The sequence below is a fragment of the Girardinichthys multiradiatus genome, chromosome 20 (genome assembly GCF_021462225.1).
Source record: "Girardinichthys multiradiatus isolate DD_20200921_A chromosome 20, DD_fGirMul_XY1, whole genome shotgun sequence".
NCBI lineage: Eukaryota > Metazoa > Chordata > Actinopteri > Cyprinodontiformes > Goodeidae > Girardinichthys > Girardinichthys multiradiatus.
In genome coordinates this window covers 27,055,754-27,165,054 of record NC_061812.1, presented here as the reverse complement: position 1 = coordinate 27,165,054, position 109,301 = coordinate 27,055,754, and the positions used below count along the sequence as shown (strand labels likewise).

Sequence of the window (109,301 nt, the reverse complement as noted above, 5' to 3'; positions counted from 1 at the left end):
GGGCGTCTCTGTTGAGTCTGCTGCCCCAGCGACCCGGTCCCGGATAAAGCGGAAGATGACGAGTACGAGTTCACAGCTCCTAATTTACCTCAGATCATATTTGCTTCTAACACAGTTCATAATAAGCTTCAGACAACATTATGCTAAAAAACCAAAAACAAAACAAAAACCAGATCTGTTTTAAAATAAAGGAAAAGCATGCTTAAAAAAACTTGTTACTGTGGTGGAAAATAACTCCACGGTTCTGAAGGCCTTTTCATGCAGAGTCTTTTAGGAAGCATGAGATTAGTTTAATTTTTGTGTGGTACCACTGTCCAATCAGATTCTTTCTAAATAACCCAATTTTTCATACTCATTTTAAAGGTTTGTTTTACCAAGGGAAATGTGTTTAACAAAACCAATTACTCTCAAAAGTTTTAAAAGTTTTTAGCTGGTGATATCTTAGAAAACAACAAGTGTTTTAATATTTCTATGCAACACAGAACTGATCAGGTGTCCTTTCCTTCTCCAAAGGGAGAAAAAAGAACCTGCAGAACCAAACCTTTCATAGTTTTTGTCAGGACCTGATATAAGGTACAGTGTAAATCAACACGCTGCATGAATCAGAAGAGGGAAGAAAAAACCTAATATAACCTCATCCCAGCAGCTGCTGTGAAAAACAATGAATTTGTACCTTCCATAAGCGTCAGTTAGCACTGCGGACAAAAACTGCACCAAACTTTAAGTACTGTGTCAGAAACTGTATGAAGACCATCTGCAGTAAAACTAAGCCTGTTTTAATGAGGTCTCTACCCATTAGATTTATGGGATACAAAGTCTGACAACAGAAAATAATACCTGAAGGAGAAACCCATCAGGTTTTACGCATGCGCTGGGTTTTAAAAATACTCCTTCATAAGATCTGTCCTGAGAATAACATAGAAACACTTGGTTACTGCTGAGTTTTGGAGATGTTGTAACTTCCTCTGCATTTTCATAACTTTTAATAACTATAATAATTGACCCTGAATATTCCACGACGAAAGAGAACTTGTTTCTCTAAAATAATTAACCAGAAAGTATCAAATGAGTTAAGTTATCACCCTTTTAAAGATACTTTTCTAACCCTAAAATAATATTTTAACCCGCTATATCTGTCAACGTCAAGCAAGCGTCACATGAGCAGCGGTTAATAAGCGTTCTTCATTGCAGAAAATAGGAAAAGATTTATGCAAATGTGTGTGTGTTTGTACGTTACCCCCATCAGTTTGTTAATCGCTCCAGAGTCAGACTGTCACACACACAGTCCTCTGTCAGTCCAAAAAACAACCAGGCCCTTCCCCGGTCTGTTGGTGAGACATTCAATCATTCTTTGTCCACTTTAACTTCTCCAGGAGGGAGAATGAAGAAACTTTGCTCCGGTTTCTCTTCTGCCCGCATAAGATGCTTTCAATATAAATCCAGTGTATCGCTCTTCTGGCTCTTGCAAACAGCATGGATCTTTGTCCATCTCAGTGGGTCCAGACTTCTTCTGAGTTTTGTTTTTTTTTCTTGTAGAAAGTCACACTGCGATTTTCAACATGCAGGAAGGCAGATCTCTCTCTTTCAGGCCGTGCTGGAGAAGCGTCTCTGGTGTAGTAGCCATGGGAAGGGCAGGTTTCTACAATCCAGACTCAAAAACGCAGATGTTGAACTCAAATCCCATATATGTGTGTATTTGTGTGTGAGAGAGGCAGAAGAAAAGTTTAGTATAGGTTCAGATTTTGCACAAAGAAATATTATCAGTCAGTCAGTCAGTTGTCCCCTTGCCTGTCACTTCCTTCCACAACATGAACTATACTCCTTTCTAAAACAACTTTATTTTCGCATCTCTAATGTCCCTTTTCACTTTTACCTTCTTTCCCGACTGATCGCAATATTTAAGACAAACAAAACTTCCTTCAGGAAAGTTTTAACTCTTTAACCCCTTAATTGATGCACTCTGTGCTTTTTAATCTTTTCTTATGTTTTTTTTATTTATTTTTCCATCAACTGTTTTACTTGAAACTTTTTAAACTATTTAACTTCTTTACACTCAAACTTCCACGCTGTGAAAAACCAAACTTATCTTCCAAATTAAAGCACATTTAACACAATCATCCCCACTTTTTCCTTTCATTATTTTATAAATCAGAGTATGAAGAAGGAGACACCCCTGATGCCTCAAGGTTCCGGAACCATTTTTTTTTTTAACCTGTTCAGCGGCACGTCTGCCGACTGGCTTTTCTCCTTTATGAGGTGTAGAAAATTGCTAAAAACCACCCGCAAAACCCTGTGTTCTGCTTTATCCCATTGTTACCAATGAGAACCTCCCTGTCATTCCTTAACAGGGTAACCGGGCCCTCAGCTGATGTCCTCCCTCTCGCAACTCTGGAACCTAATTAATTAGTTAGGAGATGATGGTTAATGTGTAATAAAAATAATAATATACATTATATCCTACAGAGCAACTTCTCACCCAGATATATTTGAAGACAAATAGTTCGGATCTAATCGTCCAGAAGCCGCAGGCGGGCACCAGAACTCCCCTCCGTAAAATGGAAGTGGACTGAGAACAACTCTCAGGCTGGCCAGGCGTCCGTGTCCCATCCTGCGGTCTCCTCTGGCACGTTAGATCCTGTTCGTGACGCTAAAATTGTTGTGGAATTTTCTTATCAAAGTGGGTAGACGTTGACTCATAACAAGAGAAAATCCGGACTTTGTCTTTATAAGTTTTATTCAAAGGCATTCAGCGTTTGAAGACCCTGACACTGAGGTTAGTCAGTGAAACAGAGCCCCGATCAACATTTACACACAGTATTTATACCAGAACATGACAGTGTTATCTCAACACTTCAAAGAGTCTGTGTTTTATGACCCCAGACCCTTCTCGGGTTCAGAGGTGACTAGGTTACCTAGGAACAACCATCTACTCTCCCTGAGGCATCACCCTAACAAATGCCCATAACCATTAAACTTCTGATAATGGCTTTTACAGCTTCCTCCTCTAACACAGATGTTCACTGGAGTGAGGTAAACCAAAGGTCATACACTGTGGAATGCTTACTGCAAGAATTTCCATCACAGGTGTGAGCCTTCTGGTGTTCTACTTCCAGTTCCAGGCTCATTCTCAACTCGGCAATCTTTTTCCACAGGTCATGATGGGCCACTAACTTTCCTTTGGCGCTTTCAAATCCATTCTCTTCCCAAATGGATAAGTCTTCGTTCAAGGCCTGAGCACAGTAGTGGCTGTCTGTGATTATCTTTGCTGTCTTGATTCTTCTCTTTATTAACTCCAACATTCCTTCCAGCACTGCTGTTACTTCTCCTGTCTGTGCACTTCCGGGGGTATTACCTTTCTGGCGGCACCTCTCTTGACCTTGCTGTTTGAGAATAAACCTCCAGTAGGCCATCTGATCCAGACCTTTCTTTGACCCATCAGTGTACAGGACCCATTCTGGCGGCCCTTCTATCACAGACGGCTTTAAGGGTGTTTTCTTGTTGGCCGGTTGTGCTGGGCCAATCTCAAGGTCGGGGTCCAGCAGGATGTCTTCCCAACTTCCCCACCTTGTTTTTGTTGCTTTTGTACTTTCCACCGTCCCTTTCCTGAGATACTTGTGGACTTGGCTTTGAGTGTTGACTTTAATCTGCTGTCCTTGTGCTAGGTCTTTTAAGGTGCTCCAGTATCTAGCAAGCACTGCTAACTCTTTCTCTTCTTGGGGGAATTTCTTCTCTACTGATGACAGAGTGTAACTCCACAACGTTACTAACCCCCCGTTTTCATTGCTTACTTTCAGCATGGCGTCCTCATCTTCACAGCTGATTTCGGCCACCAATTTTTCAGTCAAGCTCCTTGGCTCCAACTTCACGGCTTCTTGGATTGCTTTTTTGAGCTTATCCAGGTCGTTCTGGTTTGATGCAGTCCACGTCCAGTTTTTCTTTGTCATTTTTTCTTCTCCCTCTCGCTTCTTTAGGCAGGCATATAGTGGCTTAGCATATCTTTGATAGTTAGGAACATGATCTCTTACATAATTGCAGAGTCCCAAAATCTTTTGTAAATCATTTTCAGATTCAGGTGGCTTGATTTGTGCCAGCTTTTCTCGATATCCTTCTGAGAGTCCCAAATCTGTTGTCACTTGGAACCCTAGGTAGTTCACCTGAAACTGTCCAAACTGGCATTTCTTGAGATTCAGCTTCAAACCTGCTGCTGTAATTCTCTCCACCACCATTTGCAGTCTCTCTAGGTGTTCCTCTTCGGTGTCGTCTGCGATGAATACATCATCTATGTACACAGTTGCTCCTAGGTCACCCAAAACTTCCATCACAGCTGACTGGAACACATTAGGGGAGTTCTTGTACCCTTGGGGTAACCTTTGCCACACATAACTCTTGCCTTTGTGTGTAAATGACATCTTGCCTTGCGATTGCTTTGCGAGTCTGAGGGAGAAAAATCCATTTGCTAAGTCAATGCAGGATTTATATTTCTTGACTCTTAGCGTCTTCAATGCGCCTTGGGGATTGATTAGGCTGGCTCGGTTTGCTATGGTTCTTCGATTGAGGGCCTTGAAATTGATTACAGGCCTCCAACCTCCTCCTGCTGACTCTGGTTTCTTTACTGCTTGAATGGGACTGTTAGTGATGGGATTTAGCTCTTCTCTGATGATTCCTAGGGCACTCAATTCTTTTAATATTTTGTCAATTTCTTCAACAGCACCCGGGTTCAGGGGATACTGTCTAACAGGTGGATGCACTCCCCCTTCTATGAGGTGTACATCCTTTGTCCCAGATCTCCGCAGTCGTCCTTGAACCGGGCAACATTAGCTGAGGTGATGATCTTCCATAGCTTCTCTTTCCCAGCCGGGGAGAAGTCACTTTCAGTAGCATTGTTAATCATCGGCCACACATCTTTGATGTAATCTTCAATACTTTCTTCTGATCGTTTCTCTCTAACTAAAGTATTGATCTTTTTGTACTCACGAAAAACATCAGCTTCTGGGCTGGATGCCGGGTGTTGTTCAGACGTTTTCTTTATAGGCTTGTTTGCAAAGCGTGGTGCTGATGGTAGTGGCGGTTCTTCCTCTTCTTCCTCGGCGGACAGCTCATCAACCTGTCGTTCAATCTCTTGTGCATACTTGTATGCGGCTTTCTTTAGTCTTCTTAACATCACATCATGCACAACTCCAACATAGGCAGACCTGAACTTGCTAGTTAGGGGCTGATAAGTTGCTAAGGTGTAGTAGGATGGCATCATTAGGATGTTGGCCCATTCTCCAACTGTTGCCTTTACCCTGAGTTCGACTTTGTCTTCCAGCCGGTCAGCCCACACAGCCGGGATGTGATAGTCTTACTGTCCAGCTTCTGGTATGTACAGGTCCTTCTCAAAATATTAGCATATTGTGATAAAGTTCATTATTTTCCATAATGTCATGATGAAAATTTAACATTCATATATTTTAGATTCATTGCACACTAACTGAAATATTTCAGGTATTTTATTGTCTTAATACGGATGATTTTGGCATACAGCTCATGAAAACCCAAAATTCCTATCTCACAAAATTAGCATATCATTAAAAGGGTCTCTAAACGAGCTATGAACCTAATCATCTGAATCAACGAGTTAACTCTAAACACCTGCAAAAGATTCCTGAGGTCTTTAAAACTCCCAGCCTGGTTCATCACTCAAAACCCCAATCATGGGTAAGACTGCCGACCTGACTGCTGTCCAGAAGGCCACTATTGACACCCTCAAGCAAGAGGGTAAGACACAGAAAGAAATTTCTCAACGAATAGGCTGTTCCCAGAGTGCTGTATCAAGGCACCTCAGTGGGAAGTCTGTGGGAAGGAAAAAGTGTGGCAGAAAACGCTGCACAACGAGAAGAGGTGACCGGACCCTGAGGAAGATTGTGGAGAAGGGCCGATTCCAGACCTTGGGGGACCTGCGGAAGCAGTGGACTGAGTCTGGAGTAGAAACATCCAGAGCCACCGTGCACAGGCGTGTGCAGGAAATGGGCTACAGGTGCCGCATTCCCCAGACCTGGGCTACAGAGAAGCAGCACTGGACTGTTGCTCAGTGGTCCAAAGTACGTTTTTCGGATGAAAGCAAATTCTGCATGTCATTCGGAAATCAAGGTGCCAGAGTCTGGAGGAAGACTGGGGAGAAGGAAATGCCAAAATGCCAGAAGTCCAGTGTCAAGTACCCACAGTCAGTGATGGTCCGGGGTGCCGTGTCAGCTGCTGTTGTTGGTCCACTGTGTTTTATCAAGGGCAGGGTCAATGCAGCTAGCTATCAGGAGATTTTGGAGCACTTCATGCTTCCATCTGCTGAAAAGCTTTTTGGAGATGAAGATTTCATTTTTCAGCACGACCTGGCACCTGCTCACAGTGCCAAAACCACTGGTAAATGGTTTACTGACCATGGTATCACTGTGCTCAATTGGCCTGCCAACTCTCCTGACCTGAACCCCATACAGAATCTGTGGGATATTGTGAAGAGAACGTTGAGAGACTCAAGACCCAACACTCTGGATGAGCTAAAGGCCGCTATCGAAGCATCCTGGGCCTCCATAAGACCTCAGCAGTGCCACAGGCTGATTGCCTCCATGCCACGCCGCATTGAAGCAGTCATTTCTGCAAAAGGATTCCCGACCAAGTATTGAGTGCATAACTGTACATGATTATTTGAAGGTTGACGTTTTTTGTATTAAAAACACTTTTTTTTTATTGGTCGGATGAAATATGCTAATTTTGTGAGATAGGAATTTTGGGTTTTCATGAGCTGTATGCCAAAATCCTCCGTATTAAGACAATAAAAGACCTGAAATATTTCAGTTAGTGTGCAATGAATCTAAAATATATGAATGTTAAATTTTCATCATGACATTATGGAAAATAATTAACTTTATCACAATATGCTAATATTTTGAGAAGGACCTGTATGCTCGACGGCCATCATTCGCTTGAACCGGCCCCCATGTCAGGTCTCTGGCCATTCTTTCTGAGACCCGGTAGATGTCAAACACTTCCACTGCTTTCTTCTCCCCTTTTCTCTGTCCTACTTTGAGTGGCTTGTGAGGGGTCACCGGCTGCACTGGGATTGAAAGTAGGCTTTCACTGTCATCACTGCCCCCGAGGTCTCCTGTTCCGACGGTTCTTCTTCTTCCAAGCCACTGACTTCACTGTCTTCTCTTTCTGGGTTTAAGGGCTCCATTCTAATTGGACTCAGAAACTCCTCTTTGGCTGGGCTTTGTCTTATCTTCTTCTTTGCTTTTAAACCTTTTGCTGGAACTGGCTCTGCTTCCTCTAGATCCTCCAGGCTGCAACTGGCTAGGCTACGTTCCACAGCCCGCACGGAGGTCGAAGGGGCAGCTGTGTCCCTCTTTGCTAGTTTTGGTCTTTTCTCCAGGCGGGATTCTTGGTTGGTCTCACTCTTGAGCAGGTAACGTTTCTCATCACGGTGTGGGTTGATTTCACTCCCTTGTTTGATTCTTGCCATCTCTAATTCAGGAGGATTTTTTGGCTTCTTCTCCTCCATTCTTTCTACTAACGCCAGCTCTCTCTTCCTCCGACTCTCATGCTGGCTAAGAGATGTGACAATGACTATTTCATTTAGTGAGACACTTGTCAGCAGATTCTTGACTACATGGTGTGCTGTTGCAACGGCTACCTTTTTGGCCGACTCCCAGGGCAGGTTGTGCGATCTCACTCCATCTAGGCATATTGTCACCCTTCTGAGGCCGTGGTTGATGGCAGCATTCAGTCCTTCTTCCAGGGCTACCCACATTTTTTCTCTGTACTCTTTCAAGTCTTCATCTTTCTTGTAGGCGGCAATGGGAGAATGGATTACAGCATAATAAGCTGTAATCCACTAGTCAGATGCACTTTGGTTGCTTTGTTCTGGCTCACTTTTCTCCTCAGCTCTCAAACTTCTTGTTTGTAATCTTCCCCTGCCTCGGCTCTTAACTTTTTCCTGAATTTGGTATTATGCATCTTGAAGTTATCATTTGTGAAAACTAACAGTCCGTCTCCCTCTATGCCCCAGGGGTCCCCGATAACTTGGTATAGTCGGGTCCCATTTTGCAGGGAAATTCGTCTTGCATCTGATGGCATCGGGTCTAGTGCTCTCCTCATCATGACTCCGTCTGACTTCTGACTAACCTTTCTTGGTTCCTTTCCCCCAAAATCCATCTTTTTTGTCATTATGGGTTGGTTACTATCGCTGTTTTCTTTAGTTACTTGTTTATACTGGAAGGTAAGGTCTCTTACTGTACTTGGTGCAGGGTCGTGCTCCCTGTATCTTGAGGTGTTGGCCATACGTTAGAGGCTCTCCTTATGGTGTTCAAAGGTGGCTGATAAGAGGGCTCTCCGCCTGGCAGTCTCTTGCAGTTCTTGTGTGGCCACAGCAATCTGTTGAAGTAACTTATCTCTTGTTTTTGTGATGAATGGGGTAGTAGTCGTTTCTTGGCTGGGATCAGCATTTCCTTGACCTTGCTCTTGTTCTGACTCATTGCCTTCTTCTTCACTCTCTGTTTCTTCGGTTATTTCAATAGTTGGTATCTCTGAGTGAGCTCCGCGGTCTTTTCCCTGATCTGATCCGCCAGACTCACTACTCTCCTCCATTAAACTCACTTTGTCGCCGTCTTGGGTTGCTCTGAGTTGCTTCATGAATTGGTTCTTCTTTCTGCTCCCCACTTCATATTCTGTCACTGACTCTCTGGGGTCGGGGATTGTGAAGAACCCTTTCTGTGTAAAGTCATTACACTCCTCAAGCACACTCTCCTTGTCGTCATCCTGGATGGTTCTGAGCTTCTCTTTGAACTCGCTCATCCTTCTGATCTCGGTGTCGTACTCTTTAAACCTTGCCACAGCTCTGGTGCTGGATCGTATGGGGTACCCGTTCAGTCCAGACTCACTGGAAACCATCTTTACAATCGAGTCATATTTTTCGGATGGACTGAACAGTGAGGTCAGTTTCCCCATTCTCCATAGTTCAATGAACCCTGTCCACCACTGTAACCATTGACCAATTTCATCCTTCTTTTGGACTGCCTGGGGGCAGGGTGCCACGACAAGTCTATATCCATGATTTATCTTTGAACAATAAAATACGTCATCCTTCTGCAGGTGATCTGTTAGCTCACTCACTAGTATTTCTTTCGATTGTTCTTTGTTGAAACTGAAGAACATCTTCTTTATTGACAGATCCCATGTTGAATATCCATCCCCACCTAACAACACCTCGATGGGTATGCGGTGTAACTCTAACTGTGTCGATGTTGGTTGTTCTGATGACGGGAGTGGTCCTTCAGCTCCCTGCACCATCTGTTCCTGTGGTTCGCTCTCCTCGTCCATCGCTATGTCTTTGTCGTCGCGAGTTGTCCGTCTCCAAAGCCTCTCAAGGATCCTTCGAGTAGGGATGGATAAAGACTATTTTGGCTACTAGCTTTACTGTCTGGGTTTGGTCATTCTACCCTCAATAAAGCCCTATCCTCACCTGCATTCTATGCAGTTACTGCGAGGGTTGTGACTGACGGCCCAATCAGTCACAGACAACCTTACTTCCTTTCAGGCTGTCGATCCGGGGTACTCAGGCAGAGACGTCCTTCTGCTGAGCATCCTTCTTCTGGGGCCCTTTATTCTCTGTTAGGTTCCCTGTTCGGGTGCCACCTTTCGTTGTCCGATGAGCTAATCCCTCCCTCCTACTTCCTCTATTCTAAAAAGGGATTGCTCAATCCAGCTCTCCATCCAACGGGTCCGGACTTCCCTAAACCTGAAAGATCTTTACTAAGAAGGTTTACTGAAAGTTCTGTTTAAGCTGGTGTCGGGAAATGACTCGCCTAGCCTCTGACAGCCTTCATCCAAAAGTCTCGCCCTTCTTCAACTGGGGGTCCGGGTGACCGAGTAGCCTATCGCGGTCATCCACACCTTGACAGTCACTTTTGTTCACGGCTGCTCATTCCCTAATTTACAACTGGCACTTGGTATATGGGCTAGGTTAATTTTAGTGGCTCAGCGCGAGCCTCAAGGACGCTGTTTTAACAAACTTGGCTAAGGCAACCTTTAAAAACCTCCTAAAATATCTTAGAACCAAACAACAAGACTTTTTACCACCAATGAAAAACCAACCATACAGTTACTCAAATAATTGAATGTCCACAAATTAACTAGAATTTTATATGCTTTCTTTAATTAGTAACGCTTTTGCAGGGGTCAGTAACAGCCTAAATTCAGCAATACAAATAATTTCAACAATAAAAATGAATCAATCAACTCAACCTGTCTTTCCCTGAAGCTGAAACTAGTGGGTATGAGGAGGCTTTGAAGACGGAGACTCGTCCAGGCATCTGATGGAGAAGAATTTCTTCTGGTAACAACGAGTGATTTCTTGAAGGGAATACGACTTAATCCTCAGTTTTCTTCCTTTAAGTGGCAGGTACTGATGTTCCAAACTTTGATGGTTAAGCAGAATCTTTGTTGTTATTTCTCTCCGAAGGCAGTAGTTTCCAGAGGCGGAAGAGTTGAAGGAAACCCGGAGACCTAAATGAGTTTGATTCAGGACTTCCAGAAGCCTGAAACTTAGAGCAATCAGCTGTTCACCGATCAAGTTCACTTCTATTGTCTGGATAAAAAGGCTTTAGATGAAATCAGATTCTTAATTTTGAGTCACAGTCCTTCAAAGGCAATGGGTTGATCCTCTATTTAATGCAGTTGATCAGCTGGGCTGTGTCTCTGGTCCTCTGATTCATCTGTAGCATCTCTCCGATCTTGTTCGCTGGTCTTCTGTGAGGAAACAACCCCGTTTCTTCTCTCAACCTTGTTTTTATAGTGCCTGGAGCCTGCACTGGGTTAGGCCCTTATTAGGCTATTCAGCCCAGCTCCTTGGTTATTGCTCAATACATTTGTCATGGTTTGTGACTGTTTGTTTCTGCTTCTCAGTTCTGGAAAGTCTCAAAAACACCCATACTGGTCTGTAGTTATCCTCCTTTCAGTTATGGAAGGTCCCAAACATCCCACAGTTCCTTCCCTAATCTGCTCAGTTCTAACCTTTACACAGTTTCACATATTTCATTCTTCAGCTTTCAACATTTACTTTAAAACACAGTTGCAAAACCGTCACACTTTAATACTTTTCCTGCATTTCCATCATACATCTTTTAACTTGTTGATTTAATACATGTGAAAGAACATAGAATCATCATACATTATTTCATTGAATATTCTTGTTTATATTTCTGCTAGAGGAAATCAGATAACATGTGACATTGCTCATTACAGGCCTCTCCAGTCTCTCAGCTCCAGAATATGAGATCATGCTTGTTTCACTCCTCACTGCTCCAACTGTGTGTTTTAATAATCATTGCATGGATTACACTTAGGGATATAAGAATACTCATTGTAACTTGTTATGGAGTTAACTGTGAGCAGTTTGCTATATGTTGCATGGATTACATGGAAAGATCTCACCTTATTTTGACAACTGCTATAAGACAAATGGTAGGTTTTGCGGTGTGCAACTTATAACCGCCTATCATCTGAGCTGATATATTTGTTTTCAGTGTCGAAGAATAGCCCCCTTATGTCTTTCTAAAATCTCCCACATGTCTCTGAACATATCTAGGCTTTTTTTTTAGCTTAGTATAAAGGGATGTGGTTTATCTTCTTTGTAATTAGTGAAAGTCAGCAGACGCTCTGACGGCTGTCATTTGATCAAGTGTGTTTTCCTTTTGCTTCAAAACATGCAAAAGACCTTTATTATAGTTTTGCATCTTTTATTTGTGAAGATTTGTTCTGTCGTCACTGATTTATGAAGTACATTTGTCCCCACAGGCAGCAAGGCACATTTTTCTGCAGGTGATGATTTGAGCATCCTACAATCCTGCTTGTACTGCAGTGAATACAAAAGACTGCTTTTGATTGTTTGCCCAAGTAGCACAAATTAACGTGTTTATCATTGTCTGCAACTCACGCTCTCATAGAACAAATACATTCATATTTTATCATTGCATAATTAAACTGTCAGAATGTGGATGTGGTCTGAGTATGACTGGCCATCTGCTGTGCAGGGTTGTTCGCTCCTCGCTATGAGCAAACACCCACTTGTCTCTTAGACTTCACACTTACTAATCAGTTGACCTATTACAGAAAGTAAGAAAGTTAAAAAACAAAACAAAATAAGAGTTTTGAGAAGTACGGCAGATCTAAATGCCATCTTAGTTTTCACCCAAGATGATACACAGAAATATCAATCTAATGTTCAGGACAGCTCTTCTCTTGTCCCTGCCAAGAGAAGCCATTCATCACAGAGAGAAAATGTGACAGAGAGGAGAAGACAGTTATGCTTATCATCATCGTGAACATAAACTTCATTAATCAAAAAACATAAATGGAAAAAGGCGATCATGGGGGACTACACTGAGATGTCTGCACTGGAGAGGGAGATTTTGAATGCTATTTAAAAAAATAATAAATGACTATGCATGTGGTGTGGGTGTAAAGCACCTTTAGAGGCAAAATGTGACTCCATGTTGTCATCATGAGTAATTAGTTTGATATATTTTGATTCAAACATTAGCTTTGCTTAATGTTATTGCAGAATAATCAAAATATATAAACACAAGTGTCCAAAGCTACCGCTCCCTGTTGGCGGTCAGACGCCTCGGAGCTCCACCGGTCCTTGGACCCCGAAAACAGTCACCACTCTATCTAAAGACTCTTAAAGGAACGACTCTCAAACAGTTTCTAACTTTCAGCTCTTTTTAATCTAAGTTAAGGCAGAAGAATGATTCCAGAGATCAGCGCTGAGGCTCCCGTCTCGGACCGTCGCCATCTGTTAGAGGATGACGAAGAGCCTCAATAGAAGGTCACATATAGTTTTATATCTGGCACTCCAATGCAATGAATCTGCACTCCCTCAGTGATTATCAGTAGACTATGTGTCACCATTGTTGTGTCTATCTGTTAGATTGTGTAGTAGCAGGTGTCCATACTTAATCTAATGTGCTGTAGCTTTCTAATCAACCCAGTTATACCAGCTGCTCCACTATCAGCCCCAGTGCCCCAGCTTCAGGTCATTCATGACAAACCTTGGGCCATTTATCCTTGTAATGTGTGTCGATGAGCATTCTTATCCTATTCTAACAGAAGGGAAACATTAGAACTTATATTTTATTTCACTATAGTATAAATGGGAAAAACAGCTATGAGCATATTAATAAAGGTTATTCCTAACACAAGTGTCAGGAAATAGCTGTTCTGTTAACGCGTTATGTTTATCCAATGTGCTACTTATATAAATGTAAAGGAAAAGAAAACAGACATTTAGAATTTTATTAATACATAGACGTATTATTATCATTATTCAATTTACTGTCAATTTCCTCAATCTTTTGATGTATGTTTTATTAAATACATTTTCTTTTATGATCAAGTTAATTGTGGGGTTTAAAAGATATAGCATACTGTCTTTCTTACCCATATATTTACGCATCTGTTGTTTGTCTTTAAGGTTCTTAGTTGTTGTTCATTGATCATTGTTTTCTGCTCAGAGTATTGTCATGTCACCATCTGCTGGTCATGTATGTGAGAAACGCCGAAATATTTTACACCGGTAAGGAAGTACAAAAAGGTGATCCTAGATTGTATCAACAAGTTCCACCCACCTTAACCTTGACAACCAATCCCGAACCCAATCCCGACCTCATCCAACCAATCACAGCAACTTTTATAATAACATGGTAAAAACGCATTGATTTATCGGTAATCACACAGCTAAGATTTCAAAGCAAAACAGTAGTAACAATATGTTGAACATTAAATAGTTTAAAGTGAGGTTTTTCAGTTTTAAAATTAACTGCTCTATCGCTGAATTAGGATAAATCCTCCTCAACTTTAAAAAATAAAGTATTAAAACTGGAAAACAAATTCATTTAATATTTGATTTTATTAGAATTGAATGACTTAAAGATTTCTAAAACCTTAAGTGCAAAAGTTACTGTAATCATATAACTGGGAAATCTTATTTGTGTTATATGTGTCAAGTATTTTGATTTAGAAATAAACTAATTAGAATAGATTCTTTATGATGAGCAACAAATATGAGTAGGAACTGCTGAAAATAAGTACATAAAAGTAAGTACATAAAAATAAGTACATAAAAATGTTTTTGGCTTGCAGTGTCACTGCACTATTTATAGAAAGATGGTTCTTGAAGACTACTAAGATTAAAATAAACCTTGTAAGTCATTAACATTAGCGGCTCAAAGTGAAGCAGCTTTACTGGTTAATGTGATGCTTTTATTCTGAAAATATTCATCCGGAAGTGAAGCTAGTTGCTGCTAAACGGAAACAGGTCGCCGTCACCGCGTGTTGCAGGTTGGTTTACTCCAGGGCTGCAGAGCTTTTAAACATATCCGCTTTATGGTTAGTCGGTGGGCTCATTGCAACACATTAATGTGCGACGAATGTTTGGTATAAAAGACGTACTGTTAGCTGGTGTTTCCTTACCTTTAATAAATGACTCTTTGGTTCCTCAAGCTAACGTTAGCCAGCTAAGTTAATGACAGTTTTAAGTTCCCATTGAGTTGCTATAGATGCTATGCCTTTCCTATCCTTTAAATAGACAACGGTAACAGGTTATGTGCTGTGTTTGTGTGCAGCCGAGCTGCTGATCTTGTCTCCACCTGATCGCATTGATTCCTGCGTTTAAACAGAAGCAGTCCTCTGATCCTTCTCTCCTCAGGATGTCCTCTCAAGGAGATGACGTAGCAGAGCAGAGCTCCAACACAGTGGAAGCACCCACCTCTTCATCATCCACTGAGACTGATCCCACCAGTGGAACCACCGTCACCATCGGAGCAACCGTGCCCACTGGGTTCGAGCACACTGCTGCAGAGGAGGTCAAGGAGAAGATTGGGGTTGATGCTCAAATTAGCAAAGATCGAGGCCGCATATATTTTCCCATCACAACCGACAAACTCTCCCAGGTCAGGATCTTTCCTAGCCTTGCTCACTCAGTATACATTACCATTTCTAGTGTGCAAATATCTTCAATCATCCCTCATTTTGTGAACGTTTGCTTCCAAGAAGCAATACTTTCTAATAACCCTTTAAAGTTTTCTTGATCTATTGTTCTTCAGACTTCAGCTGCATTTTTAGTCCAGTATGTGAACATTTTCAGTGACAATTGTTTTCTTAAACCCACTAACTCTGAACATTGCATCATTTAGGCTTAAAAGCATTGCTGAGCCTTGGTTGAATGAGGCCCAGAGGATAATTTTATTTGATGGTCTACTTCAAGTCTATGTTGATTGTTTTTTATTTTATTTCTGGGTTTAACAACACTTGTTAACTAGTGATCCAGAATTGAATTAAACTGAATGCTGGACGGAATATATTTTGACTGACAATAAAATTAGTCACTTCAAATTATTCATCTAATTAATACAGTAGTTCTCAAAACTTTATACAACCTTGTGAAGAGGGATTTTATTCCCCTGAATCACAAGGAGCCCAATCATACAAAATCCACATAATAATGACTTCATGAGAGGGAAATGAACGTTTTGGATTGAACTAGCCAGAGTTTAGAACTAAATCTACCAGCAGATCTGTGGAGTCACCTGTAGAGGCCTGGGGGCCAGAGATGTCCTTACAATCCGAACTTTGGCAAAGCAGTGTGGGCAAATATTGTCAAGATGTGGGGTGCCGACAGACCAAAGAAGGCTGAATGCTGTAATTAAATCAAAAGTTGCTTCAAGAGGTAGTAGTTTAAGGCTGTTCATATGTATGCAACCTATGCAACCAGGTTATGACTTATTTTTTTGTTTCCTTCCAAGGGTTTATTCACTTTTCAGTTGAATTGTATGGGGTAGATGTCACATTATACTGTATGTGATTATTTATTACGGTTTAACTTTTTAGCCTCACCGAAACATGCCGTTGGTAATTTTACAAAACATTCTTGAGCTCCAAAGATAACACAGCGTGAAAATGATCAGACAGGATATTCATTGTTCTCCTTGTTATTTATGTAGAACGTAAATTTAAGGAATTTTGGTTCCTGGTAAAGTTTCTTTCTGACACAGTTTGATTTCGTATATCTTAACCACTACACTGAAGTGGAAGTGAAACGTGCAGAGAGGAGAATATTATTATCATCTGGCGTAAGCTATTCCTAGAATGTAAAGCCTGTTAAGCAACAGCTCGTTGGTTATGCACACGATTACATGATCAAATTATTAAAAATAATGATTTGCTTTTTGAAAGTAATTCAAAACATGACAAACATGTTCTTTGACTGTTGAACAGGAGTTTAAGAGCTAGGTTAAAACAATAATCCAGAAGCTGTTTAACTGATTTGCTGTGCATGTAAAAATGTTTTCCGAGCTCAGACATGAGCAGAAATGATTAAATTGACTTTAACTTATGACTATGTTAACACAGCTTTCAAGCTTTGTAGGTTTTCCTGAGTATACGTACAACAGATGCATTTGTTAAAGCGTCCTTTGAGAACTCAACTTTGATGTCGCTTGACTATTTGTGGACTTTAGCAGTATTTGCTTATGCCTCTGGCTGGCTTTGATAAGAAATATCACAAACCCACGTCTTGTTTGAACACATTTAAGACAACTAAGCACAGAGTGTATTTTAAATCAGTTCTTTAGGCTCTTTCTTACATGCATCATACCTCAAAAACTTAATTTAGGCCCATTTTGTTCACTGAATCTATAAAAAATTATTATAACACCATTTGATAGATGTCGAATATTACTTTAGGTGTTATTTTCTGTTGGTAAGATTAGTGTAATGGTGTCTTTACTGGACCTGCAATATCTGCACTGGCTCCCTATTTTTGAAATTATAGATTTTAAAATTATGTTATTTGTCTTTAATACACTGAATGATCTTGGGCTCACTCCAATGCAGAGTTTCTGATCAGATATGAACCATATCAATTTCTCAGGTTATAGAGACCTGTTCACATGGTGTTCCTAGGACTAGAACCAAACAAGATGGGGCAGCATGTAGCTGTTGTGCTCCTCCGCTCTGGAGGAAACTCCCTAAAAGCCTGAGATTTGCAGAAATGGTTGGCTTAGCTATTTATTTCTGATTTGTTGGTTTTACCATTATTCTGTTAATGTAGTTCCTGTCTTTATTGGTATTTTTTTCTTTACATCTCTTACTTTATTTTTCTTTTGCATTGCTGCATTTACTTTTGCCTTTTGTCTTCTATAGAATCCAGTGATGTTTTAAAAACCAGTGCATGCCATTGTACAGAAGACACCTATCTGAAATTTCTGTACAGTATCTGATTTGCTTTTTCTGTGTTTCAGGTTCATCTTTTGCGTTCTGTAGACAATCTGTTTGTTGTAGTTGCAGAATATGATCATTACCAGTTCAAAGAATCTAAGGTGAGCCTGTCTCAGCTCTGGTCTCTGTATGTAAGGTACAAATAGTCATCTTCTTAACCTTGGCTGTTGGTCTGTACAGGAGGAGACGCTGAGCGAGTTGCAGGAGCTTGCCTCCAAGCTTCCCTGGACTAATGCTCTTGAGGTCTGGAGACTTAACAGAACCCTTAAAAAGAAGAAAGGCCACCGGAAAGTCGGGAACACCACAAAAGCAAAGTCTAACGCTGAGGCCAGTGATGTGGCTGCTGCTCCTGAAGCCGTACAGCACGAGTTACCTGAGGAGACGTCCGCAGCCGACGGTGACGCAAAGGCAGAGAGAACGCCTGACTTAGAAACGTGCCAGCAGGACCTTGACGAGAATGCACCCGGGGCCAAACTCATCAAGTTCCGAGTGACGTGCAACAGGGCTGGCGACAAACACAGCTTTTCTTCTAATGAGGCAGCCAGAGACTTTGGTGGGGCTGTGCAGGAATTGTTCCAGTGGAAAGCAGACATGACAAAGTTTGACATAGAGGTAGGCACGCTTGTTCAGACTTAACCAGGGGGCATATTGAATTCCAGCACCCTAGCCAACAAAAGCTCTGCTTTCAGAGATAAAGGTTTGAGGCATTAGCTCATATTTACTTGAGAGAGTTTCAAAAAAATCTTATCACAAAAGTATTAGGTGACATTTTCCTTTTAGATACAGTGTCTACTTCCTGTGAAAAAATGAAAAATGTCTCGGTGTCGTAGAGGTTGTGCTAGGCTGTCCGTTGTTTTAAATTATTATTACACATTTAATAGCATTTATTTTCATTCATTTTAATAAATCTTCTTTCTGAACAAGCTGAACAGAGAATCCACATCGAACAGATGAGTTCATGTAACTTTTTGTCCGCAGTGACAAAAAACACTTAATGTGGTCCCAGTAACTACATATAAACAATGAAATTAAACAAAGGCACTTAAAATATGAACGGATTCCCTGATGTGGCCTGAACCTAGTCTGACAACTTCAAGGTCCGCATGGACCTGAATTGCTCACCCGCTTGTGAGGCTATTTTCATGAGGTTTCCAATTTTCACTGTTCCTATCATTTAAAGACTCACTGCTGCCTCTTACCCACATGATGCTGTGCAGTGCCGGTCAGCTGGTTGAAAGAAGGCTATCACATCTTTCCCCTGCTTGCAGGGCATATATCATTTGAATTGTTTTCTTTTCAATTGTGTTCAGGCTTGTTGCTTACAGTAAAGACATTCATTTCCTGGACCGAAGTTGAGAAATATGAAAAAAAAATCATGAAGGGGGGAAAAAAAAGCAAACACAATTGAAACAACAATTGAAAACTCGTTACGAAGAGTGATAACTTTTGAGAGCATTTGGAGCACCGACATCATCTGCATATAACCCAGTGTTTACCAAAGACTAAAGCAGTAATGATGAACTCTTCAGTTTAAGTTTGAAATACGGTAGTTATAAAGTGAAGATTTATTAGGCGATTCATCCAGTGAAGATGGGGAGGTCAGCATAAATATTATCCAAGACTAGAATCTTAGAGACCTAATGGACCAGCACCCTATGTAGCGATTTAAAAGCATTGTCAGGAGCTGAGCCATCCTGTAATTAACAAAAGCGATGAATGACTGCTGCTTGTATATAATCCTAAGTAGATGACGTAGCTGTGGCAATGATTTATTTTAATATTAATAACATTTATTTAGAAATTTAGTATGGATTTATTTTATATTTCAATGTAATTAATTTATTTTGAGGTTAAATATGTTTTTTGCAGGTTCAAAGGCAAAATTGCCAAGTTCATTATGTTGTTTTTTTTCCATATAACGTCCTACATTTGAAGAAATACTTTCAGTTATTTGTAGGAAAGATTCAAAAAGAGAGTGTCAGGAAAAATGCCATTTCCAAGGCAATTTACTTTTCAAGATCAATTGTTTTTCCAAACTCAATGATTAATTCTTTTAAATCTCCATATTCAAGCAGCACTAAGTTTACCCACAGCCACGTGTGGCCAAGTCACTTCAAGACAATGTTACGCATGCGGTGGATGGAAGGAAACTTAATAATAATGATTTACAATCAAGCTGCAGATATTGCTGTATTTTAATCATTGGCTGGTGTCGATTAATTCAGATGCAAAACTGGGTTTAAAAAACAAAAGGCCAGATGAAAAAAGCTTTGAACTACATTTCTGAGAAACTTTAGATTCCTCATTTTGATGTTTTAAGAAATACAATCAAAATAACAGTTTTATAAAATATTTCTGTACCCTCCAGCCAGCTGGTTGCTAGGATGCAACCGATGGATAGTCTTTTTTTTGTGGCCTCTCGTGCCGCCCCTTCATTGAATGGCACCCTGGGCAGCGAGCCGTGTCTTAACCTCTATTGTTATTATTAAAGTTATTATACCATGAAAATGTCACATTGGCCCATGCCCAGATCATCTTTTTGGAAAAAATCTTTGTCTCGATTATTTCTTCCTAGTATATAATATAATAGTGAGTAAGTTCCTTATAAAATAACGGCATCTCCTGTTGCAGGTTTTACTCAACATACATAATAAAGAGGTAGTGATTGGGATTGCACTCACAGAGGAGAGTCTTCACAGGAGGAACATCAGCCACTTTGGACCCACTACTCTGCGCTCTACCTTGTGCTACGGCATGCTCAGGTGACTGTGGGGGCCCTCACATTTTCTTCCTGTCCATATTAAATAAAGGCCGCCATGTTGTAGGAAAGGAAAGCTGTGTAGCTTGACTCAGCATATCTGCTGTGAATGAATACAGGTAGAACAAGATAAACATTTTTGTACGTCACAGCTTATTGTTTGCTTTAAGTAGTGTAACAAAATAGTAGGTGACTGCTGTAGTGTCTTGCGTTTTCCACGAAGATAAGTATTAAGATGAGGTATTTGTTAGTCTGTATTTACGCAGTATCTTATGGTAACAGTTTTATTTTATTTTTTCCCAAAGCAGTGGCAAATGTTGCTAAAATCTTAATGATAAATGACAAAGATTTCTGCGGCCTTGTGAATGTAGGTCACCTTGCTACCAAGGATTAGGTTTGTGGCATTTGTTTTAATGCATTATTTCATACTTACACCTGTTTTATTTTAGGCATAATCCTTCTTTTTGTTAATAGTGAATGCTGTATATTTGAATGAAGCATTCTTCTCATTACTGAGGGCTATAAGGCATTCATTTCTATGTTAAGAGTAAACATTAGTTAATTAGTTAATCTTGTAGGCTGTGGAAAACAGAATTTAAATCCATGTACACTTTTTTTTGGATACCCTAGTCAATTTAACTGTAGAAGCTAAAATATTTAGAACACAAATTACATTTCACAAGAGAGGAATCCATTCCTCTATGCACAGTATTTAGGTCGGTTGAAGACGGGGATCTTTTTCTGTGTTGTTATACATTAGGTTTTGGATCTGTTGTAACACCCAGTGGCATCCCTTTTTCAGTTTACTAGTAGAAGTCGTCACATAATATTTAAAATATCCTGGTATTTAGTGACATATTTCCAGTTAAACCTCCAGGTGAGTTTAGCAAACACCAAATTTTTATGTTTTCTATGTTTGTTTAGAAAAGGCTCTTTCCAGGGGTGCCTCTCATGCAACCGATTGGCCTGTAGATGGCATCTAATGGTTGTTGATGGTAATGGTGACTCTCTTATTGTTGCAGTTTGCTAATAATGTTTGGATATTTGTTTTTTTCTCTTTCTGCACACTGTGTCTGGTTGTGTTTCCCTTTTATTACAGATCTTTATTATTTTTTGTGCGAATGAATAATTAAATATTTTAGGGCCTTTAACACATCTTTACCAGGGATCTAATAAAAAGGTGGTCCTCACAGGTTGTATGTCTGCATTTAAAGACTCTGTTTCAGCTGCTTTAATTTTTTTAACTTTTTTATTTACCAGGTCTGTCAGTTTGTGGTCCAATTCAAATCCTTCTATGTTTAGCAGCTCAATTTGCAGCTCAAATGTCATCAAAGTGTGTGATGTCCTCTAAAAGAGCATAAACACTGTGAACAACAAGCAGATAACAATGAAGGGCAGTGCCAGCGGTGATGCTATAAATGGGTTTAGGATGCAGTACAGGTTTTTCAGACTTGACAAACATGCTTGAAGTTTTAATTGGCTTTAAGAAACTGACTGACTAGCAAAAATGTTTGAACTGGCAGCTGTCTCAGACACAAATATTGTTGGAAAATCGCAGAAGGCAAACTGCTGTGGGACAGGAATGCTGAATAACAGAACCGCTTTCTGTTTTATGGTCGCGTTATGTCTGTTTGGAAGTCGAAAGAGTTTCTGTTGGCAGAGTTGTAACAAAAACGTATCAAAATCTTGTTGGGGCACACCCTGAGTCATGCAAGCATCTGTGTCCCCTTTCCTTCCTACAGTTGATATAAATTTACCTCTAAACCAAAGAGGTATGCTGGAAGTCGACTCAAACACCAACAAAAGGCAGGCCCTAACTTCCCAGCAGGCTCAAACCCAGAATCTTTCTGCAGTGAGATAACACGCCTCCTTTAAAAGCATATTGGGTGATATAAATAGTAAAATACCAAGTTTTTAAAAGTGTGAACCAATTAAGAACAGTTAATTAGGGTGTGAGTAACTTCAGCTCAGAAGAAAACTGTCCAAATGTGGTAAATTTGAAGATATCGTGATATAGAAGAAATGCTTTATGCCACATGCTACTAGTCATATGATAAACATTATTGGTGCTATGTTTATTCTCTGATGTGTGTTGACAGGCTGTGTAAACCTCAGGCATCTGATATAATACTTGATCCTATGTGCGGGACTGGAGCCATACCACTGGAGGTGAGATACAACTCATTCAGCCTTTCATTACATCAGCTGGCTCCGCTAAATTCAGCTCTACTTTGTGTAGCACTCATTCATAATGGGCGTGATTTAGTGTTTATTGTCACGACACCAGATTGAAGCTGTGGAGACGCAGAAACAACACAAAACACGACTGAATGCATGATGTCATTTAACTCTGAGGTGAGGTAACCCAGAGAGAGGCAGTTACAAACATATAAAGTTGAGCAAAAGATTGCCTACTCAATTCTTGCTGCACAGATTTTTACTGTCCATGTATCAGTCAAGCTTTGAATTTGTAACTAAATTGTAACTTAAAACTCGTTATCAGCAAAGAGTTTTATAAATACCATGTTATTATGGAACTCTGGACCGATAAAATGCGTCCTATATTTTAAAATCTGTTTACAGGTATGTAAGATACATATCAAAGAATTATAATATTATTACCATGTGGTTAACCCTAACTTAATTTAAAAAAAGTGAAACTCACATATAGAGTGAAAAATGTATTTGTAGACTTGTGGTGCCACATTCAAACCAGGTAACTAACTCAAAACACATTCAAAACTTTCTTTAAATTGTCTCCCAGTTTCAGTCACTAGGCCACACAGTCGTGGGCCAGACTGCTGACTTGACAGATATCCAGCAAACAGGCAATCAAACCCTCTGCAAAGAGGAGAGGTCACAAAAGGTCACTTCTTAAAAAAAGAAAAAGTTGAGTGTAAGGAGAAGTGTGGTAGCAAAATGTGCACAAGTCACAGGGAAAACCACAACTTTGAGAGGATTGTGAGGAATCAAAGCAGAATCATCCCCCCCAGCAGGACTTGGCACCGGTACACACTGCCAAAGTACTAACACTTGGTGTCATGGCCATAAAATCGCTGTGGTTTATTGGCCAGCATACTGGCCTGACCTAAACCCCATAGAGATTCTATGCAGTATTGTCAAGAGGAAGATGGGAGACACCAGAGCCAACAATGCAAACAAGCTGAAGGTCACAAAGCCACTGGATCACTTAAAAACCTGTGACCACCTAACAAATAATTAGAGTACCTACCTTTTATCACAAACAGCTTTCACTACTGAGGGAATTAACCAAAAAATAATAATATTGCACCTCAGATTGATGATGATGGCATTATGTCTTCCCTCTACAGGGCGCTATTGAATTCAGCGAGTCCTTCTACATTGCGGGCGATAACAATGACATGGCGGTGAACCGCACTGTCAACAACATTTGTCACATCCAGAAAAGGAGGGCGGACAGAGGCAGGTGAGTTACCAGAGACCCACACAGATATTTTAATACAACAGAAGCTCTTATTACCTGCAGTTACCGTTGGACTGTTTGTTTCGGCAGCTCTCCCATGGAAATGTTGACTTTGTGTCAGGTAGCATTTTTTGTTGTTTTGGATTAGGTTAGGGTTTTGTAAAATCTTTAGGAATGCCAGCATTGTGCATTGTACCTAAATTCAGTGGGATTTTCATCTGTCAGCCCTTTGAAGATAATCATCTTGTCAGCCTGTATTCCGGGATAAGGATTATAGGTCCTGGCGTTGTTTGTAAATCTCGTTTCTTGTCAATCATGTGCCCTCATATGATAAAATGTTTTACTTTAGAAACTATTCAACAGGGTTCCTTCAGGAAAATTTGATCTGCAGTGTTGTGCCCTGTTCCAAGAGATGTTTTCATCAAAGTGCATTTAATTAAGCAGTGTGATATTTATCTTTCACAGTAAAGGGTTTAATTAACCCATCGCTTAGCTGTTTTTGTTTTTTTGTTGTTTGGGTTTTATGTGAAAGGCCAGCACAAAGTAGTGGATAATGGCGAAGTGGAAGGAAAAAGGTACGTGGTTTTAAAAATCTTTTATAGATAAAAATGACGCATATTCACCACCGCTGGGTCAAAACTTTGTAACGCCGCCCTCTACCAGATAAAATCTAGTTTCTGCTGATTTTTTTTTTCGACAAAATAATTTGGACTAAGTCAGATTGGATAGAAGAATCTGTGCACATCAATTTTAAAGTCTTGCCACAATTGTCAGTTGGATTTAGGTCTGGACTTTGACTGGGCCATTCTAACCAATGCATGGACTCTCAACCATTCCATTGCAGCTCTGGTTGTAAGTTTAGATTTGTCTTGCTTGAAGCGGAACCTCTATCCCAGTGTCAAGTTGTTTGCAGCCTCTAACAGTGAATATTTACCTATATTTCATTCCATCAATTTCTCCATCAACTCTGACCAGCTTCCCAGTCCCTACTGAAGAAAAGCATTTCCTCGGCATGATGCTGCCAACGCCATATTTCACAATGGGGATGTCTTGCTCAGGGCATTGTGCAGAATTTGTTTTCCTCTACATATTATGTACGTTTTGACATGTAGGCCAGAAAGTTCACTTTTGACCTCAGCTGAGCCTGTATGACTTGTGACAAACTGCAGCAAGACTTCCTCTGGTTTTCTTTCTGACTAATAGTAGTTCTTTAGTCCCAGCTGAGTTGTGGAACTCTGTAGCTCCTCCAGAGTTACCTTAGGCCTTTTGGCTGCTTCTCTGAATTTGTTGTCTTATCCCATTTCTTCGTAGGTTTACAGATATCCGTTGCTGTTTTAGTTTTCAGATGGTGAATTGAACGGTAATCTTTGAGATATTTTAGTCTTGGGATGTTGATGTGTAACCTAACCCTGCTTTGAACTTTGAACAGATAACAACTTATCTGTGACCTGTCTGCTGTGTTCCTTGGTCTTCACGTTGCTTTTTTTTCTATCTTCTCTAAGAAATCGGTAACTCTCCATTGACTGCATATGCAGAAAAGCAATAAAAAGGAAAATTGACTTTTTTTTTTTATCTGGTGCTTGTGTTCACCCTTTCTAATGCCGCCGTAGGCCACAGTCAATATAGATCATGTCAAAACTGCCAATGTAGGCATTAATGATATTTTGATTGATTGGTTATTAGTTATTGATTGCTATTGGAACTGCACGGTGTATTTGAATTACAGTCCTTGCGGTATCACTGCCGCAATAAACTACTTGGATGCAATATTTATTAAGATATTATATTTCAAATGTTGGATATTCTGCATATCAATAATATATTCGGCCAGTGGGGTAGAGGTCAACCCTTAATGTACAGATCCGATGTACATCTTCAGTGACTGAAATGCAAAAGCTCATGGAAAGTTGAGGGGACGGTGTGTAACAGTAAAGAAAGAAAAGTGTCACGAAAATGTGCATTCATTATATTTAATATCATCTCATCATTATAGCAGTTAAATATTTTCCAGATACCATACAGCCCTATTATTTATGTATATTTTATTATTATTTTTTATTATTCCATTTCACACAGCCCATCTGGATTACCTATTGACACAGTGCAGTGGGATCTGAGCAATTTACCCATAAGGACCAGTTCTGTGGACATCATCATCACTGACATGCCCTTTGGGAAGAGGTACAGTGGCATTTTACAGACTTTATGTTGTAGTAGAGAAGAAAGCGTTTTAAAGTGTCATTGTAATTGTGGCTTGTTAATAGTTTAATCTGGAAGAGATCTGGAACAGAACAGAAGATACTTTATGGTGCACCTGCCCTTTAACATTAAATAGGACTGGTGTAAATAGGAACTCAAGTTGCAATATGACTACTAGCATTATTGTTACATCATTGTAAAGTGCAATCTAAGCAATAAAACTAATACAGCATTAAAGACCAATGATCATGTTGCTGTTTTTTTGTCTCTGATCAAAGAATGGGCTCGAGGAAGAAGAACTGGGACTTGTACCCTTCTTGTCTCAGAGAAATGGCTCGAGTTTGCAGACCAGACTCAGGAAAGGCTGTGCTCCTGACCCAGGACAAGAAGTGCTTTGCAAAGGTAATCATGACTCATATTATGGATATATGAGATTCTTATAAATTACTCTTATTTTTCCAGGAAGTTAAGACTTCGTAAAAACTAATGCTCTCAATGTTTTCAATGCAAGCCCTGTCCTGCCAGGTCTTCCTGGTAGTAAGCCATGACAAGCTGTGGTTAGTTTTATGCAAATGTTAAACCTGGTATACAAGCACACACATACTCGCCAATAAAGAAATAGGACAATATCAACCAATGAACCCTGAATGCATATGGCAAAATAGTGTATTTAACCAACAAACCCACAGAAAACACAATAACCTGGAGCCTGTGTTGTCATCCTTTTCTAATAATTGTTCAAACTAGAAGAATTCTGTCTGCACTTTAAGATAATCTGTCTTCAGATTATTTTAAAGTTGAACTGGTTTGTTTTTACAGCCTTTTATTGTTAATTGTTCTGCTTTTTCTTGCTCCATTTAACATTAGATGAAGGTGAGTGGAGATAAATAAAACCAAATAAATCTCCTCTATAAAGTGATTCTAAAAATAATGCTTTCAAATGTGACGTCGTTCCTGTTTCTAGCTTCCTGGACTAGTGGTAACAACTGCATTATTATCACCAATTGATATGTTTCACTGAGTTTGTTTAGTCTTACAGTACCTTGAAAAAATGTTTCTACTCCTTTAACTTTTCTACTTTTTGCTCCCTAAATTACAAAATACATTGTATTTTATTTTCAGTGTATGTTATGAGATTGAGCAATGCAAAGTAGTGCATTATTTTGAAGTGGAAAGAAAATGATAAACAGGTTCCAAATATGTTTACAAATTAAAAATGTGTCATTTAAATTCAGTTTGAATCCAGCTGTTCTGTGAAGCCCTGAGAAGGTTATAAGACGGAGAACTAACATTACCCGTCTCCCAAAACACACTTTCTCAATGATAAAATATGGTGGTGGCAGCATCATGCTGTGGGAATGCTTTTCTTTAGCAGATAAGCCAGTCAGAGTTGATGGCAAGATGGGTGGAGCTAACTACAGGGAAATGCTGGAGGAGAACATGTTAGAGACTCCAAAAGTCTTGAGACTAGGACGGAGGTCCTCTGTCCAGCAGGACAACAACTCTAAACATCAAACATTAAAGCATATTCATGTGTTAGAATGGCCCTGTCAAAGTCCAGACCAAAATGTATTGAGAATCTTACAAGACTGAAAAATGATCAGCAAACGAGTGTAAATTTAACAAAAACTATGGCTACGCTCACAAAACTGATTTTATGTGTTGTCAAATTATCTTTCTTTTAATTCTTACAGGCTGACCCGTATTAAATGTTTTGTCCATACATGGTATTGGTAACAAGACGAACACAGGCATTAAATGTTTCCTCCCTATATGCTGTAACCAGCATGTCTCAGCACATTTTTTCATCATATCCTCCTGTTTGAATCCATAGGAACAAAGTTCTAAGAGGTACTGTAAATTATCAGGAGACCTCTCCATCTGATGACCTTCAGCTTTAAGCGCACATTTGTGTCTGTGTTATTTGTGTTTATTTGTTTTCCTTTGGTGTAATTATGGGTGGATAATTAAGATGTCATATAAATAAAATGATTTAAATGAAATGAAAGGAAATGCACAATTTTCAGACCTGTCTCTTCTCACATTCTGCATCTAATCCACAGTATTTGAAAACAATTTTACCAGATAGAAATACCGAAAGCTTATTGTGAAAAACAATGGTCACTCCTCTTTGAACTGACTTTAATTTATAACTCAGAGCCAGTTGTTGGCGCTGTGTCCTTGCAACAGCGCCAACAACTCCATCACAACAACAGTATGCTTGGTTTGAATCTCGGCCTTTAATTTATAACTCAGAGCTTTTTAGTATTTACTGATTTAAAAAGAAGGGTGTAAAATATTATTTTAAAAATTCTTAATTATTGAAAAGTGTGGCCTTAAAAAGTGATCTTGCCTTTAAAAAGTTTATATAGACATCCTGCATAAACGTTTTAACTACTTGTCAAGTTTAACCTTCGACTTGAACAAACTGTATTTATTTAATTGAATTTTTAGGTTCAGGGAATTAAAATTCAAACCGCGCAGGTAACAATATTAACTACCAGCTCCTCAGTCATGGGTAGGTTGTAAGATTTAATCAGGTTTAAAAACTGGTTTTAAATCTCATCGTCAGTAGCCAGCATGAACACTGTAAAAATACATTGTTGATGCGTAACTGTCGTCAAACAATGCATCTCTATTTATTATTATTATTATTACTACTATTGTCGTGACTTGCATCATCCATATGACTTTGGCTGTGGTGCAGCATTCCTGATCCAAGTTCATCTGAAAGAGTTGAAGTTGGGTAATTTCTACGCGTGAAAGCAAAGTCACGTTCCACAACCAAAAATAACTCCAACTTAAGTAGACAAAGTTATATTTAACTCATGTATGTTACCAAGGTATCCAAGCTTATTTTTCATGTAGGTCTTGAATTTAAATTATCCAACAAGCAGTGGCTTAAGTTACTGAAACATCCAGAAAGCCTGCAGATTAAGCAAATATAACAAAGCAATAAGGGGAAGATTTATTGTGGGAATTCGAACCATTTTACAAAGTCAAGTTCAGACCACATTATTTTTATTTTGGTTACACAGCATGCTCATCTTCTAAACATAAGACTTGATCCATGTTCATCTTGAAGTCATGGTTCACATAACCCAAGATCAGCTACTAGGAAGAAGTCCTCCTGCATCTAAAGAATAAGAGATCTTCTGCTTGAGGTCCTGAACGTTCACATTCTGGACAGAGGACACAACGTTTGAGAGTAAGATCCCTATAATCCTTTTTGTAAATTTGAGGAACAAAGAATTAATGGTTTGTAAGGTTGTTAAAGCAATAGGATTAAGTCAGTCAGATGCCTGCTGACTTTGGCAGTGAAGGAGAGAGCAACAATGTGAATTCATTGTTGTCTATTTTTGTAGCTTTGTAAAGTGCATCATGTGTCCTTAAAGATCCTTGTAAAACCTGTTTCTTCAAAATACTTTCAATAAGAATTCAAATCCCGCCCGTCCACTGCCCACTTTATTAGGTACACCTCTCCAGTTGGTTGTTAACACCAATATCAGTCACATGGATGGAGCTCAATGCAATTAGACACCTAGAAGTGGTAAATACTACTTGCTGAAGGTCAGACTGAGCCTCAGAATGGGGAAGAGCTGGAATGTAAATGGCTTTGAATGTTTCTTGACTGTGGGTGCTGGATTGGCTGCTCTGGGTATTTCAGAAACTTCTAATCTTCTGGGATTTTCACACACAAACAGAAAATCGTCCAAAATAGAGAAAATCTCCAATGAACAGCAATCGTGTGGAAGAAAATGTCTTGTTGACATCAGAGTAGAATGGACCGACTGGTTCAAGATGATAGAAAAGCAAGATTAACCAGAGTGACCCCTCGTTACAGTCAAGTTATGCAGAATACCATAAGTGAACACGCAACATGTGGAACCTTGAAGAAGATGTGTCAGGACCAGAGTTTGGCGTAAACAACATGAAAGCATGGATCCACCCTGCCTTGTTTAAACGGTTCAGGCTGTTGATGTAAAACTGTGGGGTATGTTGTCTTGAAGCCCCCACCACCAATTGAACATTATTCAAAAACCACACCATTCTGGAGTATTTTTGCTTATCATGTCCATCTTTTAAGACAGCAGTGTACCATTCTTTAAGGGCCATTTCACAAAGTTCAAATCATCCTAAACTGGCTTCTACCGCATGTACTCCACTAGCCTCCACTGTCTCCAGATCTCAACTAATAGAGCAAATTTGGGATGAACAGGAAATTTGTGTCATGCTTATGCAGCAGGCGAGTCTGCTGCAACTGTGTGATGCTGTAATGTTAAAATTGGCCAGAATCTCAGGAGTCTTGCTTGCTGAAGCGAACTCACAGGGGTTTAACTCCATTTTGAAGACAAAAGGGGGTCCAGAAAGGTCTACCTAATAAATATGTCTGTTGACTGTATATCAGAGCCACCGTGATTGTGTAAAACATATCCAAGCTGTAATAAAGAAGCAAGAAAAATTGCTTCCCTGCATGTTTAAGATGAATTGTGAACATAAATGTCAGAAATCTTACTTTTAAGGACTGTAACTGTTGACAGTGTAACATAGGCTTAGTAGCTAAGTAGGTCTTAGGCCATTTTAAGACAAACCGCTTCCGTGCATGTGGGCTCATAAACCTGGGAGCAGCAATTCATGTCAAGTGTTGCAACATGAACAAGGCTGTCACATTAATGAAAATCAGCACGATACTGTAGGGGGGTTGAGTTAAAATGGAAAACCCTGGTGGGGGTGGTGACCTTTGGCATCAAATGTCAGGATAACAATGAAGCCCTTACGACATTCCTCAAGCACTTTCACATTTCATGTGATAGACAAAAAAATCAGCCCAGAGGTAAAAATGACATTTAACCCCACAGGCTGAAGATGATTATGACACAAGAGTTTGAAAGTCTGGATTCTCAAACAGTTAATTAAATCTAATATTTGGAGATGAAGAAATTTTGACACTTTATTGAAGCCTTTGTCACCCAAGAAATCAAGTTTGTGATGTTTTTGAAAACACCACTGAAATATACAGGTGTTGGACAATGAAACTGAAACACCTGGTTTTAGACCACAATAATTTATTAGTATGGTGTAGGGCCTCCTTTTGCGGCCAAAACAGCGTCAATTCATCTTGGGAATGACATATATAAGTCCTGCACAGTGGTCAGAAGAATTTTAAGCCATTCTTATTGCAGGATAGTGGCCAGGTCACTACGTGATACTGGTGGAGGAAAACGTTTCCTGACTCGCTCCTCCAAAACACCCCAAAGTGGCTCAATAATATTTAGATCTGGTGACTGTGCAGGCCATGGGAGATGTTCAACTTCACTTTCATGTTCATCAAACCAATCTTTCACCAGTCTTGCTGTGTGTATTGGTGCATTGTCATCCTGATACACCGCCTTCAGGATACAATGTTTGAACCATTGGATGCACATGGTCCTCAAGAATGGTTCGGTAGTCCTTGGCAGTGACGCGCCCATCTAGCACATGTATTGGGCCAAGGGAATGCCATGATATGGCAGCCCAAACCATCACTGATCCACCCCCATGCTTCACTCTGGGCATGCAACAGTCTGGGTGGTACGCTTCTTTGGGGCTTCTCCACACCATAACTCTCCCGGATGTGGGGAAAACAGTAAAGGTGGACTCATCAGAGAACAATACATGTTTCATATTGTCCACAGCCCAAGATTTGCGCTCCTTGCATCATTGAAACCGACGTTTGGCATTGGCATGAGTGACCAAAGGTTTGGCTATAGCAGCCCGGCCGTGTATATTGACCCTGTGGAGCTCCAGACGGACAGTTCTGGTGGAAACAGGAGAGTTGAGGTGCACATTTAATTCTGCCATGATTTGGGCAGCCGTGGTTTTATGGTTTTTGGATACAATCTGGGTTATCACCCGAACATCCCTTTCAGACAGCTTCCTCTTGCGTCCACAGTTAATCCTGTTGGATGTGGTTCGTCCTTCTTGGTGGTATGCTGACATTACCCTGGATACCGTGGCTCTTGATACATCACAAAGACTTGCTGTCTTGGTCACAGATGCACCAGCAAGACGTGCACCAACAATTTGTCCTCTTTTGAACTCTGGTATGTCACCCATAATGTTGTGTGCATTTCAATATTTTGAGCAAAACTGTGCTCTTACCCTGCTAATTGAACCTTCACACTCTGCTCTTACTGGTGCAATGTGCAATCAATGAAGACTGGCTACCAGGCTGGTCCAATTAAGCCATGAAACCTCCCACACTAAAATGACAGGTGTTTCAGTTTCATTGTCCAACCCCTGTAGTTTTAAGTTGCTGGTGCTAAGATGGTAGGTTGGTCGTTTGAAAGGTTGTTCAATCCCTTTTCTTCTAACATCTGCATCAGAATCAGCTTTATTGCCAAGTTTGTACAGACAAACAAGGAATTTGTCTCCAGCACACTTTGCTCTCATAAATAAAGAATATCTCTTTTAAATGTACATATATACACAATTGACTTTACAATGAAATATAATGTGAGATCAGTCCAAGTATGCACGGTGTTCATCAGAGAAACAGCCTGGGGGAAGAGTTGGGCGGCCTGGTTTTAGTAAACAGTGCTCTGTAGCGGCGGCCTGAAGGTAAAACTCTAAACAGTTTATGTGCAGGGTGTGTGGGGTCTGCAGAGATTTTAGCAACTCTTCCTGACCCTAGACCTGTATAAGTCCTGGATGGATGGAAGGTCAGCCCTGATTATTCTCTCTGCAGTCCTGATTATTCGTTGCAGTCTGGACCTGTCCTGTTTTGTGGATGAACCAAACCACACTGAGATGGATGAAGACAAGACAGATTGAATGATGGCAGTGTAGAAGATGACCAGCAGCTCCTGTGGAAGGTTGAACTTCTTGAGTTGCCTCAGGAAATACAGTCTCTGCTGGGCCTTCTTCTGAACATTGTCTTTGTGTGAAGACCATCTCAGGTTCCAAGAAATGGTGGTTCCTAGAAACCGGAAGTGGGCCACAGCTGACACAGTGTTGTTGAGGATAGTGACGGGGTTATATGGGAGTGGTGTTCTCCGAACATCCACCATCATCTCCACAGTCTTGAGTGGGTTAGGTTCCAGGTGGTTCTGACCACACCAGTGTACCAGCCGATCCACCTCCTGCCTGTATGCAGATCAGTGGGTCTGAATCCACCATTTCCCTCAGATTCTCTGATCAGTGCATGATTGAAGAGAAAATAACTTGGATCTTTTGGTAAAATGTGCTGAACTTCAAAATGCTTTAACTTTGTGTTGTGATTCTAACGAAGCATATTTTACAGCATGTTTACTCGATACTACAACAGTAATGAGGTGGTGACCGCAGCTTTGTATTTAAACAAAATTCTGTATCTGTAAATCTGTGCACTGTGACGCCTGTTGTTGGCGCTGTGTCCTTGCAACAGCGCCAACAACTCCATCACAACAACAGTATGCTTGGTTTGAATCCCGGCCTGGGCTCGGCCTTTAATTTATAACTCAGAGCTTTTTAGTATTTACTGATTTAAAAAGAAGGGTGTAAAATATTATTTTAAAAATTCTTAATTATTGAAAAGTGTGGCCTTAAAAAGTGATCTTGCCTTTAAAAAGTTTATATAGACATCCTGCATAAACGTTTTAACTACTTGTCAAGTTTAACCTTCGACTTGAACAAACTGTATTTATTTAATTGTATTTTTAGGTTCAGGGAATTAAAATTCAAACCGCGCAGGTAACAATATTAACTACCAGCTCCTCAGTCATGGGTAGGTTGTAAGATTTAATCAGGTTTAAAAACTGGTTTTAAATCTCATCGTCAGTAGCCAGCATGAACACTGTAAAAATACATTGTTGATGCGTAACTGTCGTCAAACAATGCATATTATTATTATTATTATTACTACTATTGTCGTGACTTGCATCATCCATATGACTTTGGCTGTGGTGCAGCATTCCTGATCCAAGTTCATCTGAAAGAGTTGAAGTTGGGTAATTTCTACGCGTGAAAGCAAAGTCACGTTCCACAACCAAAAATAACTCCAACTTAAGTAGACAAAGTTATATTTAACTCATGTATGTTACCAAGGTATCCAAGCTTATTTTTCATGTAGGTCTTGAATTTAAATTATCCAACAAGCAGTGGCTTAAGTTACTGAAACATCCAGAAAGCCTGCAGATTAAGCAAATATAACAAAGCAATAAGGGGAAGATTTATTGTGGGAATTCGAACCATTTTACAAAGTCAAGTTCAGACCACATTATTTTTATTTTGGTTACACAGCATGCTCATCTTCTAAACATAAGACTTGATCCAAGTTCGTCTTGAAGTCATGGTTCACATAACCCAAGATCAGCTACTAGGAAGAAGTCCTCCTGCATCTAAAGAATAAGAGATCTTTGTGAGAACATCTGTGCGTGTTCTCACAATATTAGGGTCAATTGTCTAAAAACTGAATTTTTTGCCCTTTCCTCTTTGGAAAAAAGTTTAGGCTATGTCAGATTGTATGAAGAGTGTCTGCAAACACCGATTTCCAAACCTTTACACAGATTCTCATCTGGATTTAGGTCTAGACGTGGACTGGGCAATTCCAGCACATGAATATGCTTTGGTCTAAACCTTCCTGCTTTCGCTTTGACTCTAAGTTTAGGATTGTTCTCCGGCTGGAAGGTGAACAACCACCTCAGGCTCAAGTCTCCTTAAACCTCTAACGGGTTTTCTTCCTGTATAGCTTGTATTTATCTCTTGAGTGTTTCTCTAATTAACGCAATGTAACGTTTAGTTGAGTTTATTAGTTTATTTCGAACGGGATTGGAAAATAAAGAATTATTTGAAACAATAAAATACAGTAAATAACAGAGATTTCACACCATTTACAGTATATTAGTAAATCATGTTATGTTTGAAATTGATTAGAAAGAGGTGTATTGTGTTTACAAATGGTATATACTTTTTGTAAACTTTCAATAATGGTCTTTAACTTATGTTTTTAATGAATTTACAAGTTGCATCAAATTATTTTTGCACATAAACACATAAATATTGACATAGATAGGTAGATGGAGATAAATATACATATATCTTTATCATGATTATGCTCTACTTTGTGTAGGTCGTTCACATAAAATTCAAGTATTTTCAAGTTTTTGATTGTACCAAACTAAAAATTAAAAACTACAGCGCATATAAATCTTTTTACAAGGTAGTTTTTGGTGTTGTGTTCTGGCAACACTAGTGTTTTCTTTTTATAGCCACTGCTCTTTATGTTTATGCAGATATCCTTCAGCTCTAAACAGCCTAGCATGAATCAACTTGTTCTGAGATTCTCTAAAAATAACCACTCAACGGTTAAAGTGTTTCAGGTTAAGCTCATGCTCATGGAAAAACCTGTCCGCCCTTCCAACGTTTGTCTCTGCGGAGATCTTATTTCCTATAAAACAAATGTCTCATTTGTTTGAGTGCCCTGACCAGATTTATTTTTCCCTCCAGGCTATTTCTAGAATGGGAGGACTGTGGCGGAAGCTGCACACTGTTTGGGTGAACGTCGGGGGTTTACATGCCGGGGTCTACCTCCTCAAGCGGACCACAGCCGTGTTTGGCCAAACTCCTGAGGACGTCCATGAATCAAGAGGGAGGGGTGACTCACAGATGAAAGAGAAAGATGACAAAGAAGTCTCTTAACTTCAGTCCAACGTTTAAGTGGCGCTAAATGAGGAGATGTTGAGATGATCTGCTTACATGACATGAAATTGTTCTCATCAAGCAGGCTAAACTGATTTTTTGTTTATTTTTGGTTAACTGGAAAAGAAGCTTTTATGTTCAACAACAGTGAAATGGTTTTATTGGCAATCATTTCTTTTGTCGTGCTGTTTGTCATTTCATCAGTAAAGATCCATTCACGTTGCTGCTTTATGTGGAGTAAGTTGTCACACTACAGTGGACATTTAACAGATGTTTCTAAATGGGTCAAACACAAGCAGGTTTTGCTCACCTGCGGTTTGTAGGAGTTGTTTAATTTACAAACGCAGGTAAACCTAATAAAAAGTAGAAATCTTTCTTTAGCTACTCTGGATAACAGGTTCTGAGGCATGTTTTGAAACTAAGAAAACAAATCTGAAAACATCTTTACATACACAAGATAAAAGGACACAATCATTTCTTCTCAGTCAGACAGTACATCCATCTAAACCTTTCCTCTTTTGGGTGAGTTAGGATCACTAAAATGGTTTTTAACTGACTAATGTCAGAATATGCTGGTGTAGCTTCTAAGTTATCCAGGACAAGTGCTTCAATAGAAGACAGCTGGACTTCTTCCCTTGAACACATGCCTTCTGCTGAAATACTTGGAATTAAATGCAAGAATATTGAGAGAAAACATTTTCAGAGGATTTGTATTCATTTCTTTAAATTTGGAAATTTACATGCACAAGGTTTATCTATATAAACAATTTGGGGAAGCCAATATGATGACATCATGACTTTGTAAACATCTGATAGGTTCACAGGATTTCAACTAATTGCGGCACACCTGTGGATATGTGACATCATGGAAAAATCAAAAGAAATAAACGGTTATACTCAGATATAGCAAATAGCATTTGAATGTTCAGCCATCATACTCTACAGGAAAAAGACGGGTTCTTATTCCTAGGGATGACCGTGTTTTAGTGCAGAAAAGAGCGTCTGTTGGCAGAAGCTGGTAAGAAAGCGTCATCATCCACAGTGAAACGAGTCCTGTTGCAATTTGGGCTGAAAAGAAGAAGGCGGTACCCCAAAAGCTGTATTACAGTTTGCAAATGCACTTCAGGACAAAGATATGTTTTCCCAAAACCTCCTGTGGTCTGATGAAACTAAAACTGAAGTGTTTGTATTTGTTACAGTCTGAGGTAAAAGGGGAAAGCTTGCGAGCTTGAGCATACTTTCTCAGTTCTGAAGTACGGGAGTGGCAGCATCATCTTGTGTGGATGTTTAGCTGTCGGAGAGACTGATGCACTTCATCATGAGGAAGCCATTTCATGTGGAAATATTGAAGCAGCATCTCAAGACATCAGCCTGGAAGTTGAAGCTGGTTCACTAGTGGGACTTTCAGTCAGCCAATGCACACTACTAAATGAATTAAAAACTGGCTTAAAGACAAAGTCTATGTTCAGGAGTGGCCATCTGAAAGTCCTGATCTCAGTCCCATAGAACATTTGTGGACAGAGCTGAAAAGGTGTGTGCAAGAAAGACGGCCCGGAAACCTGACTTGGTTACACCAGTTCTGTCAGAAGGAATGGGCTGAGCTACTGTGAAAACCTTCTGAAAGGATATGTTAAACATTTTTGGTAAATTACACAGTTTAAAGACAGTTCTACCCAAAACTAAGAAAATGTATGTAAACATCTAACTTTGAAGAACATCATTTACGACTTAACTGAGAAATGCCTGAAGATGTCTTTCCCTGTGAATCACTGAAGTAATATTTAGTTGTATAAACACTGTTTCTGAAAACTATTTCCCATCTCTAGACCATGTAGTCAATCTACTCCTGGCACCTGAGAACAGGTAATTCAGCCCAGGAAGAGTAGACCACATCATCTAGCTCCTCTGAAATGGCATGTTTGATGTGATCCCCACAAGGTTTCGACTGAATTAAGGTCTGCTGATTGGGCTTGTCACTCCATAATGTTAATGTCATTCTGAAACCAAGATGCTGCTCTCATAATGGCGTGTTTGGGGGTTCTGTCTTCTTGAAACATTCATTTCAAGAACATGTCAGCTTTAGCATGGGGCAACATGGCCTCTTTGAGTAATTTGAAGGATTGCAACTGATCCATGATTCCTGGGTGAATGATGACTGACTCGCCATACTTTAAAATCTTCACAGTTTTAGCTTAAAATCAGTATTTTAAAGGATTTCTGCCAAACTGTCTCAATATTTAAAGAAAAAAAGCTTTTTGAAGTGTTGCCCCATTTCTCATTAGCCCAGTCATTGTGTTCATAGTAAATTGTAACCTCCTTGGTTACAATTTGCTACAATTTTTGTTTTTCCATCAATTAGTCTTTTTATTTTATTTTAGCTTTTTTTTATATAGTACAGCAAACAGTCACCCAAACTAACACAAACAACAAGCAAATATATGTCTGAACATATTTATATATAAACAAAATAAAGGCAGAATTACAAGTTTACTGCCAATAAAGCACTTAGTGCATTACTTGTACTCAGATTCTCCATCAAAATCCCTCTCTGGGTTAATCTAAATGAGTCAGAAAAGGCATCGAAATCAAGTTAAATTCAAGTTTTCATGAACCTCTGTTTGAATAATTGAAAACATTTAAAGTTTCTTTTTTTTTTTTTATGATTTGGGACCTGAAGATTTCCATTCTTATAGGGCAAGTTTGTTGAGACCCATTTGTAGAGTTTTGGTAGGGGTGCTTTAGAGTGGGAGCAATGGAAAATAGCAAGCTCAGCTGATATTGGCTTTAGAATATTCTTGACCAAAATCTAACAAAAACCTGACAAAACCAGAAAGTGTGGGACTTTACTCCTCTCTGACATTTGTTGTCTGTCACATGCTGGTGAGACAGAAGAATAGATCTTGTACAATCTAGATTTGAAAAGTTTAGACTCTGAGTCAGATTAAACTAAAAACAGTTGTCTACTATATATCGAAGTTCCTCTCTTAACAGTAGAAACTGAAACTGATTAAATCTTTGAAGAAACAAAATATGTGACTTAAAGGAACTAAAAAAAATTTGATTATGGCAATATAGATTTCTCTTCCAATAGGTCAGAAGATGCTAATTTCTGATTGCTAATTTGTGAAATGCTTTCTCAGGCCATGGAGATAAAAAAAAATAATAAGCTGGAGTCAACAAATAAATATCTGGTATATTTAAAGTATTTCTGACTTTTTACAGGCCAGAACTTAAGCTTTTTAAGAAGCCTGTTTTGATTGGCATTTTGAGGATAGCTTGGCTTCAGAGAAGCATCTTCTGATTGTTTCTGTACTCTGCAGTAACCGTGGACCTTCTGTTATGAGCTGATCATTGACTGACTCCATTTTGGCTATTTGTCAATCCAAGCATCCAGATCTAGTAAAATATGTGACGTGAAGAAGCGTATCATCCTCTGAAAGCCAATGAGTTTTTAAACATATTTAGACGCGGATATCTAATGTCAATTTTATTCCCACTTATGGCTATAATAACACGTAAGCGTATCACATCATGTGCCTACGATAACAATGTTCTCAACTATTCGAATGAGGTTTTCCCCTGTTTAAACTTCAGACATTTAGATAGGTGGTCTACTGACTGGTGAAGTGAGAGTGTACATCTTGGTGTGATTCAAAGAGCTGCCTGAGGCCTTCAGAAAGAAGACCGTAGCACCTTATGAAGCTGGTAGGGGATTTAAAGAGATTTCAAAAGAATTGGAAATCAGCCATTTAACTATATAGAAAAAAGAAGTGGAGGACATTTAAAGAATCTGCCAACATGCGCAGGTCTGGCTGTCCAGGCAGATCACCCTGAAAACAGGCCACGAGATCCAACATGAAGTGTAAAGAAACCCTAAAATGTCATGACGGGATTTACAGCAGCTTCTTGCTACTCTTATATGATAGTGAACAGCTGTGAAGGCCAAACTGATGTTCATCAGAGAGAACGGTGTCAAAGACCAGTAATTCTGCAATAATATTCTTACACAGATGAGTCACAAAAGACACAAGAACAACGAATTTGTTCAACATAAACTAAAATGCTCTGGCTTCTTTCCACAGTCCAAACACACAATTGGTATCTCTAAATTATCCTTGTGTGTGAGTGAGTGAGTGTGTGTGTGTGTGCAAGGTTATTTGTCCTGTGTGACTGTGTTGACCTGTGATGGACTGGTGACCTGTCCAGGCTGTACCCTGGCTCTCGCCCAAATGACCACAGGAGATAGTATGGATAAAATACAGCACTCCAGAAAAAGAACCTCACAGCAGGACGTGTCCAGCTACCCATCATATAATTAACCAGGAATTCCACCCTGTATCAGAGGGAGCTTGAGAAGAATATGAGACCATCTGTAAGAAATTTAAAGCTGAAGCAGAACTGGACTTTTAATAGGACTTTGAACTAAGGACTGGCTGAGAATTGAGAAATGGAAAGTCCTGGGCCTAGTTAAAGCCCAGACAAAAGAATCTCTCATTAAAGTGATTTCAGTGAGAGGGCTAGGCTTGGTATTAGTAAATGTATTTTTGCTTAATGGGTAAAACAAGGTTATTTTACATGTAATTTCTTTTTTAGAAATGAAGTTCTATTACATGAGTTGAAGATAAAGAAAGGACGCAGATTGTGTCATAGCGGCAGCGTACGTGAACTGTTACAGGTAGGTTAATACTTCCTTTAGTCGCTTATTCAAATAGCTATTATTCTAATGCAAAAGGGATATTCCCAACAGAAAAATATGGGCTTTTTCAGTTCCTAAACAGAATGCCGAAATATCTTAGCAGGAACCACAAACCCTGGTAATAATTACAATTTTGCTGAAAATTAAAGTTGACCTCTTTCTAATGGAAGTACTTCATCATAGTGTGACTCGTTTGAGGTGATTTCTTTCTTTCTTTATATTTTTATGTTATTGGCGGCATGCATGTGGATTAATTTAGGACATCTCTATACTTTTCCGGTATTTTAAAAAACTAGTTTTCCTAGAATTAAGCGGTTCAATCCCGCGTCGCGCATATGTAATGACGTGAGAGATTGACCGAAATGAACGGCAGTGAAACCTGTTGCGCAACTACGCGGGGATAAAAGCCAGAGAGAAGCCGGTGGGAGCACTAAGGACTGCGGAGCAGAGGTGAAACACCATGATGATCTGGATCGCTCCTGTGCTGCTTCTGCTATGTTTTCTCCTCACACGCCGCTGGAGGTAAGCCAGTCTGAGCTCACGTCAATTAAAAACAACAAAGGAGACTTTTATTGCAGCGATTTGATAAAGGCAGGAAACATAATCTGCCACGAGGTGTTAAAAACCCTGACTTGAAAATATCTGTTTTGCACATGTAAAGTTACTTGTAAGATACATAGGAGGTTAATCTATATACTTTCAAAAGTTTTGTTCACGTTTAAGTAATGCAGTTATGCTATAAAATCAAATTCAAAGTGACCCATGTGTTTTTTACCTCGAGCTTTTATTTATTTATTTTTTTGTTTTGATGTAATAATTAACCTCTAAATAGAAAAAGAAAAATGCACTTGTATCACATCTCTGATAATAGAAACAATATACATGTGCATCACAAAATGTTATTTGATATTTGCTTCTAGATGTAGAACGTATCAAAAATATACAAAAATGTGTCTTTTTGTCTTTATTTTCTCTCCTTTAGATACAAGAGTGAGCCTCCTCTCGACCAAGGGATGATCCCATGGTTGGGTCACGCACTTGAGTTTGGAAAAGATGCGTCCAAGTTCATCACTCGAATGAAGCTGAAACATGGCAACGTATTTACTGTAAGTAGCAGAGAAATTTCATTCAAAACCCTACGTTGTTGAGTAACAGCTCAATGTGAAAGTCTTTAAAGTTTGAAAAAGATTAAATATATTATGTATATTTTTTTTTCCAGAAAGAAATCTAAGTGGAGTTGCACAAAATTAACTGAGGAGATTTGTAAATACTGATTAGGAGTTATTTGTGGTAGACTTTATGCTATTAATTCTCACGGGAGATCCTTTTGAAGACAAGTTTTATTTCTGTTGTAAATCTTGAAAAAGCTGAAATTTGGGGAGAACACAGTTTTTCTAAAGAGACGTGACTGTTGATCACATTTGCTTTCTGTTTCTAAAATTTTAAATCTACCCTGGAAGGGACCATTATTCCCAAGGAGTTTCCTCCAGATTATTGTAGAATACATATTTTGTATTAAGCAGTATATTTCTGTAACAAATCTAGGCGCATAAAACCAAAACTCATGCTGGTTCAAGAAGAAATGTCATTGTCCATGTTCAAATAAATTTTTACAATACAAGATTGAGACAGAAACACACATGCGTCACAAAATGTGTATTTTAACTGGTTTTAGTTCATATTTTTTGTACCAAACAGCTAAAAAAACGTATAAATGTTTGTCCAATAATAATTTTTAAATCTTGTCATCTGGTTACACAGGTGCGTGCTGCAGGCCGGTACGTGACCCTGCTATTGGATCCACACTCTTATGACGAGGTCATCAATGACCCAGATTCGCTGGACTTTGGGCGCTACGCGCAGGTGCTTATGGGGCGGATTTTTAACCTGCGGCTCCCGCTTCACCAGCCGGAGAAAGCCAAGGCGATGATGAAAAGGTCCGTACTTCATTGCTCAAGCTTAAAGTGCTTAACTTTATTTTCATTTTTGCTTTAAGTGGAAGTGAAAACTAATAAAATAGCATCACTGTGGATATTCCTGTTTATCTTTTTCCTATTTTTGTTGCTATTTTCTTGTGGATTTTAAGAATCTCTTCCTGAAGGGAATTAAACTAAAGCAATATTTTATTTTGGCTTCTTTGGGTTCTTGGTCTTACCTCTTGCTTAACACTTCCAGACAGTCTTCTTGTCAGTAATTATGCATTTTTAGTTTTGTCATCAATCAGTGAGGCACTTTTTCAAAATTCCCTGCAATTAATATTTTCTGCCCTCCCCTTTCTTAAACATTTTGTGTCCGCAGGCACTTTATGGGAGCGAGTTTATCAACGCTTAACAGCACCATGAGTCGAAACCTGGAGACCCTTTTGAAAAGCGAGATGCTGCACAACCAGAGCTACTGGAAGGAGGAGGGCTTGCTCCAACTCTCCTACAGCTTACTGTTTAAGTATGAAAACAACAATTTTCCCACACACATATACTCTTTCTGTTGTAACAGGATAGTGACTAAAGTCCCCCCAGCTAAACAGTTTACACACCACTCCATGTGGAGATGGTTTGTTTGTAAGCATTGCTAGAAAAATTGCATCGAGGTCACCTCTCTGGCTTGACGTTTTCGGTGGGATGGAGAGATGCTATAAAATGTCATTTTACCACAACTATTTAGCAAACAAAAAAGAGAGAAGATTACATGAAAAATTGTGTGATTGTTTCTTTGTTTGTATTAATGTCTACGATGAGGAGACGCTCCACATCCTGATTGCATGCCAGTGGAAAAAATTCAAATGACATGTTTTGCGAACCTTCAAAGGGAAAAACTGCGTGGGCTCTTTATCTGTCCATCAACAGAAAAAAGTTTAGCATTCATTTCTTACTCTTATCCTTTCGCTCTGCAGGGCGGGATATCTGACGCTCTTTGGAGGAGAACAGAACAACAACAGCACAGATCCCTCTAGAGTTTATGAGGAATACAAGAAGTTTGAAGGTCTTTTATGCGGTCTGGCGAGAGGGACTCTGAGAAAAGGTAAAGAGACAAACTTTATCTCTTTAAAAAGCCCTAAAAGTTTCCGAAACATTTACTTTAAAGAAATAAAGTGTTTTGGAAAAGCATTAATAATCCTTCAACTGGTTCACATTTTGTCATGTTAGAACCTTAAACATCAATGTATATTTAATTGGGACAGTATGTGCTTAGCCAAGAAACCATTACGCCATCATTTTCAAGTAGAAGGAAAAGTAAATTTTGGGTTACAACATGTTTTCAGCCTGTATGCCTAAAAGGAAAATGTTGGCATCCTCTGATCAGAGCACTTTCTTCAACGTGTTCACTGTTTTTGTTTTTTATTTCCTGCCACTTTTCGGCAAAGGCTAGATTTGAGCACGGCTGACAGTTGTCCCATCAGCAGATTCTCATACCTGAACTGGGCATCTCTGCAGCTCCTCCAAAGTACCCATGACTCTCTTAGCTGCTCTCTTTGCTAAGCATGTCTGTTTAAATGGAGGTACCTACCATGTCTTGGTAGGTTGGCTGCAGTTGTGCCCTACTGTTTCCATTTTCAGATAGTGGATTGAACAGTACTCCGTGAGATGTTCTATGATTGTGATATTGTTTTATAACCTCACCTTGTATTAAACCTCTCCACAACTTTATCCCCGACCTGTGCTGTGTTCCTTCGTCTTCATGATGCTGTTTGTTCATTAATGTTCTCCAACAAACATGATCCCAGTGAAATAAACGCAAAGTTTTGGTTGTGAGGTGACAACATGTGAAAAAAAGGCAAGAGGGATAATTTGTTTTGTAAGACATTTTAAATAAAAGAGGAGCTTTGTGAGTGATGAGTAATAAGAGGATTCATTGACAGGTTTTTGGAGTTTACATCTGTCACTAGTTGATGTGGTTTGACATCATTAAAGTGTCTTCTTGGATTTGTTTAGAGGTAACCATGGTGAGCTGTACTTACTCAGCCGCTTACAAAGCGTTTAAGGTTTGAGTTTTCTCTGACTAATTTTGCCCCACCAACGTTGATGTAACTCGTAAGGCTGTCACAACACACACTGTATTCCCTCTCCGCTGTATTCCATCATCCATCCGCCCTTAATGCAATAAGACACGATGTCACTGCATGCCTTCTCCACTGCTCCTCCCCCACGTCTTGTGCACAGTCGTATCTGTTTTAGGATCCACTCTGTATCGCACTGCTTATGTATTTTTTTCTGTGGCTAACTCCCTCGCTCATTTTTGTGATGTTTATCTGTGTGTGACAGAGGAAAACAGGACTGCACAGGGCATTCAGAGAAAGCTTGGGGAGCTCCTGGCTCCAGCTGGTCTGACGGAGACCTCCGGGTTAAGCCCTTGGCTCCACGCCTACAGGCGGCTGCTGCAGGAGGACGGAGTCGATGATGAGTCACAGAGAAAGGCTTTGCTGATGCAACTCTGGGCCACGCAAGTGAGTTTCCTATGTGGGAGTGGCATTCAGTGCAGACAAAGGCTGGATTTCTGTTTGTGATTACGTCTCTAGATTAGAAAAGGCTGGTTTTTCCATTAGATGAGAATGATATGACGTCTTTGGAAGATTTTTTCCAGCCTTTCTGTTGTCCCTACAGAAGGTGGCACTCAATAAAGGGAGATGCAGTAGCCTTTTGTGGCACATGGTGGTGCTGTTGTCTTTTGATCCAGGACAAAACCTTCGGCACTGCATGTTAGTGTTGAGGAAAATCAGCTTCTGGAATAGACATAACTATTTTTATCTAGATAAAAGAACCTGGAATATCTTTAATATTATATATCACAGCATAAACCATTAGTATTCTTCTAAATACGTATTTCTATGTTTAGAGTTGTTGAGCAGTTTGTACTTTCACACTTGCCTTCATTGTCCTGTTTTGTAGAGATGCACTAGAGGTCAGAATTAACTGATTTTCTCTCAGTCTCCCTGATTTAAGTTTTTCCTATTCAATAAAGGCAGCAAAACAAAAAACTCTCACTATTTCTGATCTATAAATGCTGCCGAATAACCATCAGCACATTTTTCCTTTTTGTATGGTACAGTCATTTGGAGTCAAGATTGGAGCTATTTGCTTTTGCAATTTTTTTTTTTACTCAGACGTTAACGGGCACAGTGATAGAGTCTTCCCTGAAGTCTTTCTGATGAGATGTTGTTGCATTAAAGGCTTTACTTTATATATTTAATTCCCGCAGTGCTCAAGAACATTTTTTAATCTTTTCTTATAGATAAATAGATACGGACGGAAGGATACTCAAATCAAATGATGAAACCTATTACAATAATGGTGAAACAATATGAATATAGATTAAAAAAACACAAATTGAAATAAAAAAACTATTAAAATGCAATAAAAGTATGGCAGAGAAAATATTTTCTACCATGACAAATACTAATAAATGAAAAAGTGATTACATTTAGAGGAAAACTAGGTTGTATATTTTAGTCACAAGCTTTGCTGTAACACTGAACGTTCTGCCCTTGAATGCAAGCAGATGGCAGGGGACCTCAGGTTTCCACTGGCTTTCCTTTTTAAGTAAACCATTACTGCGCTGGGCTTTGCCAGAAGTGAGACAAACCAGAGCATGGCTCTCCTCTTCCCAGACACATGAGAGGGAACCGTTCTTATCTGTCTTCCAGCACTAAAAAAATCATTAGGCTTTTCATGTAATTAAAATAACTACATTTCAATAAAGTCTGTGCTCTGTCACGACTCCTAACAGAAGGTAGATTTTAGATTTCTGGATGTCACGTGATGTTTTTATTTGCTGTTACCAAACAACCACCTGCGTTGTCACTATGCAACACCAGAGTGGGGGACCTTATCACACCATGCTCATGTGAGGGTTTGTTTTTCTGTATGTTTCCAGGGTAATGTCGGTCCTGCTGCATTTTGGCTTTTGGGCTACTTGTTGACTAACCCTGAAGCCCTGATGGCAGTGAAGAGGGAGTTTGGCCAGATTTCACAGATGGAGAGGTCAGGAACTCCTCTGATCGACAAATCCATGAAGACCCCAGTGTTTGGTGAGGGCTTTAATTTTGATTTTGTTAACAAATAAAGCATTTATCTGCAGTATTTTTTATGTATTTCTAGAAAAATAAAAAGTATTAATACCCCATTAATCTTTTCACTTTTTTATGTTTACAATAAACAAAAGAGACAAAATACCAATAACAAACAAAAATGTTTGTTATTGGTATTTTATATGATAGACCAACACAAAGTAAAGCATAATTTTGAGGTGGAAGCAAAATTATGCAGGATGCATTTGTATTCAGCCCCTCACTTTTACCCCCAAATAAATTCCCAGAGACCTCCAAAGATCAACAGCTCAGGTGGGAGAATCTATTTATAGGACACCTATTAGTCAAGCACTCCACACATCTGGCCTCTGTGGAAAAATGGCATCCATGTTGAAAGAAAATCAAACATATTCCCCTCTGCAGTTTGTCACAAGCCATGAATGGGACCCGTCAGACATGTGGAAGAAGGTTCTCCAGGGAGATTAGACTAAAATTCAACTTTTTGGCCTACATGGAAAAAAAAATGCTAAGTGTTGTGGAACACTCTGAACACATCATCTCCTCTTCACAACAAGTAGTGCTGGCAGCATCATGCTGTGGAGATGCTTTAGCGGGGACATGAAGCTGGTCAGAATTTATCAAAAGATTGATGAGGCTAAATCCAAGGAAATCCTGGAAGAAAACCTGGTGTAGGCTGGGCTGCAAAAGACTTGATACCTGGGTGGAGGTTCACCTATGACCGGGACAACCTCGGTGAACACACAGATCTGCAATGGAATGGCATGTAACCTGAATCTAACCAGAACATTGATGTTCACAGATGCACTCCATCCAGTCGGAATGAGTTTGTTTGAAAAGAAGAATGGAAAAAGACTGTCTGTCTCTAAATGTTAAAAACTGGTACAGACAGAATAGAAATCCCCCTTTTACATTTTTTTGTAGTCAAAAAAGTCAAGATGTGAAAAGGTTCAAGGGGTATTAAATGTTTTGTAATATCATTTGTAATAGCATTTGAATATGGATAAAGACAAAATGCTAACTGTGTGTTGCAGCTGAAACACAGCAAAATCCATACATTTTATTGCAAATATTCATTATAAAGTAAATTAAAATGTGTTTTCAAATACATCTATTCCTTTGCATTGTAATTTAGTTTTTGTTTTTCTGATTTTCAGATAGTGTCTTGGAAGAGACTCTTAGACTCACTGCTGCCCCCTTCATAACAAGACAGGTAGTGCGGGACAAGACCCTCCACATGGCTGATGGGCGGGATTACCTGCTAAGAAAGGGAGACAGGGTGTGTTTGTTCCCTTTCGTCAGCCCTCAAATGGACCCAGAGATACACCCTGAGCCACAGGTTTGTTTTCCTGTTATGTTAAAACACCTTCTTTCTGCTTCCAACACTTTTAAACTTCCCCTCTCTCCTGCAACATTGTAGCAGTTGTCTTAAGGACTAGTTGGAGGCAGGTTTAAGGTAAATAAACATCAGTAGTTGTTTATGTAAGGTGGCAATCAAGGTCCACACAAAGCTGACCCTGAACGACCCAGTGAGAGGTTAGATCCAGAGCTCTGGGCAACTGAGGGATTAGCAGAGCACAAGAACAGACACAGAGCTAATAGGCGTGGGAAGGACACTGCAAGTCTGGCTTGACAACATGTATATCCACTGTTAACAGCAAAAACAATCCAGCATCACATTTAGTCATTGTGGGGATTTTTTGTAAGTGCCTGCATCTAATATCTGCTCTTGCCCCCCACCCAGAAATTCAAGTTCAACCGCTTCATGAATGAAGACGGATCGGTGAAGAAGGACTTTTACAAAGGAGGAAAGAGGCTGAAATATTACACCATGCCGTGGGGTGCAGGGAGCAATGGTTGCGTGGGGAGGGAGTTTGCCATCAATACCATCAGACAGTGAGTGCCCTGCACATATTTAATCAGAATAACTGCCGCTTTGAATTCGAAAGTCCTAATTTTGTTTTTCATCTGTGTTTACATTTTAGATTTGTTTACATGTTGCTGACCAATTATGAACTGGAGCTCTGTGACCCAAATGCGCAGATTCCAGAGATAGATGCCAACCGTTACGGATTTGGGATGTTACAGCCTGAGGGCGACTTGCTTGTCCGATATAAACCAAAAGAAGCACATTAATTGTTTTTAACATTTCATTGCAGGATCATTATTAATATTGTCAATATACCTTTTGTACTTTTGTATTTATTTTTTATGTGTTATAAGAACTATATTTTTGCTATTTATCAATAAATATGAACAATACCTTTGCAAAACTTTGTGAATATTTTTTGTAGCTGCCTCAAATCTTTTTTTCTGTCTCATGCATGCAAACAAAACAATAAAGATGGAAAAAACTCAAATTGCACTTAGCTGCTATTCAGTTTTTAGGGAACTGAGAAGTTCTTTATGTTAAATACAAAGAGTAATGAGGGAGAGTGCTTATCTTGTAAACAGAGCTGGTCTCATATAGGCAGAAACAGGCCTGCTGTTTGCAGAGAGAATCTGAGTGGAACATTTAGGTTTATGCTGTTCAGACACTAACTGATCTCTTCCTCACAGAAGAACTCTATCACAGAGTACAACTCAAAGCATACGTTTTGAATAGACTACAAAGAATACGTACAGTGCCTTGCAAAAGTACACACACCCGTTGACCTTTTTTAATGGGATTTTATGTGATAGACAGTAGAAAGTAAGTCATAAAGTAGAAGGGAAAGGATCCAACATCGATCAAATGTTTTTCAAAGACCTGAAAAGTGTGGTTTTACTTTGTATGCAGCCCTCCCCATTTCATTCCTCTGCAGAACAGGCATGTCCAAGTCCAATCCTGAAGGGCTGACATCCTGCATATTTCAAATGTTTCTATGTTTCAACACTGCTGAGTCAAATGTCATAATTTCCTTAATGGGACTGGGGTCCAGATTTTGACTGGGCCATTCTAACACATGAGCATAGTCCATTTGTTCGTAGGTATGGCTGCAAGGTTGTAGGCCTCCTGGAAGTGGAACCTTCATCACAGTGTAAAGTGTTTTGCAGTTTCTAACTATTATTTATTTATTTATTTTGTTGTTTATTTATTCATTCAGGATTGTCCTGTATTTAGCTGTATCCATTTTCCCATTAACTCTGTTCAGCTTTTCTGTCCCTGGCAAGAAAAATATCCTCACATCAGGATGCTGCCATCACCATGTTTCACTTTAGGGAAGCCACATTTAGGGTGGTGTGCAGTCTTTCTCTACCAACACACAATATATTTAGCAGTAAGGCCAGAAAGTTCAATTTTAGTCTAATCGGACCAGAACACCATCTTTTAAATATTTGCTATGCCTCCCGCATGGCTTATGACAAACTTTAAATGGAACTTCTTCTGGGCTTTCTGTCAACAGCGGCTTTTTTTTCTTGCTACTCTTGCCACTGGATCTCTGCAGCTGCTCCAGAGACCTCATGGGCCTCTCAGCTGCTTCTTGGATGAATGGCCTCCTTGCCCAGTCTGTGGGTTTAGGTAGATGGTCATGTATTGGTAGGTTTTATGTATTAATAAGGTGACTTCTGAAGGTAGTTAGTTGCATTGGATGTTATTTGGGGGTGCAAAAATGTTTTAACCATGTTTTATTTTCATTGCACTTCACAATTATAAATACTTTTTGTTGGTATTTTACACACAAACCCAATAAAATACAATAACGTTCAATTGGTTTTGCAAGGTACTGTATCTGTCAGGTAGGCCTATAAAATATAGTGTTGAACCCACTTTCCCTATGTCAGGCGTCATTTTTTGAAGCCCTTGGAAATACAAGTGCGGTAATCAAGATCCATTGCAATAGGGGCCAGTAGCAAAGTAGCGAAACGCACTCAGCTGCGAGACTCTGGCAGTGTCAGGGTTAACTTCCCGCTGGCTGCTCCGCTGGAGGAGCCTGAGTGAAATCAGCCCCAGCAGCATCCCGTCCACAGTCACAGCCACTCAAAACTGCGCGGAAGCTGTACAGAGGCGAGATGCAGAGAGGATTCCCGGCTTCCACTCGGGAATCTACTTGTTGATTCACTCCAGAAGTGATAGGACTTCTTGGTGATGGTTTTCTTTTCGTGTACTAGCTTTATAATTTTCATCATGTCGGAGCGCGGCTGGTGATGCATCTCTGGGCTGCAAGCAGAGCGAAGGAGACAGTGGCAGTCTTACAAGTTGCAGCGCACTTGCACATGTAATGACGCTGATTTCACTTCATGAGATGAATCGTCACATCAAGAAGACGCGTAAGTATAATGTTACTTATTCACTGCGTTTGAAGATATTTCTTTAACTATTATTAATTTGCTTAATATGAAGATGTTGGAGCTGATTGGGCGGCGGGTTTATAGAGATTGCGGTATTGCGTTCATAAAAGTTTACTGTTCCTCATATTTTCAAGGACCAAAATTGCTTAAGCGTGGTTGAAAAGTTGTGATATTTACCTCTAAGGACCATCTGGGGCTGCTTAGGGGATAACCCTGTGTGTTATGGGCTCTTAATCAAAGTTGGTAATCGGTGTCAGTATTAGTCCGGCTTAATACCAGAACAGCTCTGCTCTGCATTCACATAACCTCATGATATGACGAGTGTACAGCGGAACCGGCCGCCTTTCTACCCGAACTGACACCTTTCAGCACCTCGGATAGCACCCAAGCAGCGGGGGTGGCAGATTTGGGTGGGGGTGCGTTTCAGGACTGGACAGCGTTCCCACTCTGAGTCCAGTTTATCATTGGCCCGGGTGTCCACCTCCCGTGTCAGCAAGAAAATCGGCTGTGCCTCTTAAAGCTGATTAAAATTTCTATTTGGTTCTCTGATGACTGGATAAACCACCTGACATTGCTGCTGTAGGACACCTGCGGTGCCCGCTCAGCAGTCGCTGAATAATTTAAGATTTCTTTTTTTTTTTTCAAAGCACAAGAAACGAAGGGGGCTCCTGATGCGGTCATCTCCAGGGTCATGTCTTCTTAATCTCCCAGACCGCGTCTTCCAGGCTCTCCAAGTGTCCAACTGAGTTGAGCAAAGATGATCAAAACCGGCTCCCAGTTAACCACCACGCTGCCTCCGGACACCGTAGACATCATCCGGACCAAGACCCACTCCCGCCGGGTGAGACTCAATGTCGGGGGGCTTCTTCACGAAATCCTCTGGAGGACCCTGGACAGGTTGCCCCGCACAAGGTTGGGCAAGCTGCGTGACTGCAACACACATGAGTCCATCATGGAGATATGTGATGACTACAGCCTGGACAGCAATGAGTATTTTTTCGACCGGCACCCTGGCGCCTTCACCTCCATCTTGAACTTCTACCGCACCGGCAAGCTGCACATGATGGAGGAGATGTGCGCCCTCTCCTTCAGCCAGGAGCTAGACTTCTGGGGCATCGACGAGATCTACCTGGAGTCCTGCTGTCAGGCCCGGTATCATCAGAAGAAGGAGCAGATGAACGAGGAGCTGAAGAGGGAAGCCGAAAACATGAGGGAGAGGGAGGGAGAGGAGTTCACCACCACATGCTGCTCTGAGAAGAGGAAGAAGCTCTGGGACCTGTTGGAGAAGCCGAGCTCATCGTTCGCTGCTAAGGTAAACTAACATCCGTGCAGATCTCTCAAAAATTGGCTCACTTCCAGCACTCATTTGTTACTTGCAGTGCTTTGCAAAATATTCACACCACTTCAAATTTTAAATTTTTTGTGATGAGCAACACAAATAGTTCACACCTATAGAGTGGAAGGAAAATTATGCAGTTTTTCATTTTTTTAACAAAAAATCCAGAAACTGTATGTTCACCCCCTCCTTAATCTGATACCTCTTAATGAAATCAAGTGCAACCAACTGTCAAGTATAAACAGAGTTCACCAGCGTGTAATTTAATCCCAGTCAAAATGTGGCTGATGTGTGAAGGCCTCAGAGTTTTTTTAGATAACATTATTAAGCAAACAGCACAAAGACAAAGGAACATAACAGACTAGGTCAGAGATAAAGTTGTGGGGAGGTTTAAAGCAGGTTTAGGTTACAAAACAATATCCCAAGCTTTGAACATCTCACCTAGCAGCGTTGGATCCATCGTTTAAAAATATAGTGTTTGGCACAACTGAAAACGTACAAAGACCTGGCCACCCACCAAACTGACCATCAGCAAGGAAAGCAACAGTCAGAGAAGCAGCCAAAAGGCCCATAGTAACTCTTGAAGAGATGCAGAGATCTAAAGCTCAGGTGGGAGAATCTATCGACAGGATAACTATTAGTCATGAGCTCTGCAAATCTGGCCAGCAAGAAAAAAAGCTATTGCTCAAAGAAAATCATTAGAACTCCTTTCGAAAAGCGCTTTCCAAACATGCGTAAGAAGGTGCTCTGGCCAGATATGACCATTAGTTAAACATTTGGTAGAAAAACACTTTAAATGACCTTGAACACACTATTCCCATTGTAAAACATGGTAGTGGCAGCATTGTGCTGTGGGGAGGGTTTTCTTCAGCAGGGACAGGGAAGCTAGTTAGAGTTAATGGTAAGACAGAGGGAGTTAAATACAGGGCACTCCTAGAAGAATATCTGCTAGAAGCTGCAAAACAATTGATTCCTATGTGGAGTTTCACCTTCCAGCAGAACATTGACAATAAACATATAACCACAGCAGCGAAGGACTGGTTAACATTAAAGCATGTTCATCTGTTAGAATGGCTCTGGTAAATGCACTCCACTCTTTCAGGTTTTTACTTGTGAATAAAAATCATGTCATGTATTATTTTTTCCACCACATAAATATGCGCTATCTTGTGTTGGTCAGTCTCATTAAATCCAAATAAAATACAATATAACAACATCTGTAAAGGTTCAAGGGGCATGAATACTTTTGCAAGACACTGTAAGATTGAATTAATGACTTCACCGTTTTTAGCTCTTGACCGAAAGCTTTTAAATTTAGATGATAAACAGAAACAAGCTTTAACAACCAGACTCTTCTTCTGGACTTTCCTTTAAACGTAACAACTTCTTTAAATCCATCACTATCAGCAGCTGTACTTCTGGGTGAAGTAATAGTGGACTTAAACTGTCTGCAAAGTAAAGGCATATATAGCTTACTCACCGGCTAGTATCGAACAGCAACACTCCAGAGACAAGTTGTTTCTCAGTAATCGATGACATAAAATTAAGCATATGCAATTTTCAAAGAGCTGGTCCATGTTGATGTCTTTCTCGGGTATTAATGAAATCTTTTGTTCTTGGTGGCTTTTGGAAAACATGACACCACTCATTGTTTCCCTTTATTGGGTTCAGTCGCACAATAACCACTCCACTGATGTTAGCATGCAGCTAACTGGAGATAATTAATGAATCTTTGTTTTCCAGCAACAGCAAACAGAGCAGGAAGGAGCCTTGTCATTTACTGTTAGAGAACCTTCCTGTGCAAAATATGTATTTTTAGCCCTTCACATCACACCCACCACCCACTCCCTTTTCCTCACACTCAGCCCTCTTGGCTTCATTTGCCACCTCTGTCTCATTTCCAGCTCAGTATTCAATCATCCAACTCATTAAGTAGCTCATAACTCACAGTCCAGGAAGAAAATAACTTCACTTGCTTGGACCATTGAGTGCTGTCATGTTAACATGTTTAAATGAAGAAAACAGTTAAAAATCCAACTCGCTACCTGTTCATTGTTTGAGGATTTGTGCAGCTCAAGAAATTAAACCTGAATCAGACTACTAGCAGGAAGATTTAAAAAAAATACATTCGATCCCCCTAATCTAATGCCTCTAAATAAAGGTAAGCAATGGCATTCAGAAATTATATATCAGCTGTTCTGTAAAGGCTTCAGAGGATTGTTAGAGAACATTACAGTAAAAATAGCATCATTAAACTATTTCTGGATCAAATACTAATAAAAAAGAAAAGGGAAATTATAGATTTTTTTTTTATTTTTAGATATTCTTTTCTATATAACCCCCAGAGGATGGGGTCAGTCTCAAAGATACATTAAAAAGACCTCCTGCATGGAAAAGTAAGCTGAGTACTATAAGCTGTGATGGTCAAATCATTACTCAAAGAAATTTCAAACACCTCTTTGAACAGGATTTCCTACATAATTAATGTGCCTTGTCTATTAAAGACCACGATCCATCTTTGACCTTGTTTTGCAGAGGCTGTTAATTATCTTTTCTTAAAAATTCAGCCAGAGTAAACACTGCGGGGCGCAATCTTTGGCAGCAGAGGAGCAACAACGTCAGGTTAACAAGCAACTTGCTTTAACAGTCAAATATAACCATGTTCACATGCATAACGCTGTAATAGTTGAGACTCAGATCATCCCCCTGCTTTTATGGCAAGTTATCATGTTTAATGAATTGGAAATATTCTGATAATGTACAACACAAATGTGTAAAACATGATATAATCTCATTCAGAGCCCTGGAATAATCTAGCTCCACTTAATAACATTTTTGTTGAAACAGTCAATCATCTATAATTGAATCAGGTCGTACCATCCACTACATGTTGGAGATAACCCCGTAAATTAAACAATTATCAGCTTTAAGGAATACTTACAGTCAGTGAACTGGAATGTTTTGAATCAGGTAGGCTTTTTTTACTTGATGTTGATGCTTGTAAGTAGGAGTAGGAACTAAACTCATACTTACAGTGCAAGGTTAGCAAAAACTTACTTGATTATTTACATACTATAAGGTTTATTGTTACATACTTTGACAGGTTTATTACTCTCGCATAGACTAATTAGAGGTGTTAAGGTGTACTATGGTTTTTATAACCTCTGACATTTTCTGTTCATACTTTCTTCTGCAGTTTAACGTACTTTTAATGGGATGCCTGAAAAAGTGTCCAGCGTTTTCTCCAGCTGGATGGATATTGTGCCTTTATTTATGTTAATTATGATGATTTTTTGCTTACAGCAAATTAAAACACCATATTTAAGATTAGAACATTACATCAGACCTATAAAACAGTTTTTAATAAAGAAATGTGGGCTTAAAAAACGTGTTTACCATCTGCTTAAAGGTTATTTAAAAAAGCTACTTTTAACCTGAAAAAGACAACCCTCATTGTATCACTACTCATTTACTGAATATGACTTTTTATTTATATGCTAACTGGTACTAAATTTGGAACATCTCATCTAGAATTTTCTTTCATTTAATTTATCTATATTTATATCCATATTTATTGTAAATTTTGAGTTAATACTATGAAATACTATATTTTTACCCAAAATGGATGTACTTTGAGAACTTTATACCAATCAATGGCTCGGTAATTTTGGATCACAGAGCTGGCTCACTTTTGATATTATACCCATTTTTAGGTGATGCTTAAAAATATTATATATTTCTGGGGCATTGCGAGATGTAGTGGTAGAGCGGCCACCCTACATACAGAGGCTACAGCCGTCTTGGCTTTTGGTTTGACCTTCAGACCTTTGCTGCATGTCTTTTCCGCTTCTCTCTCTGCCCATTCTTTGTCTGGTAACCATCCATAAAAGTCACTAGTGCCCAAAAACATCTTTAAAAAAGGATATATTTCTTCAAATAATAATTTTTTTTTTACATTGCAAACACTGTAGTATAATCTGTAACATCATACTTTTTATACATTAGACTAGAAATGTTGAAATTGCTGATGCACAGCTGAGCTGATATCATGAGTTTTAGAACTATAAATAAATGATGTCTTATTCAACAGTGTTTACACTGCAACGACCGGACAGGCCCATGACATTATCCTCATTACAATTAGGGCCCTTCAGCTGCATTTTACATTCATGCGGAATTTTAAAAGTATTTGTAGTGTCTGAAAGCTAAATTTCGGCCTCATTAAGTGCCTTTTGGTTTGTTGCATTCATCAGTCAGCATTTTACCATCGACTTTCATCTGTTGTGCCATTTGGTTTAAATATATTACACACTACAACTGTGCTGGAAATGTTCCATGTTGGTTTCCTGCAGTTTTAATATTGCCTTTGATACTGTTTCATGAGAACCAAGGAGGCTCTACAGTATTTAAAGGAGCAGAACAAAAAAATACTTGAAAAATGAAAAAGTCAATGTGATGACAGCTTGTGTGCTTTGGCCATTGTGTGGTCACCTGATGATGGTTCTGAAGATGGTAATCTAGAGCACTTTTCATATGAGATTTATGAGATTAAAAAAGGAAGATGTGTTTTTTTAACAAATATAAATATATTGTTTTAGTATGAGCCAGTGAAAATGTTGCATTAAGCCACAGAGCCCTTTTATCAAAACAGATACAATATTAATGAGATAAACTGTTCCATTTTTATGCTTGAAGTTTTACAAAAGCATGGGTCAGTTATGTGGTGCAAGATTTTAAATAAAACCACTCAAAACACATTAATTAAATCCAGATATTGTCAGGAGTTTTGGTTCAGTCCTTAAAAGGTGCAGAGTTCTTCCATCCATCCATCCATCCATCCATCCATCCATCCATCCATCCATCCATCCATCCATCCATCCATCCATCCATCCATCCATCCATTCATCACCTTTGTTGTTAGATTTTGCAAAGAAATATTTTAGGAACACTGAAAACACCTCAGCAAATTCATTAATGTTGCATTGTACTGAAAACACTCTTTACTGTGTCTTTTATGTATTGTAAAGTGAACCAAACTGTTCAAAATACCGATTTACATTCTATAGGAAACATTTGATTTTGTGCTTTGCAGTCGTATTAGTGGACAAAACGTCTCGGCTGACATGTTTGGACTTTACTTGTTGTGCTCTGGCCGAGGCTGTGTGAGCTAATTGCATAGAAACTCCTCATTCCAGCGAGACACAGGGAGCCATAACCAGAGGGCTCTTAACTGCTCTTCCCACATATCAAGCATTTCCGATTGACTTCACTGTAAGCACTTTGCTTTGTTGTGTGTAGAGTCTGGCAGGACTGTGGATCAGAGCGATGTTGGGATGCAACAGTCCACTGATTTCCCCTAACTCCTTTATAGTTCACCCAATGATTTGCTGGTGAAAATGAATCTGCTGAAGACATATTAAACAGGTTAGATGTGGAGTTATCAGGCATTTAACAGGTTTTGGGACCCAGGGCATTGAGGCTGTACAGTCAGGTGTAGTAATGGTTAACATAGCAGGCAGGAGGTTCAGAGGTGAAACAGCAGTTTAGTCACTCATCATTGACCCTAAGTACTGACAGTGATCATTTCCTCTGCTTCTCTTTACCTGTCTCTTGCTCCCTCTCTGCGCTCTAACAATCATCCTCGGAATTACAGAGGGCATATTACACGAGTTGTTTTCATTATTTGTTGCCGGGTAACGGCATCCCCTTCGCCGCGCTTAGGTAAGCTTTGAATAGCCGTAAATTTATGGCACGCAGTTTTCCAGCTGCCAGACTGATTACAGAGCCATATATCGCCGTGTGGGCCAGCGCAGAGTCACGTGGAGCGCTTGGCTCATTGACAGAGAGATTAAGGAGTCTCTATCTTTGTTTTTCCTCATCATCATCATTTACACATGTTTTATGTTTCTTCTGCTGGATCGCCTCCTCTCATTATTTCAAGAAACACAACACAACCAGCACATACTGAGTCATTATTGTGGAAAATCTAAATACAATGTTAAAATGATCCTAAGAATAAATCCGCTTTATCAATCTTAATGTGCAAAGATGAACGCTATCTTAAGGCTCTGACAAATCCCTTGCAAGATTGTTTTCAGGCTTTCTCAGCTCTCCAACCTAAAACTCCAAAATGCAGGCCTTTCTTCTTGTGCAGAGGCAATCACACAGTTTTAATGAAGCTCTCTAAACATGGCGGTAAATTAGCATTATTGATTTAACACGCTGCTTTGATCAGCTTTCAGAAACGCATGAACAGAAAGCAGCATCCCATCAGGGCAGAGTGGCAGCTTATCTGTGGAGAAGATCTGTCCATCTGTGAGCAGCGAAGATAAAGATGAAATTGTTTGCATTAAGTGTCTGAGTACCTTTGTGAGTACTTCAAGGTCTTATAGTGTCTAGAAAAAGTTTTTATTCCTTTTGAATTTTTTCACATTATTTCATGTCCTGTTATGTTGCAAGCACGAACTTCAGTCTAGACTGGAAGGATAGTGAACATCCATTTTCAAATCTTGCCTCAGAGCCTTGATTGGATTTAGTTTGGCACTTTGACTGGGCCATTCTAACAGATGAATATGAAATGAAAATTACTATTTCATTCTAGCTGGTATATGTAGGGTCTTTAGAAACTGAAAAAGTACAAGTGAAATGAATACTTTTGCAAGTTACTTGTGTTGTAGTTGCTGTCATTATTCGCCTGTGTTAGGTGTTTGATGTTCTTTCTGGATCTGTTTCCTCCCTGTTTTCATGTTCTTTAGTTGCTGTTATTTTAGTTTGTTCATTGTAAATTTTGGTTTTTGGTTCATTCTCTTGCTTCCTGCTCTGCTCCTCTGTGATAATTAGCCTCCCTCCTTCAGTTGCTCTGCGTTCTCCCTGCTCACAGATGCTCCACATTTCATTTGATTTGCTCTTCTAGTTCACTGGTCATCTCTCCACCCTGCCTCTGTATTTAAACTGTCTGGTTTCATTGCTCCCCACTGCATCCTACTGTTTATCATGCCCTGTTGTTTACCTGCTCCATGTCCGTTACCTTGCCTATGTTTGTTGTCCAACTGCTACCTGTAAGTAGCAGAGACACAAAGAGAACAAAGAAGCACTGATCCAGGAGTCCTTTCTATGGGAAGGAAAAGTAAATGTTAGTGGATGTAGCTCCTTCAGGCATTTCATCTAGAAAGAAAGAACAGATAAACTCTGAGAAAGTTTTCAAGGTTAGAGTCTGAAAGAGAGCATATAGAGTTGGTCACAGAAAAAGCTCAGTCAATTTCCATGTCTAGGAGAGAGAAAGGGTTAAACACTGAAATACAGGGATATGTGGATCATCAGTAGAGGGTGAGCATTAAGTTGTTGCCAGCAGAAGCTTGAACGATTCCCCTCTCCAGAAAGGTGTCACAGGTAGACACAGAGTCAGGCCAGTTGTAGCTTCTAGGAAGAGAAAAGAGAGAACAAAGTTAAAAGCTGAAATAACAGCAAATAATGCAAAATTGGAGAGTAGTGTGAGAATGTAGCGAAGAGGGTTAAAGCGGTCATTATGTCCTCCAGCAGCCTAAGCCTATAGCAGCATAACTACAGAGATAGCCCAGGATAACCTAAGCCACTCTAACTATAAGCTTCATCAAAAAGGAAAGTTTTAAGCCTAGCCTTAAAAGTAGACAGTTTGTCCATCTAGAGTCCACTGATGGTCATTGTTATACTAAAAACCACAACGATTGGGATAACTCTCTCTGTCAGACTGATTATAACCATTGGAAAAGAGAAAGGGTCACACAGGTAGCAGAAATGGAGGGTGTGTTTGCACCTCAGCCATAACTGAGCCGGTTTAGGCTAAACCCGACTCCCCCTTACTCCATCCAACAGGAAGGGAGGAAGACGGAGGTTAAAAAACATCTCATGATGATCATGGCATAGAGCACAGCTTCACACTTCTGTGGTGTTTAAATTGCTTTCTTCATTGATGGAAGTGCTATGTTACCAACGTGGACATGCACAATTTGCCCCCAAGCATTTGTCTGCTGTCTGTGGGCCTGTTTCTTGTTTGACTGATTACACCTCTGCACAAATGACCTAATGCAGAGTCTGGCTATACATTATTACATATAGCTGAATGTGACATTGGGCTGGCTCATATATTTATAGCTCACAGCAGTCAGATACAAATGCTAAATGATGAAAATCATGTCAACAGTGAGGAAATGTGTTCATGTCTATTGAAATATAACTATACACAAGCAGAGAGTTGTATAAAAGTGTTCTTTAATTGAAGATTTGACGTTGGACACAGTAGTTTTTTGCATATGTCCATTAATTCAAAAGACACTAGTTTATCACTTTCATATAACATACTCACGTTATCGTATTTTATTTATTTTTATTATTCAGAATCCATGGTTCAATTCAAAAGTGTATATGTGATTTACTGTTTTCAGTCGGTCACATCAGCATAAGTGACAGCAGCAAGAGCCTCGACTCTTAGATCTAAAAGCTCTGAAGTATAATACAAGCTTTGTGCTGAAAATCAGACATCATTGAACATGGCAGAGCTTTAAGGAGCTAAAAAGATAAATATTTATCTGAAGAGACTTAAAAAAGGACTGCACATAATCAAAATGTGTATTCAGCAGGTGCCTGTTTGTTGTGCTTGAGTAAAGAAACACTTTTCTCAAATTTTCTTTAAATCTTTTTCTTTAATATTCGTGTTGTTTTATCTGCTCATTTTATCAGTGGGGGGAATTTTTTTTCTGCAACACAATCACTGGTTCCCTTTTTCTGAAAACTGTGCGGTCAATCCTTCTACAATATTGGTTAGTTTTCTTCCATAAATTCTCACAGGATTGGAGCTTCAGAAAGATGGATCTTTGATCATACTTCTTTGCACAATATGTCTAGATTCTCGAGAGCCTCTCTACGTTCGTTTCTCTTCAGCGTTCTCCAAAGTGTTTCTGTAGGATTTGCGTTTAGAGATGAAGACGGTCATGAAAGAAAGTTAATTTTAGGTTTGGTGAAATGTTGAAATTATTTAGTCACATGTTTTGCATCATCAACCTACTGAAAGACCCAGTGATGACCCGTTTTTGGTTTGATGGTAGAGGCCACCAGATTTTCATTTAAAATGTCCTGGGTCACTTTCAACAAGCACTCTAAGAAGATTGACATGAAATTTGGATGAAACATAAGCCCACATCATCACAGGTCCTCCACCATACTTTACACCGTACGTGAGAGGTTTTTCCCAAAATCCTTTGATTCACGCCAAACCCACCTGGAGTGTTTGTTGCCTAAAAGCACAATCTTAGACCCACCTGACCTCATCCCACAGTTCCAGTTAAAATCCAAGTATATTGTTCATCTCCACACATTTACATTTATGAAGTGGTGTAATAAATTATATTTGGCATCACTACCCAATAATCAGTTGGTATGTAAATGGCATAAAATATGGATTTTATAAAGACTTGAAGACCTTTAAATTGCCACATGAATTTCCTCAACACTCTGAATGACATAAAATAGTAACGTATAGGTCAAAAATGTTGCAGTTACTGCTATTTTCTAGAGATTATGGAAATATTCAAGGCTCCCACTGTCAGGTTATTTTGTAAAACAAAAAAACTTTTGTTTTCTCTCATGAATTAAATGGTTGCTTTTTCAAAATTCTTTGAGTTTATGTAACTGAAATCAAAAGTGTATTTATTTTAAGGCTTTTTATACATTTTACTTTAATCATGTAGGGTGTTCAAAGCATTATGGTTTAAGTTTAATAATGATTTTCTTCAATTTCCTTCATTTGTTTGCAGCATTGAGAAAACGTTTACTAGGAATTTAGTTTCTATTTCACACTTTGTAAACAGTGATTGAGTCTATAGTCTGTGAATCTTGTAATTAAATAAAAAGATTTAGGTACAATAATGTAACCAGTGCAACATCAGCTATAATAATGAAAGCAATAATAATTATAATCTGTTGTTTTATCCTGCAAAGGGACGTGATGAGATTAATCACCTCATGTTTAATTTAAAGAAGGCTGAACTTTAGATTAATTTTAGTCCAGACACAGACTCAAATTGACACCAACACATACTTTACACTAACTAATGAAACATGTACTTTATGTGTTTAGACTGCAGATAGAAAGTACTGATGGTAAACTCCAGACAGAAAAAACTCCAGATGACCAGGAAGTTTCTACTGTTCCTACTGTTTGGTCAATATTGAAATCAACAAAAATAAAAATGTAACATGCACTTTTTTTCTTTCCAGAGATGCTCACTTACTTACAGTATAAAATAAGAGTAGTTTACAGTGTGAATTTCTATTGATTCCTGTTTTTTTCCACACTGGCTCATATCATTTCTTGGGGGAAAATAGTTGGTGACTGATGCCTTCTGAGACTTTCCATCGTCAGTTTCCACAAAAAGAGGTGATCTGGCATGCAACATTAGCTTCATCACACAGGCCAGCTGAGGCAACACACTGAGTGAACATCCTCACTACACGGCATTTCCTTTTGACAGACCTACAAAATCCATATCTTACTTTTCAGCAACATTTCTTATATTGTTCCCTTTTTCTTCCTTTTAAACACCGATGTCGCAGCGGCTGAGAGCTCTTTGGTGACACTGACATTAAGAAGGTGAGGGGTCAATAGTAAAGGGACAGAGGCACGACTACTTTGCTGCATTGCTTCATTCATTATTCAGACAGGCTTGTCAGCGAAAGAACATCCACTCAAGAAGATGTAGAGTGGTGTGGGGCTTAGTGGTCACTATCAGAGTAAAGCAGAACTTTCGGCAGAGGTCAACATCAGAAACCGAAAACCACCACATGTTTCCTCTTGAGCCTCTTTTTGACATGCCAAGCTTTTCATTGCTCACCAAGCAGGTTGTGATTGAAAAGGTCAGCTTCCAGCTGCATGCCTGAATAATGGATTGGAATGTTGTTGACAGGGAGTATAGCCACTGGATGCAGTCCATCTCCAAGCTCTCACCGTCATGTCTACATGACACAAGTGCTGCCAGGGCTTTACTCTTCTTGTCTGCTTCTTTGGCAGCAGCAGAATGGAGGAAAAAGTTAGCTCATCATGGAAAAGACAGAAAAACAACAAAATTATAATTTATTAAAGTTCAGATCTTTAAGTCTGAGGTTGAGTTTATTTAACAAGACACTTTGAACTTCCTATTTATTCCAAACTATGTTGAGTATTTGACTTTTGTTTGTTCAGCAATTTTTACCTACTTTGTAATTGCATTGGTTGAAGTAATGGCTTGATGGACTTTGCTTCTTCTGCCTCGTATGCCTCCCCATTTCCTCTGAATGTCAGGTTGATCTCTATTTGAGGTAGAAAATTTGAAGTTGGAAGAATGAAATAAGAAAAATCAACTGAAATTCTGACATGATCTTTGCACAGACCTAGTTTTAGTAATAGTACTATTTGATAGCACTTTTGTCTCTTTACATATACTGGTAAATGTCAGTGATCTTATTGTGAGTGCAACAAAGATTATTTAATTATGAGCTTGAATTGATAAGCATTATCAGGTGACTGAAAAACAAAAATGAGAAAACTCTACTGGTTTTTTAATAGACATTTTTGTGGACCCTGTTCACATCAGATCAGTAGGCACAACCAGCTCAAGGCAAAGCAAGCTAAACAGTTACCTAGGGACCCCCCACACCAGGAGGGGGGCCTTAACAAGAAATTGTCTCAGATATCCAGATGTATGAGTAAAAGGCTATGCTAACTGGCAGTGTCAGAAGTGGATAGCAAAATACGCCACTGTTATTATCTAATAAATGACCCACAGCAGCTGAGCATTCAATCATCAACAATCCCCTATAAATGTGTTTTATTAAAAATTGTACATCCATCTGATGAAACAATTCATTGATGAAGTCCAGTAATGTGTTATATTCTAGATATATATATACAAAGATATGTATATATATATATATATATATATATATATATATATATATATATATATATATATATATATATATACATATATAAATATAAATGATTACATGAAGAGACAGAAGGATGTGAGAAAGCCTTCAAACCTTCAAAACCCGTGTCCAAATGTACCAAGAAGAACTGATGCTGTTTTGAAGGCAAAGGGTGGTCACACCAAATATTGATTTAGATTTCTCTTTTGTTCATTCACTGCATTTTGTTGAATGATGAAAATAAATGATTAACGCTTCCATTTTCGAAAGCATTCTTTGTTTACAGCATTTTTCACACTTGCCTAAAACTTTTGCACAGTAATGTGTATATATAATATATATATATATATATATATATATATATATATATATATAGAGATATAGATATAGATATAGATATAGATATAGATATAGATATAGATGTCTCAAATTCTGTTTCGGGTCCCATCCAATCCGTCAGTGCCGGCTTTTAGGCTGGAATAGCTCCACTAAAGGTTTTCTGCCATCACTTGTGTAAAGTTTATTTTGGTGATTAGATTTTTATTAGATGTAAAAACTGTAAAACCACTGAGTGACGGTCCAAAATGTTCTGGAAAGGAGATAAGCTACAAAAAAGAATACTTTGCTCATTTAGCCATCCATGAAGAATCCGAATCAATCTTCTCACTGTGACAATGTGAAAAAAAGTGATGGTGATCATATAATTGAAGAAGTTTAGAGCCTCGGGTCTTTGTTTTGCTTCACTGATTCTTACATTAAACCTTCGTCTGCTTTTAAGTCATTGCTTCTCATGCATGATATCCTCTCTTTATTTGATGTGTTTGAGAGGGAAATTGTGTCTGGAGGTGGTTGAGTCTAAACAGAGCACCGTACTTGCGTCACATTTCTCCAGTTTTCTTCTGATCTTTAAACAGAACGCTGCTTTCAGATATCCGAACACAGTTTATTCACATTGAAATATAAGAATAAACATAAAACAATAGTTGCCATGCTACTGTAATGGTTTACTAATGAGCAGAGAGCAGAAATGGTTGTCTCCACATCTCATCTTATTTGAGAAGGGGCAGGTCATGTGATATCAAGACAAAGACAAGGTTCAGCAGGCACATTCTAATGAACTGCTTCCCTCTCCATTAGCTTATTACTGTGCACCTCACTCATTACAGGATGTGCCTTCATAAAAGTAAGAGAAAAAGGAAAGCCCAAAGTGCTCATGTCTGACCTGTATAGATATTTCTACTCTATCAGAATCAACTAAAGTGATAAAGAAAAACAGAAACACTGTAGCGATGCACACCACTTCACTTTAACTTTTTACTTACGAACACTCTTTGCTCTCCTACAAGCTGGAGATGATTTATGATTTAGCCAAAATGCACCTAGACTCCTTCTCAAAATAAGCTTTTTTTGACCTTCCAAACAGTTGTTGTATGAATTTTATTATATAAGAAACATCATTATTTTGACTTTGGTCATTTTTAATATTTTGATTAGCTAATCAATCCTTTCTGACGACTCCACTCCCAGAAGTATCCTCTCACAAGAGGCTGTGCTTTGTTTTGAAGAAACGCAGACAGAATCAGAAACCTTTGTTCAACAGAGAAAACCCTCTCCATCGAGTTAGAACCAGAAATATTTATTGTCGTTGGCGTTGGTTTCGACATTTGTTGGCATTGTAAGCTATACTGTCCTCTGTGTCCAGATCAGATGTCTGTCAGGGACGGTTGAATGGGAGCCGTATATACATGGGGATATAGCTGGTTCTGTTTGCAATTAAAATGACAGCATGTGAGACTCAAATAGCCACTAATGCACTCGTGTTACTGTACACATCTGTAAACCAATACTTTTTAAAATAAAATTCCAAGTAAGCATTTCATTGTGGAGTAAGGACAGTGATCAATAACTAGAGAAAACATGGAAAATATAGAACAACAATAACATTGCTAATACTGGTTTCTAAAAGCGCATACACCAAAATCAACAAAATAACTAAATCTGACAGCAAATCTGTGGGATCACTTGTAGAGGTCTGTGGATAAGAGATGTCCTCATCAGCTGATCAAGATGCAGCATGCAGACAGTCCTACCAAAGAAGACTCAATGCTAAGATTGCATAAAAAGCTTCAACAAAGTATTTGTTTAGTATTGTGCACACTTATGCAACCAGGTTATTACAGATTTTTTATTTTGTACCTTTGAGAATTTTATTTTTTTTATGAAATGGTACAAGATTTTAGGCTCCTAATCAGCTTTGATTGCTGGAGCTTGAGTGAAGGTTTAATGATGATAACTCTGAAATTCCTTCCTTTTAATACATATTTCTGAATAAATCTTTTGGAAAAGTTAATTTCATGGAGAAGTTTAGAAACGGATCGAGTTATGAACACTAATATCTACTAAAGCAGAGGATATTTTCAACAACTGTTGGTGGAAATTAAAACAGCAACACATTTCTTTAAATTAAAATGTGTTCATTTGTTCAACTGTAATTACTTGAAACCTATACAGAACCCATCACCTTACAGACCAGAACAAAAGGTTCAGTAAGCAAAACAACCTCCAGGTTTCTCAGAGCAGGCTGTCACCTCTGCCTTGCTCAACAGGTAGAATTAAGGAAAGTGTTGGGTTGCAGAACTATTGTAGATCCTATCACCTTACATCATTTAGACAGGTGCCAGTGACACAGTTAGACATAAAAAGTACAGTAAACAGAGCTTCAGCTCCATTGTTCTATCACCCCAATTGCTTTCCAGATTCTCTCAGTAGATTCTGGTCTTTAGCAAATACGAGAATGAAACGCAAACATTAATTTTCCAGCTCATACTCTCAGGAAGCTGAATACGCTCATGCATCAACCTCAAAACTTTAGAATAAACTGTGATCAGTCTGAAATTATAGTGCACTTTGAATCCTCTCTAGTGCGATGAGTTCATCACAACCAATTGCCTTTTTTGGTGATTTCCAAGGAAAGTCTTGTGGGAAAAATTCAGCTCTTTAGTCGGGTTGGATGGAGTGGGAGACGAGGTGAAAGGTTCTCCCAGCGGCCCCACCTCTAATGATTACTCCAGCGTAGCCTCTGCTTGGCTTTGTTGATTTACTCACTTCGTGGCTTACCTGTGTGGACTTAAAAGCAGCAGCTGCTGCCTAAGCAATAAGACGAAAACTATCACGAGGAGGTTGATTGGATCCCAGGATCAATGCGTCTTCTCACCATCTTCAGCTAGCAAACTTAATTCAAACTCAGAGACGATGCAGACATCTGCAGATGTTTCCCCAAAAACTAGTGATAGAGATGTTTTCAGCAAAAAGACGATTTGCTATTTGAAAAGTAATATTTAGATGGACAATGACATAGAGAAGCAGCTGTTAATATTTTCCAGGCCATTGCTCAAGCTACGTTCATGGATTGATGACACCACCTCAGTGCGACATCCAGCACAACCCCAGCATATTTCTTTCCTTCACACAGTAATGGTGCTCCACTCCCAAGGGACTTCCATAAATAAAAATGCTGTGATAAACGTGCACACATATGCACATGCATGCACCTGATCTTCCCATCTTTTCCATCACATATTTTTCAAGCATACTAGTTTTCCATTCTCTCAATGAAACATGCACACACATATATGCTTAAATAGACACATTGATGCTGTCATTTGATTGATTGCTTGTGACAGACTAGCACCTTTTAATTGGATTATATTAAAGTCATCTAATTTCCAATCAGCAGACTGTCAGGCTCATTTGTGTGTTTTGTTTCTAAATCAGTGGAAGGTGCTTGATAAAACTTATAAAATTAATTTTAATTTTAGACACTTGAGTTTTAGCAAGAAAGTGACAAAGGACATTATCTTAAAACTAGAATGCCTTTTTAAAATGATCGTTATCCCGTGATACTCTGTCTTACAGGTGCTTGTTTATTACATAGTGTCTGCTGTAATTGGTACCTTGGGTTTGTTTCATTGCATGTTGATGGCTCTTATAGACTTCTGTTGCCTCAAAGCAATTTTTTAAAAGAAATCTCACTGAAGTACAAAAGAGTTGGAGTTAAGAAGTTACTTTAAACATACAGGGGTAGCCTACTAATGATGCATTTCCACATTTATCTGCAGGTAACAATAAGATAAGAATAAAAAGCATCATCAAAAAAATTACATGTGTAGCTAAATTGCAGCTTGTTCATGTTTTCTTTAAGCTTCAGCGAGTTTAAGTGTGAGAAAAATGCATGACAGGTGAGAAAGAAATGTTTTTCTGGGTCAGCAGAAGTCATTGCTGTTTTTTGTTTTTTTTTTACTTCTATTTAAAACATAACAAAACAATAAACTTTCCTGTTTGGGAGGATGGCTTGCTGCCATTCAAATGTACATTTTATCCTGCAGCCTGTGACATTGAATTTAATGATAAATCCAATTACATTTATGGAAAGGAAACATTAATAAAGTATTTCAAAAAGTGAATTCATGCTGCTGAAATGAATAGTTGTTGAGACAAATATGGTCATAAATTTAACTGAAATGGCATGTCCAGACTACTCCTTTGCGCTCTTTAATGACGTAGAAGGGGAACCCTAGCACATAAACTGACTGCTGCTACAATGACCAACAACACAGACAGCAGCAAAGAATCTGAAATTTCTTTAGATATATTTCAGTCACTATCAGAAAGAACCGCAGCAGTCAGGAGAAGAAAGTCAGCTTTCATCACGTGGCAGATGTGCCTTGATAAAAGTAAGAGAAAAAGGAAAGGAAAAGTGGTGCGGCGTGCAGACGGCCATCTAATTCGACCAGAGTCTATTTTTGCCAGATGCCGGAGCACGGCCGGAGTCAATATGCATGAATCATACCGCACCACCAGGAAACAGAACGAGCACAACATCTGGAGTTTGAAAATAATTCAAGACAGACTCGATCTCGCTATATTAAAACATATACACATATATACACCTGTATATACTAGCAATTGTTTACCTTGGATTAATTAGTTCAGTTAGTTCAATTAAACATTAAATGCACCAAACTAAGCAACAAATAGAGCTTCGCTGCACTCAGTGTACTCACCCATTATAGAACCAAACACATGAAAATATATGGATGCATAAAACGAAAAGTGAAGTAGTTTAACTGGTTTGACTTCCACAGAATGAGTTGCTACGGCATTTATTACTGGCTTTATGGTTCTTGGAACTCCTCCGGACCAGAGAGGTGCGGATGTAAATCAGCAGGGCAGAGAAGTTTGCGGCCGGTCAGGAGCGCAGCAGAGCAGATACAGTGTAAATCCGGGGTTACGGTATATATACATATATACATCATTGAGTGAAACAACCAGAGGCGAAGCTGAGTAGCATGGAGCAGCAGCACCAGACACAAGGGATGTGTCAAGATCTGAAGACACTACCTGGTGTCATTGTTTAAAACTTTATATTAGAATCTTCAGAAAACATTTATTTAAATATATCGTATGCATGCGTAATTTATCTTCTTTTATTAATAATAATTTCAGATTATTATTGTTATTTATAATTAGAATATTAATTCCGGATTTCAGTCATTAGCAATAACTGCCGATATCTAAATGTACTTTTGTGACAAGGAAGTGTTCTTACCTGCTGAGCCATCAAACATTTAGCAACAACCTTTTATTTGGCGATCTTTTCCCATCAGATGCTCTGAACAGCGTAGCTATAGCATCTGCTTCAATATTCTCCTTCGTCTGTCAGATATCCCAAACTCTGACAAACAGGGGTTGGACAATGAAACTGAAACACCAGTCATTTTAGTGTGGGAGGTTTCATCGCTAAATTGGACCAGCCTGGTAGCCAGTCTTCATTGATTGCACATTGCACCAGTAAGAGCAGAGTGTGAAGATTCAATTATCAGGGTAAGAGCACAGTTTTGCTCAAAATATTGAAATGCCAAGGACTACCGAACCATTCTTGAGGACCATGTGCATCCAATGGTTCAAACATTGTATCCTGAAGGCAGTGCCGTGTATCAGGATGACAATGCACCAATACACACAGCAAGTCTGGTGAAAGATTGGATTGATGAACATGAAAGTGAAGTTGAACATCTCCCATGGCCTGCACAGTCACCAGATCTAAATATTATTGAGCCACTTTGGGGTGTTTTGGAGGAGCGAGTCAGGAAACGTTTTCCTCCACCAGTATCACGTAGTGATCTGGCCACTATCCTGCAAGAAGAATGGCTTAAAATCCCTCTGACCACTGTGCAGGACTTGTATATGTCATTCCCAAGACGAATTGATGCTGTATTGGCCGCAAAAGGAGGCCGTTCACCATACTAATAAATTATTGTGGTCTAAAACCAGGTGTTTCAGTTTCAATGCCAACCCCTATAGTTCCTCTTGTGAATCCAGAGGTTTTTGTTCAAATCAGTTTGCTGAATAGTCCTCCAATCACAAGTGGCTGTGCTTGGTGGGACCAGCCCATATGTTCCTCGTCAGTTTTCCAGCTCTGATCCAGGCAGCTCTGATCCTCTCCGCTTCAGGAAAGTAGTGCAGACCAACGGCTACTGACTCAGTATTGCTGCCACCACCAGCAATGCACTGTTTCACCATATTGCTCTTTTTAACACAAATTAACTTCTACCTCTACTGTTCATCATTGACGCTGACATAATGAATGACCGGAGACTTCCCCTTTGACGTCATTTCTGGGCGACAAAACTTAACAACAAAATATGCCTATTTTGAGTCACAATTGTCTTTTATCATGTCTTTATTCCTCACATAATGTAAATTAATGCCCAATTTTTTCAATATTAAGGTGTTTTCTTTCAATTTCTGCATTTGTAGGAAAAGCGTGTCACAGGCAATTTAAATCTAAGTTGTCATTCATTGAGGCAAATGGGAAAATGTGCACCAACACTGCCTATCAGACAGCAGTGTTGAGAGAGAAAACTTGCATTTAAAATATGTAGAGTTCACATAATTAAGTGAGAAAATATGTGACTGACTTAAAAATTATGCTTATTTGCCATAATTACATTCAAGAGTAGCATTGAAGACAAGCAATATGGCTCTCAGAGTCAACTCAGTGGAACATAGCTGTTTGAGGACATCCTTTACACCTTCTCACGAAGCTCTTCTGAGTCTTTATGGCCCTTTAGCACAATGATGACTGACATGCAGTTGTTATTAATGGAAAGCATCCACCAGAGAACCCTTCACCCAGCTGAATTTAAATGTTCTGTAACTCTAACGAGGAACCAGTAAAGCTGACAGTATGAGCAAGAGTAGAAGTGAATATCAGTCACTATCTCAGTATTATCAAGGCAGCAGTCCCAGGAGTCTTTTTTCTATTCAGACTGATCTTTCCTGTACCAACCAGACACTGGTCAGAAGGATGTAACCTTTCCTCGGTCCGCTGTGAGATACGGGTCACAGAGACATTCAGCCAGCATGCTCATCTGAAGTGGGCCAATAAAAGAAAAGGAAAGTAAAAGAAAAGAAAAGAAAAGAAAAGCATTTTTGGACCTAAAACTCCCACTATAGAACTCCTGCTTTTTTTAAATGAACAGATGTAATATCTACAGCACAACAGTAGGTGCAAATAACTATCATTAATAGCAATAAAATACAAAGAAAGAACATTTAGAGCATGCCTATTACTTAAATCTAAACAAGTATGGCTTGGTTTCGATTTATTATTGTTTTCTACAACATTAATCCCTCTTGGCACTTGACTCAGGTTTAACTGTGACAGGGTCTTGTAAAATGTCAGGTCTTGTTATTAAAAAAACTGTAAAAATTGCTCCTTTTTTAAAATTTCTGTTTTAAAATCTGATCTGATTTGACTCCGTTTTTAAATATATGTTTTATGTGAAAAGAAGATGCAAATAGCAAACACGCGTTAAAAAGTTGTTTTTTCAATCCAAAGTATACATATTACAATAAGTATGACCTGCAATGGCACCAGCTAATGCAGCTAGTTATTAGGTTCTGTAAACTGAGGTGAGTAAATAAAATGTATGCATTGTTTTATTAAGACAGTTGGGGTTTCAGTGATTCAGACTGAGAGAGGTTGGAAAGTCTTATTGTGGGAATGTCCTATTAGGCTGAAACTAGCATAGAATCATATAAATCTAATAACCTGACAAAATGATAGATTAATTAGTTAATTTAATTTATTAGTTAAAGTTCATGGCAACACCTGTGGTCAAGTACTCAACCTTCTTGCTGTGAGTCCTGATTTGGGTTATCTTGTGGTACAAAGTGGAGCAAAATTGTAAGGTGGAAGAAAAGGCTCAGACAGTTTCATATTTATTTTTTTACAACTAAAAATCTGAAAAGTATTTCATACATTTGTTTTCAGTCCCTGTTACTTTAATATCATGATGCAATGAATTGCCTTCAGGGATTAGTTACTAAATGGAGTATAGCTATGTGTAAATTATTGTCAGTGTTATTACAGCTGTTCTGTGAAGGCCTCAAAAGATTGTTAGAGAACATTATAGTACAAACAGGCCAAATGGAATTTTCTAGCCTACATGCAAAATGCAATGTTTGGTGGAAACTTAACACCTTACATTATCCTGAACACACCACCTCTACGGTGAAACATGGTGGTGGTAGCCCAGTGCTGTGGGCATGCCTTCCCTCACAAGTACAGGTAATCTGTCAGAGGTGATTAGGAGATGGGTGAAGCGAACTAATACATAATCCTGGAAGAAAAACTTTTAGAAGGCCGAAAAAGACTTGAGACTGGAGCAGAGGTTCACATTTAAGCCGACAATGAACATAAACATTAACTGGAGGAAGCTGCAATGTAACTGGTTGTAAATGGCCCAGTCAAAGCCCAGGCCTAAATCCAATATACAATTTCATGCAAGATTTGAAAAATAATGTTCCCAGATTCTCTCTATTCAATCTACATAAAAATTTATGGTTGTAACATAACATGACATAATGTGAAAAAGTTCAAAGGGTGTAAATACTTTAGCCAAACACTGTAATACCTAGAAGTTCTCAAGTTATTTAAGCACTCAATTCAAACAATTTGCAAACAGATCTTACTCTGTTTTGCAAAGAAGAATAAATAATAAACTGGCACAGCTGGACAAGATTTTTTTATTTGTGCAAGTTTAAAAACATATTTCCTGTTCCTTCCAATTCAAAATTATGCTGTATTTTCACACATCTGTCACAAATGCATCATTAGCTCTCATTCACTGGACTCATTCTCTGACCCAGATTTATCATGAAAACAAAATCTATGGATTTAGTGTCTAAATGACACGTAAAATCACTGTTGTTTTTATTAAAGTTTATTTTGAATTCAAGCCTTAATCTATCAGATGGTGATTCAAATTGATGTATTTTTGCCTTTACCGGTGATTTTGTCAGTATATTAGTATAATAATAAAGAGCAGAGCTTCAAAGGCTACCTCACACTTCATAGCTGGGAGCTGCACACCAGTATGGCTTACCTTCTACCAATGCACATCATCTGTCACATAAAATCCAAATGAAACACAATGAAGTTTGTGCTTCTAACATGACAAAGTGGGATGTAAGTAGTTCAAGGGGTGTGAATACTTCTACAAGACACTTCATTTGCTAATTCGAAGTCATAAATGCCCAGGTCAATGTAAGTAACAAACTGGGTGGTGCTGTGAGACAATTATTTATACAGAATTAAAGCTTTCCATCACTTTGACAGAGCTACAGTTTTTTTGGTCTCAGTAGTCCACAACTAAACTTTACTACTGCCTGGCCAATTTAAAACTCACCTGAACCTTTATGGTTGACAGTTGTTCCCTGGTGTGTTAATATTAAACTGGCACCCCGTAAGAGCAATTAACTCTATTTCAATATAATGTAAGACCCACAATTAATTTTGAGACATAAGTAGAGGTTCACACTTTGTATAGCCATTAAAATGACACACAGCTGCTCTGGGAAAACTTTGCAGGAAACGTTGCAGAACCGTTGCAACCTGGATATAGTGTGCTACAATGGCCATACATTATATTACAAAATAAATGTGCATAGGACCTGAGGACCAGGTGAACGTAACTGCTGGGCAGAAATAGTTTTAGATAATACAAAGTTTGAATTGTGGGTTAATCTGTGCCATGAGTTCTGGGAAGTACTGATTGCTCTGAATTTTGTTTTGCAAAGACTATTAAAACATGTATTAGCCCATCTCCATCCACTCTATTTTTAAGTGTTACACTGCGTCAGGATATGGAAATAAAGATGTTCTGGTTTGTTGCATAGATGCCTCTTGTGAGCTGCCAAGAAAACAATAAGCTACTTTGTCTTACAGGCCAGGACAGACGTCATTCTGTTTTGTTTTTCTTTAAAGCAGAGGTGATGAAAACAGCACATCTAAATCTTTTTTTTTACTATGCTGTTATGTAACAATGTTCCTCATGAGGTCAGTTCAGTAGGTTTGAAGCCCAGCATTCCTTTGATAAAATAAGAGTACTGCGTATTAGAGACTGTTAATCAAACCTCTCCCTAGTTTAAAATAAGTGTTAGAAACACCCAGCGTTTTCCCCTGGCAACCCTGGTTCATTGAATAATGCCAACTACTCTGCTGCCAAATCTGCAAGGATTTGCTTTGTAATCTCAGTGGGATATTTTACTTTCTATGTGTAATACCTAAAGGTGATTTAGGAGATACTTGAAAATCCTACTCTAAAACAAAAGAAAGCAGCAGACCCATGCAAATGCATTTTGTCAAATGGATGAGTACACTTTATTATTATGTTTAAAATATTAAAATGAATGTGACAGACTTTTATATGTAGGTTAAATAATAATAATAATAATAATAATAATAATAATACAATTATTTTTCTGTGTGTAAGTAGATTAGTGAAGATGTAAAAGGTAAAGCTACTATAAGCAAAGAGTGTGGCATGTAGTTAATTTACTTTTAAAGGGTTAAATAACACACAATTTTCTGCCTCAACTACCAGGTTCTTAAGAGGATCCATTGTTTCCACATTGTTAACTATTACCGGCTTTTAGCTGTAGGACAGTTAGAAATCACCATGAGCTGTTAGCCATATTGTACACCTAGCAATTATTCACTGTTAGCTATTAGCTATAGCAAACAACTATTATTCACAAAGGTACATTAGCAATTAGCTGTTTCACACACTGCTGGTAATCATGTTACCTAATAGTTCTAGCTATTAGCTATTAGCTGTTATCACATATTTAGATATCAATCAATATAGCTGTTAGCAATTGCGCACGCTTAGCTGTTAGTCACATTAGCTATTAGCTGTAGCACTTATTATTTTTTTTACCATTGGCTATTAGCTGTAAAACAGTTATTAATCAGCTAATTAGCATACTGTCAGTTTGCTGGCTAATACTCACAAAAATCATAAATATGACCCTTAAAATGCACATTGTTTTCAAACAAATATAATTTTTTATCAAATTTTTATCACATTTATAAAATTATTTTTATCCGTAATTCAAAATTTTACTGTAAGATTTACTTTAAAAAAGGTCTTCATGCAGAATGGCTTTTTAAATACCTTAAAGTTCTGTGTTGTTGTTTGTGGAAGTAAAAATTTGAAATTTTCTGAAGTAAGGATCTCCACGTTTTGGCAAAGGTACAAGTATTAAAAGTCAATTAAGTGATAAATAATTTTTCCAACTTTTTAAAAATAGGAGAATTATCACCAAACAGCGTTTGCTGAAAGTTTTATGGCAATATCTGAAATTATGCCAATGTGATGAACATTTCACTTGTGTTAACGTAAATTGAGAGGAATAAAATACAGTTGAATTCAAGATTTTAAAATGCTGTAACTTTCAAAAATGTTACCCAAAATGGGTTGGAGACATGATAGCATTTGTTCTGAAATACAACTCTGTTAAAAACTGTGCCAAAATAATTGTTTTAGTAACAAATCAATCTTCTAGGAAAAAATCCTGTCTTTTTCCTATTTTACAGCCCACCTGTTACAAAGAGTACCACAACTGCAGATTTACATCAAATGTCCAGCTTGAGACTTTTAAAACAGAGGGCGAGGGGCACTGGGAGCACGTCCTGTAGTTTGTCTTTAATACATTACAGTAGCTTGCAGGCACCAGCTGCACTAGCAACAGAAGAAGTAGTGGGAAGGATGACTGCAAATTAAAACTGCTTCCTGATTGATTTCTTTCAAAAAGTGAAACACTGTAACTGCCCATTGGACAAGCAATAAAGTACTGTTTACTCAGTCAAAAGAAACTTTTATTAGGTACATCTGTTGCTAAGGCATAAAATGAAGGTGAGATATCATCATATTATTGAGTATCAGTTTTAATGGGTGATAAGGGCCATTATTTCCTCCTCAGAAACATGAGCTTGACCACAGCATTGGTCAGGGAAGACAGAATTTGTCTTGCTCCACGTGTTTTAATGCAGGGTCAGTATCTCCATGTATGGCAGTGATTGGCTGAGCCAGCATGCTTGACTGTCGGCCAGTTTACAGCAGGCTGGATGGATATAAGCAGCGTGTGGAGCATCATCCACCAGTCTGACATGTGTTTAGGCTTTTATTCAGTGCAAGTTGCTCTCCTCTTGAGCCTTTTGTCTGGAAAACTAAAGTCAAGGCTCATATTTATGAGACGATAGTATGTTTTTTTTTAAATTATGACTTTATCTGTCATGGTTGAACAATAGCTACTCTTGTCTTAAAGGCTGTGGTTTCTCTTACTGACTAACATCCCAGCTTTAACTTTCCCAGCACTACAACTCTCATAGACACATCCTTTCTTTATTAAGGGTTTTGTTCCTATTGCAAATCATTTTCTCTGTCATTTCCACTTTACGCTGCTGGGATGCTTGGACAAGGAGGCAGCAGAATGGAAATCAGTACTGGTTCAGTGCCAGCACGGGTGTTTCTCATTTTAATGTTAGGGCTATCAAAGGCAGCTCTGAGTGAATGCAGAGAGCCAACATTTCCTCAGTTACAGTCACAAACAAAACATTTATTGCTTTATGTTCTATGATTTATTCTAACATACATATTATTATTATATATTATAATATATTATCTGTGCTGTAATGAACTCACACACATCTTAATTATTTGTTGAAAGCAAAATACTTTGTGGAAGCTTGAGTCCCAGAAGCATTTTGCATAGTTTTATCAGATTTTTTTGTGATGACTTTTTAACTGTGATTAAAAAAGCATTCTTATCCTTTATTATACAATGACAGTGCAGTGAAGCCCTGCTGTTACTAAATATATACCCAGAAACTTTGTTTTTGTTTTCTTTAAAAAGTAATACTGAAACCAAAGTTTGTTGTAAACATTGGAGGCATTCAGTTGAGTTGCTTTGGGCATAGAGTCTGCATAAAGACATACAGTACATATATATAGTATGCATTATTATTAGTAGTAGTAGTAGCATTAGTAGTATTGGGTTTGGGTCAATTGGCCCCCTTACCATTTCGTTCTTTTGCAGTTTTTGTATTATAATAGTCAACTGGCTGTAAGAGATCTGTCATAATGTTGACTGCCGACCTGACCCACATGCAGAGAACAACCAGAGACTGATAAGTTTAGACAAATATTTATTTTAATCCTGGGAATCAGAAAACGGGAGTGGAATCCTCTGGCTGCGGGAGAAGAACAGAGTTATAAACTGGACCCCAGAAAACGGACCAAAAATGATTGTGCAGCTTACAGGTAAGCACGGGTAAATCCGCCAGGGAGGACAGTCAGAAATCCTGGGGTGTGAGAGAGAGTGGTCAGCTTCACCCGCTGTGGTGGTCGGGACGGACCGAATAGGAGGTGCTGGGAGGGTGGACAGGATTCGCTCAGCTGGAGGCTCACAGAAGAGTCAGCCCAAAGGTTCAATCCGGGAATCGGTTCAAACTGATTCACTCCAAGTCTCTGGTCAACTTCGTTGGATCCAGAAGTAATGCACCTGGAAGTGTCAGGACAGGGTAAAATCAGTACAGAAGTGAAGCACATCAAACTTAGCTTTCAACAATGAAATCAGATTTCTAGGATGGCCAGCAGCTGTACCGCAAAGGCAAACGCTCAGGCAACGAAGTGCAGGCACAACCTCTTCATATACTCCCCAGCTGATGAGCCTGATGAGCTGCACGTGTCCAGCTCCAGCACCTCCCGAAAACCGGACCTGGTGGTAAAATTGGTTAGAAGATCACACCACGGATTCTGACAAGATCAGAACCAAATTCAATGGAAGTGTAATCTTTGGAAAAGTATATGCAATTATATGAAAAAATATGTCATCCAATGTTTTAAAGTAATTTTCTGCCTATAATTTCCTCTCAGAAAATGTTGTTATGGATATTAAAAACACTGAGATTAGAACATTTTATGCCTAGTTTTGTCCATATTTAACCCAAATATTTACTACCAAAAAAATTATTTTGATGTAGAGTAGTACATGGGTAATTAGTGGTGGTTGGGCCAAAAACAACTTCCTGTTATTTATGTGTGTATATTAGAGTGTGAATTAGAGCAGAGGCTGCATTGATTTATAAACTGCTGCAAATAAAAAATGTTTTACTTTTTTCATCTTCTGGATTAAAAGTCCTACTACAAGGATAAAATTAAACATTTTACCGGGAAAATTACCAATGTATTTTAGACTAAACTGGTTATTAGGCACTTTCCGCATTGTCTTACTTAGAATTTGTTTAAATTTTATTTTCTATGTGGGGAACCGAAATGCCAGTGTTTCTCTGTAATCAAATCTGTGTAATGTAGGTGCGACTGGATGTGGTGTTCAGAGATGTCTCAGCGAGCAGCCTATCAAATTCACAGCTGATTAATACTGCTTACACGGATGTCTCCCATAAATCCTAAGAGCCGTCTTCTTGAAGTTTATCAAACTCACTGCTTTGTTGCTGCTGATCTGACAGTCGTTGAGGAGCCCTGATGGAAATTTGTAGATATTCCCCAGTGGGCAAACACGTGTCGCCTGGCTCGTGTTTTCTCATGTCTTGTCTTTTTTGTGAATGCCTTGCTGCCTCTGTTATGCAAATATTGAAAAAGCCTCATGTAACCATGGAAACTGTCAGCACATTGAGAATGCTACAGTTTTCCCATGAGGAGATCTGTGTAATCACTGCTGCTGTCTGTCTTGGCGTGCGTGAGTCTGTGTTTACATGTGCATGTAACTCAGTGTCCGAATATGGGAACTAAAAGAGATTTATACAGGTCCTTCTCAAAATATTAGCATATTGTGATAAAGTTCATTATTTTCCATAATGTCATGATGAAAATTTAACATTCATATATTTTAGATTCATTGCACACTAACTGAAATATTTCAGGTCTTTTATTGTCTTAATACGGATGATTTTGGCATACAGCTCATGAAAACCCAAAATTCCTATCTCACAAAATTAGCATATCATTAAAAGGGTCTCTAAACGAGCTATGAACCTAATCATCTGAATCAACGAGTTAACTCTAAACACCTGCAAAAGATTCCTGAGGCCTTTAAAACTCCCAGCCTGGTTCATCACTCAAAACCCCAATCATGGGTAAGACTGCCGACCTGACTGCTGTCCAGAAGGCCACTATTGACACCCTCAAGCAAGAGGGTAAGACACAGAAAGAAATTTCTGAACAAATAGGCTGTTCCCAGAGTGCTGTATCAAGGCACCTCAGTGGGAAGTCTGTGGGAAGGAAAAAGTGTGGCAGAAAACGCTGCACAACGAGAAGAGGTGACCGGACCCTGAGGAAGATTGTGGAGAAGGGCCGATTCCAGACCTTGGGGGACCTGCGGAAGCAGTGGACTGAGTCTGGAGTAGAAACATCCGGAGCCACCGTGCACAGGCGTGTGCAGGAAATGGGCTACAGGTGCCGCATTCCCCAGACCTGGGCTACAGAGAAGCAGCACTGGACTGTTGCTCAGTGGTCCAAAGTACTTTTTTCGGATTAAAGCAAATTCTGCATGTCATTCGGAAATCAAGGTGCCAGAGTCTGGAGGAAGACTGGGGAGAAGGAAATGCCAAAATGCCAGAAGTCCAGTGTCAAGTACCCACAGTCAGTGATGGTCTGGGGTGCCGTGTCAGCTGCTGGTGTTGGTCCACTGTGTTTTATCAAGGGCAGGGTCAATGCAGCTAGCTATCAGGAGATTTTGGAGCACTTCATGCTTCCATCTGCTGAAAAGCTTTATGGAGATGAAGATTTCATTTTTCAGCACGACCTGGCACCTGCTCACAGTGCCAAAACCACTGGTAAATGGTTTACTGACCATGGTATCACTGTGCTCAATTGGCCTGTCAACTCTCCTGACCTGAACCCCATAGAGAATCTGTGGGATATTGTAAAGAGAACGTTGAGAGACTCAAGACCCAACACTCTGGATGAGCTAAAGGCCGCTATCGAAGCATCCTGGGCCTCCATAAGACCTCAGCAGTGCCACAGGCTGATTGCCTCCATGCCACGCCGCATTGAAGCAGTCATTTCTGCCAAAGGATTCCCGACCAAGTATTGAGTGCATAACTGTACATGATTATTTGAAGGTTGACGTTTTTTGTATTAAAAACACTTTTCTTTTATTGGTCGGATGAAATATGCTAATTTTGTGAGATATGAATTTTGGGTTTTCATGAGCTGTATGCCAAAACCATCCGTATTAAGACAATAAAAGACCTGAAATATTTCAGTTAGTGTGCAATGAATCTAAAATATATGAATGTTAAATTTTCATCATGACATTATGGAAAATAATGAACTTTATCACAATATGCTAATATTTTGAGAAGGACCTGTATATGAGAGCCCAGGTGAGTGGGGATGACTATGGTCTCCTTTATCCACACAGGTTGCATTGATAGATCTTTTGATATTTTAGGTCATCAGGGTCCAGTTAGCCACACATACTGCATTTAACCATCTGCTGTTGTTCGCCCTCTTTATATGCTGCGCACACAACTGATCATGCTTCACAATCTCTTTACATTCTTTGTTCACTCTTGCTCAGTTCTCATATTTCACTGTACATTTACAGAATGCAACCATAGTTGAGTACATGTAGGTATCATGTGCTCTCCTACTGCGGTAAAGGGCTGAAGCTCATTTGTAATTGAAGTTTTATTTTGGTTTTGTGGACATTTAAGCTCCGAGTGAATGTTCATTTTAAAGGTTAGATCCTCCTAAGCTGTTCCCATTGTAAATGTCAAACTTTCTATCTTTCTTTCTTTCTTTCTTTCTTTCTTTCTTTCTTTCTTTCTTTCACATTTCAGTGAGGTGCTTAAGAAAAATAGGTCACTTCTAAAGTTTCTTTTCTGCATGTTGCCTTTGGGCTTCTTAGTCCCTGTACATCACAGCTGCATACATTATACACCATACTCTGCACTTCAAACATCTTCTTTCTTTGGCTTTCTTTCTACATTATGTATTTCTCACCTTATTTTACCGCTTAGACTGAGTGGATGTCATAGAGCAGGGTGGCCTGCAGAGAGCAAAGCAGCTGGCCAAAAAAGATTTGGGGTTGGAAAACATTAAGAGGAATATTGACTGTGCTGTTGGAGATATCTCACATGAGCATATGTGTGTGTCCTGTTTGGTTTTTTCCGTGGTCAGGCAGGAGCTTTTTGCGTCTTGCCAACCTACACCTCCTAAATCAGTCAAGACAGGTTCTGATTGAATACGTGGGATTTTGTTTGTTGTAGGTCAGTTTTGCTAATGATCCTTTGCAATTGCCATAATTTATAGCTGAATTTGCAATACAGTTCCATCTTTTTGGGACATTCATGAGACTATCAGAAGGATAGCGGTAGCTTTTAATCAAAAATTCACATGGTTTTTATTTTTATCCTCTGTTAAATCTGTTTCATCATCACAGATTTTTTCTGACAATTTTAAAATATAGCACACACATGTGCCATCTGGCTTTTCAGCTAACTATTTTGATCATCAACCATTGCTTTAACAGAAATACGTTTTTTCCACACAGAGCCAGAAACATGGCAGACTCGTGCTCTGTGATGGATGGATATAAGGTAACAGTTGAAAGGAAAAAAGGAAATGGTACAGAAGGAAATAGTTTCTGACAGGCATCCAGCGGCGCAGCCCTTTCTATAATTGCTGCCTGGTGAATTTGTTGTCATGGCTACACAGAAAGGAAGGCCTTTCACAATGGGACCAGTTACGATAATTTTAGAATTGATGCATGCGTACTTTTGCGGGTACATACAGAAAGGTGAGACCAGTGAGACTGCATGGAAAAAGAAGTGAAAGCAAAAGGCATTTTTGGTGTGGAATCACAACATTAATCAAAGACTCCAGCTTCATTTCTCAAATTACAGGTAATCAGGTCAGGAGTAATGCCAATGTAATATCAAAGGAGTTATGTTGCATTTTTTGAAATATATTTTTTATGAGACCCCTTTACACTATTATTTCAGGGCTATTGTTTGAATGCTGTAAGAAACTAAATTACTCTCCAGCATTATTAATATATTTTGATCTCTAGCTAACCCAAACCACCATGGATTTTTGGATATGTCAAAAAATGTAATAGAATAAGCATTGCAATGTAGATGCCACAAACAGCGCACTTTACTTTGTGTGGAATTTTTGCATATGCTGCTCAAATGTTGCCGCAATGAACCAGTTTTAACATTAATTGTTCTCATTCTAAGCTATGCAGTCTGCACTGATGAAGATTCACTCATCTCAGCATGCTGAATGCTTGAAGTGGTTCCAACAGCACAGTACTACTTTCTACGTTCTGATTAATTCAGCTAAAAATGTTTTGACACTTTAAGGGCACCCCTACACTGTACATAAAAAAAAAAATTCAGTCCAAGATGATAATTTATTTAGTACAAAAACTTTATCATAACATAGTATTTGCAATCTGTGCTCAGTCAGTTTGTATTCATTCTTTAACATAGCTGTCTCCTACTGCATATACTATATTTAATGAGTGAGTTTTCAATAAAGCTTCTCACTCTGATATAAATTGCTGCTGTTGTCAGAAAGTGAAACATTTTTTAAGGTTAAAAAATGTGTGTTGCAGTAGCTGTCACTTTAGATGAAATGCATGGTCTATTTTAACAAATTAACAATTTTTATTTTAGGATATAAGTAGTTAAATATTCAACTTATATACATGAAAAAAATAATGCGCTGATATTTTGAATATAATTACATTTACAGTTGTCGAAAAATTTGCAAGTGGCAGAATAAAAGTGGACACATACTTTAGGTTTGTTTGTGTGACGGCCTAATGCCTCATTGTACACGCAGCAGACAACCAGATCCTGCCCCATTTATAGCATTGGTAAGTCTTTTCCATATGAAGTAGCTGTGGTTTGACAAGTCCTTTGGTTACTGTATCCAATAAGTTGCAAAAAAGATGTTTAATAGTACCACAATTATCTGTGTCATGTGAGAATAGCGTTAGTGTTAGTTAAAATATTACCGCCACTGATGATTGCTCTCATGTGAGTGTGTCTGGACTTGACACTGCAGTTTTGCAATAATTTTGTCCACTGCCTACCACCCAAGGCCAGCTCTGCAAAGAATTGTCAGAGGTTGATGAGTTTCAGTGTGCAGAGGTTAAATTTTGTTTCCTCAATTGTTATGGTTGATACAGGTCAGCCGTATCCTCACTCTATAAAAATAAAATCCTCATTTAGAATTGGCATAATGTGCTGAATCTTAAAACATAAATTGTCCTTAGGTGTGAATGAGTGTGTGCATGGTTGTTTGTGTGTTGCCCTGCGATGGGCAGACGACCTGTCCAGGTGTACCGCGCCTCTCGCCCGTAGACTGCTGGAGATTTGCACCATAAAGTTTTTTTAGGGTTTCTTAGATGATTCTATGTCCAAGAAAACTGGTTTGAAAATGAAATATTTATTAAATGCAAGTACAAATAATAATAATAATATTTCCCTGTGACAAACTTTTCTAAATAAAGAACAATGAGTTTCACAAAATTTTCTTGAGGTTCTAATTGCTGAATATATAAACTGAAGGTGAATTTACATGGAGTAAACTTACAGCCTCATATGTTTAATTTAAGGTGTTTGGCTTAAGATAAAGTAACTGTAATACTTCTTATCTAACTCACAGTACAGTACTTTCTAATTTAATTACACCTGAATCGTGAGCTTATCTTTCTTTAATTTATTCAGTGCCCCAACACAGGAACTAACGACATGAGCAGTCTCCTGTTTCACTGTAAGCTGCCGAGGTAACTCTTTTCACTCAGTGCTGACACCCAATCGTGTCACAGGAAACCGGTGACATCTGTTCTTTATAGTAAACGCTGACCTCGCTGAGCCACTACACCACCACAGACAGGAACATTGTTGAAAGCTAATTAGTTGTCAGCAGACACCACCATATGCAGTTTTGTCATTTCAGGCATGTGATGGAGCTTTGCATATCATGGAGATGTGTGGAAAATTAATAAAGGAGAGGGAAAGAAAGCTGTTCCTCTTCAATAGAAAAGTATATTGATATTTGATCTGTTGTTGCTCAATAGTCAAAATAATTGATTCGTACTGTCAAAAATCACCTTCTGCAGCTGGAGTTTGCTAGTTTCCCCTCTAAAATAAACTAAAGACTGAAGACTAAACTAAAGATTGAATTCTGCTTTTTGTGTAATAAGACGTGATATAACCAGAGTCATAACTGACATCATATAACTACTTTTTTTAAATGACCTTATTCTGTGTTGGTATCATACCGCATACATTTTAACTCACCAATTATAAATATGTTAATGCAATAAGAATCTTGCAGTCAATAATCATTAGCACTATATCTTATTAAACATTCCTTTCTACAAATTTGTATTTCTCCAACATTAAAATTTCACTTCCATATGGTTTGACAATTCTTAAGCATGAAAAAAAAAGAAAAAGAAGTAAAAAAAGTGCAGAAGTAACTTTGTCCTGATGCAGAAGCATGCAATTCATATTGCACCTTTTGTCACAATAAGAAAAAAGGAAATGCATTATAAGCTTTAACACAAAGACGTAACAAAATGTGCTTTATTTGTTCACATTTAAACCTTCGTAAACCATCTTTTTAGATATAGCCACATATTTTACACACAAGTGTTGGCAGGTTAACAACGCCCAGTTTTGTGTATGTATTTTATATAAGTTGTATTTATCTATGTACATATATATTACAACAGATTAGTCATGTGTCAGTATGACAGTCTCACAGTATGTTAACCTTGAGCAAAAATACATTTAATTTTAGTACAATTTGTACACAAAAATCTTGGCAATAAAAACACAATGGCAATAACATGATCTAATAGCTTAGATCTAAAACAGAGTGGAAAACTTACTGAACATCAATTATAATGTTATAAAAAAACATTTATTTGTTTTTTTCATTTGTTACATACATTCAGCTAAATGTAACCAGTGCTTTATGCCCAGGACATCATACATTTTGGTTTTCTGATCAGTATTGAGTAACACTGGTAACATGACTGTATGTTTTTTGCGAGTCGCAATAGAAACAGACAAACAGAACAATTTGTCTTTCACATAAGCAAGAGTTTTGTCCAGCAGACCAGCAGTGTGCAGCAACAGGCTGGTGAGGCCCATCACTGTGTTGCTATACTCTTCAAACAGCTGGAGAAAACTCTGATCACTTTCTATAGCTTCTCATTAAAAGGACTTTAAACTGTTGGAACATTCTGACAGTAAACTGTAGCGTTTTGAAATTGTCAGCTTTAATATACCATAATATTGGCAAACCAGCCCAGGCCAGTGGTAGAATCATGTTGCTGTCACAGAATTGGCCCATTTAAAGTAGAATGTGAAAACAGATTTAATTAAGACAGAAATTGTGTCTTTGGCATTTATTTCAATCTTTACATCTGCTTTTTGTTTAGAAAAACTGAAAAATGCCATCTATGACATTATGAAGGGTATTTCATTTAACAAAAGCACATTTAACAATACATAAGAAGATGTTTCTAATGCTTACATCTCACTCCCACATGAGTAACTCCCAATTAGTTTTGGTTTTTCTTTTTTTGTGCCAGTCTTTCATCTTGATGTTGATTACCTTATCTAAATATAATTACACGTGAACTGACCTCATTTACATACAGATACTGCAGAAAGTACTACCAATAACAATAAGGTCACCGTTACTGTCTACTTAAAACCACTAAGAACAGAGTAGAAAATTCAAAAAAGCAAAGAAATGTTTTGCTAACCTACACTCTGAAATAGACCTTTTTAAACAACGCCGGTAATAATTCAGCATCATATTTTCTGTTTCTTCCTTGCTTTCATTGCCCTGCCAACTACGCTGCCAGCTTCAGCTGGATTCAAGACCATAGCAACAGGCTTCAGTTTGCAAAGAAGAAAAAAAAGTATAAAGAAGAAAAAGTGTCAATATGCGTCATTTTCAGCTGGGGATGGTGTGTCGTGCATGCAGTGAGTCTCACCCATCGCTGCTTTTAGACCCTTGAAAAGAACTGTCCACCTCTCATAGGAGGCTGTACTTATTCCATTAGTGGAGCTCAGCCATGCAGGCTGTGTTTGTGCGTTTTTCTGCTTCTCCAGATTAGAGGGAAACCTGTGCGTTCACCAAGGTTTACCACAGCATATTTACTCAGCCGTTAATATGCCCTGAGTGGCTTTAGGGCTCAGCACAGTGCAGTTCACACATGGTTCACCAAGGGAGTGCATGATTTCACCTCATCTGACACTTTGTGTCTGATTACACTGATTCTATCTGGAAAAAAAATTAAACTGTAAACATTTTCAAGTCAAGATTTTCTCTCATTTAATGATAATTTGAAGATATGAATGTTTACACAAATGTAGGACGTTCAGATATGAGAATGCTAAATGTTGGTCTTTGAAAATCAGCACATAAATCCAGTTAAAGGTCAACTTCTAATTCTATCACAAAATTATAATTCCCAAAACCTAATATAAATTATTTTGTAACAGTTATGTAAAAAAAAAAGCTGCACAAGTAAAATGTACAAATTAAAATAAATTCTTGGAACAAATCAGACCCTTGACAAATATTCAAGGCCTTTTGTTTAATAATGTTTCCTCAGATTATTAAAAATATTCAAATTAAATCACCTGCAGATAAAACACACTTCAATCAAGCCTTTCTACATGATATCAAACCTGCTTCACATGTTTTCAAACAGCCTATCTTAAAAGGGACACATTCTCCATTAACCTCAAATTACACACATTACAATTATATGCAAATATAGGACATCTAATGCTCAACAGAGTGGTTCTAAGGCGAAAGGCATGTAAAGAAAACAGAAATGCTTGATCAAGGGTTCTGACACTAACAGGAGAACAGGACTGATACATTTTTTTTTGTTCTTATCAATCAACACAACACTCATTTTGCTTTCCCACCTATGTCCTCATTTTTCACAATGTCATCTCTACTCCTTTTCTTGTCCTTTCACCTTTTTCCAGACGTACTTGAAAAAAAACAAAAAATGTTTCAGTTCCCCCCAAGAGCACCGACAGGTACTCTTAGAGACTTCATTCTGTGCACATCCCTGTGCACACAAAATTACTACTAACAGACTTACGGACAGGCTTGTAGGAATTTTGGAAAACATTATAAGATCATATTATTCAGAAATCATTATTTGTTTTACAAACACAAATGCGGTTTATCATTTAAACTAAATTTTAACAAACAAAATATAACATATTGCTAAAAAAAAATCCTTTCGCAAATATTACCTTTAAACGTTGCATTCACAGCCTGGTATATAAAGCTGGAAACCATCTTTGTGTGCAAGCATTTTATGCACTGTGCCTTTGTTGCTCATCGTTTTAGCACCACCTTCACACTTTTTAAAGGACATGTCCTGTGAGTAGCCTCAAGCTCTGTTATCCATCACTCGCTCGACAGAACTGGAAAGGCCCAGGCTTCAGCTCCCTGTTTGAGGCGGGACAGAGAAGACTGTCAGACAAGGTGAAATTTGGTAGATGAGAGGGACTAAGTGTTTGTGTGGCTCTTTGGGTGTTGCAAAAGTTGCTTTAAACTGTAGTTGGCCTGGTTCAGGAATAGACAACAAAATTTAAACTGATTAGATACTGTTGATTGTTTTTCAGCTAGTTTAAGTTATTCACCATACACGATTGGGTTTTTTGGAGTCAAAAAGTTGCCTACAGGGTTGCTCCAAATTTGGATAACAACAGCTTGGAAAAATGTTGTCTGGACCAACAAATCTTGAGTTTAGCAGCAATATTCCATATGGTAGGATCAGGATTTTGCACAAACATCATGAATGCATAGATCTATCCTGCCTTTCATTAACCTTTCAGACTGGTGGTGGTGGTATAATGCATACGGGATAATTTTTGGTCTGTCATTTAAACATTACAGCTTACCCAATTATTGTTGCTGTCCATCCTTTTGTGATCACAGTGCTCCCATCTTCTGATGGTTACTTCAAGCAGGATGACGCACCAATTCACAAAGCTCAAATCATCTCAAACCGGGCCACTTGAGCATTACAGTGAGTTTACTGTAAATGGACTGAACTTATATAGAACTTTTCCAGTCATTCTGACCACTCAAAACACTTGACACTAGAGCCACATTCACCCCATCGCACTCACAAATGCACACATATTCATACATTGAAACGCAGATCACTAGGCAGCTTGAGCTTGTAAGTGCCTTGCCCAGGGGCACGTTGATATGTAGCAGAAGGATGCTGGAATCGGTTCTCATCTCGGCACCAATTCTGCGGCATCACCATGATGCTTTCATGTCCATATGAACTAGAATCTCTGAGAAATGTTTTTGACACCTTGTTGAATCTTTGACATGAAGAATTAAGGCAATTCTGAAAGGAAAATGCAGTCCAACCCAGTACTTCTAACGCTATACCTAATAAAGTGGTCAGCTAGTGAATAAAATTCATAGATCATTACCTGTGTTTTAATGGAAGCAGAATTTTAGTGGTGTCGCCACTTAGATCTAAGCCCATTCTGAAATATTAAAACTCCAACAAACCAGATAATACATTTGTCTATTAATTGTTTTTTTATATATATGGGAAATAATGAGAAACACTGTCATAGAGCATGTCCTATAGTTGTCCACATTTTTGTTTCTGTCCTCATACTTCATAAAAGCACCAAAACCAGAAATGCACTGATCCTATAAGCAGGTATTGCACTACTCACTCAGGCCTGATCCAGATTATTTATCTTTTGCCCTGTGAGCCAATTAGCTACACTAGACGACATAATTGCCCCTTTAATGTGAAAAGTTGGTTATGCTGTACGTACTCCTTCACAAGATCCTCATGAAAGTCATTAACATCCTATTAAATCCTATTAAAACAGTTTTAAGAAACAAAGATCAGGATTTTTCTTTTTACTCTATTTGTGACCTAAAGTTAAAATATGTGTCTCACCATAAGCCCATCAGTTGGGGAGCATGGACCTTTTTACAAGCAGGCTTAAAGACAAATCCTTTAGAGGCAGTGCAGGTGAAATGAAAAGGGAAGAATTATAAATTAAATGGTTCAAATTTAGAGAACAGCTGAGGAGCAGCTGCAACACAGTCCTCAGGTGGAAGTTTCCAAGAGTTTCCAGCAGGCCTCTCCTGTCTTCCCTGTTGAGAAGAGGATTCTCCCCTTTGTTTACTGGCTGTGTAATTTCATTTCTCTTTTCCGCTGAGGCCTCTAATGGAAACCCAAAACAAATGACCGAGTATCCTGCAATGGGACTGCTCTGTAGGAAAATAGGAAACTTTCAGTGCAGATGTACTGTCAAGTCACAGAAGCAGTGCTATAAGAGGATTAGTTACCATCTTGGACTCAGCTTGTTGAGAAAAAGATTAAATGAGTGAGTCACCCAGTGACAATCCCTTTATTGATTCAGCTCATGTGGTGGGAAAAAAGCAAATCCAGTTAGGTTGATATGAGACAAAGGTGAATCAACATTTCACACATCATGACGAAAGGGAAAACCCATAAGTCCGGTACAAGATGATCTGGTCTTGTTTTGTCACACCTCTCCACTTTTTATCTGAATCTTTGCCCTGATTGCTCTCATTCTTCTCTCCTTTCAAGTCCAGTGCTGTAAAAAGAATTGCAATCCTCACAGATTTCTTCTGTTTTTGCTTCTTTGTCAAATTTAAACCCTTAGTGGCTGAATTCATGTACAGCTATAAAAGCTGAAAATGTAAGTGTTTTTGCTTTTGAACATATTCTAAATAAAGTAGACGTTGATAATTTAGTACGTAACTTTTATTTATATAAGACCTTTCACAGATAAAAATCACAAAGTGCTTCACAAGAATAAAAAATAATAAAAACATCGACATATAGCAAATAACCATGTAATTTCTCATCATTAAAACTTTTCTAATTGCCATCCCGCTCTTTGTGAGTCTTTTCAGACTGAAGTGTTTTTATGCAGATTAGCAAAACTATTGGGCCTAAACATTAAACAGCAGTAAAGTGCTTCCAGCATGATTCTTAGTATGTGTTGGACATGCATCAGTAGTGTTGGGGTCATCCGTTTTGGTCGCACATTTTGACACGCGCAGCTCAACAGACGTCGCAGCTCTGACATCACCAAGAGTTAAAACCGGCCGAGGGGGGAAAGTTTTGTTGCCATTTCCCGCGTGTCTCACAGGACAGCGCAACGGAGGCGCATAAAAAACTTTTGCTTCACAAGGCCATTCCTGGAAGAACTTGAAAGCTGGAAATCTGTGTGATAAAAGAAGGTCAGCAGATTCATATACCGATCGAAGACCACGCCGACACCTGGCGCAGGTTAAAACCCACAGAGTTTTTTTTTTCGAAGGAGATGAGTTCCCTCCTTGTTATTCAGTCGACTAAACGGTTTTTCATATTTTCCACTCTTAGACGGATGAGAAGTTACCGTTTTCTTTTTCTTGAGGTGATCACGGACGCGTGATTCCCTGCCCTCATTTTTCTTCAGACCTGATCCATCCTCAACCAGAGAAGAGCAGAAATCAACGTCAAAGCAATTTCGTTCTTTTCATATTAAACCGGATAGGTGCATTTAGAGGTCTGGTCAGGACGAGGCAGAGTTAAGGTGATGTAGGATCACCAGTAGTCAATCCAAGGTATCAACTTGTTGCATGCAATACTGATTGGAAGTGTTTTATGCTGGGCTGTGTTTTGATTTGCTGCTGAATCGTGCGTGGTTAAGGTTTTGTCCGGCTGATCTCAAATCATCCAGGAGTTGGAAGTTGGACTTTTAAAAGTTTTTCATTCAAAGCAGCTGTGGTCTGGGTCTCGCCCAACCACTCTTTGTTCCAGTTTTACAACTGGAGTTTTTCCACTGGATTCCCACCTCAGAGTTTATGACTCTTTGTTCGAGATTTGGGGCGATCAGCTGCTAGAGGCTAAAGGGGCGTGGCTCCACCGTTTTATCAGCTGATCGCTGCAATCAAGACATCAGCACCAGGAGGACTTCTCTTTCCATTTAACCCAAATTACACATTTTGTCCATAAAACTGCTGGTTTGATCTTCATAGACACTAAATGCTTATATATTTGTCTTTTATTATTATTGTTAGGTAGTCATTTTTATTCCCTTTGTGTAGAATAGTGCTTGTAAGTTAGGTGAAGGTTTTTGGACCAGAAAAATGGTATATCAGGACTATTTGGCTTCAATAAATCTTCATATATATAATTAAGAGAAGCGTTTGTGTTTATTTCGTGCAAGAGTGATTTATCTGTCAAAACAAGGTTGAAGTTCCCCCACCTTTGGTGAAGCGGTTGAATAAACAGTGACAGTTTGTGGTTTTAGTTAATAATTTGTAATTATTAAAGAGCTTTGAGTCCATAATCACAACACCTGAGGATATCTCTGATTTCTATTCGTAAGTAATGATTTTTGGTTAAGAAATAAAAACATTTTGTTCAAATTATGATTTTAAATTATAATTCTTGATAAATATTAATTAATCAATAATCATAATCCTTACAGTAGGCATTATTGGTATACATACACCACCTTGGTTTTGTGGTGGTTTGTAGTGAATTAATGACAATACAAGGAGTCAAATATTAACATTAGACAAAGAATACCTTCAGTATGGTACATACAAAGTCTGTTTTTTAATAATAGTATCGTGTTGTGGGGGAAAAAAACATTCTAAACCAACTTGGCTCTATGTGAAAGAGTAATGGACCCTTGGGCCTACTAACTGACTGTGTTACCCTTGGCAGCAACAACTGCCAAAAAGCATTTGAAATGACTAGCCCTGAGTCTTTTACATTCCTGTGGAGGAATTTCAGCCCACTTTTCTTTGCAGAACTGTTTTAATTCCACCAAATTGCCGAATCTTCTAGTTGGAACAGTATGCTTAAGGTCAAGCCAAAGCATATTGGTAGTATTTAAGTCAGGACTTTGACTCGGCCACTCTAAAGCCTTTGTTTTTATGAGCATTCAAGAGTTGGATTGCTGGTGTGCTTCTGCATAACCCAAGTACACTTGAGCCCAAGGTCTGAAACTGATGACTGAACATTCTCCTTCAGGATGTCCTTGTAGACAGCATAATTTATGGTTCCATCTATTTTGGTAAATCCTCCTGGTTCTGAAGCAGCCATAGCCAATCACAGAACCACCACTATGTTTGACTGCCTGTATGAAATTCTGTTTTTTTGCCAGATGTAATGGGACACAGTTCTAACACTGGAGACCCAAAGTTTTGGAAATAGCTTTTGTTACACTTTCAGACAGATCTTAAATTTCTTTAGATCTGGGCATGATGTGCTGCTTTTTGATGTATATATTTGCCTACTTCATGTTGTCAGACAGGTTCTGTCCTCGAGTGCCAGTGTCCTGCAGCTTTTAGATGCATCCGCTTCAACACATTGAAATCAAAACATTGGGCCATTAGCAGGATTCTTTAGAACCCAATTATATGTTGAGAAGCTAGTTCAACCATTTAATTCTCCTTTCTTTCTGCTCTCGGTGGAGGAGGACGCTTTTTCTCTCTCTCCCACCCCCTCCCATATCTGCCCTGCTTCAGCTCTGTGTCTTGTCTTTGGAGCCTCTTTTTGCATATCTTCCAAATTCTGAGTTATGGATTTGGTCAGCTGGTCTCTCAATGCAATTGATCAAATTTTCTCGAGGAGAAGACAGGGTGAAGGAGAGCCCAACTTGTCCGGATTGGACGTTTTTCTCTGGATACACAATGGACTCCTGGCAGAAGTGGAGGATTGTGTGTCTGTCGATAATGTCAGTCGAGGATGTGGAAGATATGTATATAATTGGATGTTTGATATCAGGATTTCTGCTTTTTGGAGTCAGCGGTTACCTGGCATATCGAGAAATTCGGAGAATGTCAGCAGCTGTTCTGGCCATTGTAAGGCTACCTGGCATGTGTGATGGGATCTTCAGGGCGATCAGCACTCAGACTGAGATGTTACGTGAGCTGAATCGCAGACTGGATGTGATCCTTAGGATCGCAGGCAGGTTGCGGTTCCTGGACTCAGGGGTGAAATGGGATAAATCTTGGAGAAAGTTGTTCGCTCGGATCTGGCAGAAAGACCAGGAATTTGGCTGTTTGGATTCGCCTTTGAGAAGCACCAGCGAGACTCTCAAGGCTGACGGAAAATTAAGAGTCAGCCTAACCCAAATAATTATTGTTTTTCTGAATCTGGCTCCCCTGCGCGGCCTTGATGGCTGGCTATCTTAAACTTCTCCTGGAAGTTATGTAAACGTGACGCACTGCTCCCTCTGCCCCCTCCCTTCCCTGAGAACATCTGTGGACCTGCTCAGAACTTTGTGGCCGGTTGATGTACATTCCAACGAACCATCAAAGACAATGGCCTCTGTGACAGTGCTTCATGGACTTACTTGCACACACTCACTTGCACACACACACATGCTCAAGATAAACATATGCACCCCTCACACCACCTTCACCGTTCCCGGCATGATGTTGTTTTGTAAACTTGTTGTTTCTTTGTGCTGAGGTTTTTTGCAATCTCAAACTGTATCCTGCTAAGGATAAAGTGTGAAATATGATTTTTTTCCTCTATTTACCTAATGTGGCCTCTTTTCTCATCTAGCAAGGGCAGCGCCTGTGAGTGGGCAGCAAAGCCTCGGTGACCCGTCCCCCCATTGTCTTGTGTCATGATGTATGTTTAGATGGGTTGTACTGGAATTCTAATTTCCCCTCGGGGATCAATAAAGTATCTTTGAATTGAATTGAATTGAATTGAATAATCCAGGTGTGTCAGACCGGGGATGCATCCAAAAACTGCAAGACACCTTCCATCGAGGGCTGGAGTTGACATCCCTTATTGAGGTGATTTCATGATTCCACTGGTCATTAAGCAGTCAGGTCTCAGTGTGGCTAGTGAAGCTGAATCTAGTTTTTAAACAACGTAGTCAAACACTTAGAATTTATAACTCTTGCACAAAGTAGGAATGAATTACAATTTAGAAAAAACTGTCTAAAAATCATGACATATATTTTTTTTAAAGCCCCAGAAATAGAGCAGAACTTTGCTGCACAGCAAATATGTGTGAAACTCTTCATCGTGAGCGGACAGTGATTCTGTAAAAGGAAACTTCCCTGCTCGTCTGTATTTTGATCGTACAGCTGAGGTAATCATGTGTCGGGAAAATTGTTTGGAAACTAGGCTAACGCTCTGGCTCTGCAGTCCCTCATGGCCCAGTGAGGATCCACTGCTGCCCACCCCTTCCAGAACTGGGATAGCATGCAATTCAGCAGGATATTAAATATTCAGTCTCCTTCCTCCCAGTAAGAGATGCCTGGAGCTAATTACTGAGGTGGGAGTGCATATGTAAGTGTGTTATGCATGGGTGTTTGTGTTTGGTGGAGATGAAGTGTATTTCAGGATTGTGCAGAGGAAGTATCTCCAGTTTTTGCAAGTAGGTGGTTCAGCAGGCCGCCACTGTGCCTGCCATTAGGAGCTGATGAAACACAAACCATCATCAGGACTTGGGTTTAAACTTTTGCTGCCTTAGACAGAGACTTTCTGCTTTTTGTTCACACAGAGACAGTCATAGATTGAACTGGGCCCTAAGCAAAATTTGATATAGGGGCTTACTTCCAGTTTAGCCCATCAGCCACCATTAAAATTGTTTCATTGGATATTTAACATTCCTATTTTTATTGTTTGCAAGTAAGTCAACAAGAATGTGTTTTACATGCCACTCACATTGGTCACTTTACATGAGTGCATAACTAACAACAAATTGATCTATTCAGAAAGGAGGGTCAATTTAATGGGTGGTGCTCATATGCAACCAAACATTAAGTGAGATTTATTTGCAAAGACAGTCTGCATGAAATGAGACTCCAATATAGACACAAGCAGCGTGTATGGTTTACCTACCAGCATTAAACTATGACAAGAATATATCTAGGAGAGTTTTACTCTGCGTGAACACAAGAACACTCAAATGTCTTTTAAATCCTAAATAAATCCTAAATTTTAAATTAAAACATATATTTTATTGCTTTAAATGTGATTTTCAAAAAACAGCTCCCAAAAGAGAAATTATTATCCTTCTTGACATATTTACACATCTGAGGTTTTGAGATCTTTAATTCTGCGGGTCACACCAAGCACTGTTGGAAGGAGCTAATTTATTTTGTGGATAAATGTCTCCTCACAAGCTGCATAGAAAAAACTTTACAACCATCAATATCTTCTTGTATCATACTGGCTAAATATTTGACCCCTTTTCTTATCAGAAATGGGAGAGCTCAGTTAAATTGGGTGGTTTCCAGGATTTTAAGAAAAATACATACATTTTAAATAGATCTATTGTAAAATGTTAATGTTTGTCTTTATAATTTATGCATTTGGGATAAATGTCCTATTAAAACACTTAATTTTGTTCAAGATTTGATTGTTTTTAATTTAAGGGGAAGTTGAAGGATGGAGGTCATCTTCTTTCTTGATATTTCTACCCACTTTGCAATGCACCAGTTCCACTGGCAGCAAAACATGCCCACAGCATGATGCTGCCATGACCATGCTTAACAGTGTATACAGTGTTTTTTTGTTTGAAAGCCCCACCTTGGACCCTTCAAACGTCTTTTGGTTTTTTTTGTCATTGTGGCCATACAGCTCAGTTTTTGTCTTTTCTGACTATAAAACTTTTCCCGGGAAAACATTTAGCTTGTTTGGGTAAGCAGCTTCCTGGATTGTTCTTGAATATCCTGTACCAGTTTTCTTTTGTCTGATGGTGAAAGTTTGGGTGGCATGAGTGAAACTCAAACAGAATTGCGTGTTCCCACAGGACAATGATACCAAACAAACATCTAAATGGAGGGCAATATTAAGGTTTTAAATGAAGCTGATGGCAACCTTATTGGAAATATATGGAACAGGAATAAAAGTCAGCTTCAAGTCTAAAAACAGCCAATTTAAATGAGCTGTACAATTTCTGATGAGAAGAGTGTCCAAACGTTCAGCCAGAATTATGCCAAGATTGTCATGTTTTGGTTTTTCTGAAGGACCCAAATGCAGAGACTGACTGAGGTGAAAAAACAGAGTTCTTAATAATGAAAAAATAGAATAAACTTACAGGAGTTGCTAAAGAAGAGCAGGAAATTGAGCATAGGCAAAGTGGACAATGGTAGCTGGACCAGGAGTAAGGCAGGTTGACAGAAGAATCCAGCATAATGAAAACCAGAGAGTTTAATTACAGAGGCTGGGCGGAGGATTGACCAATGAACCAGAAGAGCTAATCACATGAAATAATTCCACACTGTAAGAACAAATGCATTAAATTAATAAGATAGTTATGCCAGTGATGGAAACATCTGACTGGCACCATACATCACTGAAAATGTTCAAATATCTTTGCTAAAAATCACAGATTAGGTTGCCTTTCCCTCAGACACGTCACTGAACTGTGTGTCCCTGTTAAATTTCTCTTTCTGAGTGTTCATCTTTAGTCGGATCGCTTCTCTTTAATATCCGATCGGGCTGACCCCAGTTATCTACTGGGACAGAGGTGGAAAAAGTGACCAGAAGAAGGTGATCATTCTGTGTGTGTTGCCTTTTCACAACAAGCTACAGTTTGGTTTCAGGGCTGTCTGTTACATTCAGCATGATTCATTAACTGCACTGCAGCCTGAACAGAGATAAGCCTTCATCTGATCAGTGTATTTTCCACTGGACTGTGCAGCTCAGAACTGGAGCTCTTGGATTCTTTGTTTTCAATAGGTGCACATATACTGCAATGTTTTCCTACCTCTCCATACTTTTTACCAACTAATAAACCAATAAATATTTGATTTGTAAAAAGTACTGAAAGTAGTGAGCTACGTTTTATGCTTGGCTGCAAACAAAAATGTGTTTTAATTCTCTTAACTGTGATTCAGAATCCAAGAATTTCGTAGGTTCTAATAGTTTAATCTTTTTGAATCTCTTAATTTGTGAATCATCCTACTTTTCCTCTTTTATCCTCTCCATCTCAGTGTTTCTTTGGTTTTAGTCCCCCTCCATCTCTTCAAAGGCCAAGGTTGGTGTTCAAGCAATCACCTGTCAGCATTAATTAAAGCTTATGAAGGCTGACCGGTACCAGAGAATAATCCTACTCATACCAGTCACCTGGGACAAAGCCTCCATAGTGACCTTGTGTTGGATTTCCTCACCGATCGTGGGACAGAAATAATAGGTGTGGCACAGCCACAACTGTGTAATCCCCGACACTGTGGCCAGACCGTATTGTACTCAGCAGATTAGATCATTAGCAGGTCACTGAAGTATCCAGAGGTCCTTGTCAGTGTTCCACCCGGGCTCTCTGGCCATGCATGGTGGGCTTTGTAGAACTTTCTGGGGAATTTATGTACCTTTTAGCATCGAGGGAAAGCTGTTGATCTCAAAGAAAAAGACAAAGTGAAGAATTTTGCTGTTGCCAACTTTTGCACATTAATACCATGAGATTTATACAAAAAAAACAAAAGGAAACACCTGACCATGAACTCATAAAAGCTCTGACCCTGATTCTTTTAAAATGCTGGCATTAAGGTCAGAAAGTTAAATGGGCTAAAATAACATAAAAACACATCTCTGGTCGGGACAAGGAGCTGCACCTCTTTTTCACTGTGAAGTGTTTCAGGAAGTGACCTTCCTTTGGCACTGTAGAAGCACCGTATATACCACCTTTTGGAGCTACAGTAAATGACTTTCAGTATGTAGTTCAGGAGCAGAGCTAAATTTAGTGATTGTTATATATAGCCACTATATAGTCTGCCAAAACTAAAAACTGCAAAGATTCAAGTTAATGATCAGCCTGATTTGCATTTTCTAAAATTGATCTATGGATCTGGAAAAAATAAATGTATATCCAAAAATAATAAACGAAGAATGAACCACTGCACAAATACAAATTTTGTATCCAATATTTTGCGCATTCTTTGAATATTGTTTTTGGTTACAGGTGTGGTGATGATCACTCACAGTTTGCAATCTAACTATCTAGCTGGTAATTTAAGAGGGAGTTGGACAATTTGGAAGCATCCTTCACATTTTGTATGATGCACTTGTACCACTGGCAGTGAAACAGGCCCTCATCATGATGATGCCACCTCCAAGCTTGACAGGCTTCATCTTGACAACTTCAAACAAACCTATTGTAATACTTATTGTAATTGTGAGCAAAGTACAGTTTGTCTTTTTTTCAGCATAAAACATTTCTCCATGTCCACTCCCACAGATGCAAATTTCAATCAGACATGAAGATGTCTGTTTTGGAGCATTGGCTTCTTTCCTAGGCGGCACCCTCTCAGTCCAGTCATTTAAAAAACTGGCTTGTGTGTGGACAGTGATGTATTCCAGCAATTTACAGTTTATGACAGGATTTATCCTTGATGGCTTCTAGGTTGATCTAGAGCAACCCAATAAATTAACCGATTAATTAGCTGATTGTGTAGAGTTAAAGCACATCTTTAAAAGCCACTTCATAACTTGGCATTAATGAGGACGACCTTTTGTAACCATTTGATCAGAACTGTAATTAGTGAACTCAAAAAGGTGGGTTAAATAAAGGAAACGTTCAATTTTAATAGCTTTACAGCCAAATAATCAGCAAAGATAGGCTTTAATTACAGTCAGGAGCAGTTATTCCCCATATGAACAAACCAGCTTATTTATTAAAGGTAATAAATGATTACCTTGTATCTTTTGTAATTTTTTATCTTTTGTATTTATTATGCAGCAATTATCTTATAAAATGAGACATTCTCACAACCAGTAAAATAAAACAGTTAATGGTCAAAATGTTCTCATTGGGTAGTAGGACAACTGCAACAAATTGTTGTAATACCTATGGTGGATCAGCAGGTGGCAATACCATTCACAGTAACTACATCAAAATTAAAAAGAGGAAGAGGTTTCTGCACATGGCTCTCTTTGTGCTCGGATGTCTAATGTTCGATCAACACTCTGACTGAGAGAGTCGGAGCTCATCCGGCAACCCTGTGCTTCATATCCATTATTGCTGCCCTAGTATGCAATGCAGTAAAAGATGCTGGTATTAAATATTTATTAGAATTTTAGTTAGTTTTAGTTTAGTTTTGCATCTCATTAAACCATTGGCAAATACAATTTTGTAAAATACCTATAATAATGCATTATTATCACCTTCTTTTGCTGAAAATAGTTTGCACCACAACAATGGGCAATTACTACTACTGCTTTCCAATTTACAACTGGAAGTCTATCAACTCGGGTGTGACTTCCAAGAACAATCCAATGAAGCATAAAGCACCACCTGACTAATGATTCTCCCAAATTAGTTTTAGCTCATGTTTTCTTTGAGACTGTTATTCCTTTCATCCCAACAGAGTAAGGACAAATCAAAACAAATGTGGCATATTTCATAAAAAACTGCTCCAGTTTTCAGAAATTCCTAATTGCTTTCTTCTCTTTTTTCAGATCCTTGCAATTATCTCCATCCTCTTCATTGTGCTGTCCACCATTGCCTTGTCTCTGAACACCCTCCCAGAACTGCAGGACACCGACGAGTTTGGCCAGCCCACGGACAACCCACAGCTGGCTCACGTGGAAGCTGTTTGTATTGCCTGGTTCACCATGGAGTACCTGCTCCGCTTCCTCTCCTCCCCAAACAAATGGAAGTTTTTCAAAGGTCCCCTCAACATCATCGACCTGTTAGCTATTCTGCCCTATTATGTCACCATCTTCCTGACAGAGTCCAACAAGAGCGTGCTTCAGTTTCAGAACGTTCGCCGTGTGGTTCAGATATTCCGGATCATGCGGATCTTGAGAATCCTGAAACTGGCCCGTCACTCCACAGGTCTTCAGTCTTTGGGCTTCACTCTCAGGAGGAGCTACAATGAGCTGGGCCTGTTGATCCTCTTTCTTGCCATGGGCATCATGATCTTCTCGAGTCTGGTGTTCTTTGCTGAGAAGGATGAAGAGGACACCAAGTTTAAAAGCATCCCTGCCTCCTTCTGGTGGGCTACCATTACTATGACCACTGTAGGTTATGGAGATATATACCCAAAAACTCTGCTGGGAAAGATAGTTGGAGGTTTGTGCTGCATTGCAGGGGTTTTGGTGATAGCCTTACCCATCCCTATAATTGTGAATAACTTCTCTGAGTTCTACAAAGAGCAGAAGAGGCAGGAGAAAGCCATCAAAAGGCGAGAGGCTCTGGAGAGAGCTAAGAGAAATGGTAGCATTGTCTCTATGAACATGAAGGATGCATTTGGCCATAGCATGGAACTCATGGACATCATGGTGGAAAAAACTGATGAGAGGAAGGAGAAGCTGCATGACAATCACATATCTCCGCATAGAGGAACACCCCGGATCAAGTCACCAATAAACCCCAGCAGCCCCAGCAAGACTATTGAGTCAAGCTACCAAGAAAACACAAAGCCAGCCAGCAGTCCTCAGCATCTCAGTGCAGAGAAACTTGAGGAGATGTACAACAAGATGACAAAAGCACAATCACAACCCAATGTCAACAGCAAGGAAAAGGTGGCACATTCAGTTAGGCGGAAAGCTGAATTTGAGATGGGAAGCATCCTCGCTGAAGCCATCTCAGGCACAGCGGAGGCAGTAACAGACATGAAAAGTATCTCCAGCGTTGACAGCTTTATGAGCTGCGGCCCTGACTTTCCTGAGAGCTCTCGATTTTCACATAGCTCCGGCAGCAACATGCCTGGAAGGGTCAGTACCAACCCCAGCCTGGAGCCCACCCTGGAGAATGAGCATGAGGGATTGCATGATGCCACCAGCCCCGTGTCAAGCCAAAGCACCAAGATCAACCGTGACAGCACAAGAGACCCGCCTCTGAACAACCCGCTTAAGGGCCGCTCAATTAAAGTCATTGTCAGAGGCGGGGAGGACTCAGGGAAAGGAGGTCTCTCAGACAGCTCATCGGTCCAGAGCCCAGAGACATCTGTTTATACCACTGCCAGCAGCAGGACGCCTAGCAAGAGCCCCGAGAACTTACGGCCGAGCATTTTCACATTCCATGACGCATCTGTCAGTAAGTTTATCGACGCCGACACAGACGAGGAGGAGCATCTGCACGACAGTTTGGCAGCCAATGTGACCCAAAGACTTTTGGACAGGCCCAGCCCTAGGTTTGGGCACCTCTCTGGCTTTCAACAGGGTCCCAACCACATGGAGGGCCTCTCAAAGAAGCTGGGGAACAGCACCCTCCCACAAGAGGGGCAGGAAAACCATATTTCACCAGAGCTGCAGCCGCTTCACGGGGAAAAGCATCAATAATACTCTTAGAGTTAATTAGGCTTGCACAAAGAATACAATGAAGAAGGAGAGATAAAGGACTGCAAATGAGAAGCTCAGAGACTTGTCTGAGAGCAGCTTGCAGGAAAATTGGAAGTAAAAGTTGTGGATTACTGGAAATAGTTTTGTTATCCTCTCCCAAACGTTCCTAATGGAAACAATCAAACGTGCCCTCTGAGTGGAATAAAAGGAGTGAATTTTTACTATTTATACAAGCCCAGATTGTAATGTAATAGTTAGACTCTTGCTGTATGGGTCTATTAATTTCTGTAACCTATGTTTTCTGAGAGCCCTGGATAAAATGCTAAAGCCACCTCAGCTAAAGCTATCAAATCAGTAGTGAAGCATTAGGGGCATCAAAACAAGGCACAATAAGAGCAGATTTTTCAAAATCCTCAATTGCAGTATGAAAGGAAGACATACATCTTCTTTCCCTACAATGTATATTTATATATACAGTGTATGTTCCAAATATGGAGGGTTGAGAACATGTTCTTGCTTCTTACAACTTCCTTTAAAACTGGCCTTAGTTCATGTAGTCCAGTGTTTTACGTTTTGATGGCGAGAGGACCAAAGCCTGAGGCATGCTAACAGATTATGTGTGTGTGTGTGTGTGTGTGTGTGTGTGTGTGTGTGTGTGTGTGTGTGTGTGTGTGTGTGTGTGTGTGTGTGCGCGCGCGCAATAACTACCTTTCACTTATAATATATTTATTATGTAGCAATAGTGGTCTCTTACTTCAGATGTTCAGCAGAATTAAGTGTTTCAGTCTGTTTCCTTTAAACAGCTCGTTGTTTCTCCTGAGTTGGCAACTTTACTGCACGGATTATACATGAGCGGCACAGAAACACACTGTGAGATCACGTCCATCCTTTTCATTCTTGTTCTCTCTCCCTGACGGCTGGCAAGAAAGAAATCATCTTTGTGAAATTGAATACCGGCTGAAACTGCTCTGCTCTTGTTTTTCTTGTTATAACCAGTGGCGGTTTTGGATATGGGAAATAAGGCCCGCTACCCAGGGTGGCATACCACAGGGGGATAACAAACAGGTTTTCTGTCGGTTATTTGTAAGCTCATTCAATGGAAATCAGTACCTCCCCGCAGTGTGCAGAGAGCACCGTAGGAAGATATTGCTGTACACTGTTATGATGCTAAAGTTGGTGTCTGATCAATATGGTATGATTTGATACTAAATTCAAGGGTCATTTCAGTGTGATTGCCTGGTCAGTCCTTATATGGATTATTTTTTACAGAGCAGGCATTTTTTAAAACACAACTTGAGATTTGTGAAGCATTTATAGCTGCTATTTGTAAAAAAACAAAAGAAAGAGGATTTAAATACTTTCTTAGGATTAGGACCAAATTAAACTGAGACAAGTATAAAAAGAACAAGGTGTAAACCAGTTTAACCTGGGGGGAGGATGTTAAACCAATCTCAGATTATTTAAATTTTGTCTATCTGTCTCAGTAAATATGAGATCAATATTTTTAGTTCTTACTGTCCCTGGTAAGTTAGAAAACCAGAGGTTTTTCTTGCTGAATGGGTCGGAGGAATGGGACTGTGGTTGGCTGTGAGTAGAAGAAGGAGCTCGCCCCGGCCGCCATTCATTCAGGAACCGCCACTGCTTATAACCTTCATTCTAAATGACTGAGTGTGTCTTTGAGATTGGGTTTCATTTGTTTATCAAAGAAAACAGCTTTTTTTTTAAATTTTCAAAGCAGTTGCAGCGGCTAAATTGAACTTTGCATTAAATAGCAGGTGAGACGGCAGTGAATAATCCAGTTTGGTACAATTGTGAATATTGTGCATGCATCGCTGCAAAGCTAGACTCCACAACATCATTACACATTACCTGTACAAAAATGTAAAAAAAGCAATTTATATTTTTAAGATATTTTCTAAAACAACTGACATGTTGTGGTAACCTCATAGTTATGCAATTCAAAACACTGTATGGGCTGTGTTTCTTTGAAGGAGTTGCTTCTGTTAGACAACATTTTGCAGGCGATAGATTTATAATATTCGCAATTGTCTCCCTGCTTGTTGCAGTCCTTTTTGTTCTATGTAAAGAACCAAAGAACTGTTCTTTCTGATGGGATATACAGGCGCTTGTACATTTTGATGTTTTGTCTCAAAATGGAGCACTCCTTTTTAAACAAAACACATATTCGGGCTCATTTCAGGGAGCCCTACTTGCTCATTCAGGGCAAACATCTAAGCAGGAGAATATCCTGTCATCTAAACAAGACAGCTTCTGATAAATGAGGTTTATTTTATGTTTCTTGAAAGTTTGATCGCTTTCCCAAATTAAAAATATCTCCAATCTCCCAGCTTTAAACATCCTGCACCTAGACACCAAATGTTCTGTATTTTGTTCGTTTTTATGCACCTAACTGATAACACCAAAACCTGGTGCTCTCACACTCTTCTAAGTTAATTTATAACTTATTAACTTTGCAACATGTCTTGCAAGCAGTGATCAAAGCAGCTTTTTGCAAGAAAAATATATAATAGTGGACCTATTTCATGTAGGTGGTTGTCATTAGAGCTACATTGCCTGCCACATTTATTGGCAAACCTGATGAAGATGTGTAAAAAACTTTAACATTCATCTGATTTTGCAACAAACGACTTTCATTTTAGTGCATTTTTTTTCAGCAGAGAAAAGAATCGCATGTTGATATTGCTGTACAGCCTTCCTCTGCCCAAAGGCTATCACTTTTTCTACTGCAACATTTTATCATACAGACCATCCATCTTTGCACAATTTCTCTAAATTATCCAATGTCCTCAGTCCTCTCTTATGTTCTCTGGAACAATGGTTTTCTTTCTAGTGAACCATTTTGGTGTTAATCTAATTATATGTTTTGCATCAATGTCACGCTAAAAGACCCAATGATGACTTATTTTCAGTTTTTCTGATCTGTAACTAAAACATCCAAGTATTTAAAAAAAACTTCATGATTCCATGCATTCTGAGAAGTATGTCAGGGCCTTTTGGACAGACAGACCCACAGCATTACATATCCTGCACCGTGCTTGACAGTGGGCATAAAGTGCTTTGCCAAGCATTCATCCTTTTTTTGCATGCCACCCTGCTAAGCTCAATCATGGTCTTAATTGATCAAATACCCAACTCCAGTTAAAGTCCCAGTAGAGTTTAGCAAACTCCACAGATTTTTGTTTTTGATGGTGGAAGAAAAAAAATGCTTTTTTCAAACTTCCAATTAGCATGTAGATAGCATGTATTAGATGTTATAGAGACTCAGTGACCCCCAAGGTGCTCCTCTTTTCTGGAGTTGTCAGACATGAGCTTTGGATTGAGCAAGGTTTGTGCACAAATACATCTCAGTAAATAATAATCACTTATCGGTGAAATCTGCATGGACACACTGTTAGTGGTGGTGATGTTTTTAACAAGAGGAGCCCCAAATCATATTTTACTAAAGTCCCATACATCCTTAAGCCAGCCCTGATTTAATTTGTCCAAAGATTTCAGTGTGAGATTTTGCTGCTGCCATAAAATAGGAATCTATTTTCAGAGTTTTTACACATCTTCACCAGGTTTGCCAACAAATCTGTCTGACACTATAGTCTGAGTTAGTTGTTTCTGTGCCTTTGCTTTTAATAAACCCCTGCACACTGAATCTGCCCTAATGGAGTCTGAATAACAATCAAATAAACAGAGAGGAGAAAGTACTCATGCTGTCGAGCTTTTATATGTGACACTGCAGCTTCTTTTTTTAAACTTTAATGTCTAATGCATCAAACATTTGGATGGAAAAAGTCCAGAAAAACAAACAGGTGCAGACTCTCAGCAGAGTTAACGGTTTCCATGGTGAGGGGCTGAGAAGACTGGATGGCTCACATCTGATGCACACATGTAGCCTAATTTACAGAGAAACCTTAGAGAGTTTATCGATTCATTTATTCATCTCTGTTGTGTCTTCAGTTCAGGTGAAGAAACAGTAAACTGGATTGTGGGGCTCTCAGTCAGACTGCCACATCATCGCTTTATGTCACTCAGTTGCCCTCGCAGACACATCTCAGCAAATCACAAAAGAGCAGACAGAAAACGACCACACAGACCTTAGTGTGAGGCACTACTTCAGAGATATTGATGAAGACTTCATCCACCTTCTTCCTCGAAGAGGGGAGTGAGTGTGAACAAGGAGTCTGCGACAGATGGAGCTGTGCTTCAGCGTGATCAGCTTGATTTTAAACTGACATGCTGAATGATGGCTGTAGCAGTCTGCTGCCCAAAGTCATGGGTAACTTCTGTTCTGAAAAGACAAATGTGGTCAGCGTATTCACACAGCTTAAACTTTTCATGTTTTGTCTCATTACAAACACGAGCAATGTATTTAATCGGGATTGTATGTGATAGACCAACATAAAGCATATAAGTGTGAAGTGGAAGGCAAATTATGCATTTTCAAAAGGTTTATGTTTGCTACACATTTGTATTAATCCCTCTGTACTCTAACACTCCTAGATAAAACATGGTGTCACAAACAACTTACAAATTCAGCTAATCAGTAAATAGAGCCCACCTGTGTATAATTATATCTCAGTTTAACTACATTAGTTCTGTAAAGCCCTCAGAGGTCTGTTATAAAACATTAGTGAACAAACAGCATCATGGAGACCAAATAACCTTTATGGAGAAGTGGTGAAAAGAAAGTCATTGTTGAAATAAAGTCATGAGAAGTCTCATTTTAAGTTTAACCCAACACAACAAACATTTGGAAGGTGTTCTAGCCAGATAATTCAAAAATAGTCTACATGGTCAGCATGCAGGGCAGTATTTGGTTCAGAAAACTAACAGTTCACATCACATTGTCAAGAAAACCTGTTAGAGGATGCAAAAGATTTGACAGTTGGATGGAGGTTCACTTTCCAGCACAAACATGAAGAGACACAGTGTAACGGCTTGCTATTTTTTGGACATTTTAATGATTTGTTTTTATTTTGTTGACTTCTTGTTGTTGACTGCAACTTTACCTGGTCTAGAAAGAAATGTCTCCCAAGGGAGACAAAGAAATCTTGAATCTGGTTTAGATCAAAGGATTCATGTGTTAGAATGGCCCAGTCAAAGTCCAGATCTAAACAATTGAGAATCTTTGGCAAGATTTGAAAATTGATGTTAACAGATGTTCTCTATCCAGTATTACTGGGCTTCAGCTTGCAGCTTTAACTGCAGTGAAAGATGGTTCTTATAGAACCAGTATTGTGTCAGAGGAGCTGAATAAGACCTTCAGATTGTTGTTTTAAATAATTTTTTCAAACAATTTTTTCCTTCCACTTCACAAGTATGCACCACTTTGTTTGGAATGCATTCAAGTTTGTGGTTGTAATGTGAGAAATTGTGAATAATTTTGCATTGCAAGGTGCATTAATTTTAACAAACTCTTTGTGCCTGAGAATTAAGCATTCCTCAGGCAAAATGATCTCCGTTACAGCCAGGTCATCAACACAGCTCTCAGGTTTTCTGTGAGTATTACCCAGCACTGAGCACCGAGTTCTTAGTTTTGTTTTTCCATCCTGATGATGCAAAGACAGGCTGCAGCATCCTTTTGAGGATGAGTTCACATCTCTACTTCTATAAATATCCCCCTGGCCGTGCACAAGGTTTGTCGCTACAGGAAGGGCTCTGTTACAGCAACGCTCTCAACATGATGGTGTCATGCATTTCAGAGGAACACATTTTGTAACAAAACACTCCAGAAAAAAGAAAACTACAGAGTCACTGGTGTGTGTTCTTTTTGGGCAGTCCAGCCTTTAGCAATGCATGGTAATAAAATAAAAATGTCAAACTGACAAATGGTCGTATGACTTTCTCTACGAGAGGCGGTGGAGACAATAGAGAGGACTAGATCGAAAACGGTGCAGGTGGGCAACATGCTGAAGGATCAGGGGTCATTAGCATTCATCACAGCGAGACATGCAGTAAATTACAAATCCTTGAAAATGAGCCTCTAATTGTTGCCGAATCTCTTGCAAACAAGCCATAGTCTATTTTATCAGCTTCCTTCTGTGTTGGATGATTGGTAACTATTTACTCATAGCTTTTTGTATTTTCTGTATTATTTTCTGAACTGCAGTTTGTTGTTGTTTTGTTGAGTGAAGTCCTCTGCTGTCTTGTAATAACTGAAATGTTGAAATAAAAAGTCACATTTTGGTTTTAACTACTCTCTAAAAAACACACAAATCAGGGGAAAAAGAAGGTCCAAACAACCATGTTCTTAAAGTTCAGTTTGTCACATACAAAAGCAGACAAATTATCCCTGAATCTTCCCGTTCCTGCAGGGAAACAATCACTCTTCTTGAAGGTATGGCTCTCTGTGTGCTGTCCTCATTGTGTGATGGGGGAAAATGTTTGTTTTGTAAAAGTTTTAAACTTTGTACCTGTTCAGTTTGTAGAGGAATACGTTTGTGCTTTCCCTGTTTTCTTCAACACATGTAGCGCTATAACACTTTGACACAAAGAACTTGTAAATATCATCAGAAAAGCTGTAGGAAAACAATTTTCAGGCCTATATCTTCTTTTACTGACTGATGCTTAATAAAAGACGATAAACTTGTCGTGGAGTCTCATTATTCCCAAAAAATGTCTTGTGTACAACAGCCTGGTGAGGGCCAAAACAGTCAGAGCATATGGAAATCTTACCCAACAGCACCCTCTGGTGATTAATTTTAATAATAATATATGTCTAGAGGGCCAAAAGTGCCACAATTTCACAAATCTGCTGTTAAATATTTATGTGTTTATGTGATAAACAAAGAAAACATGGAAATGCATATAAAAGTAAAAGAAATAAATGTACCTATAATTATTTCAATTGTTAAAAATTTATTTAATGCTTAAATGTGAAAATACGTAATTAAAATCTGTATTAATTATAAGCTCAAAGCATATAAAGTTCTTGCATTTTTAATTTTACATAATTATTTTATAGCTGTGTGTTGTTTTAAATACAACGAACCTTTCATAAATAAAATGTATACATAACAGATGCATTATTAAATATGTAAATGTCAGTTATTCATAAAGCATTACATCTATAATTATTTCAATATTAATTTTATCTTATTTAAATTGTGTTTTTTTTCATAACCATGTTGTAGCTTATCAGGATTTTTTTTTAACCTTACACATCCAGGTCAGTGGGCGGGGCTAACATAGCTACATACAAGATGATTGGTGTGGAGTTGATTTGATGTGCATGTTAACCAATCAAACATTATTTGATATGCTACAGTTTAAATAATTTCACAATGTAAAATATTTAAATACTCAAATAAATCTGAATATTTTAGACTTTAATTATTTAATAGTTCGTTCGTTCGTCGTCTTCCGCTTATCCAGGACCGGGTCGCGGGGGCAGCAGACTCAGCAGAGACGCCCAGACGTCCCTCTCTCCAGACACCTCCTCCAGCTCCTCCAGGGGGAGCCCAAGGCGTTCCCAGGCCAGCCGAGAGACATAGTCCCTCCAGCGTGTCCTGGGCCGTCCCCTGGGCCTCCTCCCGGTGGGACGTGCCTGGAACACCTCCCGAGGAAGGCGTCCAGGAGGCATCTGGTATAGATGCCCGAGCCACCTCTACTGGCTCCTCTCGATGTGGAGGAGCAGCGGCTCTACTCCGAGCTCCTCCCGGATGGCCGAGCTCCTCACCCTATCTCTAAGGGAGTGCCCGGCCACCCTACGGAGGAAGCTCATTTCAGCCGCTTGTATCCGGGATCTCGTTCTTTCGGTCATGACCCAAAGTTCATGGCCATAGGTGAGGGTAGGAACGTAGACCGACCAGTAAATTGAGAGCTTTGCTTTTCGGCTCAGCTCTCTCTTCACCACAACGGACCAGCACAGCGCCCCCATTACTGTGGCAGCCGCACCGATCCGTCTGTCAATCTCCCGCTCCATTCTTC

General features: G+C 39.0%; 3 protein-coding genes and 1 long non-coding RNA gene across 7 annotated transcripts; 3 read left to right on the top strand and 1 right to left on the bottom strand.

The window, feature by feature from the left end:
* Nucleotides 1–14,288: 14,288 nt before the first annotated feature.
* On the top strand, nucleotides 14,289–35,594 carry thumpd3 (THUMP domain containing 3). 4 transcript variants are annotated; one of them, XM_047348764.1, is made up of 10 exons: nucleotides 14,289–14,367; nucleotides 14,712–14,978; nucleotides 17,328–17,405; nucleotides 17,485–17,916; nucleotides 19,936–20,066; nucleotides 22,162–22,231; nucleotides 23,395–23,510; nucleotides 25,584–25,688; nucleotides 25,985–26,108; nucleotides 35,172–35,594. In XM_047348764.1, exons 2-10 carry the CDS (start codon nucleotides 14,736–14,738, stop codon nucleotides 35,361–35,363), a joined length of 1,491 nt encoding a protein of 496 aa, XP_047204720.1. In that variant the 5' UTR covers nucleotides 14,289–14,367; nucleotides 14,712–14,735; the 3' UTR covers nucleotides 35,364–35,594. The 4 variants fall into 4 exon arrangements, with proteins under 4 accessions (XP_047204720.1, XP_047204721.1, XP_047204722.1 ...); XM_047348765.1 differs by having other exon boundaries at nucleotides 14,304–14,367; nucleotides 14,735–14,978; XM_047348766.1 differs by having other exon boundaries at nucleotides 14,351–14,415; nucleotides 14,735–14,978.
* Nucleotides 35,595–40,477: 4,883 nt separating this feature from the next.
* Nucleotides 40,478–48,381, top strand: LOC124857072 (prostacyclin synthase-like). The gene is made up of 10 exons (XM_047348171.1): nucleotides 40,478–40,581; nucleotides 41,042–41,165; nucleotides 41,821–41,996; nucleotides 42,358–42,501; nucleotides 42,950–43,077; nucleotides 44,319–44,500; nucleotides 45,928–46,081; nucleotides 47,257–47,438; nucleotides 47,844–47,995; nucleotides 48,085–48,381. The coding sequence occupies exons 1-10, from the start codon at nucleotides 40,520–40,522 to the stop codon at nucleotides 48,233–48,235; spliced, it is 1,455 nt and encodes a 484-aa protein (XP_047204127.1). The 5' UTR covers nucleotides 40,478–40,519; the 3' UTR covers nucleotides 48,236–48,381.
* Nucleotides 48,382–49,966: 1,585 nt separating this feature from the next.
* Nucleotides 49,967–107,962, top strand: LOC124856300 (potassium voltage-gated channel subfamily B member 1-like). Its single transcript, XM_047346632.1, has 3 exons — nucleotides 49,967–50,350; nucleotides 51,019–51,683; nucleotides 99,534–107,962. The coding sequence occupies exons 2-3, from the start codon at nucleotides 51,129–51,131 to the stop codon at nucleotides 101,358–101,360; spliced, it is 2,382 nt and encodes a 793-aa protein (XP_047202588.1). The 5' UTR covers nucleotides 49,967–50,350; nucleotides 51,019–51,128; the 3' UTR covers nucleotides 101,361–107,962.
* Nucleotides 77,189–78,639, bottom strand: LOC124856301. The gene is made up of 4 exons (XR_007035300.1): nucleotides 78,501–78,639; nucleotides 77,660–77,774; nucleotides 77,316–77,558; nucleotides 77,189–77,247 (listed from the first exon to the last, which is right to left on the bottom strand). It is a non-coding gene; the product is annotated as an uncharacterized LOC124856301 (long non-coding RNA).
* Nucleotides 107,963–109,301: the final 1,339 nt, after the last annotated feature.

Coding starts and splice junctions, on each gene's coding strand:
- thumpd3 (XM_047348763.1), top strand. Junction 14,979..17,327: donor CAACCGACAAACTCTCCCAG/GTCAGGATCTTT, acceptor TCTGTGTTTCAG/GTTCATCTTTTGCGTTCTGT. Junction 17,917..19,935: donor TGACAAAGTTTGACATAGAG/GTAGGCACGCTT, acceptor CTCCTGTTGCAG/GTTTTACTCAACATACATAA.
- LOC124857072 (XM_047348171.1), top strand. CDS start 40,520: ATGATGATCTGGATCGCTCCTGTGCTGCTTCTGCTATGTTTTCTCCTC. Junction 40,582..41,041: donor CTCCTCACACGCCGCTGGAG/GTAAGCCAGTCT, acceptor TCTCTCCTTTAG/ATACAAGAGTGAGCCTCCTC. Junction 41,997..42,357: donor GCCAAGGCGATGATGAAAAG/GTCCGTACTTCA, acceptor TTGTGTCCGCAG/GCACTTTATGGGAGCGAGTT.
- LOC124856300 (XM_047346632.1), top strand. CDS start 51,129: ATGATCAAAACCGGCTCCCAGTTAACCACCACGCTGCCTCCGGACACC. Junction 51,684..99,533: donor GCTCATCGTTCGCTGCTAAG/GTAAACTAACAT, acceptor CTCTTTTTTCAG/ATCCTTGCAATTATCTCCAT.